A 144,179-nucleotide genomic window follows, 5' to 3' on the forward strand; every position below is an offset into this window, starting at 1 on the left:
CTGAAGCAGCTGGCGACTATGCCCGGGAGGACGCAACCTGCTCTGATACCAATTGTTGGAATCAGGGTTGCAGAGAAACGCACATAGCTTGGAGAAGACGAAGGAAGCTCAAGGCACACAATAGAGAGTGTGTTACTTAGTATGCAATGGAAAGATAGATAGCCCTAGAGTGATGTTCGTATATACAATGCTCGGGGGGAAAAACCTCCTAAAGTGTAAGGCCTAGGGAACTGAGACATAGGATCCTCCTCCCTACCGCCCTTTATATAGGCCTAGCTCCTAGCTCTTGCCCTAAGCGGATCCCCAATCCACACTGATCCAGTCCAGGCCCTTGGCCTAGGTCCTTGACCCCCTAGGTTGGGCCTTGCCCCGTAGGACCCTTGTCTTGACATTACTCCCCCCTTAATGAAGAGTTTTCGTCCTCGAAAACACAAGTAGTAATATCTTCTTAAGGGTACTGATGTTTTCTTTATTGACATCCCATATGTGAGCCAGTTGTCTGTATGACCGATAATTGGTGCAGTGAGGAGGTTCAATGAAACCAAGAGCAACATATTGATTTTCAACATTGTTGTCTAAATGGTAACTCCATTTGTAACTCACTTGAGTACTGTTAAGGAGAAACCACAACTAAGAGTTTTCAAAAGGCATAACCAATTTTCAGATCTTCTGAAGGTACTGGAATAATGCAAGGAAACCTTGGCGTAACTTTCCATGCAGTTGTGAGCCAGATTTCCTACTCGCGTGAGTATCTTGAAAAGTTCATAGATAGGGAGTGTCCTCTTGTTAGAATTCTAAATAGTTTGGAACACAAAGAACAACATGTTCATCCCTAATGAAGGTTACTTGCCAACATACTTTGTCAGCACACCTGGTAAGTCCTTGACGTATGAAACTATTGAAACAATCTCCAACCCCACCACAATAGGTGTTCAAAGTTGAAAACCGTACTTAAGAAAATTCTAGAATAGGGGAAAATCATCTATTCAGAAATGCGTTGTGCTAACATATGCTCTTAGAAGATCCTTTAGCAAAAGAAATATTTGTAAGTTGCCTATCCAACACGAGATGAATAGCGGCAGTAAGAGTGAGGTGTTGTTCCCCAACCACTTACAGACAATCTTCCTTGATTGTCGATAAACTAGGACTCAATCATTGAGTATCCAGCCATATATTTTATATGGAGTAAAGACAACCAACTAGGTTGAAAACGGGTGGACTGGAGTAATCTCCTAGAGGTTAGACCATCCAACCATAGACACCCATCCTGAGCCAGTGCCTTGTATGGCAGGGTGTAAACTCATGATAAATCTGCAGGAGAAATTGCACATGCAGTGCAAAAAGTTGCAGAGAGAATAAAAGTCCATGAATTGGCATGCCGCTCCAAATAAATTAGTATTAAACACTAGGGCCCATAACACCTAGTGTGCATGCATTTAACACAAATTTATCCAAACTGCAATTCCATGACGAGACTTTCCACGGTACGTAAGTGAAAGCCTTTCAACAAGAGTTGGACCATAACAGAATGTCGAAGATCAGTCACACCTAGATACCAACCATGAGACATTCTCAGTAACTTAGCATACTTGGCTATATGTAGAAACAACCCTCCGTTAAGGTGGTTTCACAGCACTTGTCATCACAACAAATCTGTACTGAGTACCCCACAATTTCTGGCCACTGAAATTGTTCCTGATATGGTGTGCTCCAAATGGTCTAATAAACGGATGCGACCAGCACGTAGGGACTTTGTCGCGACACATCATTAAGAATTAGGCACCAGTGTCAGTCCAAGAGACTCATATTCACCACATGTGGAATATGTCTCAAATAAGGATGGCCAAAAATGCGACATCCATCAAGTACAAGATGTACTTGTGTGTGGAGATAACTCTAAACACTCTACGACAAGAGTGAGAGGGACCCTCATTCATTGCTCCACACTGGCTAAACCGAACTCCTTGAGTTCCTAGACCATGGTGTATCCCATGTGCCAAATTGAACCCTATAAGTAGGTTCGTAATAGCATAAGGCAGAAATACTTTGTGCCGACATGCCCTTGGCATGACTCTGTAACATTCAAGCATACTTATACGTCTTGAAAAACCAAGCAAAGCATACTAAGAATGGAATAACACCAACTCAATAGATGCGTACCTGAAGATTTGAACGTAATGTTCACTTACCCGTATTCAAATGGAGAGGAGCACGTCCCCTACCTGAAAAAACAAACAGCATTGCACTGGGAATCCTGGGTGTTGCCTTTGCAATCCAATCCCTTGGATTAGAATCTACATAGTCAAACCCCTTGGTAAGACTCTTTGTAGAAACTGCTCAACTGGCAGATAACGATAACCAACATAGTCAACTGTATACAGAATGATTGGAATCAACGTGACAAGTGTGTTCGTCCGCTATCGCGTGGTAGATTGCGAAATTATTTCCTTGAAAGTATAACTAGAAGAGATCAACTGTGATCCTCAATGCAGATCAAATTGTGATCCTTAATGCCTATGGGGTGATGTAGCAATTACCCGCCGGGTTTTACCCCAAAACAGTATGTTCATAGACACTCCGTAGTGCTATAGAGAGAGCAGGGGACCCACACAAGGGAACTGTCGAGCTCTTATGGACAGTCATGTTCTCGCAACTAATTGCTGCATCTATACTTTCTTGTAGAGATCAGCTACTGTGAGCTGAAGATTATCAAAAACTCAACTTGAGTGTTGCACTGAAAACATGTAGTGCAGAAATGACACCCTAAACATCCGTAATGACTAGAATCTTGCTTGTCCATTAACGTTGATGTGTACTTCTTTGGGAAGATTTTGAAAACAATCACCCAAAGAATGCCAATAGTTGGGTCTTACCCTTGGCCTGACAACGGCTCTTAGCCTGTTTGACTCATAGGCCTTATGCAAAATAGTGTTCAATCGACGAACCGATGAAGACTAATTTGAGTAGCATCTTAGCCACGTGCTAGTTGTGAGTTAGAGCACCTTGGCTCAAGCTGACTCACGAGCAAAACATGTATCAAAAGCTTCTTAGAAGAGTTTCATTTTTTTCTTAGAGAGAGAGATAGAGAACGAAAAGAAGAGCATGCTGGGTTGAGGAACTTTCCTTAAATGTCTAGTGTGTGTGTGCCCAGAATGTGTGCTCTTAGACATCTTATGCCTGACTGGCAGCTTATCCTATAAGCATGCAACAATCTGCATGTATAATGCTATCATCGAGAGAGGAAAGAGAAAAAACAAGCCACAGCTTGCCCCACTTACCATGTATGGGGTCGTGACTTTACAAAAATGACTTAATATGGCACTTCGCCTGTGAAATAAGTCGAAGTTTTGTTTAGTGTTTTTGTAAACAATCCCTTTTCTAGTCTGTCCGAGACAGAGTTGCAAGCGTGATAGCGGAAGCGTAATTCACGAGGCGATAGAATTGAATCCACCTAAGTAGCATGCCTTGCATCTCGTCAGGTAAGCCCTTGAGGAAGGTGATGTCCTCAACCGTGAGAACCAAAACCATAAGTGCCTTACACAGTTTAAACTGGTAAACTTGGTTTCCACCGCTCTTCACGCCAATTCTATGGTAGCACGCCTGAGAAGCCGTGTTTCACGTGAAATTGGTCAAGCATTTGGCGGTGCACAAGAAACCATAATGTGACACGTATACCCTAATGCACTGATCTTGTATGCATCTTATGAATGTTGTCGGCGGCTGATCGTATACGCCGAGATTATGAAACTGGTTGTACCAAAAATGATTATTTCAGAAAAGAAATTGGTGCATAACACTACCCAATGCCAAAAAATGGACAATACTCTGAAAAGCCACATGCACATATGAAGACATATAACTATTGTGCCCTGCACCAAAACTGGAGTTTATGTCTAATCGCCAACTAATGCATCATGCTTGCATTGTCGGACATGTGGACACTGCTTTTTTTTATGCGTTCCTAAGCAATAAAAGCATAATTTTTGACGCTTTGCCCGTTGGAAGTCTGATTGTGAGAGTCGCTTCCTGACCACGTTGGTCACGACCAAATTTGTATCGACAACCGATTTCTCTTGTACTTGCTGGACCTCTTTGGTCATAACTGTTGGGCACACAACCCCTTGGGTTGCTGGCGAGTGAGAAGCTGATTCTGGTAGCATATTGTAAAGTAATCGTGTGAGGTTGTCCACTTGTGTAGCCAATATTTGGACCCGTACAGCGAGCTTGCGAAACCGTGTCTCAAAAGTTTGCCAGTCCTGTCGAGTGACGAACTCCCTGGCATCCGGCAAGTTACTATCATCCTCCAGAATATCAAACACGCTCTGAGGAGGAGGTGTAGATACTCGCGGAGAGAAAGATAGACTGCCTGGGTATGTATCATCCATCCCGGTTGCCACATGGGTACCCTCTGTGAGAGTATCCAGCCACACGGCATCCACAGGTGAAGCAGACGCCAAGTATTCGAAGTCAAACCTGTGTTGATCATCAATTTCCGCACTCATGGCGAATCCATGTTGTGCGAACAAAAGAGAAAACAGTACCTTGGAGTGCAAAAAAAAACTCGTAACCGTATCGAACACAGAGGTCGGTGATGAGCCGTGCTAACTTCGCCTGCGGTCGTAAAGAAGGTGAATTTCAAGCCACGGTAGAATTCGTGAAGAGTTGAAATCGCCCAGGAACTTCAAATTGCCGATGACATTGCAGGTGTCGAGAAAGTCGAGCTTCCCAATAAACTCCATGGCATCGGATGCATACCCGCAAGTTGCAAGTCACCGTATGCGGACTTGATGAAGGATCTTGCAAATGTTGGTTTCCAAATTTTGGTCCACAATTTCCAATCTTCAGGACCCGTGGAGCGTCGAAAAACAGGAGTCCAAATGCACTGTAGATGACTGTAAATTCTGCAATTTCAGAAACTCTACCAAAAATAGAGGCCTTGCCGACAAAATTTTCGGACCCTTGTCGGTATGCCGAGCCTTGCCCGAGCTTCACAAGAGGGAGGGAGGGGGGTACCCTGCTGTGGGTACCGTCCCTTGGATGGTGAAAAGCCTTTGGCCTCTAACTCCAAATGGGTTGGGCGTCCACGGGGTGTGAAAAAACAACTCAACACAGGTGATGGCGTGCTGCAGAGCCACCGAGAGAGAGAAATTGAAGCGCCACCTCCGGCTCTGCTCGAAATTGCCTGACCCAGTGACGAGAACTGTGCAGCTCGGTCTTGCTCTCAGTTCAAGCCCGCCATCTGCCAGTTTCGGGCAGGTGATGATGCCGCCTCCCTCCTCGCAAGCGGGGTTGCCCACGTTGTGGTCGTAGCCAATCCTCCTGTGTAGAGCGGCTTCACGCCTCGTCCTCTTGCGTCATGCACATGCAAAAAAGACCACGCCCTTTTTTTCTAAACTTAGCTCTGGTACCAATGTAAGGCCTTGGGAACTGAGACATAGGATCCTCCTCCCTACTGCCCTTTATATAGGCTTAGCTCCTAGCTCTTGCCCTAAGCGGATCCCCAGTCCACGCCCTTGGCATAGGTCCCTGACCCCCTAGGTTGGGCCTTGCCCCGTAGGACCCTTGTCCTGACATAAAGAGGGAAAAAATGCCCCGACGGTCCTAGTGTGTTCACACACATCACTACCACATGTATATGGTAACAGTTGTTCTCAACTCCATTTCCTTCTAGGTGTTTTGGATTCTTGTATTCTTTCTGGCATTCACACTTTTCCCCATTGGGAGTACTACAGGTGCCCTTGTTGGGGCTGTTCTCACAATTGTGTTTAAAGTGGAGACAACGACATAAGCATATGGGGCCACTAAAGACCTCGCCATATTGGGCCTCCTCTTTGGCATCGTGATAGTGAGTGTATATTCAGAAAAAGAAGACATATTAATATTTTTGGCTCATGCTGTATCATAAGGTGGAAAGCACCTTCTATGTAGAGTGTGCATATTTAGCTCCATCTCGAGTGCCTTATTTGCTAACAAAGCATGCTATTAATTAGTGTTAGAGTTTGTGTTAAAGCTTTGCATGCATAAAAACTCAGAGTCAAAGCCTCTTCTATTGGCAACTAGTGCAATATAGGTTCTACAGTTGAAGCCCTTTCTGCTTGCATTGGCAACTAGTGCAAGAAGGTTATGTTCCCGAAGCCTTTTCTGCTCGCATTGGCAACCACTGCAATAAGGTTATTTTGCCAAAGCCTTTTTTTCTCGTTATCCTCTCACATTGTCTTTTCCCTTGTGATACCTGTCAAAACCAGTCCGCACCGGCGTGGAACGGTTCCACCAGGTTCACAATATGCAATGCATCGTTTTGTTTTTTTATAAAACTATCTCTAGGAGTTGAATAGGCCATTGCAGAGCTGCAGCATTGTAGGTTCCAGTTCATTGGCCAACCAAATACGCCATGGCTGGAGTTCATTGGGCGGACATGGCTGCGTACGACGGGGTGCGTGTGATTGTCAAGGCAAAGGGCAGCAAGGGCAACGTGCCTGAGGGAGGGGAAGGGGGTCGACTCTCAAGGGAGGTGTCTGTATGAGCTGATCCACGACGGTGGCATCTGATGTCAAGCACAGGGAGTGTCAATCTCGACGCACAGAGAAGCCATGCCGGGTGCAAGCTACTCATTAGGAAAGAAATTGTCCTCATAAAAAGTGGTTATAGAAGCAAAATGATCAAATCAAGCAGCCTTTTGGAGGTCCCCACAAGGTACCTTTTCAAGCTATATTTTATCCTTAAATTTAAAATTAAAAAGTCTCAAAGAATTAAGAGGTAGCTTAGAAGCCAATGTTGCACAAGTTGCCAAGGAACTTAAGCGAGATGAGAACTTTTGGTAACTAGTAACTTGGAGCTTGCCACAACCCTTTAACTACATCTTCTCAAAATACCTTGCCGCTTTGCTTTTATGTTAGACTTCTCACTTAAAATATTGTCTAAGACCTCATGCATGTCAGCACCTATGTTCACAAATCCAAAAGATAACAATCAGATCCATGACAGCTAGACATATTAACCTCTCGATCAATTTAACTTACTTGTACAAGCACATGCTAAAAATGGTTCTCCGTTTTACTCAGATTTTCCACTATAACCATGACTCTATCAATTTCTCTCTCAAGCACAAAAATCCATTTTTCTTCACAAGTATTACCTTCCAAAGGAACTCTCTCAATGTGATGCAACCATTTTGAAAAGAGCTGACAGCCTTCTATGCTTCCTGGGTTGATCTTTCCCCTTTCATGGTCTTCTCTATCCAAACAAGCCCCAATTTGCACTTGCAAGCTTCCATTAAAGAATGTCGTTGTCTATAAATTTGTTTGAGTCAAGGAGACTTTAGAAATAAGCTTTTGTCACAACTAAGCAAAGCAACAACTAAAAATCTATGTGCTTCACATGAGCCTCATAGAATGGGCCCTTCTCTTGTGTTCTTAGCAGACCTTAACATGGATTAATTGTTAGTCAAGTCTGGTAAAAAGCAGTAGAAAAATCACACCTCAAGAATCTTGTTGAGATGTTCATGAGGCAGTTGGGTATGCTTGAGCTCATCATGCATGCATTGGGCACATCACTTCATTATTGCCACTACATATGTCATCAATGTAGTTGCACCGGGTGCATCCACAAATTACTTCTCTCATTTCCTCCACCATTTTAGTGTCAAGCTGGCAAGAGGAAAGGGAGGGCCGCTCAAGGGTGTTGCACTGCTAAGCTGAGAGAGAGAGAGAGAGAGAGAGAGAGAGAGAGAGAGAGAGAGAGTATACACTTGTTCTCGCTTGCTTTAGGCCCTTGTTTTGTCTCGCTTACAAAAGTGGAGTTGTTTCATGCTTTAGGAGGTTCTTGAATAGCATTGTAGTCTTATGAGGTTGTGTTTTGCAACATCTATGTACCAAATATTTGTTGGGCTATTTTTTGAAGGAGGCTAGGTATGCCACATGGAATTAAATTATATATTTTTTCAGTATGAAGAGATTGCTTGCTTGTGTCTCGAGTATTCAAGTTTCATATGGTTCTAAAATCTCATTTTTTGTCAATTAAGTGTTAGATTTGTGGAGTGAAAGTAATGTGCATGGCATAATTTTTTTATTTCACCATTGTTGTTCTTGTATCAATTTGCTCAGATTTATCTTCACTCGGTTTTTTTTGCTTGATGATTAGAAACCCCCATTTGGAATTGCCTCAATGTGCCAATTTTTGCTCTTACGATATGGCTTATATGATTTTTTCTCAACAAAGGTTTGTAGATGGTTTTTATGTGCCTCAATTGATTTTGATTACTTCTATATCAATCGAGGGTGAAGCTATGTCATTAGATTGCTTTATATAAGTCAAGAGTAGTTGGCCTACCGGCAAAGGTGAGGGGCTTTAAACGCACCCGCTATGGTTCAACCCCTGCGACATGCGGGTGTGGGTATGCAATCCCATAAAACTAGCTATTGCTAAGTATTAGATTGCCCCAAAAAAAGGATACTTCATCTAAAAGCCTCGTATGACTTTCTTTCCTTTTTTTCTTTTGGAATGCCAACGAGAGCCTTCACCTTGTTAAGTCTAAGCAATTCATATGTCATTCTTTTGATAAGTGGTAAGACCATCTTTCCCAAGGAATTCACTAGTAGTACTAGTGAGATGTCACCTACGCGTACCAAAATTTCCTTTGTGGGCCCTATATATTGGATCCTCCTTTGTGATATCTTTCTTTTCACCTTTAATAAAACCCCCGTATTGTACACTCATGTGATACCATATGATAATCCTTAGGGCCATCTTCTTATATATATATATATATATATAGTGTAGCTCATGCATATCACAACCCTTGTACTTCTTACAATGTTGAATGATACATGCATGTAGATACGTCTTGCATGTGTCTACATGCATATAACAAAGGCATCCAAGAAAAGTCAATTTTAAAAATTCGAGGTTCATGGTAGTCAAGACTGTAAAGAATGAGGATGCAAGAGAGCTACACAAAACAAGCACAAAGCACACAGAGATGGAAAGCTTCTTCTTCTTCTTCACAGAAAAGAGAGTACAAAATGACTAAGTGCTAAAGCTGAAAAGTAGCACATATGTACATGCAGTCACTAAGTGTGAACTCGCTAGAAGCGTACTAGGCTGGCACTATAAGTGTAGTCCAGCTGTAGAATCACTGGCAGAGATCCTCCGTGTCTGTCACCTAACGCGCCAGTGAGTAAATGCCGTAAGCGGCCAAGACCCGTAGTGGATGCCAGCTCAAGGTGTAGAGCTCGACATCTCAACACTCCCCCTCGAGCTCTGCATGTCGTATAGTCCAAGCATAGTCCGAAAACGTCGAAGCTTCTCATCTCCGAGGGCCTTGGTAAAGATATCCGCTATCTGCTCCTCTGTGCTGACGTAGACCGAGTCGATGTCGCCCACCAACACTTGCTCTCGAATGTAGTGGTAATGGACCTCTATGTGTTTGGTCCTAGCATGGAACACTAGGTTCCTAGCCAACTGCATGCTGCTGAGGTTGTCAGAATGAATGACAATCTGCTAGTCCACCTGCACTCCCAAGTCCTCAAGTAATGTGCGTAGCCAAGCTACCTCGCACGTCGCAACTGCTGCACCTCTGTACTCGGCCTCTGTGCTCGATAAAGCAACCGTAGGCTGCTTTTTGCTACTCCAAGTAACAGCAGCACTCCCAAAAGAGAACATGAAGCCACTCGTAGATCTCCTATCAACAATGCTACCTGCCCAATCTGCATCTGTATACCCATACAATGCTAATGGTGCATCTGCTGCATAGAAAAATGCGTAGTCAAGAGTCCCTTGCACATATCTAAGTGTGCGTCGTACTCCATCCAAATGTGGCTTCCTCGAAAGCTGCATGAACTGACTCTCCAAGCCTACTGTGTAGCTCAAGTCTGGCCTCGTGATAGTCAAGTAGATTAGACTACCCACAATCTTCCTGTACATGTTGACATCCTCAACAACATCAACCTTCTCTGCACTCAGCTTTGCATTCACATCCAAGGGAATAGAAATTGGCTTACAATCAGCCATACCATACTTTGACAACATGTCCAAAGCATACTGTCTCTGTGATAGCCATACACCCTCTGGAGTCCTGATCACCTCAATGCCAAGAAAGTAGCGCAACTTGCCTAAATCTTTCATTTCAAACTCCTGTTTGGGAAGACCCTTCACATGGTCAATCTCTATAGCATTGTCACCAACAATAATAAGGTCATCTACATATATGGTAATGACCACAATCCCCACATCACTCTCACGTACATAGAGTGAATGATCAGCATGAGCTCTCCTAAAACCAATACTGACAAGATACTTGGCAATCCTGTCATACCATGCTCTAGAGCCCTGCTTCAAACCATACAAAGCTCTGAGAAGTCTGCATACATAATCTGGGTAACCTGGATTGACATAACCAGGTGGCTGATCCATATACACTTCCTCTTGCAACTCACCATTCAAGAAGGCATTCTTTACATCCATTTGATGCATAATCCATCCTCTAGATGCAGCCACTGCTATGACAACTCTCACAATCGTCATCTTTGCCACTGGAGCAAAGGTCTCCTCATAGTCTATGCCATACGTCTGTGCATAACCCTTTGCGACCAGCCTTGCCTTGTGACGCTCAATGTTACCATCAGCCTTATGCTTGGTTTTATACACCCATTTACAGCCAATAGCTTTCTTGCCACTTGACAATGGCACCAACTCCCATGTGTCGTTTGCTTCCAATGCAGCCATCTCTTCATTCATTGCATCATCCCAATGCACATTTTCAACATCCTCAAAACATGTGAGCTCCACATCCTGTATCACCTTAGCCATGTAGGCTTGGTGATGCGCTAGATACCCATCATAAGTCAATTTTTGAACTGGATTTCTGACTCTATTAGATCTGCGCGGTTTTGGGTCACTCCTTTGTCCTCTAGCATCTTCTTGTACTTTCCTTACACTAGGTGTCCTGACAGCCGGAATTCCAAATTCCTCATCAAGACTTTGTTCAGAACCATCTGAATCCATGTCTACATGTGAAAAACGTGATGATGCATCAGCCATAAAGGGAGGTTCATCAACCTTTTCCTTTCCTTTTCGTTATACATTCCCTGTACATGTTGGTGGAGTAACCTGCGTACGTAGTCTACCATTCCATGGTTTCTCAACAGAGCCACGAGAAGAGGACTCTTGTGGTCCACTCAAAACCTGTGACTGTGGCCTCACATTTTGTACAACCACATCATCTTTTACATCAGCCACAATAGTGCCATGTGCATTACTGTACCAGTTGCTCATCTCATCAAAGACTACATCTCTGCTCACTCGTAATTCTCGTGTAGTAGGATTGTAGCACCTGTACCCCTTATGTTCAAGGGAATATCCCACAAGAATACATTTCTCTACTTTAGGATCCAATTTCCTAGGCAACTCATCTGGTACATGCACGTAAGCTATGCAGCCAAACACTTTCAAGTGTGCCAAATCAGGCTTTGTACCTGTAAACTTTTCCTCATGTGTTACATCATGCACCACAGCTGTAGGTGTCCTGTTCATAATGTACACAGCTGTATTTACGGCTTCAACCCAGAAATGATGAGGCATGTTCTTCTCATTCATCAATGCACGTGCAACCTCTGCAATGTGCCTGTTTTTCCTTTCTGCGACCCCATTCTGTTGTGGAGTATATCTGCATGTAAACTGCCTGCGTATACCATGCATTTGCAGAAAATCTGAAAAATCATTGGAGAAGTACTCTCCCCCTCCATCTGACCTCAATGTCTTGATTTGCATATCTGTCTCCTTCTCAATCATGACTTTGAAGTTTTGAAAGTGACCAAACACTTCACTTTTGTTACGCATGAAGTAGACCCATACTTTCCTTGTATGGTCATCGATGAAAGAAACATAATACCTGCAACCATGTATACTTGCAGTATCGGTTGGACCCCAAACATCTGTGTGCACCACCTCAAGTGGCTTTTTACATACATTGCGCTCATATGGAAATGAGCCTTTTGACTGTTTTCCAAATTGGCATGCTGCACACACTTTATGCATACCATCCACCTTGAATTTGGGCAAACCTTTTACAATCTGTTTTGATTGCATGCTGCGCAATCTCTGCTCATTGATATGGCCAATGCGTTTGTGCCAAATGTCAACATCAGCCACAACACCTGTGCCCTGTGCAAATAATGCAGCTTTTACCTCAGGCATGTCTACATTCAGCGTAAACATTCTGCCCACACATTTGCCCTCTGTGATCAGCTTACAGCCATTCTGGAAATCTTCTACATAACAGCCATTTGGATTGAAGCGAACCTGCAAACCCTGCTCAACCATTTGTCCAACAGAAACAAGATTCTTTGTAATGTTTGGGACATGAAGTACATCTGCTAAGTACTTTGATTTCCCACTCTTCGTATTTAGAGGTATGTCCCTTACATGAGCAATGGGGTGAGCAATGTCATCTCCTGTCTGCACATAATCTGACACATCTGGTTTGCGCATATCTCTAAACCACTGTCCACGAGACGTCATGTGATTAGAGGCACCTGAATCCACATACCAAACATCATCTTGGGTGGAATTCTCTGTAGTCATTGTATTCATTACATGCTGCATAACAAACATGCGCTCGTTTTTGTTGTCATCTGCATCTCTGCTAGTAGATGCATAGGTGCCCTATTCTCTCTTTCTACTTGCTTTTCCCTTTGGACAGTCACGTGACATGTAACCTCTTTCACCACAAGTCCAACATTCTCTGCTATCTGGAGTATGTTGCTGCCTGCTTGATCCTACACCACAGCCTCTTTGACTCCCCCTGCCTTGAGACTGGTTTCCCCTGCCACCTGTATTGTTTTGATTTGATTGACCTTCCAAAAATTAGCCCCTGCAACCCCTTGGGCCTCGACCACGACCTCTACCTCTACCTCTACCTCTGTTGGAGTTAGAATAGAAGGCCTGTTCAGAATTATTTCTGCCATGAGAAGAAGATGTGTCAAGGTTCTTCTCCTCAAGAATAAGCATAGAAATCAAATCTTGGAACACGGAGATGTCGTCTTTTGTATTCATGGAAGACCTAAAATGTACATACTCATCTCCTAGACCATCCAAGCATGCACGGACAATGTCATCGTCTTCCACTGAGACTTTAATAGATCCAAGAGCCTCAATGATACTCTTGATCTTCAACGCATAATCATTGATTGAGAGGTTGTTCCTCTTAACCTGATTTAGCTCCGACTTTAGTTGAAGCTTCCTGGCCTTGGTGTTGTTAAGTATGGAGCCTGATTTACCCTTGTAATTTTTTGTGGTAAAAGCGCACATTTGTAAGGCCCCCATTATGAGGAGAAGCCATCGTGCGTGAAGGAAAATCACTCACCGGAAACCAAAATTTTCACGGACAAGAATCAGGGGCAACTTTGAAGGCCTCGGGGACGGAGGCCCTCGGAATATTCTTTTTGCCGGAATATTATGGCCGGACAGCGGCCGGAAAGTGGTCGGAAAACAACCGGTCAGTTGGCCGGTGGCCGGTAGTCAATGGCCGATGGCCGGTGGTCGGAAGTCAATGGCCGGTGGCTGGTGGCCGAATTCAAAAGCGGACTTGTCTTCTCAAGGGCGGCCACACATGGGCGGATTGGAGGGTCCGATTTGGACTTATTCGCACAAGGGCGGCTACACATGGCTGTCTCTCATAAGAGAGGGCAGCCCTTTTGGCCTATAAAAGGAGGCCATTTCTACACACATTTCATAGTGTGAAGTTGATGCAACAAGGTGAGTGTGAGGTGGTGAGAGTGAAGCAAGGCAGGAGCTCCATTAAAGGTATAATCCCTTTATAAACTACTTCTTGTTTTGAAGTACTAAAGCCATTGAGTGGCTACTTTCCCGTGGACGTAGCCCACATTGAGTGAACCACGTATATCGTGTGTACTCTCTCTCTCTCTCTCTCTCTCTCTCTCTCTCTCTCTCTCTCCTCTATAATCTCGTGCATATAAATCTGTCTCTCTCCATTAAGTAATCTACTCAATTATCTATTTAACTACGTTTTATTTCCTAACAACTGGTATCAGAGCAAGGTTTGCTCGTAGCTAAATTATCTCAAGGAAAGGATTCCTTGAATTGAGTGGGAGTTATGGCGGAGGAAGGGAAGCTCAAGATTGAGAAGTTCAACGGCAAAAACTACCAGCATTGGAAGATGCAGATTGAAGACTATCTCTACCAGAAGGACCTCTATTTGCCACTAGGCGGTCTTGCGAAGAAGCCCGCAACAATGGCATATGAAGCATGGATTGTCCTTGATCGAAAGGCACTGGGAACAATCCGGTTAAGCTTGGCGTCAATGGTGGCATTCAATGTTTCGGAGATGAAGACCACGGAGGACTTGATGAAGTCACTTGACGACTTCTACGAGAAACCATCGGCATCCAATAAGGTATTTCTTATGAAGCGTTTGTTCAATCTAAAGATGGCAGAGAATGGTTTAGTTGCAGAACACCTAAATGACTTTAACACAAACATAAGTCAACTTCGATCAGTGAAAATCAATTTCGATGATGAAGTGCGAGCTCTCCTTATACTATCATCTCTACCGGATAGTTGGGATAGCCTTGTGATGGCTGTAAGTAATTCTATCTCTGGCACAACTACTCTTAAGTTTGATGATGTTGTGGGTGTTCTCCTAAGCGAGGAAATGCGAAGGAGAAGCACAGGAGAATCATCAAGTGCTGCACTATCAGTGGAAACAATAGGAAGGCTTAAGGAGAGGTTCAAAAACCAAAAGGGTCGTGATCGTTCAAGGCGGAGCAAGTCACGCACAAAGTCAGTTCTTGAATGTTGGAACTGCGGCAAGAAGGGCCACGTCAAGAAGGATTGCTGGTCCAAGAAGAAGAAGGAGACAGAGTCTCAAGACAACAAGCCAACATCGGAGGCCAATGTGGCAGGTAAAGTAGAGCAAGATGCTCTAATTGTCTCATTAGACAATGTGTCTAATTCCTAGATAGTAGATTCCGGAGCTTCATTCCATGCGACACCACACAAGCAACATTTCCAAGACTACACCAAAGGTAATTTTGGGTATGTATACTTGGGAGATGATGAAGCTTGTGAGATTGTCGGCAAAGGTACAGTTTCTGTCAAAACTGCTAATGGAAATGAATGGAAGCTTAAAGATGTTAAGCATGTTCCTTCTCTTCGCAAAAATTTGATCTCTACAAGACAATTGGACGATAAAGGTTACAACATTGCATTCGGAAACAAACAGTGGAAGATCTCAAAGGGATCTTTGGTGGTTGCCAAGGGTGAAAAAGTCGGTACACTTTACTTGTGTACTGTTAGCACGCAACCTTCAGCTTGTGCAGCAACTAGAGAAGTTGACAGTGCAGTGTGACACTACCGACTTGGGCATATGAGTGCCAAAGGAATGCAAATCCTTCAAACAAAGAAGCTTCTACCAGGTTTGAAAGAAGTGGACTTAGAGTTCTGTGAAGATTGTGTTTATGGTAAACAAAAGAGGGTAAATTTTCAAAATTCAAAAAATGAAAGAAAAAATAAAAAACTTGAGTTGGTTCATTCTGATGTTTGGGGTCCTGCAAGTACACCATCACTTGGTGGCTCATTGTACTATGTAACATTCATAGACGATGCAACTAGAAAAACATGGGTTTATGTCATGAAGAATAAATCCGATGTATTTTCCATATGTCAAAGGTGGAAAGCTTTTGTGGAGAATGAAACAGGTACCAAGGTTAAATGCCTCAGATCCGACAATGGAGGCGAATATTGCAGCCAAGCTTTTGAAAGCTTTTGTGCTAGCAATGGCATTCGGAGGCAAAGGACAACCCCAAGGACACCTCAACAAAATGGGATTTCGGAAAGGATGAACAGGACAATCATGGAACGAACACAAAGCATGCGGCTACATGCAGGCCTACCGCTTGAGCTTTGGGCGGAAGCTGTAAGTACGTCTGTGTACTTAATCAATCGGTCACCCTCAACGGCATTGGATGGGGGAGTTCCAGAAGAGGCATGGACAGGTAAACCGGTGAATTATGCATTTCTCAAAGTGTTTGGGTGTAAGGCTTTCATACACATAGATAGAAGCCTAAGATCAAAGTTAGATGCAAAGTCCAAAAGGTGTTTCTTCATTGGCTATGGAGAAGGAGACTTTGGGTATCGCCTATGGAATCCTGAAGATGGTAAAATCTTAAGGAGTAGGGATGTAATTTTTAACGAACAAAATATGTACAAAGATTATTTGGAAAGAAAACAAACAAAAGAAACAGGTGATGAGTACGTGGAGCTTGAGGACGGTGAAGACTCAAGGACTGCAAACGGTGACAATGTGCAACAACGTCAACCAAATGAGGAGCCTCAACCTATTCCCCGAAGATCTACAAGAGCAAGTAGACCTCCAGAAAGGTTTGTTCCTTCCTTCAACCATCTCTTGATCTCAGATTCTGGAGAGCCGGAATCATATGAAGAAGCTATGCAACATGAATCCAAAGAAGAATGGACGAAGAGCATGCAAGTGGAGATGGACTCACTACATCGCAACCAAACATGGGAGTTGGTTGAGTTGCCTAAAGATAAGCGGGCACTTCAAAACAAATGGGTGTACAAGCTAAAGGAAGAAGAAGGTGGGAAGAAAAGGTACAAGTCTAAGTTTGTGGTAAAAGGTTTTTCTCAAAAGAAAGGTATTGACTTCAATGAAATATTTTCTCCTGTTGTAAAAATGAACTCAATTAGGCTTGTCTTAAGCCTTGTGGCTGCTCATGATCTAAATCTCGAGCAAATGGATGTAAATACGGCATTCCCTCACAGTGACTTAGAGGAGAAAATCTACATGCTTCAACCATAGGGGTATGAAGTAAAAGGTAAGGAGAAAATGGTTTGCAGATTAAAGAAGAGCTTGTATGGTTTAAAGCAAGCATAAAGACAATGGTACTTGAAGTTTGATCGATGGATGTTGGATCATGGATTCACAAGATGCAACTCGGATCACTGCGTCTACACGGAGAATTTGGGAGATGGGAAATTCATCATCCTAATGTTGTATGTTGATGACAAGTTGATTGCAAGTGCTAACATGCAGGACATCAAAGACCTAAAAGAGCAGCTATCCAAATCTTTTTCAATGAAAGATTTAGGTGCTGCAAAGAGGATACTTGGTATGAAAATATCAAGGGACAGGACGAAGAAGACAATAAAGCTATCTCAAGAAGATTACATCAAGAAGGTACTAGAAAGGTTTGCAATGCAAAATGCAAAACCAGTTTCTACACCTTTGGCTGGTCATTTTAAACTAACGAAGGATATGTGTCCAAAGACACAAGAGGAGATAGCCTATATGTCTAAAGTTCCATATGCTGCAGCGGTAGGTTCTCTAATGTATGCTATGGTCTGGACAAGGCCAGACATTGCACATGCAGTGGGAGTTGTGAGTAGGTTCATGGATAACCCAGGTAAAGAGCATTGGCAAGCTGTGAAGTGGATACTTAGGTATCTAAAAGGGACAACAACAAATGCTTTGTATTTTGGAGGAACTGATATTTTTCTAGAAGGGTATGCTGATGCAGATATAGCAGGTGACAAAGATACTCGAAGGAGCACTATTGGCTATGTGTTCACGATTGGAGGCACAGCAGTAAGCTGAGCTTCAAAGCTGCAGAAAGTGGTTTCACTTTCTACCACGGAAGCAGAGTATGTAGCAATGACGGAGGCAAGCAAAGAAATTATGTGGCTTCACAGATTCTTAGAAGAACTTGGATTTAAACAAGACAATTGTGTCTTGCACAGTGATAGCCAAAGCGCTATCCATCTTGCGAAGAACTCAGCCTTTCATTCAAGGACAAAGCACATTGAGGTGAGATATCACTTCATACGCACTCTTTTGAAAGAGGAACAGCTAAAGCTAGGAAAGGTGCATACAAGTGAAAATCCTGCAGACATGTTTACAAAGGTGGTCAACAAGGAGAAGTTGAGCTTTTGCTCATCTTCAATCGGCATTGAAGGATAAGAAGCCAGAATGGAAAGCAGTCACAGGTTTGGTTTAGAGATCAGTCTCCAAGTGGGAGATTGTTAAGTATGGAGCCTGATTTACCCTTGTAATTTTTTGTGGTAAAAGCGCACATTTGTAAGGCCCCCATTATGAGGAGAAGCCATCGTGCGTGAAAGAAAATCACTCACCGGAAACCAAAATTTTCACGGACAAGAATCAGGGGCAACTTTAAAGGCCTCGGGGGCGGAGGCCCCCGGAATATTCTTTTCGCCGGAATATTATGGCCGGACGGCGGTCGGAAAGTGGTCGGAAAACAACCGGTCGGTTGGCCGGTGGTCGGAAGTCAATGGCCGGTGGTCGGTGGTCGGAAGTCAATGGACGGTGGTCGGTGGTCGGAAGTCAATGGCCGGTGGCCGGTGGCCGAATTCAAAAGCGGACTTGTCTTCTCAAGGGCGGCCACACATGGACGGATTAAAGTGTTAAGTATGGAGCCTGATTTACCCTTGTAATTTTTTGTGGTAAAAGCGCACATTTGTAAGGCCCCCATTATGAGGAGAAGCCATCGTGCGTGAAGGAAAATCACTCACCGGAAACCAAAATTTTCACGGACAAGAATCAGGGGCAACTTTAAAGGCCTCGGGGATGGAGGCCCCCGAGACTATTTTTTTCGCCGGAATATTATGGCCGGACGGTGGCCGGAAAGTGGTCGGAAAACAACCGGTCGGTTGGCCGGTGGCCGGTAGTCAATGGCCGGTGGCCGGTGGCCGGTGGTCGAAAGTCAATGGCCGGTGGCCGGTGGCCGAATTCAATGGCCGGTGGCCAAATTCAAAAGCGGACTTGTCTTCTCAAGGACGGCCACACATGGACGGATTGGAGGGTCCGATTTGGACTTATTCGCACAAGGACGGCTACACATGGCTGTCTCTCATAAGAGAGGACAGCCCTTTTGGCCTATAAAAGGAGGCCATTTCTACACACATTTCATAGTGTGAAGTTGATGCAACAAGGTGAGTGTGAGGTGGTGAGAGTGAAGCAAGACGGGAGCTACATTAAGGGTATAATCCCTTTGTAAACTACTTTTTGTTTTGAAGTACTAAAGCCATTGAGTGGCTGCTTTCCCGTGGACGTAGCCCACATTGGGTGAACCACATATATCGTGTGTACTCTCTCTCTCTCTCTCTCTCTCTCTCTCTCTCTCTCTCTCTACTCTATAATCTCGTGTATGTAAATCTATTTCTCTCCATTAAGTAATCTACTCAATTATCTATTTAGCTACGTCTTATTTCCTAACATGGAGGGTCCGATTTGGACTTATTCGTACAAGGGCGGCTACACATGGTTGTCTCTCATAAGAGAGGGCAGCCCTTTTGGCCTATAAAAAGAGGCCATTTCTACACACATTTCATAGTGTGAAGTTGATGCAACAAGGTGAGTGTGAGGTGGTGAGAGTGAAGCAAGGCGGGAGCTCCATTAAGGGTATAATCCTTTTGTAAACTACTTCTTGTTTTGAAGTACTAAAGCCATTGAGTGACTGCTTTCCCGTGGACGTAGCTCACATTGGGTGAACCATATATATCGTGTGTACTCTCTCTCTCTCTCTCTCTCTCTCTCTCTCTAATCTCGTGTATATAAATCTGTCTCTCTCCATTAAGTAATCTACTCAATTATCTATTTAGCTACGTTTTATTTCCTAACAGGTGTTCACCTCGAACACTCTGCTTAAGTTTCTCCATGCAATGGCGGAGATTTCAGCATCCTGTAGATAGCTCATCATGCCATCTGTGATGCTCATAGAAAGCCAATACATCACTTTGCTTTTGCTTTGTTGCCAGTCCCTCAAAGCTTTCCTTTGTTCTACTGTAGCATTTGCCTCGGGAATCTCTGGTTCCTTTTCATTGTCTCCTTCTACATAGTCCCAATAACCTTTTCCTTTTAGGAAATTTGTTATTTTGAACTTCCATGCAGAGTAGTTATTTTTCTCAAGCTTCTAAGTAACAATCTGACTGAAACCGTCAGACATCGTGAAGCACTAAGACAAAATAGCTGCAATCTGCAAAAACCTGCAAAAACCTGCAACGCTTTCTACACTCAACGAGTGTCCACAATCAAGCATACATACAACCACTGTACTTGTACAATAAATCTCTGTATACTGCACTTTGGAAACCTGTTCAGAAACTTGTGCGAAAAACCCCTTAAAATTTTTCGTGGATTGCGAACGAAGGGATTGTGATGCTCTTGCTCTCTTAGCCTCTCTTGCCTGCACCAGGCTCTGATACTATGTAAAGAATGAGGATACAAAAGAGCTACACAAGACAAGCACAAAGCATACAGAGATAGAAAGCTTCTTCTTCTTCTTCACAGAAAAGAGAGTACAAAATGACTAAGTGCTAAAGTTGAAAAGTAGCACATATGTACATGTGGTCACTAAGTGTGAACTCGCTAGAAGCGTACTAAGCTGGCACTATAAGTGTAGTCCAGCTGTAGAATCACTGACAGAGATCCTCCGTGTCGGTCACCTAACGCGCCAGTGAGTAAATGCCGTAAGCGACCAAAACCCGTAGTGGATGCTAGCTCAAGGTGTAGAGCTCGACATCTCAACAAAGACTATAATATCTCCATCATGCATGGTATTGAGAAACTTTGATGGCCTCTCAATTCGTGTCACCAATACCGAATAATAATGTGCTTGACATTAGGTTCCAATATATGTCCCCACTACATAGAAAAGGTTATTGTGGCATGTCAATACAAAGCATGGAGGAGCATGTGGTAATATGGTCGTATGGATGATCGAGTTCAAGGTGATATTTTCTTAGATTCATATGTGCATGCATATCGGTGCTTGAAAAAACATAGATTTAGTGTAATTCACCTGCAAATTTTGGAATTTACCTCAAAAATTTAAATTTAAAGGTGAGAACGTACAAAAATCAAAATTTTAGTTTAATTTAGAGCAATAACCTTCAATTTTAGTCATTTTACCTCTACTATTTCTCAAATGTAGGTTTGCCAAAGTTTTGGGGAAAAAGGTTTTTTTTCCAAGCACTCATGCATGTGTGGGCGTGCACGCGCACAAGCATTGTGTACATGCACGCATGTCCACTAGGTATAAGAATCTATGTATGATATAGTGATGCCCAATAAGTGGAGTGTAGACTTCATATCGACATGTTCTCCCACACATAGACTCATACAAGCCCACACTAGGGGGAAAAAAAATGTACATATCAATATTTTCTCCTCTACTCTATTGTGCTTGTGTGTGCGTGTGTATTCGTGTAATTCATGTGGGTGCATACATGCGTACCTACAAAAATAAAGAGAAAGGAAGGGAGAGGAGATGGAGGAAGAGCTTCTTAAAATTAACAATTTGCAAACATTAGTGATGGGCTTCTATAGTCGAACATCGTCCAATGTTAGGCCATTCATCTCTTCATCCTCCATTCTTTGAAGTGCTCTTCTTTCATCTTCTTTGTCATGCTCAATATCTTCGATCTCTTTCGACCGATGAACGCCCTGGAATTCGATAAAGAGCACAAAACAATGTAGGAAAACTTTAGAGTTATGCAAGTATCTTCATTTCGGTCTTTTTTCCTTTTATTTAAGTGGACAATTTCCAACGAGGAGAATGCTTGGCTTAAGTTCAGGTGTTAGGCCAATAAGCAAATGTCATGAATAATCTTAAGCAATTTTTCCTAAGGGAGTTGACCTTATTGACAATTAATTTTATGATTAGATTAAGTTGAGCACCATGAATTCTCTTTTAACTGCAGAGAGTATTTTAAAATGTGATTAACACAGGCTGGTGGTGATTCTAACCATGGCCTTTTTGTGGTGTTCTGCAAATGCTTTGTTTTTGAGGAATCTCTCCCTCTCAGCAGCTTCAAACTCCATCTTGCATTGCCAGGCACATTCCCACAATTTTTCAGCCTCATACTTCTCGTCTGCTGCATCTTGCATCTCTCTTTCATGCTTGCACTTCATCTGGAGAGCATCACACAAAGATTGATCTATCAAAAACTGGTTCAGATAACAAGCATTGCCACCTTATTTGTCTCCTTGCTGGAAAGAAAGTTTCACCCATGATGGTAAGCTCACCCGTCTACACTTGCGACAACTAAAAAAGCATACAAGATTTGGTGACATTTGGTACCCATCCTAGTCTTGCAGCTTTTCTGTCCATCAAATTCAGAATAAGTGATCTCCATATCGTGAGCGCAAAATTGGTGAGGTTGGCACCTTAACTAATAATTTCCACAATCTGTTTATCACAGATGCTGCAATGGTGAAACTTTCAATGCAATCATCGTTTACCTCAGTTGCTTATTGAAATATGGCCTTCTCTGGTTCAATGTTCAGATAACTACCCTTAAAATGCATCATAAGGCAGGCTCTCTCATGGATGAGCTCCCTTTAAGCAATTTTGCATGCATATACTATGAAGGTCTAGGGTTTTTCCGCATTGTAAATCAGACCCATTGCATCTATTATACCTTCTCAAGGAAGAACCCCCCCCCCCCCACCCCGGGGTGAAATAAAAAACAAAAGAAAAACAAACACCTGCATGCACACACATGCATACGTATACACACAATGCTTGCACACAATCTTACCTGCATTCTTCGAGACCTGTCACATTCTTCCCAGCTTTTCTTGTTTTTTTCAATCCTCAAGCGCTCTCTTTCATCATCCAAATCTCTTTTATGGTTTTGTTCAAGCTCCAGCTTCCGTTCAGTGTCCACTATTGTTGCAAGTAATTGCTATCATGAGAGTGCTTAGAGCGTTAGTTTGATCATCGGTCATAAAAGCATACATCCCAATGAGAAATTATTTCTTTAAAAACCAAGGAAGGTGTATGAGGGGTAGGGAGATGGAGGTGTTGTTCAGTAAATTACCTTGTACAGCTTTTCACTAATTACTTCTCGCTGCTGAGTTTTCAATGCTACTTTCATTGCCTCTGCCTTTTTTCTGTCATCCATCATCTTCTCCTTCTTGCGAGCAAATTCTTCGATTTCTTTATCGAGCTTTAAAAGCCTTTGCCTCTCTTCTTCTTTCTTTGCCTAAAGGATAAACAATGCAATAGGATTTTGCTTTTTGTGTCTCAGTCCAGCAATGAATAATTCAAAAGAGGACTTGCTAGTAAAAAGAAGTTCACCTTCTGTGCTTCATTCCCCTTAATCATATCTCGGTTTCTTTCCTTAATTTCCTCCTGCCTTGCCTTGTCTTTCTCCTCCTGTAGAAGAAGGTCTTCTCCTTCCAGCCTCTTCAAATATGCTTTTTCTTCTTCCTTCTTCCTTCTCTTTTCCATCAGTCTTTCTTGACACTCTTGTAACTATGGTGAGCAATTGTTTTTTAGCAACAAACAAAACGAACTGAGAATCACAAGACAAACATTGCACTGGCTGCATCTTCTTTGCAAGGACTGACGCACACAAGCACTGGCATGCACACACCGAGGAAAAGTCATCGTTGGTCCATGGCTGGAATCTAGATATCAATGAGCCATCCACAATTTAGCCTCTTGATCAACAATCTCAATACAGATTTTAGGCAGCAGAATGCACAAGGCTTCAAAATGGGCCCTTCCAAGACAAAGATTGTCAAAAATTAGGATAGAATACAGAGAGGGCCTGCGACAGATACGAGAACACAAGAAGGCTCATAAAAGAAAGTATGAAATCGAAAGTAGGGGAATCTTTTTTGGCTCCCTGACACTGCGACAGATACGAGAACACAAGAAGGCTCATAATAGAAAGTATGAAATCGAAAGTAGGGGAATCTTTTTTGGCTCCCTGACGGTGCAATCATCCCATCCACAGAACACTCCTCGGACAAAATGCTCTGAACAGCAACCACATTTTGGGTCACCGAAGGTGTCTGATCTGTAACAATATGAAAGCATAGCGCCATGACATGCGTCAAGAACAGGATTGGCTCCGACTTTGGGGTTATTTTCCAGGGATTCCCAAAGCTGTCTCTCACCTCCAGAAGGCCAAGGAGTCTTGCTCCCAGTTGTGCACGATGGCTGTTTCATAAGTTGCATGAAAGTTTTTTCAATTTGGTGGGCCTGTTGGCACTCCTGTAATTAATGGCAGGCTGAGAAAGTAAGACCACTTGGTGCAAGCTTTTACACAGCCTCCAAGAACAATTGGACAGAATCTTAGGCGGAGTTTGAACAAGACACAGCAGATGCTTAGGCTGAGGCCAGAATCAGGTGATTGATTGCATAGAAAATCCCTTGTATTTGTGGCATAGCTTTTTCCTCCCAACCACCAGGAAAGGTAGACTAGAGTGTTTTTGGGGACATCGAGTGCGATTATGCGATTCTTTCACCCTATATTGCCGGGAGGGTTGTAGGCCTACGGGAATACTGTCCTTCACTAATTGAAGAATTTTCTTTGCATATAGACAAATAAAACTAAATACAAAGTATCAAGGAACTCGTGTCATCCAAGTAAAATTTACCTGGCCAAGCCGAGCATTTGCCAAGGCTTTGACCTGCTCCTTCTGCTTTTGCAACTTTTGCTCCTCTTGCTTATCCCACTTCTCTAATTGGTCTTTCTGCAATTGAAACCACTTCTCTTCTTGACGTTTCCAGCCTTCTTGAATGTGTTTCTTATACTGGATATGAGCTTCCCTCTCCTTCAAACATGAAATGGAAATAAACAAAGCCTCAGTATTTTGCCACAATCTGCAAAATCTATGCAAATTAACAAGACTAACAGAAAAAACCTACATTACCCAAAAATAAAAGCCAGTATTTATATCTTACACCAGTTTTATCTCCGTGTTTGTGTGTGTGTGTGTGTGTGTGTGTGTGTGTTGGGGGTGGGGGTGGGGTGTGTGGGGGCGAGGGGGGAGGGGGAGTTGTTGTTTAAGGGGGTTAAGCTGCGAGATATGCAACTTTGCCTTTGCATTAGTCTGTCCTATGTCCTCATATCCTCGAAACCCTTTTCATTTCTGATTGAAGTGTCATGTGCACATAGGTTCCTGTCAGGTGACACATCCAACTCTATGTGTCCCTGGACAAGCTACAGCATGATCAGGGTTCAGTCAGTCCATTCAGTCTAGATTAGAAGTGATCTGGCACTTTTGTGAGTCCATTCGTAGACCGTGCATGTCCAGTCACTTAGTGTAGATGCATATCCTCTAGTTGCACACAGCATGATCATAAGCATTCCCATCAGAATCCATCAAAATCAGTCGAGGGAATTTTCCAATGCATTTAGCCTATTTTATCTATTTTTGGCATTTTTCACTTATTAATTTAAGTGACTTCCCAACAAAAGTAGGTAGGGCAATTTGGGTAAGAAAATATATAAGCAAACCAAAGTTAGCACTAAATGGCAGAACAGGCAACAGGAGCCAAGCTCAGCAAGCAACTTCTCAGCAGAACCTTGGCGGTTTCCCCCTCCAAGCAAGATCCCAAGCCTTGGCGTTCTCTCCAAGCACCAGCCCTAGCGTTTTCTGACATCAGCAGGTCCTCGCCGCATTCCAACCATCAGCTAGCGTTTTTGCACAACATCCTCAGCCCCGCATTTTTGCATCTGATATGCATCGCAAACAGAACCCAGTACTTAAGTGTTTTTGGTAAGCACCAGTTAGCATTTTGGATCCAGAGCAAAGCAGCGATTTCAGCCATGAAATAGTTACAGACTCAAGCCCCGAACATTAGCAGATTCAGCCCCAGTACAGACCTCAGTTTTCAGCCATGATGAACCTCAGTTTTCAGCCCTAACCCTGCAGATTTTCAACGTCAAAGACCCACAGAAAAGAGCCCCCGAATCAGCGTTTTTGACTCAGTCGCAGATTTCAGCCCATAGCGTTTTTGGACAACAGATAAAAGATTGCAGATTCCATCCCTAGTGTCGGCCTCGTCATCCCCATCGTCATTGTCGACATAGCCTAGACTTGCATCAGTCCCATGCATACAGTTTGTACCAGTTTGTGCAATCATAAGTAGACCACTCTCGCCGACTAGAGTGGGGCCTTCGGAGGAGGGTTTTACAACATCTCTGGTGTCGTATCTCTCTTCTCTCTATCTCTCAATCTCATACACTTTACGCACAGTGTCCATTCACTTTGTTTGTGATCATAGCACTCTCATTAAGAACGGAAGGCTCTAACTTCCATAAGAACTAAAAGGAACCTTGAGCAAATATGGATCAGTCATCTTGAGCAAAGCGCAAACATTCATTCCGCTGCACCTAACATTGGTATCAGAGCTTTGGCAGTTTTCTATATCACTCAAGGAAAGAATCACAAGAATTTTGTTTTGCTTGTTGCGGTCGCACGAACCCAAGTTCGCTTGGGCGTGTCGATTTCTACTCGTGTTTTTGAAGAGTGACAAGAATCCCAAGAAAGAAGGGCTTGTCCAGCCTCCCCTTGTGTCTCTTTTCACTCATTGAGAGCGGACCGTGCACTTAGCGGCCGGCCAATCGACGTGAGGTGGGAAAAAGAAACCTTGGTGTGAGCGCAAGGCCGCCAAGGGGTGCGCCCGCGGAAAGGAGTAGAACTCGGGTGAAGAGAAGATGTAACAGACTTGGACACTCCAAGTCAAGAATCAATCACAACAGCACCAAATAACCACTTCAAACAATTCACAGATCACAATAGATTTGCACTGGCCCGGCCGAGTTCCGTGCCTAGAGATATTGGCCCCAAACACTGGCGCCCCTTTTGGTATTTCTTTTTGTATTAATCAATCATCAAAGTACAAGAGAGCGGTTAGGGTTTCACTCTCAGACTCTCTGCGTCCAGATGCTCTGAGAAGTGAGGCCCTCACCACTAATTTCAAGATTACAAGGGATGCCCAAAAGCAGAGCCCCACAAGCTTGAAAGCAAAAGCAGATTCTCTCTCTCTCTCTCTCTCTCAATGAGAGTCAGTAAAAAGCAAGTTCTCTCTTTCTCCCAAATCATAGCAAAAAGTTGAGATTTGCGTCGCTCAAAATTTCAAAAAAAAAAAAGTTCTTTTTTTTTCCACCTCCGCAATTTCCGGAAATTAGAGTTTCTGGTGGAAATTAGGGTTTGCAGGAATTTTAGGGTTTCTGGCAGACATTAGGGTTTCTGCTGTCCGTAGCCACGTCATCACTTTGTGACATACCCCCCTCTTGAAAGCATTGTAATCGACCGCGATTACGCCTGCAAAACCAACAAAAGCCATAAACCGTCTTAGCAGACACTGACTGTTAGTACCTACGTACTAGGAACACATCAAGCACATGTATAAAATCGAGAGTCACATCACACGACATCACAGGACATCACCAGACATCACATGACATTCAACATTCATTCGGATCTTAGAGCATGATTTATCGGCAATGTAGCTAGCAATCACATCTAGGTCCAATCGGGACCTCATCGATGTCCAATTGACTAACCCCTATTGCAACCATGTCTATTCGAGATCAAGTAGACCAAAATGCTGCAGTCATTTCGTCTATCAATTCCTGCACTCAAAAGAAGTGAAGAAACAAATTAGTATCATTATCAGGAATTCCATTTCATAAAGTCATCCAGCTAAATACTGTCAGCTATCGGTATCCCTGAAGCTCAAAGAGACATCAGTGACTTTAGTATCAAAATTGAGGCATCTGTTGACAAGGGAGCGGAGTGACTCCCCTCTTGTGCATCCCACTGCACCAGATCTCCGGCCAAGCTGAATTCTGGGTTCCGTTTGGAGTAGACTATGCTAAACCAAAACATCGAGATAAAGTTTCACAATCCGAGGAGTATCTGCTAGGTCCTCCTCCATCCACTTCGCATCAAATGCAGGAAAGTTCTTGAACTAAACAAAGAACCGCCTTCGGACTTTACCTTTCTTCGTATCGTTATGTGCCAAAATTTGTTAAGGAACAAGGATCTCCTCGTTTTCTTCCACTTCGGGTTGCTCATAAGGCTCCCCATCATCAGACACATCACCCTTAACAGGTTTCAAGAGACTCACATGCAATGCATTGTGAATCCTCCAAGTATCTGGCAGTTTCAATCGGAAGGAGACATCATTTATCTTGTCAGTGATCTGGAAAGGTCCGTAGTATCGCATACTAAGCTTTGGAAAAAGCCTCTCCTTTCCCTTTTTCTTTCGTAGGCATGTCTTCTCAAAACGTAAGAGCACCCAATCATCCTCCTTCAATTTCAAGTCGCGACGATGGCGATCCGCTGCCTTTTTCTGTCGTTCTTGAGACTCCTGCAAAGTCTCGCGAACCTTGGCAAAAGCTGTATCCAAATCTCGCGAATATTCATCCGCTTCAAATATCTAACCTTTCGTGCTCAGGAAGGATGGAACCTTCGCAGCACTTTCAACAATCTCACATGGCGTCTTCCCCGTCGAAGAGTGTATCGTGTTATTGTAGGCAAATTCCACCAAAGGTAAGTTCTTTTCCCATTGAGTCTTCTGATCCGAGATACAAGACTTCAATAAATCTAAAACCATTGAATTGGCAATCTCAGATTGCCCGTTCAGTCTGCAAGTGGAACGATGACGAGAACTGCAACCACGTGCCAATGTTCTCGCAAATTGCCTTCCAAAACAAACTCTAAATCTGGGGTCTCTATCGGAGACAATCGTCTCAGACGTGCCATGTAATCGGAAAATCATCGTGATCATTCTGTGTTCTCGGAAGATCAAAAATGAAATCCATTTCAATACTTTTCCAGGGGCGGGTGGGTATGGGTAAAGGCTTTAACAATCCTTGTGCCTTATGCCTGTCAAAATTGACCTTCTGGCATACTAAGCAAGTGCGCACAAACTCTTCCACATCCTTTTTTGAGTCTCGGCCCAAAGAAGTATCTCTCTACCCCCTTCATTGTGGTAGCAATGCCGCGGTGACTCGTAAAAGGTGGACAGTGGCATTCAGTCATAACTTTTTCCCTCAACGGTTGTGTAACGCACAACATAGTCTTTTTCATCAAGTAGCCTTCCCGAGGGAGTATCCAGCTACTGTCTCCCCATCCCGTAGCCGTGTGAAAATATGTGCAAAATCTGTATCTGTGACATACTGATCGACCATATCCTCGAAGCTCTGATGATGTATCGCGGAAATAGCGAGATCCAACGGCTTCCGAGACAAAGCATCTGCCACCACATTCTTTTGTCCCTGCTCATGGACAATTTGGAAGTGAAACTGGGACAGGATGTTCGCCCACCGCATCTGCTTTTTTGAAAGTTGCTTCTGTGACAAGAAGTAGCGCAAACTCTGATGGTCTGTAAAGACAGTAAAATCTGCTCCGAGTAGGTAGTGCCGCCACTGAGTAAGAGCATGGATCACTGCCAAAAGATCTTTCTCATATATCTGTGCTGTCATCTCCGGCCTAGAGAACAATCGGCTCTCGTAAGCAATGACATGGCCTTCTTGCATCAAGACCGCACCCAGACTACGACCACAAGCATCACAATATACTTCAAATGACTTTTGCAAGTCCGGCAAGGTCAAAACTGGTCCCGTAGTCAATTTCTCTTTCAATGTCTGAAAGGCAGTCACTGCTATAGATCCCCACGAGAAAGGGACTCCTTTCTGTGTCAAGATATGCAAAGAGGAAGCAACCTCTGTAAACTTTCGCATGAACCGCCTGTAGTACGAACACAATCCCAAGAAGCTTCCAACTTCATGGACATTCTTCCAATCGGGCCAATCACGTATAGTCTCTATCTTGGCCGAATCCACTTGCACTCCTGCTGCTGAGACAAAGTGTCCCAAAAAGTGTATCTTTGAAGCAGATGATCTCTGTGTTCTGCCTCATACTTGGAGAAAACAATGATATCATCAAAGAAAGTGCCAACAAGTATCATGTGCTCTCGAAAAATCCTATCCATCATCCGGTTAAATGTTGCAAGAGCACTGGTTAAACCAAAAGGCATCACCAAATAACTCAAATAACCCAAAAGTCGTCCGAAAAGCTGTCTTGTAGACGTCTTCCGGCGCGATTCGAATCTGATGATATCCACTCTTCAAGTCAATCCTGCTAAAGCACGAGGATCCCTGTAACCTGTTGAGTATATCATCGATCCTAGGAATCGGAAATCTGTTCTTGATGGTGATTTTGTTGAGAGCTCTATAATCAATGCACATTCTCCAACATCCGTCTTTCTTCAAATCCAAAAACAGTGGAGAGCAGACGGTGAAGTACCAGGCTGAACAAGACCCTTTTACAAGAGGTCTTTCACTTGGTTCATAATCTTTTCAATCTGTGCTCGGCTCACACGGTAAGGTGGCCGGTTCGGTGACATGCTTCCAGGTATCAGGCCAATGGTCTAATCTTCAGGCCCTCTAAAAAGCAATCAGCATGAGTGTGGAGAAAAATCTTGGCGTTCTTTTGTTTAGGTCAAAACATATTCAACCTTTATCCATCGTTCAGTTCTCTCCCAAAAGAATGAGTAAAGAAGCTGAAGTTCAGCAAGTACAATCTCTGAGCCCTTCATTTCTAAAAGTCGCTTTCTCGGCCCAGTAGTCAATCACGGCGTAGTTCTGGTGGTACCAAGGCATTCCGAGTAGAACGTAACTAGCGCGCCCTGAACACCCCTGTCATTGCAAATGAAGTTTGCCAATGCTCGGTGTAATGGCAACATCCCATCCAGGTGCCAATCAAACTACCTCCGCCTGTGGCGTCCGTCTATCGGGCGTAATTCCAAATCGAGCCGCCAATTCCAAGTGAAAAGAAGTTGGCCTTGGCTCCTTCAAAAGAGCTTCCTGATCCTTCACTTTGCCCCAAAAAGCGGCAAAGTTTGTACTTTCATTCATTTGATTCGGTGCAAGTCCCACGCCATGTGGTACGAGTTTTGCTTTTCTATCTGCCTTTTCTGCCACGTTCCTCAGCTGCTCTCGAACTCTCAGGCCTGTCGTCGTTCTTATCATTATGTTCTTTCTGTGCCTTTTTAGGGCACTTCGCGGAGATATGTCCATGTTCCCAGCATCCAAAGCACTTCCCCTCTCTAATGAAGCGAGCTTTCTCCTGAGGAGTAAAGCTTGGGTCGTGCATCCTTCTTCTCTGGGTTGCTCTTTTTCCTTCTACTTTCATTCCCAGAAGTCTGTTCGGCTCGTTGTGTCATGGCCTCATCTGTGGGGTAGGTCAGACTGCCAGAGTGAATGGCAAAGCCCCGCTTCGCATGACTCATCAACTCCTGAATAGAACCTGACTTCTGTTCTAAGCAATGATCTCGGATCTCTGTAGGTAGACCCAAGGTAAACCGCTCAATCTGTTCTCTGAACGAGATCTTCTTGAATGAAGAGGCGGGTAGAAAAGAGCTCCAGAATCTTTCACAATAAGCATTGATTGTATCTTTCTTGGTCATCCGAAGATGGTTCCAAGCAGCTCATACATCTCGTTCATATTCTTGCGTCAACCAAGAAGAAATAAAAAGCTTCTTAAATTTCAGCCATTTAACCGGCGCAATCTTGTTTAAAAGAAGAGTGGACCACCAAGTACGAGCATTCCCCTTTAAGTAAGAGGTAGCTCTCCGAATCTTGGAGTGCTCTGAATAGCGTCCTCCCGCGAAAGCGATGTCAAACTGCTGTATAAAAGACAAAGCCTTCGAAGCATCTGAGTATCCTGAGAAAGTATCAAACTTGATCGAGTAGCCACCTTCCTTAAACTCTCAGACTTTCTTGCTTTTATCTTCGAGAAAGTCATACCGGTTGGCTTTGTAAAAATTCTTCTTGTTCGCATAAAAGTTTCCGTCATCGGAATCTGAGTTGTCTGTAGACGAGTCCTCAGTAGAACTGTCAGTCTCTGGCCAAGATTTAGCCTTCTTTGCCTTTCTCTTGCCCGTTCCGAAGCGTTGCTTCTTGCTTCGCTTTTTACCTTTTCTGTCTTCGCTTGAATCCGAGGAGCTAGAAGAACTGTCAGAAGAAGAAGAAGAAGAAGAAGAACTGGGTACTCCTTCCAATCGAACACGCTTCTTCTGTTCCTTTGCCTTGTCAAAAGTCGACTGACGACCCAAATAACATGGAAAGTCAATGCTTTTCTTTTGCTTTTTGCCATCCTTTTTGGCTTTCTTTTGTGTGTCAAAAAGCTGAGCAATCCGTGCATCAACCACCTCTTCTAGTTCCTTCTCTGAATATTGTTTGGGATCAGAAGGTTTCTTGAAAGCAGATTTCGGGGGTGGTGTAGTGGTTTTCTGCCACCACTGTGCATGCACTTCCTGAAAAGAAGTCTCGCTCGCATATTTTTCCAATTTCGAATCCTTCGCAAAACTGAGCATCATCTTTGTTGCATCGCCGCTCAATTGACAACGATTCATCTCTCTTTGCTCCGCCTGAGTAGGCCGAGGCGGGCCATACTCTCTGTCTGAATCTTTGTTGTGATCCCAACTCGCATCTCCAGATGCAGAGGGGGTCGAATGATCCTTGCGTGAAGCCATAGGTGCCGCGGAAAAAAAATTTGCGGATCGGATTTCCCGTAGAAGAGAAATCGGCCGTGCTCTGATACCACTGTAACAAACTTGGACACTCCAAGTGAAGAATCAATCACGACAGCACCTAATAACCACTTCAAACAATTCACATATCACAATAGATTTGCAGTGGCCCGGTGGACTTCCGTGCCTAGAGATATTGGCCCCAAAGACTGGCGCCCCTTTCGGTATTTCTTTTTGTATTAATCAATCATCAAAGTACAAGAGAGCGGTTAGGGTTTCACTCTCAGACTCTCTGCGTCTAGATGCTCTGAGAAGTGAGGCCCTCACCACTAATTTAAAGATTACAAGGGATGCCCAAAAGCAGAGCCCCAAAAGCTTGAAAGCAAAAGCAGATTCTCTCTCTCTCTCAATGAGAGTCAGTAAAAGGTAAGTTCTCTTTTTCCTCTCTTTCTCCCAAATCATAGCAAAAAGCTGAGATTTGCGTCGCTCAAAATTTCCATAAAAAAAATAAAAAAAAATTTCACCTCCGCGATTTTCGGAAATTAGGGTTTCTGGTAGAAATTAGGGTTTGCAGGAATTTTAGGGTTTATGGCAGAAATTAGGGTTTCTGCCGTCCGTAGCCACGTCATCACTTTGTGACAGAAGATCCTTCTCAAACGCGGTTTGCAAGCAAAAGAAAACCTCAAGAACCTGAAGAACTCAAGACCCGCAAGAACCCAAGTTCCTCGTGAACTTAAGAACCCAAGACCCCAAGAACCACAAGAATCCACGACTTCAGTGGATGGTCATCACTCGAAGCGGAATGGATACTTCGCTTAGAGGTGATGAGCATGAGAGAGGCGAAGAAGAATTTTCCACCAGGAGGTTTTTCCGACCCTCCCCCTTGCCCATCTACGTCAAAGATTGCACTAACTCCTATGGAGGAGTTGGAGCAGATGTTTATGAAAAGGAAATTAGAACGCGAAGCAAGAAATGCAGAAAGAAAAGCAGAAATGGAGCGCAGACACCAAGAAAGAATTGCAGCCGTCGTCAAAGGAAAGAGCGACCAATACAGGGAAGAGTTCTTGCAACTCGTTTCTCAAGCTCAGGCACAGATGCAAGAGATTCGGGAAAAAGAGACTCTCTCAGTCTCTTCTTCTCCAAAGCATGACACACATGATTTGCATGATGATTTGAATGACAATGATAAGCATGATGATTTGGATGACACTGACAAGCATGATGATTTGCATGAAGATGACGTGATTGTTCACAAGGATGATGTGTTAGTTGATAATTTTTCTAGTGAAGCTAACCTCATTGCAGATTCGATCAATCACGAAGGATCGATCTTGGCTCTCGAGCCTAGGTCCAAAGAACCCCCTCAGGAAGAACCGATTTTGGCTCTCGAGCCTAGGTCTCAAGAACATTCACAGGAAGTATTATGTGTTCGCACGATTGATACGCACACATTGTTCGAGTGTTCCATTCGTGATCGTTTCCTGTATTTTAGTCAGCATCTTTATGTGATCCCTTTTCCTAGGCATGATATATTGTATGTTGAGTACGTTTCTCTCATAGATGAGCACAAATGTATGCGGATTTCTCATGAAAAGCTGAAAAGTATGTATGTAAGGAAGTCACATTCCATGTCTCTTCCTTGGCATGGCACATTCGTAGAACGAGCACATGAAAGTATGAGCACCAAGCATGGGCATTTCCATTGTGAATTGCCAAAGTTGATTACTCTAGATCAAAAGAGAAAGATTCGATCTCATTGTTTGCATGTGTTTGATGAACGGTTTGGCACTCCGTCTCTTTGTTCATCTACATGGCATGCACAGTCTTTAGAGAAGACAAGATTTTTTCCACTCACTTTACATGGAATAAGTATGTTCATGGTTTTGCGTTGGAAATGGTTTCATGAATTTTCAGCCATGGAGATTCTTGAAGAAGAAAGAAGCACGACTCTCGACGAAGTTGAAACATCGAAGGAGCCACAGAAGACTCTCGCTTTCGGCGCGGCTCAAAGAAGCAAGCGTTGCAGACCTTTATGAAGTTCAAGTACCGCACGACCCACACAACAGAGTGGGCCGGCGAAGAGTCCCTTCCAGGATTCCGGATGCTATTGGCGATCTCCCTCGACGCCATACAGTTCGGTACCAGTACCTCACTTTGAAAAGGAGGGGATGTCACGTGACACATCCAACCTTATGTGTCCGTGGACAAGCTACAACATGATCACGGTTCAGTCAGTCCAGTCAATCTAGATTAGAAGAGATTTGGCACTTTTGTGAGTCTATTCGTAGATCGTGTATGTCCAGTCAGTTAGTGTAGATGCATATCCTCTGGTTGCACACAGCATGATCATAAGCATTCCCATCAGAATCAGTCAAGGGAACTTTCCAGTGTACTTGGCCTATTTTACCTATTTTTGGCATTTTTCACTTATTAATTTAAGTGACTTCCCAACAAAAGTAGGTAGGGCAATTTGCGTAAGAAAATATATAAGCAAACCAAAGTTAGCACTAAATGGCAGAGGAGGCAACAGGAGCCAAGCTCAGCAGGCAACTTCTCAGCAGAACCTTGGCAGTTTCCCCCTCCAAGCAAGATCCCAAACCTTGGCGTTTTCTCCAAGCACCAGCCCTAGCGTTTTCTGACATCAGCAAGTCCTCGTCGCATTCCACCCATCAGCTAGCGTTTTTGCAGAACATCCTCAGCCTGGCGTTTTTGCATCTGATCTGCATCGCCAACAGAACCCAATACTTAGCGTTTTTGGCAAGCATCAGTTAGCGTTTTGGATCCACAGCAAAGCAGCGATTTCAGCCATGAAATAGTTGTAGACTCAAGCCCCGAAGATTAGCAGATTCAGCCCCGGTAAAGACCTCAGTTTTCAGCCATGATGAACCTCAGTTTTCAGCCATGAAGAACCTCAGTTTTCAGCCCTAACCCTGCAGATTTTCAGCGTCAAAGATCCACAAAAAAGAGCCCCCAAATCAGCGTTTTTGACTCAATCGCAGATTTCAGCCCATAGCGTTTTTGGACAGCAGATAAAAGATTGTAGACTCCAGCCCTAGTGTCGGCCTCGTCATCCCCGTTGTCGTCGTCGACATAGCCTATACTTGCATCAGTCCCATGTATACAGTTTGTATTAGTTTGTGCAATCATAAGTAGACCACTCTTGCCGACGAGAGTGGGGCCTTCGGAGGAGGGTTTTACAACGTCTCTGGTGTCCTGTCTCTCTTCTCTCTATCTCTCAGTCTCATACACTTGCACGCATAGTGTCCATTCACTTTGTTTGTGATCATAGCACTCTCTCATTAAGAACGGAAGGCTCTACCTTCCATAAGAAATAAAAGGAACCTTGAGCAACTATGGATCACTCATCTTGAGCAAAGCGCAAACATTCATTCTGCTGCACCTAACAGTTCTCTTCGATGTCCCAAAAGGACATGCTACTATCACCAAGAGAACAACCAATAGACTAGGTAAGCCTAATCAAAGTTATCTACAAAATCTGGATCTATAGCATACTGATCAATCATATCCTCAAAATTCTAATAGATGGCCAATACCTGTGGCTTTCGAGACAACGCGTCTGCCGTGGAATTCTTCTTTCCCATAACATGGACAATTTGAAAGTGGAATTGCGACAAAATGTTCGCCCATCTCATTTACTTATCTGAAAGTTGTTTCTGGGACAAGAAGTATCTGAGACTGATGATCTGTAAACACTATAAAATCTGCTTCAAGCAGGAAATGTCGCCACTGAGTAAGAGCATGTATGACCGCTAGTAGCTTCTCCTCGTAGATTTGCGCTACCCACTCTAGTCGAGAGAACATTCTACTCTCGTAGGCTACAACATGGCCCTCTTGCATTGAGACTGCACCTAGATTGCGTCCACACGCATCACAGTAAACCTCAAATGGTTTCTCCAAATCTGGTAAACTCTACATAGGACCAGTTGTCATTTTTTCCTTGAGAGTCTTGAATGCTGCAATTTCTGATGGTCCCCAAGCAAAGGGAACTCCTTTCTCAATCAAAATGTTTAGAGGAGAAGCAATCTCTGCAAACTTTCAAGTGAAGCGCCTGTAGTAAGAACATAAACCCAAAAAGCTTCAAACTTCATGCACATTCTTCAAGTCTGGCCAATCCTGTATGGTTTCTATCTTGGCCAAATACTCCTGAATGCGGTCTTGTATACGTCTCCAAGAGCTATGCTAATCTGATGATAACCACAGTTTAGGTAGATTTGACTGGAACACGTAAAACCCTGTAACCTATCAATGTCATCAATCCTGGGTATTGGGAACTGGTTCTTGACGGTGATTTTGTTGAGAGCTATGTCTAAAGTCAATGCACATTCTCCAAGATCTATCTTTCTTTAATACTAGAAACATTGGTGAACAATAAGGTGATGTACTAGGTTGTATGAGAACCTTTTCCAAAAGTTCCTTGACTTGGTTCATAATTTTCTCATTTCGGGCTTTGCTTACTCGGTAAGGTGGTCGGTTCGGTGGTATATTGTCGAGAATCAAATCAATCGTATGATCTTCAAGTCGTTGGGGAGGTGGTTGTTGCTACATAGACTATTTTCTTATTTTTCTGAGTAATTTCTATTTAATCATATTAGGATGTTTAAATGTGTACACATGAACTGTTAAAGTTAGGAACTGTATATCTATTGGAACTGATAAAAGCCATCAAGAACGGACAATTCTGGTAGGCTAACTGTACGAACGCCCGTAAAACATGTTGACAGGCTGCTGACATGGCAAATTGTAGGGAATTCCGCTTTTTGCGTTGATGATTTTTCTGGCAGCTTTTGGAGCCAGTTACTTTTTGGACCAACTGCTTTTGAGTTAGATGCTTTTGGGGCTCTGCTTTTGGCATCCCTTGTAAGAATAGAAGGACCCTTAGGGGCCTCACTCTTCAGAGCATCTGGACGCAGAGTTTGAGAGCAAAGGACCCCTTCAGGAGTTGTACTTTGCTAAAGCATTAATATAATAAAGACATACTGAAAGGGGTGCCAGGTTTTGGGGCCAACACCTCTGGGCACGGAACTACACCGGGCCATGTCGACTAAGTTTAAAAGTTGTGAATTATTTTAAGTGATTTCTCTCGTGTGTCGTGTTCGATTCCCGACTTGGGGTGCCCAAGCTTGTGACAGTGGTATCAGAGCACGACCGATTTCTCTTCTACCGAGAAATCCGATCCTTTTTCTCGCGACTGAATTCCGACAAGAATTAGACGACTCCTGCCACATTGGGAACGAAAGGCAGTACAGACAATTCAACTGGACTAGCAGATAATGAGTACAGGCCACCTCGGCTTACACAATATCAGCTCATGGAGATGCAGCGTCAACACCAAGTTGATGATTGTGCAAAGCAAATGCTCCAGACGGGCACCATGTGCCAACGGAAAAGAACAGACTGAACAACTTTAAGCACTTCAAATAACAACTGAACTGAAAAAGATAGAGAGTAAATACAATTGTAAGCAAGGCAGAAAACAGAGTTCGATGGTGCTGCTCTCACGCGCTCGCCATTGCTGCACTCCTCCTTGCTCCCTCTCGCGCTGCCCTGAACCTGTCTGCCCTGCCCCATCTCTCCTCCCCCTCTCGCTGAACAGACTTGGACACTCCAAGTCAAGAATCAATCGCGACAGCACCAAATAACCACTTCAAAACAATTCACAGATCACAATAGATATGCACTGGTCTGATGGAGTTCCATGCCTAGATATATTGGCCCCAAAGACTGGCGTCCCTTTCGGTATTTCTTTTTGTATTAAAATCAATGTCAGAGTACAAAGAGCGGTTAGGGTTTCACTCAGACTCTGCGTCCAGATGCTCTGAGAAGTGAGGCCCTCACCACGTATATAAAGATTACAAGGGATGCCCAAAAGCTTAAAAATCAAAAGCAGAGATTCTCTCTCTCAAACTCTCTCTTTGTGGCTTTTGTAAAATAAAGCAAATCAGCTCTCTCTCTCTCTCTTATTCAATTTTGCATAGCCAAAAATCAAGAGAATAGCGTCGCTGGCTGCTTTTTTTCCACCTCCGTGATTTCCGAAAACTGCTGCCACGTGGCATTAGCGCCTGCTTTTAGGGTTTCTAGCCACTTTTTGGTTTCAGCCAACAGTTAGGGTTAGGGTTTTCAGAAGTTAGGGTTTGCAAGAAATTAGGGTTTCTGTTGTCGATAGCCACGTCATCAATTTGTGACACTTGCTGCCCTGAGCTGCCCGCCACACCCTCGCACTCCCTAAGTTGCCCGCCTGACGCACACTCCCTCCTTGCGCTGCCCGCAACCTACCCACCATTCCCCCACCCCCTCCTCGTTCTATCCTTCGGTGTTGTTTCCTAGCGGCATCGACTTGCCTTGCCGCTTCACCTCGCTCTCATCGACGCCCTCGACCCCCTTCGCTCGCCTCTGCAACAACAGACACAGATGGAGGATTCTGCTCTGCCACAGAGGCACTCCACTGAAGCCCCCACACCCGACCCCGCAGAAGCCACCATCCGACTTGCTCTTTTGCCAAAAGCAAGCGAGCTTAGAAGCAGAGGTGGCGCGCCTTCAGGCCACCTCAATTATCTGCAAGATTCTGCACCAGACCCAGTAGAGGGGAGGTGCATGATCTCCTCCAGGCCCACCTTCTCGTAGAGGTGGGCAAGATCCTCGATGTTTAGCTTCTCGGACGTGGCTACTACCAGATAGAGTTTGAGACTCCCGAGATGGCGTCCAATGCCATTGCGATGCCATCCGAGCAGTTCGATGTAACAAGCTGCTGACGTGTCAAAGCCTAAAGAATGGAGTCAACTTACAGATGTGGCCGAGGGGCCTAAACCCTAATTTCTGCCAAAAACCCTAACTGCTGAAACCCTAATTCTGAAAACCCTAACCCTAAAACCTGCAAACCCTAATTTTGGAAACCCTAACCCTAAAACTTCACAAACCCTAACCCTAACCCTAAGGGCAACAGACAGATTCCGAAAATTGCGCCGACATGATGACGTGGCAGGCTGTATGGATTTCCGCGTTTTGCGCTGGCTGATGACGTGGCAAGCTGTACGGATTTCCGTAAATTGCACTGGCAACTTTTTGGCTTTGCTTTTGAACCAGAAGCTTTTGAGTTTTAAAGGCTTTTTACTGTAACTGCTTTTCAGGCAAAGGGCCTTTAAATATGAGGCTAGGGCTCATTCTTTGGCATGCTTCCTGAAGAAGGTGCAGAGTCTGGAGTACCGGCTTGTACTGTGTTGATGCAATATAAAGAAATACCGAAAGGGGCGCCAAGGTTTGGGGCCAATACTCTCTGGGGTGGAATTCCGCCACTCCGTGTAGCGTGTTCTCTCTCTCTCTCTCTCTCTCTCTCTCTCTCTCTCTCTCTCTCTCTCTCTCTCTCTCTCTCTCTCTCTCTCTCTCTCTCTCTCTCTCTCTCTCTCAGTTCAGTTGTTATTTGAAGTGCTTAAAGTTGTTCAGTCTGTTCTTTTCTATTGGCACGTGGTGCGCGCCTTGCGACAGTGGTATCAGAGCATCAGGCGTGTGCTTTTCTGAAAGCATACCGGTCCCACGAAAGAGCAGACAGAGCTTTTGGAATTATAAGCCAACCCCACCCTTACTCCATCGCGCATCGGGCGCGCTCCCGTCTTCATCGCAATGCCTTACAGGGCATAAGCCAATTAAGAACCCAATACTTGGAATTCATGGATTTAGCAGAATATTTGCAGTTTTTGCTCAATGAGCTTCATGACACTCTTTCGCGGCATCCTCAGCAGAATCTTCCAATGCTGCAAGGTTTTCAACAATTTTTGAACTACATGTTATCCCCTCTGATGCCTCGGGTGGTACCTCCTCCTCCGGCACCAGAAAGTACGAGAGCTTCCAACCGGCAACCTTCTCAGCCGTCTGTCCCGATTGGGGGAGTCTTCAGGAATATGGTGCAGCCATCTGACCCTGATCCAGTGCAACCGCCTTTGCCACAGCCATTGCCCCCACCTCCACCACCACCGCCACCAGGCTACAATGGTTAGAGCCCATATGGATACCCTTATTATCCATACCCGGGATATGCGCCAAACTAACCCAAAGATTTCAAAGATGGTGGCACGACAGTCAAATTTTTCACTTTTTCCGGGGTGAAAGATCGCAAGAAAGCATTGCAGTTCCTACAGCAACTCGACAACATCTATGCTTTCGAGAACTATACAAAAGAATCCAAGATTTCTCGAGCAGCAGGATTTCTTAAAGATAATGCTATGCAATGGTGGAGTTCAATCGCGACACAACCGCATGCTCCAAGGACTTGGCAAGCTTTCAAGACAGTTTTTGCACGTAGTTACATGACTTCTATGTTTGAAGTGCGGATTGGCAGAATGGGGCAACTTGAAAATGCTTGCCACTGAAACCATAGACGAATATAACCAAAGGTTTCTCGATGTGTACCTTCTCGTGTCCTTTAGATCTGTTCCCTTGGAGGCCCAACACGAGCGATACACCATTGGACTACCATCACCATTGCAGGAATATTGTCTATCCAAGCAAGTCTCTACCATGCAAGAACTTATGGACCATGCCACGGTCGGCTACAAACTGATGAAGGGAAAGCTAGAGTTTACCACAGAAGAATCTCCGGCCACTAACCACAACTCTCGGCAACAACGAACAAATTCTCGAGTCTCGTGAAAATCAACCGCAAAGGCCTCGTTTGATGCCTCAACAACGAGACACCTTACTACAAGAAGGCCGATGCTTTGGATGCTTTCAAACAGGGCATAATCATTCTAATTGTCCCAAACACACTGATAGACCAGAGGAGCCGACGCCCGCACCAACGGTCGACAGAACCCAAGCGCCACCTCCTGCTAAGAGAGCTAGACCCGCTATTGGACTAGTTCCTGATATTTATGGCATATGCCTTGAGAGTACAAATGAATTGTGTCGAGCATATGGCAAAGTCAATGGTTTCAAAGCCCTTATTTTCTTTGACCCCGGAGCTACAGAGAACTTCATCCATCCAGAATTCTTAGAGCAGATGCCCTTTGATTATGATGCAGAGGGTGGAGAAATTGAAGCTGAGCTAGCCACAGGGCAAACTCAGAAAGTAGTACCGGTCATTGGTGCTCTTCCAATGACTATTCAAGATTATCATGGAAAAGCTGATTTCCACATCATGAAGTTGGGCAATTGTGACGTTCTATTAGGCATGCCTTGGCATGACAAGAATGATGCGACTCTCCAAGTCCGGAACCGAACCATCACCGTGATGCACAAGGGCAAGCCAGTCGTCCTCAAAGTTCGGTTGTCCAAACAAAATCCTGAATGAACTCTCTAGTTGTTTTATAGTTAGATACTTTTGAACTTAGTTTAAGAAAGTATTGTTTGAAACTTCGTTTGAAATGGATGGTATCTGTTTTGAACCTGTTTTGGTGCCAATTTGAATTGTTTGACTCTGGTTTGATACTGGTTTGATACTGGTTTCAATGATTGGTGATTTTACTCCCGGGTGGAGAAGTGAGAAAAATTGTTTTGGTATTGTTTGAACCTCAGAACGACGCAGGCCGATGCCTGGGGAGCGTTTCGTTGTATGTTTGAAAACCTCCGAACGATGCAGGCCAATGCCTGAGGAGCGTTTGGTTGTATGCTTGTAAAATAATTGTTCTTGTGACTCCCGGCCCGGACCTGGATGGTTATGCGGGAGGAGTATTAAGAAGTCTGAGCAGTGGTTACTCTCAGCGCCTCCAAACGACGCAGGCTGCAGTCTCAGGCTGCGGTCTGGGGGGGCGTTTGGTTGTAAAAGGCCTCTATATCTCCCGGCCCGGACCTTTTTAGGTTATGCGAGAGGAGTGATGAGGGAATCGTTGAATATCTCCCAGCCCGGATCTTGTTAGGTTATGCAGGAGGAGTGTTCATCGGCAGCTTTATGTTTCTATGTTTTGTAACATGCATATGTGAGCATTTGTGTTGCATTGTGATGTGCCAACCACTGAATATTCCTAATTGGATAAGATTGCCTGGGTATGTAATTTTAGTGCATCAAGACACCCGTGGAAGATCAGTATGGTCTAGGTGTGATGGCTAATTTTACTACGCCGGAATATCAAGAGTTCCGATCTGGAGAAAGGAGAAGCTAACTCCTTGATCAAAACAGCCGAAAGGAGAAGTTAACTCCTTAATAAAAAGAGCAAACTGATTGTCCCTCAGAATGACCCTCAGAAATTTTTGAACTAACTTGAGTTGTTTTGCAGATATGCTGTAATCGCGGACGATTACTCTCTTTCAAGAAGGGGGGATGTAACAAGCTGTTGACGTGTCAAAGCCTAAAGAATGGAGTCAACTTACAGATGTGGCCGAGAGGCCTAAACCTTAATTTCTGCCAGAAACCCTAACTGCTGAAACCCTAATTCTGAAAACCCTAACCCTAAAACTTGCAAACCCTAACCCTAAAACTTCAAAAACCCTAACCCTAACCCTAAGGGCAACAGCCAGATTCCGAAAATTGCACCGACATGATGATGTGGCAGGCTGTATGGATTTCCACGTTTTGCGTTGGCTGATGGCGTGGCAGGCTGTACGGATTTCCGTAGATTGCGCTGGCAGCTTTTTGGCTTTGCTTTTGAACCAGAAGCTTTTGAGTTTTAAAGGCTTTTTATTGTAACTGCTTTTCACGCCAAGGGCCTTTAAATATGAGGCTAGGGCTCATTCTCTGACATGCTTCCTGAAGAAGGTGCAGAGTCTGGAGTACAGGCTTGTACTGTGTTGATGCAATATAAAAAAATATTGAAAGGGGCGCCAAGGTTGGGGCCAATACTCTCTAGGGTGGAATTCCGTCACTCCGTGTCGCGTGTTGTCTCTCTCTCTCTCTCAGTCAGTTGTTATTTGAAGTGCTTAAAGGTCTGTTCTTTTCTATTGGCACGTGGTGCCCGCCTTGTGACATCTAGCTCATTTTTTACAGTGACGCCACGGTTTCGACCCAGCTACCGATGTTCTTATTGAGGAGGCAGACCTTCCCATCTCGGTTTGCTTCCCCGGCTTGAGGAGAGAATACCTTCCGCTCCTGCCCAAGATTGGCTCAGAGATTGGGACCGTCCTAGAGACACCTCGCACGGCAGCCTCTGTAGCTGCCAAGGCAGTTGGCATTCTCACAGTACGTGTTCTAGTTTGGGACACCCACACCCTCCCGAAGGTCATTCTACTACCTTGGGTGAGTGATGGTTGGCCCCGCCAGAGCGTGGAGTATTCGGGCCTTCCGAATCAGTGTTTCATTTGTCGACAGATGGGCCATCTTGCGAACGCCTGTCCACGGAGGAGGCCTTGACCTTCACCTCAGGCTCAGCCCGAGCCTCCTAGGGCTGGCCAGCAGCAGTAGACAGAGTCACAGGGTATTCAGACACACACCCTCCGAGCCTGGGGCTTAGGCAAAGGAGAGCTAGCAACAGGTTCGTGGTTGGCGTCGACAGGGGCCACCACGTCAGCCTGGCCCTCCAAGTGGTTGCCAAGCTCCAAGCCAGCAACAATGGATACCCACAGGGAACCATTTCGACCCTCTTTAGTAGGACGAACCCTCCACCTCAGCCTCACCTTCGACAACCCCTCCTCCCTCCGAGTTCTCCTCCGCTCCTCTCCCCTCGCCTCCTTCCTCCTCCCCGCCTCCCCCCTTTCCTTGCACCGCTCCCCGCCTCCCCACTCCTCCATCCCCCACTAGCCCCCCTGCTTCCACATCTCCTCCCGTTCCTACCCCGAAGCCAACCCATGGGGTAGGCCCTTCCTCGGCTACAAGGAGATCTCTTGGAAGCGCTTTTGCCACGAGTTGCTTGGCGAGAGAGGGACATCCTTTCTTGCAACCCCCCATCTGGTGCAAACGTCTCCCTTTGCAGCAGTTCCTTGTGGATTGACGAGCTTCGACATTCATTGTAGGTGGGACTTCTTTGTCTATGACTTCACACGATTTCTCGGCGACCCTTCACCAGACTTTGAAGCAGATTTCTTCAAAGTTCATGTATTGTTTCTTGCAGCTAGAGGGATAGAGGCCTTGGACACAACGGTTGGCTTCTCTTTTCCCTTATGTGGCAGGGACCAGTCTGAGTGCACTCTGGACTCGGTGATGGAGTGGCTGCAGGCACAGGGCCTTGAGTTCTCTCACTAAGACCGGCCTGTGGGGCGGTAGGCTTTGGTTTTCACCCGAAATTCTTTACTTTAGACACACAGTCTTTATATTACTTGAACTGGGTACAATGCCAGGACTCGCGCTTTGCACCGTCACCTGGAATAGTGCCAAAGAATGAGCCCTCTGCACTTATTAAAAGGCCCTTGCCTCAAAAGCAGTTACATGAAAAGCAGTAAACTCAAAAGCACCAGACCTCTAGCCCTCAAAAGCAAGCAGCGCATATTGCAGAAATTTATACAATTGCCAAATCAGTAGCCAGTGCAAATTACGGCGTCTATACATTGCCACGTCAACATGACAATGAACTTTGCGGGAGGTCCGTGCAGCAGCTGCCACATCATGAGTTTGCTACGCAAAAGCCTCTATGTGTGTGTGGGTCCAGCTTTATTTTAATGCAGGGCCCATCAGACGGGAACCTATAAATTGGTAACTCTTTAATTGTCCCACTCGACGAGGATCTTTAAGTTGGTGAGAACTTCAACTTCTGCTTCCTCTAGGGTTTAGGCTTCTTGGTCGGGATCTGCATCTTGGCTCCGTTCTTCAGTGGCTTGACACGTCAGCAATTTGTGACAGCGTTTCATTGTATCAGTCCTCTGAGCTCATGGCCCAGACCTTTTTAGGTTATTTGCAAGGGAAGTGATGAGGTAGTCGTTGAGTAGCATCAACCGCAGACCACTTGTCTCGGGGGAGTGCTCAGCAACGATATTTGTTGTGTCTTGTAACATGCATATGTGAGCATTTGTGTTGCATTGTGATGTGCCAACCACTGAGTATTCCTAACTGGATGAGATTGCCTCGGTATGTAATTTTAATGTATCAAGACACCTGTTGGAGATCAGCGCGGTCTGGGTGTGATGGCTAATTTTACTACGCTAGAATATCAAGAGCTCCGATCTGGGATAAGAATATACTCCTTATTAGATGAGATTTTTTTGGTAATCGAACGACCCAGCTCCAATTTGGAGTGAGAAAACTGATTGTCCCTTGGAATGACCCTTAAAATTTTTTGAGCTAACTTGAGTTGTTCTGCAAATATGTTGTAATCGCGGACAATTACTTTCTTTCAAGAAGGGGGGATGTCACAAACTACTTATGTGTCAAGCCACTGAAGAACGGAGCCAACTTGTAGATCCGAGACAAGGGGCCTAAACCCTAGAAGCAATAGCAGAAGTAGAAGCAGCAAAAGCAATTTTACCAACTTATAAAGTCTTGCCAGTGGCCTATTTTTAAAGAAGAGTTCCCACCAACTTACGGGACCCCGTGGATGGGGCCCAAGTGACCTAAAGAGATTAAATAAAGCAAGACCTGCACACACACACACACACAAACCGTGGAGCATGATGACGTGGCAGTTGTACGGATGCCCACGTTTTGAGCTAGCAGTGCCTCATGGCACACAGTACAGATTTTTCGCGTTTTACGCTGATGACATGGAAATTGTACGGATTTCCGTGGAATGCGCTGACAGCTTTTAGCGTCAGCTTTTGGGACAAGATGCTCTTAGAGTTTCTTTTCGTGTAACTGCTTTTGAGAGGCCAACGGCCTTTAAATATGAGCCAAGGGCTCATTCTCTGACATGCTTCTGCATGAAGGTGCAGAGGATGGAGTACCAACATTGTACCTTGTTGATGCAATATAAAGAAATACCAAAAAGGGCGCCAACGTTTGGGGCCAGTGCTCTCTTGGGGTGGAACTCCGCCACTCCCCGTCTCGTGTGTCGTATAACTCTTTCAGTTTAGTGTTATTTGAAATGCTTAAAGTTATTCAGTCTTTTCTTTTCCGTTGGCACGTGGTGCCCGTCTCGTGACAGGGGCCCTTGGAGGGGGGTTTGGGACCCATCTGGTGTTAGTCTCGTTTCTCTCTCTCTTTCACTCACAGTATCATTCTCTCTTCTCTCTCTAGTCTTTACACATCTATCTCATGAAGTAAAAGGAACTCTCTCACTCAGTAAAAGGAACCTTCAGTACGCATTGAGCACTCATCCTTACCATTCACCATCAATCACTTCCGCTGCACTCAGTTTTTACCATTCTGCTGATTCTGTTGGTTCTGAGGGATACTTGACTTGTTCTCCTTTGGCTTACCTTTGTTGTGCTTCATTTCCTACGCAAGAGCGATTCTGACAGTGTCATGGTAGTCCTTTGGGTCGAAGACTTGCACATCGTATTTGATGTACTCGTCGAAACCAATGAGGAAAGCCCTCTTTGCGATCCTCATCTGACTTACGCAATTGAACACCAATCTACAAAATACGCTTAGAAAAAGACATAATGGGAGTTCCATTTTGCTTGAGGCCTCACCAATCCTCTTTCAACCGATCGAGGTATTGTGGTGGCATAAAATGAGCCTTACACTTGTCTTGGAAGTAGGCCCAACTATAAGACAACGGTTCGCCATCAGTGGCATGCTCAAGATGCTCAACCAACTCTGACTCTTGCCATGCCTGATACCAATTAATGGCATCACCCGACAGATACACGACAGCAGTCAAAGCAGGACCAAGTCTTGTCTGTATAGGTCTCGTTGTGCCTCACGCTCTAGCTCCATAGCTGCCCCCTTTTCTTCAGCCACTATGCGTTGAGCTTCGCGTGCCTGCTCCACGGCAGCCCGCTAAGCCTCTTGTTGTAGCATCATCTCTATCATAGACTTAAACAAAGTCTGTATAGAATTGGGTACAATCAGTGGCGTAGATGGGGCGAGGATCCGGAAATGGTCCTCCTGGTGTAGGGACTTCTTCTCCAACTCCACTTCCATCATCTTCATACAAAGTATCCATCCCGCTTCTAGTGATGACCATGCACTGAGTATTGGGGTACTTGGGTTCTTGCGTACATGGGGTTCTTGGGTACTTGGGTGCTTGGGGTTCTTGGGTACTTGGGCTTCTTGGTAATTAGGGTTCTTGGTACTTGGTACTACTTGCAATCTGCACGGAAGAATGTCACAAACTGGTGACGTGGCAACAGGACCCCGGACAACCAAAATGCTGACGTGGTAGCACGCTCCGTAAAACGTGCAAACAGGCTGATCTGGCAGAATGTACGGACCCTCGGAAATTGCTTCGCAAATGCGTTGCTGACGTAGCAGTCCGTACGGAAATCCAAAAATGGCGCTGGCTGATTTAAGGCAGCTTTTGGGATGCTTTAATTTTTGAAATCTTTTGAGAATCAGTTGCTTTTGGAACTTTTGCGTTTGAGTTTGACTGATTTTGGGGCTGTGCTTTTGAATAAAAGAGCCCTAAGGGCCTCACTCTTCAAGGCATCTAGACGCAGAGCCTGAGAGCGGAGAACCCTGTGGGAGTTGTACTTTGCTCAAAGATTAATATAAAAAGAAATACCGAAAGGGGCGCCAATCTTTGGGGCCAATATCTCTTGGCACGGAACTACGCCAGGCCGTGTCAACTCTCTTTTGAACTGTGATTTGAAGTGGTGAAGTATTTTTGAAGGGAATCTCTGCTGTGTCGCGGTAGAATCTTGACTTGGGGTGTCCAAGTTTGTTACAGTGGTATAAGAGCGCAGAAAGATTCTTCTTCTACGGAGGACTCAATCCTTTTCACAGCGCACACAGCTCTTAAGAGCGAAACGCATTTGGTGGTACTATTCCTATTATTACCCGCTATTTTTGGCACCTATCGTTTGCTTATCTTATGGAGTCGTTTCGCACGCTTGAGTATTCGTTATTTTTTGAAAAGTTTGATTTTTGAACATCATAAGCGTTGCACGACCCCACCTCCCTCCTCCACCGCTTTTAGCAAACTCCCCTTTCCTTCCCAATGGCTTATTGCCGCCACCACACCCCCCACCCCCCCCCGTCTTGGTTACTCGTACCCTTTATGGCTTTATGCCTCTACACCCTTAACGCCCACACCCTTAATGGTTGACTTGCTTTTCTTTTGAACCTCTCTCTTTTGTGGTCCACTGCTCAGTTACCATCTTGGTCACATTTTCCACCCATCTCCCAAGACACCGGGTTTCCCGTCTTTAGCACAATAACTATCTTGCCTAACGCAGACTACCCACTTTTACTTCCCCTGCTACCCCAACACCCTTCACTGTCTTTTTGCGGCTCAAAGCTTGAGTTTGGCTATGGCTTCCATAGCGACAGCGCTGCGTTGATTTCCACCCATGGAGTATGCCTGCGACAACCACCTGACGGCCTTGCTGCACTTCAATTCTTGCATCTGCGACAACCCCATTTTGTTCACTTGACGGCCTTGGTGCACTTCAACTCCTGCAGCACACTAACTACGACTTTTGCCTGCGACAACCCCAATTTGTCTGCCTGATGGTCTTACCGCGCTTCAGTGCCTGCATGGCACAAGCCATGGTGCATCACCTCCATTTAACCTTCACCCTCATCTTACAGTTTCATCGCTTGCGACCTCCCCCCTTACCCCCACCCCGAGATTTCCCTACTGCGCATGCTGCACTTGCATCAACCGCCTAGCGCATGCTCTCTCTCCCTTACAGGCCTAATACACTTCACCGTTTTCTTTAACACAAGTTTTTGAGTTAACTGCTCTCGGCCACATTAACCCTCAACTCCCCTTCCAACCTCTATCAATCCCCCGCCTACTGCTCCACCTCCTTTATTGCGCCCAAGCATACACCTACACATACACTCTAAGCCCTACTCATGCTCCCCAGCTTTACCTTTGATCTTAACCAACTTTGATTTTAACTTTGCCATTGTTCTTAACCAACTTTGATTTTGATACTCAGCCTCTGCACAGTGACGCAAATCACTACTCAGAGCACATTTGTTTCACTCTTACCCGCCGAGACCTCCACATTTGGACGCCCTGTCATTATCTACACCCTAAAAGCCTTTGGTCACCTTCTCTATTGCAATAGATACCAACATTCCAGCTCCACCACTGTCACAAAGTGATGACGTGGCAGCAGGGTGGTCTCGTACGGTCACGTACATTTTGTCCACGTACGAAGACGTACGGTACTCATCGAACTAGAAAATTTTATGTCGTACGACATGGTTACGTACGTTCAAAAATAAAAACACGCAATTCTTAACCCTAGATTTTACACTTGGGACAATTAGAGAATTGATTATCACATTGGACAAGAAGGCAACTTGCAAGTCCGCTCTTCGTCGAGCTTCTTGGTGTGCATGTCCGCATAGGGTGGACCCGTCCACCCCTCATGGACCGACAGCCGCAATAGCTTTCACGATCCTCTTCCACCCTGTTTACGAGACCACCCTGAAAAGTCCGTCCGAGATCAACGTTTTTTAAGCCGGTCAAACGGACTTACAAAAAAAAAAAAGGCCGGACGGAACGGACGGGACGTCCGGACGGGACCACACCGGACGAGCCGTGCGACGGACGAGAACAACCCTGCGTGGCGGACAGCAAAAACCCTAATTTCTGCCAAAAACCCTAAAATTCGTGCAAACCCTAATTTCTGCCAGAAACCCTAATTTCTGAAAATCGCAGAGGCTGAAAAAAAATAAAAATTTGGGATATTTTTGAGTGACGCATGTTAACCCTCACGGCTCACGGACACCCATCACCTACGATGGACGCGTATTATGTATTTGGTAGAGTCAGGTACCGGGCTTGTCGGTCCAATAGGGAAAGGTAGAGTGATCGTCGATGAGAGGCGCACTTTAACTTGGACATTCAAGGATTAGTTGGTTAAGCATGGGCGCCCAAGTGTGAATGGGGTGAGCTCCTATAAAAGCCAACTAAACCTAATTTTTACTCATTCTCTCATTTGTGCAATTGAAGAGTGCTCTTGCTCCATCTCCATCTTCTTCTTCTTCACCTCCTTGTGTGTGTGTGTGTGAGAGAGAGAGAGAGAGAGGGAGAGTGTGTGTGCGATCGAGCATTACGAAGGCACGACGGCGGCGAAGCGGTTGAGCGCGGCACGACTGCAGCTTCTTCTTCATCGCGGCGAAGAATCCACCACGAAGGCGAGCGTAGAGCGGTGAGTGACACACCCTTTGTTTTCTTGAGCTTGCTAGTTTAGGCTTGTTGTGTGCTTGGAGCCGTTTGTGGCTCGCATACGGTGTATTGGCAAGTCCCTTGCTTCGACAGTGCGGCAAGGAGCGCACATTTTTGGCGCCGCTGCCGGGGATATGCCCTACACTAAGCTCGGTTAGCACTTTACGCTTCCTTGTGGTGCAATTTCTATCATAGGAAAGGCAGGGAAGGAGTGTGTGGAAGGTTTCTGTTTTTTGCGTTTTCTGCAATTGCTGTCAAGTTTCAATTTCTGCTATTGTCTGCGTTTTTTCAATTTCTGCATTTCTGTCAATTTGCTGCAATTTCTGCGTTTTTTCTGCATTTTCTGCAATTTCTGTATTTTTTCTGCAATTTCTGCGTTTTTTCTGCATTTTCTGCATTTTCTGCGTTTTTCTGCATTTTTTCTGCATTTTCTGTGTTTTTCTGCATTTTTATCAATTTCTGCATTTTCTGCATCAACAAAAAAAAAAAAAATTAAAAATTAAAAAAAAAAGTTTTTTGAGAAAAAAAAAAAAACAAAAATATTTTGAAAAAAAAAATTTAAAAGGAAAAAAAATTCGGAAATTAAAAATGCGAGTGAGCGGGCGGCGAAATTTTTTCGAAAATAAAAAACGTGACTCTTAAAACGGACGGGTTGGTTTGTATAAAAGATAGATCGGGATCGGGATCATTTTCCCAAGCCCAAGCCCAAGCCCAAGCCCAAGCCCAAGCCCAGGCCCAGGCCTCAGTCCTCAGTCTTATGATATATACTAGACTCACTCTTATATATATACCCTACTCCCTCAAGAGAGAATGAGAGCATGTGGGACAAGTCCTCCACTCTCCTCCTTTCTCTTCCCACTTGCACCCTTAGACTTTCTAGTTTGGGCCTAGTTCCGTACTGGAAATTGACAGTTTTAGGGATTTCGAGGGTATAGAGTGACCAAACGGAGGGCTGTAAAGCACGGCACGACCCTCTGACCGATACGCTCGTTTCGAGCTATCACACGGCCCATTCCACGACACGCTCTAAAAAATCTAGCAAAAAAACAAACAAAAAACACGCTAAAAACTAGTCACAAGGCCTCCTAGAGCAGCTTTTTGACACCTAAGGGTATCAAAAGCACATGCACTTACGCTCTGGGCGGATGCTAGAACACGAGCATATTGAGGGTGCCTCTGTTCATACGGACACCCATTACCCATCCACGATAAGCTCTAGACCCTCAGCGGGGACACAAGGTAGCACCACCCAAGACCCTAAAATAGCCGCTAGTGATTCCTCCTCCGACTCAGAAATCATGGAAGCATACCCTACCCAAAACACTGAGAGAGAAGGCCATGCACCTCCCGAAGCTCCACAGCCTAGTACTAGTATGTTTAGCCGTTTCATGGAAACATTAGGTAGAGCTACTCACTCGGAACCTGATGCAGATGAAGCACGCGAAGGGGGTGGGGAAGTGGAATCTCCTTTCACATCACACGTGGACCCCACACCCCCAAAGAGTGTCCATGTGGATATCCTGCCAACTTCTTACCAAGAAGGCCCTGTTGAGCTGCCTCCTTCAGAAGTTCCCTCTAGGTACTGTTGGTGGCAAGTAAAACCACGGGGAGCAACATTGCTTCTACCTCACAAGAAACCGTTAACACGTCGACTCTAGAAGGATTGTTCATTAATGATCATTGGACATACGACCTCCACACTGAGGTGTTGACGGATCTACACTGTGGCCACGCCTACCATGTAGGATGGATAGAGATTGTACAATCCACCTCTAGTGCCACGAGCATCGAAGATCAACAAAAAATGATCTGTAATGTTATCCATGGCATTATTCAATCAGAAAGGCAAAACCGAGGGGTAAATATACTCTCAACTGGCCCCATGAGATTTCTGGATACGAGCAAGGCTCAACAGCCTACTCTATCTCAAATGGAGACTCCTCTAATGAGCCCCATGGACCCATCTTACGTCATTTCACCTGGGGTCTCTATGCAATCTGAGCCTCCGAGCGAAAACTTTAGCTTCCCTAACTTGGCTCAACCCTCTATCAAGGAAAACACAGTGCTCACTCCAGGGATAAGCCTGACAGAGAATGTACCGATGACATCTACGGTTAGCGCAGTGCCACTACCTAGTGTCATAGTACCTAATATGGGGCCTCGACCATATGTGCCTCTAGCCCCTTATGCACACATGGCCCCCACACCTCCAATTGTACCACTTGTTTATGCTCCTCGAGTGCCGCTCCCTAGCTCTTATCCGAGTGGACCTATGCCCGGTTATGTTCCATATCCTGCATCATCCACACATATGCCAAGACCGGCACCCGTCCCTCTCCCACATATGATTCCAAGAGTACCTCCACCGGCCCTGCCTCCTCACATAGGTGACTTGGCAGCGTTTGCTCAAACCATAGGTCGATCTATCGCGGAAAATATGCGTCATGCATCTGATAGAGAGCCTAGAAGTAAGGCAGTACAAATTGCCAAACTCACGCAAAAATTCAATGGGGACGAAGATGCTAGGAAACACATTGAAGTGTTTGAACAAGTATGTGATTCCTTAGGGGAACGCAACGAACTACATAAGTGCAATGCCTTAAGCTTGACATTAAGTGGGAAGGCTGGAGATTGGTATAGGACCCTAAGGGTGGACGAGAAAACAATCTACCCTACCCTTCGAAGGTTGTTTCTAAAGGAGTACATACGAGAAGGTGTGCTTTGGGATGTAGCATCTCAGCTACAGAAGGCCGAACGTAAGGAAGGAGAGTCAGTAAGGGACTTCATTAGTCGTCTAAAGCACTTAAACTCTCGCTGCCCTGTAAATGAGCGCTTCAACAATAACCAACTGCTTGATCGATTCATTCGAGGGTTGAGGAATGAAGGAATCTATAATGGACTAGTGATTAGAGGTATCACAACCTGGGAAGATGTCACTGCCAATGCAATCCAACTAGAGGACAACTTGATGATAGCAGGCATGAGGGTGTCTACTGACACGAGATCCACTAGCTCACAAGCCATTGAGTATGAACCCATGACTGCAAAGCCCATTGCCAATGAGCCAAAGGTATTTGAGACATTCTTGACAGACCTCACCAAGGCAATCCAAGAGTCTCTTAAGGATAATCGACCCCCTCAAAATAGTCACATGTATCCAAGAAGGGAGCAACAATGGTGTTCCATTTGCTTAGGTCCACATAGCACTAGTGAGTGCCCTACGTTTAGAGTAAAATTTAATGGAACTTGCAACGCATGTGGTAGGTATGGTCACCAAGCTAAGGATTGTTTAATGATCAAACGTATGATGGCAAATAGACCACCTGTAGCCTGGACGGATGCACCTCGAGCTCCTGTATTGATGCCTACTCCACCTGTTGAGCAACTACCGCAACACATGGTCCCTAGATCTCAAAATGTTGTACAAGCTACACCGTTACCACCTCCTGTGCTAGGACCGCAGCCCCCGCATCCAAGAGTCGCCCCTATGAACCAAGTGGGTTGCGAGCCATCAAACACTTATGCAGATGGTTGTGAGGAGGAAATAGACACTAGTATTGCCTACGGACTTGATACATTGGAAGAATGTCCTATATACTACATGGAAGATTGTTGGGGACAAGTCAAGCCGGTTTATCAAGCTGCTGCTCTCGCATCCAGAGGTCAAAATATCAACACCCAGGCTAGGAGGCCACCTCTTCAATGCTACGAGTGTGGTGGACCACATCGAGTAGCGGAATGCCCTATTAGGCTGCAAAAGAATGCTGCACAGATGCAAGTGAATCAAGGGAGCACGTCTGCAATGCCAATACTCACATGTAATCGTTGTGGCATAGATCACTTGATTGCCCAATGCCCCTATAACCCAAATGCGCCTAAAATCACACCCCTGAATTTGGTCGAAATTGCTAGTGTGACATCGCCAATACCACCCGTTGCACCCGCTTATGCGATTACACGGTCCATGCTTCAAGGGCCAGGACATATCCTCGAAGAGAGAGATACCGCGTCAATTATCCAAGCAAAGAAAAAGAAGACACGAAGGAAGAAGTCGCAGAATACGGAAAATTCAAAGCCAAGTTCCAAAACAAACATAGGAACAGGAGATGACCCCGTGTATATGAATGACCTCGAGGATGATTCAGATTCAGTCGAGACAATGGAGACTAGAACCAATACCACAAAGGGAAAGACCGACAAAGAAAACCGTAACATGGAACCAAATGAAAACCGAATGAGAGAAAACCATAAAGAGCCTCTGAAAACACCACAAGTGTTTCCAAATCCAATCCAAGACCCCCAAGATAAACCGCAGGGGCAAAAAGGGAAGAATCGTAAAAAGAAGATTGGGACGTACCCAAACCCAATAGACGAGATTGAGCAGGTGAAACATCTAAGAGGTTTAGTGGAGGAGACTCAAAGGAAACTAGAACCAGAACCCATGCAGGTCAAAATTCATGACACAGTGTTTCCCACGCAAGTTCATCCACCCCACATGAACCATAGACCGTTAGCCATATCTAGTATCATCCAAGAAGGGAGTGAGGACGGGACATCAGAAAGTGAGCATACACCCTTCTTGTTGGAAAGGATGTTTAACGAAGGAATACCTGATCCCATTGAGGAATATGAGATTCCATCCTCACCAGTTCCTAGTCAAGGACCTACACCCTGCAAAACGCCAATGAATGTTGCCAAACTAGTGGACTTCATGTCTTCTGAGGTCCGAACCACGATCATAGCAAAGCTGTATGGAGATCCTGAGTTATTCCTTGCACTTCGAGCATTCCTTAACGGAGAGCTACGAACGGGATTACCGCAGTTTGCGCAACCAAATAGGCCTGACTCGATTATGATTGATGAGGAAAATCATGTGCAATCACTTGACTTAGATGGACACGAGTCTGTGATCGAGGTACCCATTAACGAATTAGGGCAGTATTTTGAAGGCGACGAGTCTAATGCGACCCTACCCATCACTACCAAGGGATTAACTATAAAGGGAATTCTTGATGGTGGTGCGGGAGTTAGCATCGTTACAAAAGATTGTTGGGAATCCATGGGAAAACCCCGCCTCAGTGTTACTAACATTGTGGTAAAGATGGCAAATGGTACCATAGCCAAACCTATGGGGATGCTCAAGGATCTTAAGATCAAAGTTCTAGGACACAAGGTTCGACATACGTTCATTGTAATGGATTTCTCTAAACACCTTATGTCATATGAAATGATTTTAGGACGACCATTCATGAGGGAAGCACAAATGGTTCACGATTGGTCTAAAAATCATGTCTATTTGCAATTCCAAGACTCTGTCCTTAGAGTGGATTTGGTGACTGGTAAGGTACACCCCTTAGGGAGTAAAACCATTATTGATCATCGCTCTGACACCACAGTTCACTCGGCCCCACTACAATATTGTTACACTTGTAAGAAGGATACAGACATTGGCCAAGATTCTCCTTATATGGATATCCTACCTGGGATGACTGAGTCGGACAATGTGGATTGGGTCCACCTAGCATCAACCATAGACACTTGGGGAAATAGGGGGACGACCTGGGTAACACCTAAGGGGGATGAAATGCGTATACCCTTAAATATGCTACAAGCAATGCATATCGCTTCCGACAAGACTCATCCTAAGGTAACGAAGAAAACATACAAGTGGGTCCCTAAAGCTTCTTTAGTGACCATAGCTAGTGCTAAAAAACAGAAGCCTTGTAAGAAACGTACCACTCGCTCCAAGAAAAGTAAGAAAATGTTGCGATGGATCCCTAAACGACTATTGGAAGCCCAAGGATACTATCAAGGAAATGATCAAATCTGGGTGCCAAAACGTAGATTGTGCTCTTACCTAACACCTGACCCAAGTGAGCCCAATCCCGTAGCTCCAAAACGAATCAATGATCGTGGAAAGAAAAAAATCACAGAATGCTACACACCCGCTCTCGAGCTAGTTTGGGTACCAAAGAAAGAACGATTTGTTCCACCTAGCTCAGGAAGGGGGGAGTCCCATGAAGATTCTAGCTCATCATGTAATACATCCATAGAGGTAAAAGCTTCTACACAGCCTCCATCTATAGTAGTGGACCTCAATGAAGCTACAAAAGAATCCACACCTCCCAGTGTTCAAGAATCACCTAATGAACCACTTCAAGTTCAATCCTGGGAGAGTACCTTACCACCGTTGCAGCTTGACAAGGCACCTAGGGTAATAGAAAACTACTGGCAAAAATCCTCACCTATTACCAACTGGAACAATTGGTTTCAAAGGGTGACAAGCTCATTTCAAACGGTATGATCTACCCAAGGAAGGGGGGAGTGTTTGCTGACAGTCATCATTCACTTGTTTCCCTCTCAACCTTTTTCCCTGACCTCTCAATCACCGATCTTAGGGAATGTATATATAAAGCTTTATACTCACAAAAAAAAAAAAAAAAAAAAAGAGCAAGAGCAATTAGCAAACGAGTATGCACATTAAAGTCAAAACATTGACTCAGACCTACACATGTCACATTTGGTACAGTGAAACAGAAACCTATGCCATAAAACACCTTCGATCCTCATCACTTGAGTGATGGAGGGTAGGTAAGATTAGTACGATAGGAGTGTTTCTGTTTTAGAGTTGAGTGATTAGCAAAGATCTCTTTTCCCACTGATGTGCCTCCTGGAGGTATTCCTTTTGTTCCTAGTGTGTACAGGAGCGTGTTGCTATTGATAGGATTTGGACCTTCATGGAACCTTCAAATCAAGCGCGACCATCAACACAAACAGGTGTTTCTTGTCCATTAGCATTGCCCTTATCTTTTTGCATCTATGATTGTCTGCTTTGATTGTGATTGGTAGCATAATATTCAGCGCATTTGCTTAGTATCAAACATTTAATTCAATGCAATCTTTTGTCATAATCACTTGTTTAGGTGTAAAAATCAAGCAGTCCGATTAAGCTAGTTTGACCAAGCTAGGTATTAGAAATCTTCTCTTAATACCATGGGGAATGCCTTCCTAATAAGCAATGGTTACTTAGGTTCTTAATCCGATTTAGGCAGCATTGTATGAGATGTACTAGGGCTTTCTAGTGGGCTTGACCCTATTGACCTTTAGCTTAAGTATTATAAAGGGAGTTTACTAATGTGATGAGCCTGGGGAGGGTAACAGTGTTATATGACCCCCCAAAGTTACAAAATTAAAATGATGAAAATGAACAAACAAAAAATCAAAGTGCCACAATGTAAAATTTTAAGCTGGAAGAGAAATCTCAGCTTGATTTGGTACTTCACTCACATGTATTGCCTATGGTACTAGAGCCCTAGAGGTTCCCAGCGTGGGCGCTTTTCCTTGAAAAGCAAAAAACCCAAGGCATACAAAATAAGCACACACATCATAATTGAATCAGTGTGAAAAGATTTGGGGGGTCAAAGAAAAAGTAATCAGTCAGGCGATGATTTCATGAGAAATTCCTTTTATGGTAGCTTAACTACAAGGTTTTCTAGATATAGCCTCTAGTCAGCCCTTGAACATGAATACTTGGCTCTCGCGATTAAACAACTTAATTGACCACAGAAAATTAAGAAGCTTACCCATGGTATTAATATTCGATCTCTAGTGCTTTTCGATCGTCAAATTAGCGACCCCAGACTTGTTTAATTTTTTGCCTTTACATCTGTTTATGCATTTGATTACATTGCAATTTAATGTTCATTGCTAACAAATTGTTTGAAATTCTTTGACCAATCAATTTGTCTGTCTAAAATTGCATGTGATTTTTAATTGTATATGAAAATGCAATTACTGTGCCAATGTTGTTTGATTTTGCAGTGACTGAAGAAGGCTAAGGACATTCATCTCAAATGCTCTTCCACCTCGACGAACCAGCTTCAACTCAATAGCTTCCGAGGACGGAATCTACATCAGGAAGGGGGGCATGTTAACCCTCACGGCTCACGGACACCCATCACCTACGATGGACGCGTATTATGTATTTGGTAGAGTCAGGTACCGGGCTTGTCGGTCCAATAGGGAAAGGTAGAGTGATCGTCGATGAGAGGCGCACTTTAACTTGGACATTCAAGGATTAGTTGGTTAAGCATGGGCGCCCAAGTGTGAATGGGGTGAGCTCCTATAAAAGCCAACTAAACCTAATTTTTACTCATTCTCTCATTTGTGCAATTGAAGAGTGCTCTTGCTCCATCTCCATCTTCTTCTTCTTCACCTCCTTGTGTGTGTGTGTGTGTGTGAGAGAGAGAGAGAGAGGGAGAGTGTGTGTGCGATCGAGCATTACGAAGGCACGACGGCGGCGAAGCGGTTGAGCGCAGCACGACTGCAGCTTCTTCTTCATCGCGGCGAGGAATCCACCACGAAGGCGAGCGTAGAGCGGTGAGTGTCACACCCTTTGTTTTCTTGAGCTTGCTAGTTTAGGCTTGTTGTGTGCTTGGAGCCGTTTGTGGCTCGCATACGGTGTATTGGCAAGTCCCTTGCTTCGACAGTGCGGCAAGGAGCGCACAACGCAAATCTCAGCTTTTGGCTAGAAAAACATAATTGCTTTTTATTGCTCTCATTGAGCGAGAGAGAGAGAGAGAGAGAGAGAGAGAGAGAGAGAGAGAGAGAGAGAGAGAGAGAGAGAATTTGCTTTTGCTTTCAGAAACTCTCTGTGAGAGAGGAAAAAGAGCTTTTGCTTTCAGTGCTTTTGATTTTGAAGCTTTTGGGGCTCTTCTTTTGGGCATCCCTTGTAACCTTTAAATAAGTGGTGAGGGCTTCACTTCTCAAAGCATCTGGACGCAGAGTCTGAGAGTGAAACCCTAGCCACTCTCTTGTACTTTGATCTAATTAATATAAAAAGAAATACCGAAAGGGGCACCAATCTTTGGGGCCAATATCTCTAGGCACGGAACTCCATCGGGCCAGTGTACATCTATTGTGATCTGTGACTTGTTTTGAAGTGGTTATTTGGTGCTGTCGCGGTTGATTCTTGACTTGGAGTGTCCAAGTCTATTACAGTGGTATCAGAGCACGGCCGATTTCTCTTCTACGGGAAATCCGATCCCCAATTTTTTTTCCGCGGCACCTATGGCTTTAGGCAATGATCAGTCGACTCCCTCTGCATCTGGAGATGCGGGCAAGGATCACAACGAAGATTCCGGCACGGAATATGGCCCGCCTAGGCCTACTCAGGCGGAGCAGCAAGAGACGGAGCGTCGTCAATTGATTGGCGATGCAACAAAGATGATGCTCAATTTCGCCAAGGACCCAAAGATGGAAAAATATATGAACCAGACCTCTTTGGAAGAGGTACAGACGGAGTGGCAGAGAACCACAACACCACTCCCGAAACCCGCTCTCAAGAAACCTTCTGCCTCCAAGAAATATACGGAGAAGGAACTAGAGAACGTGATTGATGCACGAATTGCTCAGCTTTTCGACGTGCAAAAGAAAGACAAAAAGCACGGCAAAAAGCAAAAGAAAGGCACTGACTTCCCGGGATATTTGGGTCGTCGGTCAACCTTCGAGGAGGCAAAGAAACAGAAGAAGCATGTCAAGTTTGAAGGCTTACCCAGTTCTTCTTCTTCTTCTCACAGTTCTTCTAGCTCTTCAGACTCGAGCGAAGCAGACAGAAAAAGCAAAACGCAAAGCAAGAAACAAAGCTTCGGAAAGGGCAAGAAAACGGCAAAGAAGGCCCAGAGACTGACAGTTCTACCGAGGACTCGTCTACAGACAGCTCAGATTCCCATGACGGAAACTTTTATGCGAACAAGAAGAATTTTTTTACAAAGCTAACCAGTATGACTTTCTCGAAGATGAAAGCAAGAAAGTCCGAGAGTTTAAGGAAGGTGGCCACTCGATCAAGTTTGATACTTTTTCAGGATACTCAGATGCTTCGAAGGCTTTGTCTTTTAAACAGCAATTTGACATCGCTTTCGCGGGAGGACGCTATTCAGAGCACTCCAAGATTCGGAGAGCTGCCTCTTACTTTAAGAGGAATGCTCGTACTTGGTGGTCCACGCTTCTTTTAAACAAGACTGCGCGAGTTAAATGGCTGAAATTTAAGAAGCTTTTTATTTCTTCTTGGTTGATGCAAGAATATGAACGAGATATACGAGCTGCTTGGAACCATCTTCGGATGACCAAGAAAGATACAATCAATGCTTATTGTGAAAGATTCTGGAGCTCTTTTCTACCCGCCTCTTCATTCAAGAAGATCTCATTCAGAGAACAAATTGAGCGGTTTACCTTGGGTCTACCTACAAAGATCCGAGATCACTACTTGGAACAGAAGTCAGCTTCTATTAAGGAGTTGATGAGTCAAGCGAAGAAGGGCTTTGCCATTCACTCTGGCAGTCTGACCTACCCCACAGATGAGGCCATGACACAACGAGCCGAACAGACTTCTGGGAATGAAAGTAGAAAGAAAAAAAGCAACCCAGAGAAAAAAGGATGCACGACCCAAGCTTACTTCTAAGGAGAGAGCTCGCTTCATCAGAGAGGGAAGGTGCTTTGGATGGGGGGAACATGGACGTATCTCCGCGAAGTGCCCTAAAAAGGCACAGAAAGAATAGAATGATAAAGACGACGACAGGCCTGAGAGTTCGAGAGCAGCTGAGGAACGTGGCAGAAAAGGCAGATAGAAAAATAGAACTGGTACCACATGGCGTGGAACCTGCACCGAATCTAATGAATGAAAGTACAAACTTTGCCACTTTTGGGGCAAAGTGAAGGATCAGGAAGCTCTTTTGAAGGAGCCAAGGCCAACTTCTTTTCACTTGGAATTGGCGGCTCGATTTGGAATTACGCCCGACAGACTGATGCCACAGGCGGAGGTAGTTCGACTGGCACCCGGATGGGATGTTGCCATTACACCGAGCAGTGGCAAACTTCGTTTGCAATGACAAGGGTGTTCAGGGCACGCGAGTGACGTTCTACTCAGGATCCCTTGGTACCACAAGAACTACACCGTGGTTGACTACCGGGCCGAGAAAGCGACTTTGATAAATGAAGGGCTTAGAGATTGTACTTGATGAACTTCAGTTTCTTACTCATTCTTTTGGGAGAGAACTGAACGATGGATAAAGGTTGAATATGTTTTGACCCGATCAAAAGAACGGCAAGATTTTTCTCCACACTCATGCCGATTGCTTTTCAGAGGGCCTGAAGATCAAACCATTGATTTGATACCTGAAAGCACGCCACCGAATCGGCCACCTTACCGTGTGAGCCGAGTACAGAATGAAAAGATTATGAACCCCGTGAAAGACCTCTTGAGAAAAGGGTCTTGTCCAGCCTAGTACTTCACCGTATTGCTCTCCAGTGTTCTTGGTTTTGAAGAAAGACGGATCTTGGAGAATGTGCATCGATTATAGCGCTCGCAACGAAATCACCATCAAGAACAGATTTTCGATTCCTAGGATCGATGATATACTCGACAGGTTACAAGGATCCTAGTGCTTTAGCAGGATTGACTTGAAGAGTGGATATCATCAGATCAGGATAGCACCAGGAGATGTCTCCAAGACAGCTTTTTGGACGACTTTTGGGTTATTTGAGTTTTTGGAGATGCCTTTTGGCTTAACCATGCTCCTGCGGCATTTAACCGGATGATGGACAGGATTTTTCGAGAGTACACGCTATTTGTTGGCACTTTCTTTGATGACATCATTGTTTTCTCCAAGAATGAGGCAAAACACAAAGATCATCTGCTTCAGGTCTTTCAGGCATTACGAGATCACAAGTTAGTGATTAATGCAAAGAAAAGTGAATTTTCCCTACTAGAGATACACTTTTTGGGACACATTGTGTCAGTAGCAGCAGGAGTGCAAATGGACCCGGCCACGATAGAGACTATCCGTGATTGGCCCGATTTGAGGAATGTCCATGAAGTTAGAAGCTTCTTGGGACTGTGTTCGTACTAAAGGCGGTTCATACGAAATTTTGCAGAGGTTGCTTCCCCTTTGCATATCTTGACACAGAAAGGAGTACCTTTCTCGTGGGGATCCACAGAGGTGACTACCTTTCAGACCTTGAAAGAGAAATTGACTACAGGACCTGTTTTGACTTTGCAGAACTTGCAGAAGTCATTTGAAGTATATTGTGATGCTTGTGGTCGTAGTCTGGGTGCAGTCTTGATGCAAGAAGGCCATGTCATAGCTTATGAGAGCCGATTGTTCTCTAGGCCAGAGATGACAGCACAGATATATGAGAAAGAGATTTTGGCGGTTATCCATGCTCTTACTCAGTGGCGGCATTACCCGATTTTACTGTCTTTACAGACCATCAGAGTTTGCACTACTTCTTGCCACAGAAGCAGCTTTTGGAAAAGCAGATGCGGTGGGCGAACATCTTGTCATAGTTTCACTTCCAGATTGTCCATGTGCAGGGACAGAAGAATGTGGTGACAGATGCTTTGTCTCGGAAGCCGTTGGTTCTGGCTATTTCCGCGATACATCATAGGAGCTTCGAGGATATGGTCGATCAGTATGCCACAGATACAGATTTTGCAGAGTAGCTGGATACTCCCTTCGGGAAGGCTACTTGATGAAAAAAGACTATGTTGTGCGTTACACAACCGTTGAGGGCAAAGGTTATGACTGAATGCCACTGTCCACCTTTTACGGGTCACCGCGGCATTGCTACCACCATGAACGGGGTCGAGAGATACTTCTTTTGGCCAAGACTCAAAAAGGATGTGGAAGAGTTTGTGCACAGTATGCCAGAAGGTCAGGTTTGACAGGCATAAGGCACAGGGATTGTTACAACCTTTACCCATACCCACCCACCCCTCGGAAAGTATTGCAATGGATTTCATTTTTGATCTCCCAGGAACACAGAATGATCACGATGATTTTCCGATTACATGGCACGTCTGAGACGATTGTCTCCGACAGAGACCCTAGATTTATAAGTTTGTTTTGAAAGGCAATTTGGGAGAACATTGGCACGCGGTTGCAGTTCTCGTCATCGTTCCACTTGCAGACTGAACGGGCAATCTGAGATTGCCAATTCAATGGTTTTAGATTTATTGAAGTCTTGTATCTCGGATCAGAAGACTCAATGGGAAAAGAACTTACCTTTGGTGGAATTTGCCTACAATAACACGATACACTCTTCGACGGGGAAGACGCCATGTGAGATTGTTGAAAGTGCTGCGAAGGTTCCATCCTTCCTGAGCACGAAAGATTAGATATTTGAAGCGGATGAATATTCGCTAGATTTGGATACGGCTTTTGCCAAGGTTCGTGAGACTTTGCAGGAGTCTCAAGAACGACAGAAAAAGGCAGCGGATCGCCATCGTCGCGACTTGAAATTGAAGGAGGATGATTGGGTGCTCTTACGTTTTGAGAAGGCACGCCTACGGAAGAAAATGGGGAAGGAGAGGCTTTTTCCAAAGCTTAGTATGCGATACTACGGACCTTTCCAGATTACTGAAAAGATAAACGATGTCTCCTTCCGATTGAAACTGCCAGATACTTGGAGGATTCACAATGCATTGCATGTGAGTCTCTTGAAACCTGTTAAGGGTGATGTGCCTGATGATGGGGAGCCTGATGAGCAACCCGAAGTGGAAGAAAACTAGGAGATCCTTGTTCCTGAACAGATTTTGGCACATAAGGATACGAAGAAAGGTAAAGTCCGAAGGCGGTTCTTGGTTAAGTTCAAATACTTTCTTGCATTTGATGCAAAGTGGATGGAGGAGGAGGACCTAGCAGATACTCCTCGGATTGTGAAACTTTACCTCGATGTTTTGGTTTAGCATAGTCTACTTCAAACGGAACCCAAAAATTCAGCTTGGCCGAAGATCTCGTGCAGTGGGATGCACAAGAGTGGAGTTACTCCGCTCCTTTGTCAACAGATGCCTTGATTTTGATACTAAAGTCACTTATGTCTATTTGAGCTTCAGGGATACTGAGAGCAGACAGTATTCTGCTGGATGACTTTATGAAATGGAATTCCTGATTATGATACTGATTTGTTCTTGACTTCTTGTGAGTGCAGGAGCTGATAGAAGAAATGACTGCAGCATTTTGGTCTACTTGATCTCGAATAGACATGGTTGCAATAGGCGTTAGTCAATTGGACATCGATGAGGTCCCGATTGGACCTAGATGTGATTGCTAGCTACATTGCCGATAAATCATGGTCTAAGATCCGAATGAATGTTGAATGTCATATGATGTCCTGTGATGTCTGGTGATGTCCTGTGATGTCGTGTGATGTGACTGTCGATTTTGTACATGTGCTAGATGTGTGTTCCTAGTACGTAGGTACTAACAGTCAGTGTCTGCTAAGACGGTTTATGGCTTTTGTCGGTTTTGCAGGCGTAATCGCGGTCGACTACAATGCTTTCAAGAAGGGGGTATGTCACAAAGTGATGACGTGGCGGACAGCAAAAACCCTAATTTTCGAAAATCGCGGAGGCTTAAAAGTAAAAATTAAAAAAATTGGGATATTTTTGAGCGACGCAAATCTCAGCTTTTGGCCAGAAAAGCATAATTGCTTTTTATTGCTCTCAGAGAGAGAAAGAAAGAAAGAAAGAAAAGAAAGCTTTATTAACGTCTTCGAAAGACCGAACTCGACCTATGAGACAATATCATATACATGTGTTGATGCTCTAGGCATCGGAAAATATAAAAAAAGGGTACAAACTGAAGTGAGCCTATACTATGCAAAAGGGTGTGGTAGGGTGGTACATGTGGTGTACAATGTATAGTGTGGGTCCTCGTGTCGAGGTGTGCTCACGCATCATCAGGCTCAACTAGGGGCTGAAAGGTGATACCACCATGAGATGATAGGGAGGGTATCTAAAAACAAGCAACATATGTAGGGTAGAGAATGTGGTACATCGGTGGTGGCCTGCTCAGGTATCTCTGGAATGTTGGATCTCCTGGTGCTGGTACATGACTCTGCTCTAGATACTGATGGTGTAAGGTTAGTATCCTCGAGATCTCCCTCTGGTGACACCCATGTGTCCTGTATCCTGGGAGCCGCGGTCTCCGACGTGCCCTCTGAGACTCTGCCTGCAGAAGGGTAAGCCCTCTACTCTGTGTAGGTAGTGTGGGGGGGTCTGGCCCTGCTCGTCGGAAAAACTGTGTGATGGTAGTCTATGTCCTGCTATCCTGACTCTGGCGTGGCTGTAACAACTGCTCTCGAACCTCTAAAGCCGCAACCAGGAACTGGCCAAACCTCCTCTGCTCTCGGCCTATCATATGCTGCTGTAATGAGTCTCCAATGCCATATCTCTCTCTCAGCTCTATATATTCTGGGCATCTCATGACAAAATGCTCCTCACTCTCCACCTCCGTCTGGCAAATCCGGCATGTACGCTCCTCTCGTGGTATGCCTCTGGCTCTGCCACTCTCAATCTCTAGCTGATGTGATGACACTCGTAGCTGGCCAATGTTGACCCGAAGTCGGTTTGGCATGTACTCTTGCATGTATAATGGAATCTCAATGAATCCTTGCTCTGAGAACCTCAGAAAATGCTCATAGTAATATAGCATTTTAGGAGGTAGGGTGTCTGTGGGCCTACGCCATGTCCTCTGAATATATGTATGCCATATCTCCTGTCTGATGACCCTATTCCGCTCAGAGCGTGAGAGGGTATAGGTCGGGGCCTCGGTGTCATACTGGAGTGGTGGTAGTCTATCGATATCAAAACCGTGCTGAGCTAGCCAATCTCTTGTCTGGGCATACCATGAGCTAGTGTCCCCTACCTGTGCCATCTCTCTAGATGCAATGAAGGCTCTATGAGAGATCCTATCTGGATCCATATCTTTGAATCTGCGAAGAAGGCAAACAGTCTGAAAGAGTGCCTCTACCAACATCGGTGGTGCAGCCAGCTCAGCTCTAATAATGTCGTGTGGAACTGATGGCTTGCTGCGAATCATCCTGGAGATCATAATAATCTGTGGCCTCTCTATCTGTGTCCATACTGAGTCTGCCAGTCCCGGTCCCCAAATGGCCAAGACATACATGAGTGCAGGTGTGACCAGTGTGTCAAAGAGCCACCCCTTCGTCCGGGGCTCCTGGAAGTGGGCCTGGTGGCACTGTCTCTCCATCAGAGCTAGTGATGCGTATCCTCTGGTAAGTCTATCTCTGGCTGCCTGTGTCATGGAGAAGGTCCCTGATGCTGCGGTGAATGTAACCCCCAGATATACATATGAGCCTGTCACCTCTATATCCCCTCCAGCTACAGTAAATCTACTCTGTCGGCGAATCTGAGCCGATGTATGAAATATGAGAACCTTGGTCTTGCCAAGGTTCACCGTGAGTCCTCTCTGTGAGCAGAAATCATCCAGGGCCTGCAAATGTAGTTGTAGTCCCTCTGCCGTCTCTGACATCAGGACAATATCATCTGCATATAAGAGTATGTGTACAGTAGTCCCTGCAATATCCACACCCTCTCCACCCCTGTGCAAGATGAAGTCTACAATCTCGTCAATGTATAGACCAAAGAGTGTAGGTGATAGGGGGCAACCTTGTTTCACACCAATGGTGCTCACAAGAGTGTCAGATAATCCACCCGGGCATCTCACTCTGCCAGATACATGCTCATACAATGCATAGATCCCCCATGCCATCTCCTCTCCAATCCCAAGCGCAGCCAGACATCGGAAAAGTCTCTCTCTAGGTACTGTGTCAAATGCTTTGCGGAAGTCAACGAAGCAGCAATATAATCTCCTCTTCCTCACCCGTGTCTGGTCGATCAGACAACGAAGGGTGAAGATATGATCAATAGTAGAGAAAGCTCGGCGGAAGCCTGCCTGTCCTGGTGTCCTCATGCCCTCTCCCTCTGCTAGAGAACTGAGCGCCTCCTCTAAAACCGCGCCATATAGTTTGGCCAGTATAGGACCAATCATGATAGTGCGATATGTGCTAGGATCCATGGCATCCCCAGATTTGTGGATAGGCACGATGGTGTGCGCTGTCCACGACTCTGGGAATCCCTCTGAAAGCGCGTGGTTGAAGAGGTGGGCAATGAGTGGTGCCAATGCATCACAGCCATATATAAGATGCTCTGCCTGTAGGCCTGCCTGATCTCTAGCCCTCCCATGCTGTAGGTGGGATATAGCTTTCTTCACCATGTGGGTTGTGAAGAAAGTAGATGATGTGGGTCGGGTAGCCGATGGCGTAGGTATGGGTGGCTGTCCTGGGATCTCGTATAAGCTCTCGGCATATCTGTGCCATGTCGCTGGGTCCTGAATAGGAGTGGATGGCCTGGGAGGTCTGATCCGACGCCATGCCTCAGCACTATTCTTGCTCATGAGTAAATGATAGATGTCCCAATACTGGTGCTCCTCCCACTCCCGTCTTTTACGACGGGTAAGTGTCTGCATCTTGCGTTGAGCCGGGCGATGTGTAATCTCCCCTCTGATCTCCAGTATATGTAGGTGTCTGTGTAGATCTCGACATTCGTCGTCGTACCACCTGTTTTGTGGCATAGTGCCAGTGCGTGGAGGGTGTGTGTGTATGCGATGTGGGAAACTTTGAGTGGCTGACTCGTGTAAGATGGATGTAATATGTGTGGTGAGTGTGTCTAGAGGTGCTGTGGGGTCTAAGTGTATAAGGTGCTCATGCAGGTGATGTATATAAACAGGAGTGAGCTCATGAGTGAAAGAAATGGTAGTGTAAGTGTGAGGGGGGGAGGCGGGGGGGTCAGCAAGCTGTGTAGCAAAAAGGGAGAATGTGAGATAAGTATGATCCGCCCCTATCGGTGTGCGTGCAACGCTGAAGGAGTGTATAAGCTCTGCTGTCTGGGTAGAGCCCAACAAATAGTCTACTGTGCTCTCTCCGCCACTGTGTGGGAAGCAAGTGAATCCCCCAGAATCTGGCCACCTCGCCATCCCGTTATAAATAACGAGATGATGCCTGCTGCCAAGCTCAAGAAGGTGTCTGCCATATCCAGTGTTGTCCTGTCCCCCATCTGCAGACACTCTACTCACACCCATGTCCTCTGCATCAAGTGCCCTCATGATCTCCGGCTGCTCCATATCATAGATCTCACACTGTCGGCTCTGTGTCCTCCCGCTGAAGTCCCCCATGAGGAGGACTTCCCCGAGTGATGTGTAGTGAGAAATGTCCTCCGACAGTCGAGAGTAGGGGTCCTGGATAGCATATCGTGATCCATGTGGTGAAAAGTAGCATATGGCAATGTATAGCCCTCTCTCGTGGGTGAGCTCTAGCCGTACCCACATATAGCATGCCTCCTTGTCTCTACTCATCACCTGTATCCGGTTGTGTAAGCTCTGTTTGAATAGTATGGCCACCCCTCCTGACCCCCGAGCTGTACTCTGTCTGGTGATGGTCCTGTAAGTCGACTCCCATTGGAATCCTGTGACTACAGGTAGTCCTCTCTCTGGGCTCTCATGTGTCTCCGTAAAACATACAAAGTCATGCTCACTGATGATCTCCTCTATGCGCTCCGGATGTGTCCATATAGAACCATTGAGAGAGAGAGAGAGAGAGAGAGAGAGAGAATTTTCTTTTGCTTTCAGAAACTCTCTATCAGAGAGGGAAAAGAGCTTTTGCTTTCAGGGCTTTTGATTTTGAAGCTTTTGGGGCTCTGCTTTTGGGCATTCCTTGTAACCTTTAAATAAGTGGTGAGGGCTTCACTTCTCAGAGCATCTGGACGCAGAGTCTGAGAGTGAAACTGTAACCGGCCTGTACAATCCAAAAAGGGCAGTAGACTTTACTTCAAACCTCGATTTAGCTTTCACCCATTATTAGTCGTCTATTTTACCTGCGCTATAGTGACACAAGAGAGGGGAATGGGATACAGATGCTAGAATGCACCTGTATGAGAAGACGGACACCACATGGGCCCCTAACTTAGGCGCCCCTTTCGGTATTTCTTTATTGTTCAAAAGAGGGAATAAACGTTGTGGATCCCTACAAGCTGCCCCGCACAAAATTGGCTGAATTTCAACTGTTCCGGCCTGATTTCGGCAGCATAACTGTACTAGGACCCTTCACAGTCAGTATTCCCACGCATTGACCGACTTTCCCGACGCATACGGACACTTTGCAAAACCTGGCGAGAATCTGCAGCACGCTGAATTCTCTGTTTTCAGCCCTGATAATGCGCCAGATCACCTGTACAGCGGTCCCCTTGCGTCCCCGAACCTCTTGGGGGTATTAGGGTCCGTTTAGGGCCAAAACCCTAAACCTGCAAAAATACACAGCAGGCTGTAATTTACTGTTTCGGGCTCCGTTTCACGTGCCGGTCGCATCCTTACCAAGTCCTCGAGCTCCCGCACCTGTAGGGCTACTTGCCCTTTGAATCGGACGAGATTTCTAGAGTGAAACCTCTCCGAATTCACTTGTACCTGCGGGGGGATTAGCCGCTAGCTAATCCAGTACCTGTGCAAGAGGCTCTTGCCTCGGCAATCGCGCATGAACCCACACAACTGTACATTGGTCAAATGAAGAGCCCACTAGAGGGGCATAACATACTGCCAAAGGGGAGAGAGAGGGCAGTGCGTAGCGTGCAGGGCATCACTCCTGGCACCGCACTGTGCATAAGAGGGAAAGCAAGCACTCCATAGCTCTTAACCTGTGACAAATCTGAAAATGAGGCTCTCCCCCTCCTAAATTCAGCGCCACTTCTTGATGCATGAGGCAAGTGCACCAGAAGGTGCCACTTGGCACATTTATAAGCATTTTCCCGTTTCGGGGTTGTCGTCTAAAAATATCCCAACCGGTTGCCCAGTTGACTTCACGGCAGAGTAAGAAAATGTTCCCCTTGTCATTCCGGAGGTAATGACGTCAACACATTTTCAGGTCCCAAAATAGCAGTTCCCTAAATTTTAGGAGATGCTGCCATTGTATCTTTCTAGGTCATCCGACCCTCTTTGTACACTACGGCCACATCCAGAACTGAAATGTAGCCTCTGTAGCAAAGGATTCCACTTTGGCTAGTCAATGACCCCACTTGGCTAACCATAGTCCTTGTCCAACCTTAGTGCTCTCTTGCCCTCAGGCCTGGACTCCCTCTGGACAGTTCCACACTAGCTATGCAATGCAGGGCAGTTAGATTTCCCGAGGGGTGTTTCCAAAAAGTGAAAGTAAATAGATAATAAGAAAGAAATCAACAAAAAGGATAGATAGTAGTCACACGCTCGTGACATACCCCCCTCTTGAAATCTCAAACGTCCTCGTTTGCATCTATGTCGTACATGCTTACTGTCAACACTGATGTATTCAACACCTGTCGACACATACACGACACATACATGCTCATTGTCAACCCTGGTGTATTCAACACTTCGTCGACTCATGTATTGCCTGCGTGTGAACCGTGTCCCAATGACATAGTGGTAGCTTCGCACTCTGCCATTGCTTTGAGTCACTAACTTTCCAATGACAAAATGGTAGCTGCACATTTTGCCACTATCTTATAGTACACGTTGGATCCCGTAACACTTTCGAGCATACTCAAACCGACAGTTTAAGAATGCAGTTACACATGTACTCTTCAATAGAAGCAATCACTGTATGCTTGACAAACTGACAAGAAATACTCACTTCTATAGCACTAACCAACTTTTGGACATTGCATAAGAGCAATTGCCAAACTGACAATCTGTACAGCTCTAACATTCATGTAACAGGTATTTCATTTGAGCTCACTTTAAATACCATGTACATCATTTGTTTCAGAAGCCATTGTCACACTGACAATCCATGTAGCTTTGAAACTCAAGGGGTCAAGTAGGTTGCAAATCGAAGGCTTCAAGGTAAAGTGATAACACAGTTGGTGACTCTGCAAGTTCACCTTCTTCCATCCACTTAGCATCCATTGGTGGATAGTTTCTGAACTTTACTAAGTAACGCCTAGCAACCTTGCCTTTCACTTTCCTTTCTTTGTGTGCCAAAATCTGTTCAGGGACCAAGATCTCGTCAAGTTCCTTGACTTCCGGCTGATCTTCAGCTGGCATATCTTCTGGCACATCACCCACATAGGGTCTGAGAAGACTCACATGAAACGCATTGTGAATCTTCCAACTGTCAGGCAATTTCAGCCTATATGCAACATCACTGATTATGTCGCACACTTGAAAAGGCCCATAGTAACGCATGCTGAGCTTTGGAAACAGTCTTTCCTTGCCCTTCATCTTCTTTAACCTTGCCTTTTCAAAGCGTAAAAGCACCCAATCACCAAGTGAATATACCACTTCACGACGGTGACGATCAGCTGCTTTCTTTTGCTTTGCCTGAGTCCTTTCTAAGGCCACTTTGACCTTCTTGTACATTTCATCCATGTCCTGAACATACTTATCTGCTTCAAATATCTTGTCCTTTGTATGCAGTATGGGAGGAACTTTCTTGCCACCTTCAACTATCTCAAAGGGTGCCTTGCCAGTTGATGAATGCACTGTATTATTGTATGCATACTCCACCAATGGCAAATACTGCTCCCACTTTCCTTTATGCTCTGACACATAGCACTTCAGCAGATCTAGGACAGTAGAATTTGCTTCTTCTGACTGCCCATCTGTTTGAGGATGAAATGAAGAAGAGAATTTGAGCGTGGTGCCCATATTCTCAAACAAGCCTCTCCAGAACAAACTTGTCATGTGTGGATCACGGTCGCTAACAATCGACTGTGGCATGCCATGATACTTGAAAATATTGCTCATAAACAAGCGTGCCATCTGATCTGGCTTTATCTTCTTCCTGACAGGAATAAAATGAGCCTGTTTGCGGAATCTGCAAATAATGGTCCAAATACCATCGTTTCCTGTCTGCGTTCTCGGAAGATCAAAGATAAAATCCATAGCAATACTTTCCCATGGTTTATCTGGAATAGGTAGTGGTTGCAATAACCCAGGTGCCTTTTGCCTGTCAAACTTGACCTTTTGGCATATTAGGCATTCTCGCACAAAGGCATCCACATCTCTTCTCAATGTAGGCCAATAGAAGAATGTCTCAACCGCTTTAACTGTAGCATCGATACCACAATGCCCTGCATACGGTGGGACATGACTCTCTTCCATAACTTTGCGTCGCAATGGCTTTGTGACACACAATCTGCCATGCATCATCATGAACCCGTCTTTAAGAAGATAGTGTTCATGACGTTGTCCATCCATTAGTTGCTCGAAGACCCTTGCAAAATCTTCATCATTTGCATGCTGTTCTCTCATATCATCAAGTTCATGATGATAAGGAATCGACACAGCTGAAATTTGTGGCTTCCTTGACAAGGCATCAGCCACAACGTTCTTCTTGCCTTCCACATGCACAATCTGAAAATGGAACATGGACAAGATATTTGCCCATCGCATATGCTTCTCAGATAACTTTGTTTGTGTCAAGAAGTATCGCAAGGTCTGATGATCCGTTTGGACAACGAAATCTGCACCTAGCAGGTAGTGTTTCCAACTTAAGAGCGCATGAATCAAAGCCAGTAACTCTTTCTCATAGACCTGCATGGTCATCTCTGGCCCTTGCAAAATTCTGCTCTCATAGGCTACTACCCTGCCAGCTTGCATTAGCACTGCACCAATGCTACTACCACAGGCATCACACTGGACCACAAATGACTTCCTAAGATCTGGCAACACAATGACTGGATCTGAAGTCATCTTTTCCTTTAAGAGATTAAAAGCTGAAATCTCTTTTTGTGTCCATCTAAAGGTGACTGCCTTCTTTTGAAGAGCATGTAAAGGTGAAGCAATCTCAGCGAAATTTCGGATAAACCTTCTGTAATAGGAGCATAGTCCCAAAAAGCTTCGGACATCATGCACCGTCTTCAAATTTGGCCATGACTTGATCGCTTCAACTTTTGCAGGATCCATTATGACACCATCCTTTGAGACAATGTGTCCCAGAAAGTGAATCTCTTCCAGAAAAAACTCACTTTTCTTTGCATTGATGAGCAATCTATGACTGCGTAGCTCTTTGAACACAATGGCCGGGTGATGCCTATGCTCCTCTTCATTCCTTGAGTAGACTATCATGTCATCAAAGAATGTACCAACAAACTGCTGGTGTGGACGGAAAATTCTGTCCATCATCCTATTGAACGTACCAGGAGCATTTGTGAGACCAAAGGGCATCACTAAAAATTCGTAAAGGCCAAACGTTGTTCTAAAAGCAGTCTTGTGCACATCCTCTGATCTAATGCGGATCTGATGGTACCCACTCTTTAGATCTATCCTGCTAAACATAGCTGCTCCTTCTAATTTGTCCATAATATCATCAATTCTAGGTATAGGGAACCTATTGTTGATGGTATTCTTCTTCAGTGCACGGTAGTCGATGCACATACGCCATGAGCCATCCTTTTTCTGCACCAACAACACTGGAGAACAGAATGGAGATGAACTGGGCTGAATCAGCCCCTTTTCTAACAGCTCCTGTACTTGGCCCATTATCTCTTTCTGCTGAGCCGCACTAACCCTGTACGGAGGCTTATTTGGTGGGCTACTGCCTGGCACCAAATCTATCGCATGGTCCTCGGGTCTCTCTGGCGGTAATTGAGACGGTAATGAATCGGAAAAACAGTCACTATACTGTTGTAAAAACATTGACCTTTCTTTATCTAGCACAGATAAATTTGATTCATCACAATCTGACACTTCACGTGCAAAAACCAAGTACGCAAAAAGATGCTTTTTCATTACAGAAGTAATAGCAGAAGCTGATACAGTAGGAATAGACTCCCCTTTAAGCTTTACATCCAGAATGTGAGTCTTTCCCCTGCTCTGTACAGTGATCTTTTTGTTGTAGGCATCCATGATTCCCTGTACACGAAATAACCAAGGAATACCTAACAACACATCACATCCATCCAGTGGCATGATGTAAAATTCTTCAGCATCTACATAGGACTGGATATGTAGACGCAACTTTCCAATGATGGGTGTCACAGCCTCTGTATGGCCAGGACATGCCAAACCTGCCTCTGCTGTATACCCCATCTCTTCAGGTCTGATTCCCAACTTTGAAGCCAATTCTGGGGAAATAAAGTTGGCTTTGGCACCTGGATCAAAGAAGATAAGCACTGTTTGATCCCTGACCTTTCCCCATGCTCTGCAAAGCTCACTTGCATCTGAATTTGGCTTGTCGCCCACCATATCTGGCACTAGACCAGCCATGGGCTTCTTTCCTTTCTTGTCTTCCTTGTCATCAGAATCAGCTGGCCTTTTCTTTGTAGGACAGTTGTAAGCAATGTGGCGAGGCTGCTCACATATAAAGCATTTGTTCTCTGTCCTCAGGACCTTCTTTTGCTCTTCTGACTTGCGAGGAAAACGTCTTTTCCATTTCTTTGTTGGTCCTTTTTCTGATTCAGCCATAGCTTTGTCTTTCCCTGCGTTGGCTGACTCCTGAGTCCCTTTAGGGGCCTCATTGGGAACGTGCTTGGCTGAATTTTTCTTGCCTGATCCTGCCTTGACGCCAGTGTTAAATTCACAATCTTCTCCCTTGAGCAAACCATTGCCAGTGTTTGCTACCTCAATGAGCTGCGTCAAAGTAGTGACTTTTGTCTTCGTGCAGTATTTTCTCAATCCTTTGGGTAGGCCACAACAGTATTTTTCAATCTGTTCTGTCAATGGCACAAACCTATAGGAAGTTACTGGAAGTAGAGCTTTCCAAAACTTCCGATTGTAATCATCCAGATTTCTGCAAGTGGCAGCATTAAGCTGGTGCCATTCTGTCATGACATCTGCTTCAAAGTCATCAGATAACCATGCTGCTGCAAAAATCTGCTTGAGGTAAATCCATGTGGACGGAGCTTGCCCTTGAAGCAATAAAGTTGTCCACCATTGTCCCGCATTCCCTGTCAAGAAAGTGGCTGCCTTGCGGACCTTTGAAGCCTCTGTAAAGTTTCCCCCTGCATAGGCCTTGTCAAACTGCTGGAGGAATGAGAGGGCCTTCTTCCTGTCATCAAACCCTGTAAAGGTCGTGAATGACACACCTTTGCCACCTTCTTTGTACGGAGTTGGCCTCTCCAGCGGCGTCAAATTGTCATATGGAAGTGACTGAAACATGGGAACACTATTAGGGTTCATCTGTGTTCCTTGGCCGCTATTAACTTGACTTGGAAATGCCATATTTGGCTGCTGATTTGTAATTCCAGCCATACCAAAATTTGCCTGTGGCATCCCAAATTGGCCCTAAGTGCTTTGAAACCCTGGTTGCATACCCATGACACTATACATGGGGTTAGGCATCATCGTTTGAGCACCCCCGAACACTGTTCCTGGCGTGTAAAACTGATTTCCAGGTGCATGACCAGCCATGCTCTGGAATACCGATCCACCTCCAAAATAGCCAGGGTGTACTGAAGGTGGTGGGAAGACCTGTTGCATAGCCTATAGGTTGCTTCCCTGCCCATTAGAACCAGCTATAGGCTGCTGAAAGGTGGCGGGCTGAACTGGTACAGCTTGAAAGACTGGCATCTCAGCCACCTGTTCTTACACCTTAGGCATAGGTTGTGGAGACTGCATGTTCTCCGTCAAGTGTACAGGTGTTTCCATTGACTGTGCGGTATAAATCACCTGTGCTCGAGCCTTAACAGGCTTTTGAATATGATCCAGTGACCCAACTTGCTGAGACGGATCAGGAGGTTGCAGAAAGGCTAAAAACCTTGGGTTCTGCATTACTTGTGTAAACATAGCCACAACAGTAGCCAACTGGGTCCTGAATATATCGTCATCTGTCTGTGGTGGTCTTGAGGACTCACCCACTTCATGTGTCTGTTGACCCTGTGAAGAGGAAACCTCTTGAGTCACATCATCTGGTCTGTCAGCCATAATTTCAATTCCCTGTGTCTTCAAGCCCAAAACTGACCAAGGCTCACTTCTATGGGAAAAAGTGATTTAATCCCGTCGATGGAACCATGTAACCGGCCTGTACAATCCAAAAAGGGTGGTAGACTTTACTTCAAACCTTGATTTAGCTTTCACCCATTATTAGTCGTCTATTTTACCTGCGCTATAGTGACACAAGAGAGGGGAATGGGATACAGATGCTAGAATGCACCTGTATGAGAAGACGGACACCACATGGGCCCCTAACTTAGGCGCCCCTTTCGGTATTTCTTTATTGTTCAAAAGAGGGAATAAACGCTGTGGATCCCTACAAGCTGCCATTCTGTCATGACATCTGCTTCAAAGTCATCAGATAACCATGCTGCTGCAAAAATCTGCTTGAGGTAAATCCATGTGGACGGAGCTTGCCCTTGAAGCAATAAAGTTGTCCACCATTGTCCCGCATTCCCTGTCAAGAAAGTGGCTGCCTTGCGGACCTTTGAAGCCTCTGTAAAGTTTCCCCCTGCATAGGCCTTGTCAAACTGCTGGAGGAATGAGAGGGCCTTCTTCCTGTCATCAAACCCTGTAAAGGTCGTGAATGACACACCTTTGCCACCTTCTTTGTACGGAGTTGGCCTCTCCAGCGGCGTCAAATTGTCATATGGAAGTGACTGAAACATGGGAACACTATTAGGGTTCATCTGTGTTCCTTGGCCGCTATTAACTTGACTTGGAAATGCCATATTTGGCTGCTGATTTGTAATTCCAGCCATACCAAAATTTGCCTGTGGCATCCCAAATTGGCCCTAAGTGCTTTGAAACCCTGGTTGCATACCCATGACACTATACATGGGGTTAGGCATCATCGTTTGAGCACCCCCGAACACTGTTCCTGGCGTGTAAAACTGATTTCCAGGTGCATGACCAGCCATGCTCTGGAATACCGATCCACCTTAAAAGAGGATGTAGCTAAACTTGCCCGCAAGAAGGCCATCAACAACATTGAAGAAGAATTGCTCACTCCCCAAGGAGCAGACCATCAAAGAACTTGTAGAACAAGTTGTCACAGAAAAATTCCATTCAATATCTCCCAAGTTTCAAGTCTCCCCTTTCGCGTCCCCACCTAAGCCGGTCTTCTCTCCCTCTAAAAAATCCACCCACCTCCATTCTAAAAAACCTTTTCCACCTCCAATAATATTTTCCCCTCCCTTTAAACACCCCCACCCCCATCCCCAACCCTCCTTTGTAACCTCCAATAAATGACCCCTTCAACCTCCCTCCAAACCCTCCCCTGAAAAGCCCTTCCCTTTATCTAAAAAACCTAAATTTGCTCCTTCCCCCAACACCCCCGCCTATCCTCTTTACCCTCTTAAAACCCTCAATCCTACACCCGTCTCCATTGGTTCCTCCTCTTCAATTCCACCTCAAAAATCCTCAACCACTCTTACCCGCCCCCGCACAATAAGGATCACTCTCGTAATATTACCACCTACCACAAGGTAAACCACTCGGGAAAAAACAAAGGGAGGAGGCATAGTTACCCGGAACGGGAACGGGGAACGGGAACGGGAGGGTCTGGAGCGGGACGGGAATGGGGAGCAGGAGGGGGGGTCGGAACGGGAACGGGAACAGGAACGGGGCCGGAACGGTCGACTAAAGTAAGGCTTGAATTACCTCCATTCAGCTTAGTCCCAAATAAACTCCGAAACAACCCCAAAACTGCCCCTGAACCTGCCCTCAAACTGCACCAAATATGTCCCCCGAACAGCCCCAAATTTGCCCCCAAATGCCTACTTTTGCCCGTTCCGCCTCGCTCCCCGTTCCGGAACACCGTTCCGGTTACACCCCATTTCGGAACAGCGTTCCGTTGCCGACTTCGTTTTGGGAATGGGACTCATCCAGAACGCCGTTTCGAAACGTTCGGGCTGTGTTCCGCTCGTTCCCTGTTACACTGGGAGGAGGGATTAAGGTTTAGCCACCCATACACTTGGGTACACCTTTACTTCTCCAAAGCCCCCCTCCTCCCATATATTTGGAATTCTAAAGCCACTCCCGAACCCCCACTCCAAAAGGAAGAACAAGAAGAAGTTGTGGCTTCCACTCACTAATCCACAAGGCTACAAACTTTTTCTCTTTGGCAAAATTCAAGTTTCAACCTTGGAGCATGATATCTCTAACTTCAAAATCCACAACTTGGCACCTCGAGCTCTCTCTCTCTCCGAAAGGCGATGTTTGGCCTTAGGCTTAAAATACATCCCTCCCCCTCTAAACCCTTCCCCTCTCTTACTCCTCAACTCACACTACAATTTATCAAAAAATCTCAACCTTAAGTTCTTCTTCAAAAACCTTAAACCTTCCTCGCCCTCTCCTTTTAAGGAAACCAACCCTCTTTGGAAACAACCTCTAATAAACCCCTATCTTAACCAAATTTTGTCCACTAACCAACATAACTTTAACCTCATTCTGAATGCTTGTAATTTTCCTATTTCAAAGTGACCCCATTTTGTCATTGAAGCTAGTTCTAGCCTCTCCTTGAACCCATCAATAATCATAAAACCCGCCGACAAAAATCTTGGCATAGTTATCTTACCATTAGATTGGTATGAGAAAGATGCCCTCTTACATCTCAATGACCGCTCAACCTATGATCCGTGCCTTAACATTCCTTTTGCCTTCTTAGCTTCCCTTCTTTCCTCTATCACCCTCCGCTACTCCGCTCTCCCCTCTATTGAACGCAACTTTATCCTCTCCCCCCTTAAAAAACCCCTTAAACCTTGTCCTATCTACTTCATCCCTAAACTTCATAACCATCCATAGTCTCTCGACCTATTTGTTCCTGTAAAGGTTACCTCTTTGAGAAAGCTTCTATTTGGCTCCATTTGGAACTCTATCGAATCCTCCTTTGCCAGAAACAACACCTACAAAGCTCCCTCACCCTAATCCAAGACTTCGACAAACTTCTCTCCCACCTAACACCCTCCTCTTTACTTTTAACGTAGAAGCCCTATACCCTAGCATCCCAATTTTTCAAGGCCTCACCGCTCTCAAATCTACCATCTCTAACTTTTTTGACCCTCACAAATCCCATTTTGTCCTCTCTCTTGCCTCCCTTATCTTATCTCATCACTACATCACCTTCAAAGGAAAATTTTGGAAACAAACCAAAGGCACCGTGTCACTTGGAAGCCTCTTGCCCCCTCTTACTCAACCGTAACCTCCTCTACTTCAAGCGTTATGTGGATGATACTTTTGGACTATGGAAAGGATCCCTCAATACCGTTACCCATCTCTTAAAATCTTATGGTGAACCTCTTCAAGAGCACATTAAAATTTCTAGTACCATCTCCCATACCCGTGCCATTGCCTTGATATCAAATTCTTTAAAGGGGCCCGTTTCACTTCATCTAGCCTCTTGGACTCCCATTGCTATCAAAAACCCTTGAATGCCTACAACTACATCCCTTGGATCTCATGGCACCCTACACATCAAAAGGTTGCCTTCATCATCTCAGAGCTCAACAGGTATATTATTCGGAAATCTACCTTGAAGGGATACCTCTACCTCCGCAACCTCTTCTATTTTCGCCTTCGGCGGGCTAAGGGCTACCCGGCTAGCTTCCTCCTAAAAGTTTTTAACAAAGTCTCTTACCTCAAACGCACTTCACTCCTCCTACCCTCGCACAAAATAACAAGAAATCTACCCACTGTGCTCAAAATTCCCTTCATACCCACCACTAGAAAAATGCTACCCTCCCAATGTATTAGCAATCCCATTTCTAAAGCTTGCCAACTCAATACCAACCTTTCCTACCTCCCTAGAACTACCATATGTTGGACCTCTGGACCAAATATCCACAGCCTTCTGGTACATAGCTTGCGCCCCCCTCAATACTAACTTTTCACACCATTAGTCTTCTTTTTGCGCCTTCCACATCACCCCAACCCCTCTCGCCTACTGAATTGTTTTCTTTTAAACTTTTAGTTTATCGGTTTTTTATTCCACCTTGCCCTATACAACCCAAAAAAAATTGGAGACGCTTGAATCCCATACCTCCCTCCCCTAAAGTTTTACCTTTGGAGTCTTTTTATGCCACCCTCATGTTGTTTACTTTTTACCACTTTAATTTTTACTTACTATTTCTTCCCACCTGAAGTAGCCCCTTATTCACACTTTTACCCCACCCTCTTATCCCCAAATTCCACTTTTAAAGTTGTACTATTATACCTTGGTATTTGACCTACACCTTACTCACCTTAACTCCTCTTAACTCTTCTCCATGTACCCTGGTACTTAGCCTTAAATTCCACTCTTTCCAAAAATTGTAAGCCCTCAAAAAGAATCCTACCAAACACCCGCGAAACAAAAAGCAAAGCTTCGAAAAGGGCAAGAAAAAGGCAAAGAAGCCTAGATTTCACCTAGTTTCTGACAATTCTACAGAGGACATACTCAGACAGTTCAGACTCCGACGATCACAGATTTTACGCAAAGAAGAAGCATTTCTATAAAGCCAACCAGTATGACTTCCTCAAAGATAAAAGCACGAAAGTTCAAGAATATAAAGAAGAGCACTCCAAGATTCGGAGGGCTACCTCTTTCTTCAAGGGAAATGCTCGATGTCACAAGACGAGCACCATGTGCCAATAGAAAAGAACAGACTGAACAGACTTTAGCACTTCAATAACAACTGAACTGAAAGAGAGAGAGAGAGAGAGAGAGAGAGAGAGACGACACGCGACACAGAGTGGCGGAATTCCACCCCAGAGAGTATTGGCCCCAAACCTTGGCGCCCCTTTCGGTATTTCTTTATATTGCATCAACACAATACCAGCCGGTACTCTAAACTCTGCACCTCCTCCAGGAAGCATGCCAGAGAATGAGCCCTAACCTCATATTTAAAGGCCCTTGGCCTAAAAAGCAATTACAATGAAAAGCCTTCAAACTCAAAAGCATCTGGTCCAAAAGCAATGCCAAAAAGTTGCCAGCGTAAATCACGGAAATCCGTACAACTGTTACGTCATCGGCCAACGCAAAACGCGGAAATCCGTACAGCCTGCCACGTCATCATGCCAGTGCAATTTTCGGAAATTTGCCACGTCATCAATTTTTACGTGTGTGCGGGTCCTGCTTTATTTTAATCCTTTGTCACTTGGGGCCCCATCGGACGGGGTCCCCATAAGTTGGTAGGACTTCTTCTTTTACTTGTTCTTCTTAGGGTTTAGGCCCCTCGGCCGGCATCTGTAAGTTGGCTCCATTCTTTAGGCTTTGACACGTCAGTAGTTTGTGGCATCTCCCCTTCTTGAAAGAGAGTAATCGTCCGCGATTATATCATATCTGCAAAACAACTCAAGTTAGCTCAAAAATTTCCGAGGGACATTTCGAGGGACAATCAGTTTGCTCTTTTTATTAAGGAGTTAGCTTCTCCTTTCTGCTCTTTTGATCAAGGAGTTGGCTTATTCTTTCGGCTGTTTTGATCAAGGAGTTAGCTTCTCCTTTCTGCTCTTTTGATCAAGGAGTTAGCTTCTCCTTTCGTCCAGATCGGAACTCTTGATATTCCGGCGTAGTAAAATTAGCCATCACACCCAGACCGTATTGATCTTCCACGGGTGTCTTGATGCACTAAAATTACATACCCAGGCAATCTCATCCAATTAGGAATCTTCATTAGTTGGCACATCACAATGCAACACAAATGCTCACATATGCAAGTTACAAGACATAGAAACATAAAGCCGCCGATGAACACTCCCCCCGCAAATAACCATCCAGGTCCGAGCCATGAGCTGTTCAACGATTCCCTCATCACTCCTCCCACAAATAACCTAAAAAGGTCCGGGCCATGAGATATAGAGGCCTTTTACAACCAAACGCCCCCCAGACAGCAGCCTGCGTCGTTTGGAGGTGTTGAGAGTAACCACTGCTCAGACTTCTTAATACTCCCCCCGTAAATAACCATGCAAGTCCGGGCCATGAGTAACAACAACAATACTCCCCTCGTAAATAACCACAAGGGTCTGGGCATGAGTAAAAACAACACTTTTTAATCATTCAATACTTCCCCCGCAAATAACCACAAGGGTCCGGGCCATGAGTATGAACAAGAATTCTGAAACATCTTTTCTCACCCTCCACCCGGGAGTAAAATCACCAATCATTGAAACCAGTATTAAAACCACAGTCAAACAATTCAAATCGGCACCAAAACAGGTTCAAAACAGATACCATCCATTTCAAACAAATTCCAAACAAGATCGCCAAACAAGTTCTCAAACAGATTCCAAACTTAGAAACCAATCTTGACATCAGTCAAGCCGAAAAGTCAACTGACTTTCCATCCTGAAACCTGCACCAAAAAAAATTAGGGTTAGGTTCATTCCATAGGGTCGTAGCCGAGCACAGCATGGTCCATCAGGTCTTGGACAAAGAGTGTTTTCGTTGGCCGCGATGAGGGTCTCAAGATAGCAATTGCACTGGATCTCCAAGGTCATCTGCTCGTGAAGAGACATCTACTGAGAGATGTTGAGAAATTTCAAGTTATAATCTGCTAGGGTTTTCCATGGCATTTTAGGATACCCCACTCTGCCAGAAGTTGCACTCCGAAGGAAGATGTCAGAAACCATATAACTTCGGGCAAAAATTTTTTTTCTTGAAAGCTTGCCAAGTCCTTGGAAGTGTGCGGCTTGGTAGCTATAGACATCTGCATGGTACTTTCTCTGAGAAAAACAGCAGCTCGAAAAAAATATTGGATCCTTCTCTTGCAAGTGATCTTAATGGCTTATGCCTTGTAAGACATGAGCAGTGAAGACGGGAGCGTGTCCGATGCGCGATGAAGTAAGGGAGGGAGTGGCTAATAAGTTCGGGTGAGAAAAGCACACGCCTAATGATCTAATACCATTGTCACAAGACGGGCACCACGTGCCAATAGAAAAGAACAGACTGAACAAACTTTTAGCACTTCAATAACAACAGAACTGAAAGAGAGAGAGACGACACGCGACACATAGTGACAGAATTCCACCCCAGAGAGTATTGGCCCCAAACCTTGGCGCCCCTTCGGTATTTCTTTATATTGCATCAACACAGTACGAGCCGGTACTCTAGACTCTGCACCTCCTCCACGAAGCATGCCAAAGAATGAGCCCTAACCTCATATTTAAAGGCCCTTGGCCTAAAAAGCAATTACAGTGAAAAGCCTTCAAACTCAAAAGCATCTGGTCCAAAAGCAATGCCCAAAAGCAATGCTTGGAATCATCTTTGAATGAAGGGAGATTCTTTGGATTTTGGAACTCTTTTCTACCAGCCTCTTCATTTACAAAGGTCTTGCTTAAGGAACAGATTGAGCAGTTTTGCTACGAACTTCCTACAAAGATCAGAGACTACTGCTTGGAACAGAAGTTGAATCCTTTTGAAGAATTGATGGGTCATGTGAAACGGGGTTTTGCGATACATTTACGAATTTTGACTTACCCCACTTATGAGATCTTGACTCAGAGAACCCAACACTGAACAGACCTCTCACGATGAAAGTAGAAAGAGAAGGAGTTCCCAAAACAAAGAAAAGAAAAAATACACGTCCCCGATAGGCTCTTAGAGAAAGGATTATCTATCTCAAAGAGGGGAAGTGTTTTGGATGCGGGGAACATGAGCACATCTCCGCAAAGTGCCCCAAAAAGGCACAGCAAGAACAGACTGAAGACAGGCCAGAGAGTTCTAGAGCAGCAGAGGAATGTGGCAGAAAAAGCAGATGAAAACAGAAATGGTACCACATTGCGTGGGGCCCGAACTGAATCAGATGAACGAAAGTACAAACTTTGTCGCACTTAGGGCAAAGTGAAAGATCAGAAAGCGGCTCGATTTGAAATATTGCCCGACAGGCTGAGGCCACAAGCGGAAGCAGTTCTAGCGACATCCGGACGGGATATTGCCATTACACCAATCATTGGCAAACTTCGTTTGCAATGTCAGGGGTGTTTAGGGCACGAGGACTTCTATGTAATGCCCTTGGGAGGTTGTGAAGTCTTCCTAGGAATCCCTTGGTACCACAAGAAACAACGCCGTGGTTGACTATCGGGGTATGAAAGCGACTTTTGACAAATGCAGGGCAAGAGATTGTACTTGATGAAATTCAATTTCTTTACTCGATTTTTCTTGAGAGTACTAAATGATGATTGAAGGTCGAATATGTTTGACCTCGAAAAGAAACGACAAAATTATGCCAAAGAGGCTGACTGTTTCTTGGAAGGCGTACAAAGCGAGTTACCTCCTTTACGTTGTGAAGATCACATGATTGATTCGTGGTAGTACACCACCGAACCGGCCACCTTACAGCGTTAGCCAACACCAAGATAAAGAAACAATGAACCAGAAGAGATTTCCACATTACGAGGATCGATGATATACTCGACAGACTTCAGAATTCTACTAGCCGAATTAATATGAAGAAGTGATTATCATCAGATCTATATTGTCTTGGAGACGTCTATAAGACAGCTTTCAGGACGACTTTTTGGATTTTCAAAGATACACTTTCTGAGACACATCGTCTCAGCAACAGGAGTATAGATGGACCCGGCCAAGATTGAAACTATACGTGATTGGCCCGATTTGAAGAATGTTCATGAAGCTAGAAGCTTCTTGGACTTAATGCGGTTCGTTAGAAGATTTGCAGAGGTTGCTTACCCTTTGCACATTCTGACATAGAAAGGAGTCCCTTTCTCGTGGGGACCCACAGAGGTGACTACCTTTCAGACACTGAAAGAGAAACTGACTATTGGACCAGTGTTGGCTTTGCCGGACTTGCAAAAGCCATTCAAAGTATATTGTGACGCTTGTGGTCATAGTCTGGGAACGGTCTTATATGCAAGAAGGCCATGTCATTGCCTATGAGAGCCGATTGTTTTCAAGGCCGGAATTGACAGCACAGATTTATGAGAAAGAGATTTTGGCGGTTATCCATGCTCTTACTCCGTGGCGACATTATCTACTCGGAGCCGTTTTATGGTCTTCACTGATCACTAGAGTTTACGCTACTTCTTGTCACAAAAGCAGCTTTTGGAAAAGCAGATGCGATGGGCTAACATCTTGTCACAGTTTCACTTCCAGATTGTCCATGCGCAGGGACAAAAGAACTTGGTGGCAGATGCTTTGTCCCGGAAGCCGTAGGTTCTAGCTTTTTACGCAATACACCATAGAAGCTTCGAGGACATGCTCGATCGGTATGCCACAGATACAGATTTTGCAAATGTATTCAGTTGAATACAGAATGGGGAGGTAGTAGCGGGATATTCCATTCGGGATGGCTACTTGATGGAAGAAAACGATGTTGTGCGTTACAAAGCCGTTGGGGGAAAAGGTTCTAACCGAATGCCATTGTCCACCATTTACAGGTCACCGCGGCATTGATACCACCTTGAAAGGTGTGGAGCGATACTTCTTTTGGCCGAGACTCAAGAAGGACGTGGACGATTTTGTACGCAGTTGCTTGGTATGCCAGAAGGTCAAGTTTGACAGGCATAAAGCACAGGGATTGTTACAACCTTTACCCATTACCACCCACCCCTGGGAAAGTATTGCTATGGATTTCATTTTTCATCTCCCTAAGACACAGAGTGGGCACGATGGTATCTCGATTGTTATTGACAGATTTAGCAAGCAAGCTCATTTCATTCCAATGAAGAAAACAATCAAGCCAGATCACTTAGCGAGACTATTCATTGCCCAGATATTTAGATTACATGGCATGCCTGAGATAATTCTCTCTGACAGAGATCCCCGATTCACGAGTTTGTTTTGGAAGGCTATTTGGGAGAACATTGGCACACGGTTGCAGTTCTCGTCATCTTTCCACTCGTAGACAGATGGGCAATTTGAGATTGCAAATTCAGCCGTACTGGATTTGTTTTAGTCTTCTTCTTTGGATCAGAAGACTACATGGCAAAAGTATTTTTGCCCTTGGTGGAATTTGCCTACAAAAACACGATCACTCTTTAATGGGAAAGGCACCATTTGAGATTATTGAATTTGCTACGAAGGTTCCACCCTTCCTTAGCACGAAAGTAAGATTTTTGAAGCCAACCAGTTCACGAGGGACTTGGACTTGGTCCGGGAGGCTTTAGAGAAATTTCAAGAAAGACATAAGAAGGCAGCAGATCGACATGGTCACGACTTGAAATTAAAGGAGACGATTCCGTGCTCACGTTTTGAGAAGGCATGCCTGAGAAACGAAAAGGAAAGGAGCAGCTTTTTCCAAAGCTTCGCATGAGATACTATGGACCTTTCAGGATAAAAGAAAAGAAAAATGATGTCTCCTTTAGACTGAAGCTGCCCGATACTTGGAGAATTGACAATGCTTCTCATGTGTGTCTCTTGAAGCCTTTTAAAGGCGATGTGCCCGATGAAGGGGCCAGATGAGCAACCCGAACTGGAGGAAAGCGAGGAGATACTCGTTCCAGAACAGATATTGGCACATAAAGATAGAAAGATTAAAGGTAAAGCGATTAGGCGGTTCTCGGTTAGATTCAAGAACTATCCTGCATTTGATGCGAAGTAAATGGAGGAGGAGGACCTAGAAAATACTCCTCAGATTTTGGAACTTTACCTTGAAGCATTCGGTTTAGCATAGTCTACTCCGATAGAACCCCGATTTTAGTATGGGTGAATCTAGTACAGCGCGCTTGCACAAGAGGGGAGTCGCTCCGCTTCTTTGTCGACGGATTACCCCGATTTTTTATATAGTCACTGATGTCCTATTGGGTTTCAGGGATACTGCACGGCTGATAGTATTCTACTGAATGACTTTATAAACTGGAATTCCCGAAAATGATACTAATTGATTTGTACTTGACTTGTTTGAGTGTAGGAACTGATAGACGAAATGATTCCAGCATTTCGGTCTCATAAATCTTTATAGACATGATTGCAATATGGATTAGTTAATCAAGCATTTGTGAGGTCCCGACTCGATCTAAATGCGATTGCTAAATACGTTGCCATTAATCATGGTCTGAGATTTGGAATGAATTTGAATGTGATTTGTCAAGTGATGTCCTATGATGTCCGGTGATGCGACTGTCGATTGGTACACGTGCTAGATGTGTTGTGCCTAGCGTGTCGGTATTAACAGTCAGTGTCTACTGAGACAGTTTATGGCCTCTGTCTCTTTTTGCAGGCATAATCGAGAACGATTACAATTCTTTCAACAGGGGGGTATGTCACAAACTGATGATGTGGCAGCTAGCCCCCAGACAACCACAATGCTGACGTGACAGCTCCGTAAAACACGTCGACAAGCTGACGTGGCAGTCCATACGGAAATCCAGAAATTGCACTTGCCACAAACGGAAGCGCATAGCTTTCGGATAAATAGGATTTATCACTTATTACTGAAGCCACATGATATAGAGAGAAATAGATAGAGAGAGAGATGATGATGATGATGATGTATTTACGTCCTCGGGGGGCCAAAATGACCCATGGGACCCAAAATCTCATACATGAGACTCCCCCCTTCCCATGTGAAGGAGGGACGTGTCATGATTCTGTGGTGATTTTGTTTGAGTGTGGTGTGATGTTCTAGCACTTTGGCAAGATAGATGCCTAGTGCTACTGGAGAGGAATGTGTTCTTGAGAGAAGCTCCCCAAATGTGGTACATCCTTGAATAAGTTGGGGAAAGTCGACCCAAATGTGTGCATATGCTGGACATTCAAGGGTTACATGTGGCTCATTTTCCAATGAGTTCAAGTTGCATTGAGTGCATCTCCTCATGTTTGCATCAATATTCAGCCATCCTCCAGTTTCACTTTTGAGCATGTGTGATCTTGTCCGCATCAAGATGATGGCCCATCTCGCACGGTAGGACATGGGTATCCTGATATGTGTCACCAGCGTGTGACTACTATCTATCCTTTTTGTTGATTTCTTTCTTATTCTCTATTTACTTTCACTTTTTGGAAACACCCCTCGGGAAATCTAACTGCCCTGCATTGCATAGCTAGTGTGGAACTGTCCAGAGGGAGTCCAGGCCTGAGGGCAAGAGAGCACTAAGGTTGGACAAAGACTATGGTTAGCCAAAGTGGAATCCTTTCCTACAGAGGCTACATTTCAGTTTTGGGTGTGGCTGCAATGTACAAAGGAGGTCAGATGACCTAGAAAGATACAATAGCAGCATCTCCTAAAATTTAGGGAACTGCTATTTTGGGACCTGAAAATGTGTTTGCGTCATTACCTCCGGAATGACAAGGGGAACATTTTCTTACTCTGCCGTGAAGTCAACTGGGCAACCAGTTGGGAGATTTTTAGGCGGCAACCCCGAAACGGGAAAATGCTTGTAAATGTGCCAAGTGGCACCTTCTGGTGCACTTGCCTCATGCATCAAGAAGTGGCGCTGAATTTTAAGCTGAGAGAGGCTCATTTTCAGATTTTGTCACAGGTTAAGAGCTATGGAGTGCTTGCTTTCCCTCCTATGTACAATGTGGTGCCAGGAGTGATGCCCTGCACGCTACGCACTGCCCTCTCTCTCCTCTATGCCAATATGTTATGCCCCTCTAGTGGGCTTTTCATTTGACCAATGTACAGTTGTGTGGGTTCATGCGCGATTGCCGAGGCAAGAGCCTCTTGCACAGGTACTGGATTAGCTAGCGGCTAATCCCCCGCAGGTACAGGTGAATTCGGAGAGGTTTCACGCCAAAAATCTCGTCCGATTCAAAGGGCAAGTAGCCCTACAGGTGCGGAAGCTCGAGGACTTGCTACGGATGTGACCGGCACACGAAACGGAGCCCAAAACAGTAAATTACAGCCTGCTGTGTATTTTTGCAGGTTTAGGGTTTTGGCCCTTAAAGGTCCCTAATACCCCCAGGAGGTTCGGGGACGCGAGGGGACCGCTGTACAGGTGATCTGGCGCAATTTCAGGGCTGAAAACAGAGAATTCAGCGTGCTGCAGATTCTTGCCAGGTCTTGCAAAGTGCCCGTATGCGTCGGGAAAGTCATTCAATGCGTGGGAATACTGACTGTGAAGGATCCTAGTACAGTTATGCTGCCGAAATCGGGCTGGAACAGTTGAAATTCCGCCGACCTTGTGTGGGGCAGCTTGTAGGGAACCACAACGTTTATTCTCTCTTTTAAGCAATAAAGAAATACCGAAAGGGGCGCCTAAGTTAGGGGCCAATCTGGTGTCGATCTTCTCATACAGGTGCATTCTAGCAGCCTGTATCCCTTTCCCCCGTGTTGTGTCTTGAAAGTACAGGTAGAATAGACGACTAATAATGGGTGAAAGCTAAATCAAGGTTTGAAGTAAAGTCTACCGCCCTTTTTGAAAGTACAGGCCGGTGTCATGGTTCCATCGACGGGATTAAATCACTTTTTCCCACAGAAGTGAGGCTTGGTCAGGTTGGTCTTGAAGACATAGGGGATCATAGACCAGACACAAGGAATTGCAATTATGGCTGACAGACCAGATGATGTGACTGAAGAGGTTTCCTCTTCACAAGGTCAACAGACACATGAAGTGGGTGGGTCTTCAAGACCACCACAGACGGATGATGATATATTCAGGACCCAGTTGGCTACTGCTGTGGCTATGTTCACACAAGTAATGTAGAACCCGAGGTTTTTAGCCTTTCTGCAACCTCCTCTTCCGTCTCAGCAAGTTGGGTCACTGGGTCATATTCAAAAGCCTGTTAAGGCTCGAGCATAGGTGATTCATACTGCACAGTCAATGGAGAACATGCAGTCTCCACAACATGTGCCGAAGATGCAAGAACAGGTGGCTGAGATGCCAGTCTTTCTACATGTACTAGTTCAGCCAGCCACTTTTCAGCAGCCTATAGCTGGTTCTAATGGGCAGGGAAGCAACCTACAGGCTATGCAACAAGTCTTCCCACCACGTTCAGTAAACCCTGGCTATTTGGAGGTGGATCGGTATTCCAGAGCATGGCTGGTCATGCACCTGGAAATCAGTTTTACACGCCAGGAGCAGTGTTTGGGGGTGCTCAAACGATGATGCCTAACCCCATGTATGGTGTCACGGGCATGCTACCAGGGTTTCAAAGCATTCACGGCCAATTTGGGATGCCACGGGCAGATTTTGGTATGACTAGAATTACAAATCAGTAGCCAAATATGGCATTTCCAGGTCAACTTAATTGCGGTCAGCGAACACAAATGAACCCTAACAGTGTTTCCATGTTTCAATCACTTCCATATGACAATTTGACGCCGTTGGAGAGCCCAACTCCGTACAAAGAAGGTGGCAAAGGTGTGACTTTCACGACCTTTACAGTGTTTGATGACAGGAAGAAGGCCCTCTCATTCCTCCAGCAGTTTGACAAGGCCTATGCAGGGGGGAACTTTACAGAGGCTTCAAAGGTCCGCAAGGCAGCCACTTTCTTGACAGGGAATGCGGGACAATGGTGGACAACTTTATTGCTTCAAGGGCAAGCTCCGTCCACATGGATTTACTTCAAGCAGATTTTTGCAGCAGCATGGTTATCTGATGACTTTGAAGCAGATGTCATGACAGAATGGCACCAGCTTAATGCTGCCACTTGCAGAAATCTGGATGACTATAATCGGAAGTTTTGGAAAGCTCTACTTCCACTAACTTCCTATAGGTTTGTGCCATTGACAGAACAGATTGAAAAATACTGTTGTGGCCTACCCAAAGGATTGAGAAAATACTGCACGAAGACCAAAGTCACTACTTTGACGCAGCTCATCGAAGTAGCAAACACTGGCAATGGTTTGCTCAAGGGAGAAGATTGTGAATTCAATACTGGCGTCAAGGAAGGATCAGCCAAGAAAAATTCAGCGAAGAAGTATGTTCCCAAGGAGACTCCGAAGGTGACTCGGGAGCCAGCCAACACAGGGAAAGACAAAGCTACGGCTGAATCAGAAAAGGGACTAGCGAAGAAATGGAAAAGACGTTTTCCTCGCAAGTCGGAAGAGCAAAAGAAGGTCCTGAGGTCAGAGAACAAATGCTTTATCTGTGAGCAGCCTGGCCACATTGCTTACAATTATCCTACAAAGGACTATAATCGGAAGTTTTGGAAAGCTCTACTTCCACTAACTTCCTATAGGTTTGTGCCATTGACAGAACAGATTGAAAAATACTGTTGTGGCCTACCCAAAGGATTGAGAAAATACTGCACGAAGACCAAAGTCACTACTTTGACGCAGCTCATCGAAGTAGCAAACACTGGCAATGGTTTGCTCAAGGGAGAAGATTGTGAATTCAATACTGGCGTCAAGGAAGGATCAGCCAAGAAAAATTCAGCGAAGAAGTATGTTCCCAAGGAGACTCCGAAGGTGACTCGGGAGCCAGCCAACACAGGGAAAGACAAAGCTACGGCTGAATCAGAAAAGGGACTAGCGAAGAAATGGAAAAGACGTTTTCCTCGCAAGTCGGAAGAGCAAAAGAAGGTCCTGAGGTCAGAGAACAAATGCTTTATCTGTGAGCAGCCTGGCCACATTGCTTACAATTATCCTACAAAGAAAAGGCCAGCTGATTCTGAAGACAAGGAGGATAGGAAAGGAAAGAAGCCCATGGCTGGTCTAATGCCAGATATGGTGGGCGATAAGCCAAATTCAGATGCAAGTGAGCTTTGTAGAGCATGGGGAAAGGTCAGCGATCAAACAGTGCTTATCTTCTTTGATCTAGGTGCCAAAGCCAACTTCATTTCCCCAGAATTGGCTTCAAAGTTGGGAATCAGACCTGAAGAGATGGGATATACGGCAAAGGCAGGTTTGGCATGTCCCGGCCATACAGAGACTGTGACACCCATCATTGGAAAGTTGCGCCTACATATCAAGTCCTATGTAGATGCTGAAGAATTTTACATCATGCCACTGGACGGATGTGATGTGTTGTTAGGTATTCCTTGGTTATTTCGTGTACAGGGAATCATGGATGCCTACAACAAAAAGCTCACTGTACAGAGCAAGGAAAGACTCACATTCTGGATGTAAACCTTAAAGGGGAGTCTATTCCCACTGTATCAGCTTCTGCTATTACTTCTGTATTGAAAAAGCATCTTTCTGCATACTTGGTTTTTGCACGTGAAGTGTCAGATTGTGATGACTCAAATTTATCTGTGCTAGATAAAGAAAGGTCAATGTTTTTACAACAGTATAGTGACTGTTTTTCCGATTCATTACCGTCTCAATTACCGCCAGAGAGACCCGAGGACCATGCAATAGATTTGGTGCCAGGCAGTAGCCCACCAAATAAGCCTCCGTACAGGGTTAGTGCGGCTCAGCAGAAAGAGATAATGGGCCAAGTACAGGAGCTGTTAGAAAAGGGACTGATTCAGCCCAGTTCATCTCCATTCTGTTCTCCAGTGTTGTTGGTGCAGAAAAAGGATGGCTCATGGCGTATGTGCATCGACTACCGTGCACTGAACAAGCATACCATCAAGAATAGGTTCCCTATACCTAGAATTGATGACATTCTGGACAAATTAGAAGGAGCAGCTATGTTTAGCAGGATAGATCTAAAGAGTGGGTACCATCAGATCCGCATTAGATCAGAGGATGTGCACAAGACTGCTTTTAGAACAACGTTTGGCCTTTACGAATTTCTAGTGATGCCCTTTGGTCTCACAAATGCTCCTGCTATGTTCAATAGGATGATGGACAGAATTTTCCGTCCACACCAGCAGTTTGTTGGTACATTCTTTGATGACATGATAGTCTACTCAAAGAATGAAGAGGAGCGTAGGCATCACTTGGCCATTGTGTTCAAAGAGCTACGCAGTCATAGGTTGCTCATCAATGCATAGAAAAGTGAATTTTTTTTGGAAGAGATTCACTTTCTGGGACACATTGTCTCAAAGGATGGTGTTAGAAGGGATCCTGCAAAAGTTGAAGCGATCAAGTCATGGCCAGATTCAAAGACGGTGCACGATGTTCGAAGTTTCTTGGGACTATGGTCCTATTACAGAAGGTTTATCCAAAATTTCGTTGAGATTGCTTCACCTCTACATGCTCTTCAAAAGAAGGCAGTCACCTTTAGATAGACACACAAAGAGATTTCAGCTTTTAATCTCTTAAAGGAAAAGATGACTTCAGATCCAGTCATTGTGTTGCCAGATCTTAGGAAGTCATTTGTGGTCCAGTGTGACGCTTGTGGTAGTAGCATTGGTGCAGTGCTAATGCAAGATGGCAGGGTAGTAGCCTATGAGAGCAGAATTTTGCAAGCGCAAGAGATGACCATGCAGGTCTATGAGAAAGAGTTACTGGCTGTGATTCATGCGCTCTTAAGTTGGAAACACTACCTGCTAGGTGCAGATTTCGTTGTCCAAACGGACCATCAGACCTTGTGATACTTCTTGACACAGACAAAGTTATCTGAGAAGCATATGCGATGGGCAAATATCTTGTCCATGTTCCATTTTCAGATTGTGCATGTGGAAGGCAAGAAGAACGTTGTGGCTGATGCCTTGTCAAGGAAGCCACAAATTTCAGCTGTGTCGATTCCTTATCATCATGAACTTGATGATATGAGAGAACAGCATGCAAATGATGAAGATTTTGCAAGGGTCTTCGAGCAACTAATGAATGGACAACGTCATGAACACTATCTTCTCAAAGACGGGTTCATGATGATGCATGGCAGATTGTGTGTCACAAAGCCATTGCAAGGCAAAGTTATAGAAGAGAGTCATGTCCCACCGTATGCAGGGCATTGTGGTATCGATGCTACAGTTAAAGCGGTTGAGACATTCTTCTATTGGCCTACATTGAGAAGAGATGTGGATGCCTTTGTGCGAGAATGCCTAATATGCCAAAAGGTCAAGTTTGACAGGCAAAAGGCACCTCGGTTATTGCAACCACTACCTATTCCAGATAAACCATGGGAAAGTATTGCTATGGATTTTATCTTTGATCTTCCGAGAATGCAGACAGGAAACGATGGTATTTGGATCATCATTTGGAGATTTAGCAAGCAGGCTCATTTTATTCCTGTCAAGAAGAAGATAAAGCCAGATCTGATGTCACAAAAGTACGGAATCGTAAACTGACTTTTAATTGTACTTCAAATACTCAAGAGAATTGGAGAGAGAGAGGAAAAGCTTGACACTTCATTGGGGACCAGAAGATGGACTGGTCCCTCCCCATAAAGAGTATCTTTATTACTAAGGGAGAATCTTTACAAGCAAAAGAACGGGGCAATAGCCTGTCCTCTATTCTTTCTTTCTGCTTCTGACTGAGAGAGTGCGAACGCTACTCTCTGAATACTGAGAGGATCTTCCCTCTGCTATGAGATTTTGAGAATCTCTCAAAAACAAGAGTCTATCTTCCACAAAACTCAACGGAAGCTCTCGAAAATGAGAGTCTACCTTCCGCTAACTGAGTCCCTTTATGCATAATTATTCCTGCAACAACAACAAGGGAGAAACACGCAAAATGCACGCAGACATGCTTGCTGTAATTTTCTGCACATAACCTGAAAATGTTACCTGAGCACCTTCCAGAGCCGAAAAAGAGACCTTTTCCGCGATGGAATTGCACGAAACTTGGTGTACGCGTAGTATAGGTAGAGAAGAACTAGATTCTATATGTATTTTGCTGAAATTCAACCTAAAGGAGGTGATTAAGGGCTGAAAACAGAGAATTTACAGCCACCACACTCTACGAAGAGAGTGCCTGCTGCAACTTCTCGCGATGAAACCTCACCAAATGCTGGCTATGGCTATGAGAGCCCTTGTTCTAGACAATGGGAGCACGAGGCCACCACATATGTCACAAGGGGCTGCTCTCAAGCTTCCATGGAGGGCTCCAATGCGTAGGGCATACTCACAATAGGGGGGGTAGGAGCACTGCCAACACTGAAAATGGGGGAGTAGGGCCTCCTAAATAGCCATCAGGGAGAGGGGGCGCTAGGAAGAGAGAGAAGGTGAGAGAGTGAGAGAGAGTTAGTTTGCATTGGTAAGTGTGCCACTTGGCACACTTACTTAACTTTAAAAACCCTTCAACTTTCACTTTTAAAAATCCCTAGGCTATTAATGAAATGTGCAAATTAACTCACAACTGCACACACAGATGCTACTAATGAAATTGTTAGCTGCTCCCCAGCGCAATGCCGTACCGACACTGCTCTGGCATTACTTGTTCGCACTTGTCCGGTCATTTGGTCCTGCATAGACAATTTAAAAATACCTTAACTGACTTATCCATGATTCAGGCCTTAGGGTTATTATTCTTAGGACCCCCATCTCATTCCTGTGCTTGCACTAGCGCACGTAATTTTCTGAGCCTGAAATCTGAGGCTACTATCTACCCCTTCATTGAAGACCCGATTTCCGAATCGCTAGGGCTTCAGGGTATTTTCTGTTAGGGTCTCCCTGAGGTGCACTAGCCCAAACTTGGGCGCACCTGAGGCCCCAGAACTGCTAAATCTATTCTGATGTGCACACAACTAATTAGCTAATTCTTTTCTCGTAAATAAATTAATTATTTACAAAGTCTGACTTAGTTACATCCCTCTTGGTTCTAAACAGTTGACCTCAACTGTAGAGCGTCAACATAACTGTGCAAGATGTCTAGGTAGTCCTTAAGATCGGACTCAGTCATCCACTTTGCATCTAAAGGAGTGTAATTCTTGAACTTGACTAAATACTTTCGATGTAGACTCCCCGACTTGAGTTGTCTCTCCGAGTGGTGTATTATCTGTTCAGGTTGAAGGAGTTTCTCAGTCTCTTCAACTTCTGGAGGATCTTCTTGTACTGGCGCCACTGGAGGAGGTCCAACATACGGTCGGAGGAGACTGACATAAAAAGCATTATGGATGCGCCACTTAGAAGGCAAATCCAATCTAAAGGTCACGTCATTGACTTTATCTGTAATTTTGAAAGGGCCGTAAAATCTATGGGAAAGTTTGACAACTTTCCCTTTTCCGACCCACTTTTTCAATCTAGCTTTCTCAAACCGAAGCAAGACATATTGTCCTTTTTCGAAATTGAGATTCCTTCTGTGCTTGTCTGCTTTTCTCTTCTATTGCTCTTGAGTACGAAGAATCGCTTGCTTTACTTGTTGATGGGCAATATCAATATTACACACAAATTCATCTGCAGCGAAGATGTTTTCTTTGGTCACCATAATAGGAAGTAAGAGTGGCTTCCCATAAATAATTTCGAAGGGAGCTTTACCAGTTGAGGAATGTATGGTATTATTATACGCAAACTCAACTATTGGTAAGTACTGTTCCCATTCAGATTGTCGTTCCGAAACATAGCACTTGAGGAGATCTAAAACAGTGGCATTAGCAATTTCGCTTTGACCATGTGTTTGAGGAAGATAAGCTGATGAAAAATCAAGCTTAGTTCCCAAGTTTTCGAACAATGCCTGCCAAAATAAACTAGTCATGCGGGGATCTCTATCACTGACAATAGTCTTTGGCAATCCATGGTGTTTAAAAATCTGAGCTAGAAATATTCTAGCCATGTGATCAGCTTTGATCGTCTTCTTTACTGGAAGAAAATGTACTTGCTTACTGAATCTGTCTACTATAGTCCATATTGCATCATTTCCATTCTTGGATCTAGGAAGATCCGTAATAAAATCCATGGCAATACTTTCCCATGGCGTGTTAGGCAAAGGGAGCGGCTGAAGCTTGCCATAAACTTTGTCTGTCATATTTTACTTTTTGGCAGACTAAACACTCACGTACATGTTTTTCAATGTCCGCACGGAGTGTTGGCCAAAAGAAATACCTTTCAAGGGCACTAGTGGTGGAAGCAATTCCCCAATGCCCAGCATAAGGAGAATTATGGGCTTCATCCATCACCTTCTGTCGTAAGTGCCGAGCTATGCATATTACTTGTTGACAATAGAGCGTATTATCCCTAATGGAATAAGGTGGCCTTGAGTGACCAGCTTGAAGATCTGCCCAAATTCTGGCGAAGTCTGGATCTTGAGGATACATCTCGCTGAGAGATTCTAGTTCCTCATGATAAATTGTTGTTAGTGCATTGATCTTTGGACGCATGGAGAGAGCATCTGCAACTGCATTCTTCGTTCTAGAAGTATGTAAAATCTGAAAATGGAACATTGAAAGAAAGTTGGCCCATCTCATTTTTTTTTCTGATAACTTTCTCTGTGTGAGAAAGTAGCGAAGACTTTGATGATCTGTCTTGATAATAAAATCAACTCCTAATAGATAGTGTTTCCAAATGGAAAGAGCATGAATTACTGCCATTAGCTCTTTCTCGTATATGGAGACATGCAACTCTGCCTCTTTAAGGCGCCGACTTTCATAGGCTATCGCGTGACCCTCTTGGTTCAAAACTGCTCCTACACAATCTCCAGATGCATCACAGTATACCTCGAAAGGTTTGCGATGATCAGGGACGGTGAGAACAGGTCCGTGATTGAGTAGATACTTAAGCTTTTCAAAAGCTTGTTTTTGTCCAGACCCACAATGGAATGGAATCCGCTTCTTTGTCAGGTCATGGAGGGGACCTGCTATCGCGGCAAAAGCTTGAAACGTCGATAATAAGAACAGAGGCCAAGGAAACTTCGTACATCATGTACTGTAGTTGGCGTAGGCCATTCTACAACTGCTTGAATCTTATCAGGGTCCATTCTCACCTGATTGTGAGATACTATATGGCCCAAATAGTGGATTTCTTTTAGAAAGAACTCACTCTTCTTAGCATTCACAAATAATTTGTGTTTGCGTAATTCTTCAAACACTAAGGCGAGATGCTTATAGTGTTCGTCTTCCGTCTCTGAGAAGATTAAGACGTCATCAAAGAAAACGCCTGTGAAGCTTCTATATGAGTGGAAGATTCTATCCATCATTCTGTTGAATGTGGCTGGTGCATTAGTGAGTCCAAAAGGCATCACTAAGAATTCATACAACCCGAAGGTTGTTCTAAATGAAATCTTATGCACATCCTGAGGAGCTATGCGGATTTGATGATAACCGCTCTTTAAGTCTATACGACTAAAAGCACTTGCTCCTTGTAACTTGTCAAGAATGTCGTCAATCCGAGGGATTGGAAATCGATTCTTGATTGTGATCTTGTTTAGAGATCTATAATCTATGCACATGCGGAATGTGCCATCCTTTTTCTGTACTAGCAAGACAGGTGAACAATATGGAGAAGTACTAGGCCTTATTAAGCCCTTCTCCAAAAGTTCGTTAACCTGCTTGAGAATTTCCTCTTGCTGCATTAGACTAACTCGATAAGGGGGCTGATTTGGAGGAGAACTTCCTGGGATCAAATCAATTGTATGATCCTCAGGTCGCGAAGGTGGGAGCTCATTTGGAAGTTCATCTGCAAAACAATCTTTATAACTTTCTAATAACTTAAGTCTTTTTTGCTCTAAAGAGGAAGAAAGTTGTGAAACAGACACATCTCTCTCTCTCTTGCAAAAATCAAGTACGCTGAAACACACTTTTTCATTTCTTTCTTGATGGCAATGTGATTGGCGATAGGGATACGCCAATCACCTGCATCTGCAAGTACAAGATACTCCTTTCCTTTATGAGCAAAGGATAAGGTTTTCTGAACATAGTCCGGAATGGGATGCATCTTGTAGTGCCAAGGCATTCCCAAGATAACATCGCATCCTTCAAGTGAAGCTAGTAAGAAAGACTCTTGATCCTTGTACTCGTCGACCTTTAGATTCAACTTCCCTATGATTGGAGTAGAGTTTGAGTTCTGCCCTTTGAAAGCAGATTGTGCTTGAATAGAAACTCCAAAACGATTGGGCTGTAAGTTCAGGTCATCAGCTAACTTGGTAGAGATGAAGTTGTCTGTAGTGCCAGGGTCAAACAAAATAAGAGCCCATTGGTTGTTGATGCTACCCCATGCTTTAAGAAGAGCTCTTTCTTTTCCATCCTTGGTTGTATTTCCCTGTACATCTGGGACTCCATTGGAAGAGGGTGGTTGTGGAGGTTTGGTAGGACAGTCACCCTTCATATAACCAACCTGTCCACACTTGAAGCATCTTCCTTCACTAATGTAGGTTCGCAACTCAGCAGGAGAGAGATATCTCCCTTTCTTGGGCTGATTTGGCTTTGCTTCTGCTTCGGAGGCGGTTCTTTTCTTCTTTTGAGAAGAAGTAGAGGTAGGCTGCTCATGGAGAGCCTTCTGCTTGGCATGGTAAGTGCTTTGCTCCATCTTCCTGGGAGTACCCTTGTCATGTATTCCATCAGCCATGCGGGCTGATTCCATAAGTATATGCAAGTTACCTCGAGGGTAAAGCTTCATAGCCTTTTGCAAGGCTTCATGCAATTCTGCTTCAAACTTGCGTATCTTTTCCGAATCGTCAATCTTCTTGAATGGAGTGACTTTCAAGAGAACGTCCCAAAACCTATCCACATAGCGTGGAACAGTTTCGTTCTCCGACTGTGAAAGTTGATCCCATTCTTTCTTTACCTCTTCCTCATAGTCTGGAGGAAGGAACTGTGCGTAGAACTCCTTCTTGAAAGCAGTCCAATCTTGGGGTTTACGATCTTCCAGGATAAGGGTTAACCACCAACTGTTGGCGGTGCCTTTCAGGTACATACTAACATGGCGAAGCTTGGATATTTCTTTAAAATTCCCTTCAGCAAATGCAACATCGAATTGGCGGATGAAAGCCAACGCTTTGTCATTATCACGCCGCCCATTATAGGTGTCGAATTTCACATCTTTGTCTCCCGACTTGAATGTTTTCTGCCTGTGGTGCTTCTTCTTATGATGCTCCTTCTTTCTATGCTTAGACTCCTTATGGACAAGAGTCTTTTCCCTTGAATGCACTTCTTGCTACGACGGATCGTCAAGAAACATGTCTTCCGGAGCAACGATGTCATCCAAATCCTTCATGAAAGAGAACTGAGGGAAATCAGGGGGATCCTGCTCTTGAACCTTTGGGTTAAACCGCACATGACGTTCTGGAGGTTTCCTCTGTCTCTCGTGCATGCGGGGGGTTCCAATCGAAGGATCTTTCCTTGGTTCTGGCGCCTTTGGGTTCTGCGGGACTTCTCCCGACCCCATTGGCATTTTCTCCTTCCCTTTCTTAAGAGTATGGAGAATCTTTTGGACTTCTGGATGGGAGAGAGCTTTTTGCAACTCTTCCACCTGCTGTTGAAGGAGAGAGAACTCTATCTCGCGTCCTCCCATTTCTGCAGTCTGCCAAGAGTCGTCAATCCCTTAAGGAAGAGAGAGATGACCTTGCTCTGATACCACTGTCACAAAAATACGAAAGCGTAAACTGAATTTTAATTGTACTTCAAATACTCAAGAGAATTGGAGAGAGAGAGGAAAAGCTTGACACTTCATTGGGGACCAGAAAATGGGTTGGTCCCCCCCCATAAAGAGAATATCTTTATTACTAAGGGAGAATCTTTACAAGCACAAGAACGGGGCAATAGCCCGTCCTCTATTCTTTCTTTCTGCTTCTGACTGAGAGAGTGCGAACGCTACTCTCTGAATACTGAGAGGATCTTCCCTCTGCGATGAGATTTTGGGAAGCTCTCAAAAATAAGAGTCTATCTTCCACAAAACTCAACGGAAGCTCTCGAAAATGAGAGTCTACCTTCCGCTAACTGAGTCCCTTTATGTATAATTATTCCTGCAACAAAAACAAGGGAGAAACACGCAAAATGCACGCACACATGCTTGCTGTAATTTTCTGCACATAACCTGAAAATGTTACCTGAGCACCTTCCAGAGCCGAAAAAGAGACATTTTCTGCGATGGAATTGCACGAAACTTGGTGTACGCGTAGTGTAGGTAGAGAAGAACTAGATTCTATATGTATTTTGCTGAAATTCAACCTAAAGGAGGTGATTAAGGGCTGAAAACAGAGAATTTACAGCCACCACACTCTACGAAGAGAGTGCCTGCTGCAACTTCTCGCGATGAAACCTCACCAAACGCTGGCTATGGCTATGAGAGCCCTTGTTCTAGACAATGGGAGCACGAGGCCACCACATATGTCACAAGGGGCTGCTCTCAAGCTTCCATGGAGGGCTCCAATGCGTAGGGCATACTCACAATAGGGGGGGTAGGAGCACTGCCAACACTGAAAATGGGGGAGTAGGGCCTCCTAAATAGCCATCAGGGAGAGGGGACGCTAGGAAGAGAGAGAAGGTGAGAGAGAGTGAGAGAGTTAGTTTGCATTGGTAAGTGTGCCACTTGGAACACTTACTTAATAACTTTAAAAACCCTTCAACTTTCACTTTTAAAAATCCCTAGGCTATTAATGAAATGTGCAAATTAACTCACAACTGCACACACAGATGCTACTAATGAAATTGTTAGCTGCTCCCCAGCGCAATGCCGTACCGACACTACTCTGGCATTACCTGTTCGCACTTGTCCGGTCATTTGGTCAGGAATTGACAATTTAAAAATAACTTAACTGACTTATCCTAAGGCCGTATAATGATTCAGGCCTTAGGGTTATTATTCTTAGGACCCCATCTCATTCCTGTGCTTGCACTAACGCGCGTAATTTTCTGAGCCTGAAATCTGAGGCTACTATCTACCCCTTCATTGAAGACCCGATTTCCCAATCGCTAGGGCTTCAGGGTATTTTCTGCTAGGGTCTCCCTGAGGTGCACTGGCCCAAACTTGGGCGCACCTGAGGCCCCAGAACTGCTAAATCTATTCTGATGTGCACACAACTAATTAGATAATTCTTTTCTCGTAAATTCAAGTATCATGGCATGCCACAGTCGATTGTTAGCGACCGTGATCCACGCATGACAAGTTTGTTCTGGAGAGGCTTGTTTGAGAATATGGGCACAACGCTCAAATTCTCTTCGTCATTTCATCCTCAAACAGATGGGCAATCAGAAGAGGCAAATTCTACTGTCCTAGATCTGCTGAAGTGCTATGTGTCAGAGCATAAAGAAAAGTGGGAGCAGTATTTGCCATTGGTGGAGTATGCATACAATAATACAGTGCATTCATCAACTGGCAAGGCACCTTTTGAGATAGTTGAAGGTGGCAAGAAAGTTCCTCCCATACTGCATACAAAGGACAAGATATTCGAAGCAGATAATTATGTTCAGGACATGGATGAAATGTACAAGAAGGTCAAAGTGGCCTTAGAAAAGACTCGGGCAAAGCAAAAGAAAGCAGCTGATCGTCACCGTCGTGAAGTGGTATATTCACTTGGTGATTGGGTGCTTTTACGCTTTGAAAAGGCAAGGTTAAAGAAGATGAAGGGCAAGGAAAGACTGTTTCCAAAGCTCAGCATGCGTTACTATGGGCCTTTTCAAGTGTGCGACATAATCAGTGATGTTGCATATAGGCTGAAATTGCCTGACAGTTGGAAGATTCACAATGCGTTTCATGTGAGTCTTCTCAGACCCTATGTGGGTGATGTGCCAGAAGATATGCCAGCTGAAGATCAGCCGGAAGTCAAGGAACTTGACGAGATCTTGGTCCCCGAACAGATTTTGGCACACAAAGAAAGGAAAGTGAAAGGCAAGGTTGCTAGGCGTTACTTAGTAAAGTTCAGAAACTATCCACCAATGGATGCTAAGTGGATGGAAGAAGGTGAACTTGCAGAGTCACCAACTGTGTTATCACTTTACCTTGAAGCCTTCGATTTGCAACCTACCTTGACCCCTTGAGTTTCAAAGCTACATGGATTGTCAGTGTGACAATGGCTTCTGAAACAAATGATGTACATGGTATTTAAAGTGAGCTCAAATGAAATACCTGTTACATGAATGTTCGAGCTGTACAGATTGTCAGTTTGGCAATTGCTCTTATGCAATGTCCAAAAGTTGGTTAGTGCTATAGAAGTGAGTATTTCTTGTCAGTTTGTCAAGCATACAGTGATTGCTTCTATTAAAGGGTACATGTGTAACTGCATTCTTAAACTGTTGGTTTGGGTATGCTCGAAAGTGTTACTGGGCCCAACGTGTACTATAAGACAGTGGCAAAATGTGTAGCTACGATTTTGTCATTGGAAAGTTAGTGACTCAAAGCAATGGCAGAGTGCGAAGCTACCACTATGTCATTGGAACAGGGTTCACATGCAGGCAATACATGTGTTGACGAGGTGTTGAATACACGAGGGTTGACAATGAGCATGTTGTGTCGTACATGTGTCGACAGGTGTTGAATACATCAATGTTGACTGTAAGCATGTACGACATAGATGCAAACGAGGATGTTTGAGATTTCAAGAGGGGGGTATGTCACGAGCGTGTGACTACTATCTATCTTTTTTGTTGATTTCTTTCTTATTATCTATTTACTTTCACTTTTTGGAAACACCCCTCGGGAAATCTAACTGCCATGCATTGCATAGCTAGTATGGAACTGTCCAGAGGGAGTCCAGGCATGAGGGCAAGAGAACACTAAGATTGGACAAAGACTATGGTTAGCCAAAGTGGGGTCATTGACTAGCCAAAGTGGAATCCTCTGCTACAGAGGCTACATTTCAGTTTTCGGTGTGGCTGCAGTGTACAAAGGGGGTCAGATGACCTAGAAATATACAATAGCAGCATCTCCTAAAATTTAGGGAACTGCTATTTTGGGACCTGAAAATGTGTTTGCGTAATTACCTCCGGAATGACAAGGGGAACATTTTCTTACTCTGCGACTGGGCAACTGGTTGGGAGATTTTTAGGCGGCAACCCTGAAACGGGAAAATGCTTGTAAATGTGCCAAGTGGCACCTTCTGGTGCACTTTCTTCATGCAACAAGAAGTGGTGCTGAATTTTAAGCTGAGAGAGACTCATTTTCAGATTTTGTCACAGGTTAAGAGCTATGGAGTGCTTGCTTTCCCTCCTATGTACAGTGCGGTGCCAGGAGTGATGCCCTACACGCTACGCACTACGCTCTCTCTCCTCTATGGCAATATGTTATGCCCCTCTAGTGGGCTTTTCATTTGACCAATGTACGGTTGTGTGGGTTCATGCGCAATTGCCGAGGCAAGAGCCTCTTGCACAGGTACTGGATTAGCTAGCGGCTAATCCCCTGCAGGTATAGGTGAATTCGGAGAGGTTTCACGCCAAAAATCTCGTCCGATTCAAAGGGCAAGTAGCCCTACAGGTGTGGGAGCTCGAGGACTTGCTACGGATGCGACCGGCACGCGAAACGGAGCCCGAAACAGTAAATTACAGCCTGCTGTGTATTTTTGCAGGTTTAGGGTTTTGGCCCTAAACGGTCCCTAATACCCCCAAGAGGTTCGGGGACGCGAGGGGACCGCTGTACAGGTGATCTGGCGCAATTTCAGGGCTGAAAACAGAGAATTCAGCGTGCTGCAGATTCTCGCCAGGTCTTGCAAAGTGCCCGTATGCGTCGGGAAAGTCATTCAATGCGTGGGAATACTAACTGTGAAGGATCCTAGTACAGTTATGCTGCCGAAATCGGGCTGGAACAGTTGAAATTCAGCCGAGATTGTGTGGGGGAGCTTGTAGGGAACCACAACGTTTATTCTCTTTTAAGCAATAAAGAAATACCGAAAGGGGCGCCTAAGTTAGGGGCCAATCTGGTGTCGGTCTTCTCATACAGGTGCATTCTAGCAGCATGTATCCCTTTCCCCCGTGTTGTGTCTTGAAAGTACAAGTAGAATAGACGACTAATAATGGGTGAAAGCTAAATCAAGGTTTGAAGTAAAGTCTACCGCCCTTTTTGAAAGTACAGGCCGGTTTCAATATGTATTTGGGTTTCCCCGGTTTTGTACTCTTCCCAATATCTCGTGTTTATGTGCTTGCAATAGTATTCAAACTTGGACCTGTGCATTGCATTCTTCCATTTGCTGTGTAGAGCCTCAAGTAATTGTAGTTCAAAATTCAGCTCGTGCTCATGCTCGGATCCTGCCTCTACATGCATGTCCACATGTGCTCCCACATTCCATTTAGAGAACCATTTCCTGATGTCCTCAACAAGGCTAGAGGTGAGAAACTTGCTTTTGTGGTTCTTTTGCGGCTTACATCCTACCTCCCATGCTATGTGAGGCAAACGGTTATTCGGCATCAACTTCATCTTCAAGAGACAACACAGTTCGGAATTTCCTTCTGACTATGGATATTCCCTTCCCGATGCACCCGTCACCCACCTTGTTGCGCATCAGGAATACCCATCACCTAGTCCTTTCCTACCGAACTTATGGTACAATCTCCTTCGCGATGCTCTATGTCACCCATCTTATGACGCATCAAAGATGTCCATTCCCGAATGGTCAAATACTTCTTCCCGATGCTCCCTGTCACCCATCCGATGTGACGCATCAGAAGTACCCGTTCCTGGTGGCCTTACAGATATTCCCTTTCACGGTGCTCCCGTCATTACTCTAAATGACGCACTAGGAATACTCTGTACTCGTATGTCTCGAGTGAGAAAAACCCTCTCACTGAAAATTCCAATAATTCATTTAGAATTATTTTTCTTGGTGTTCCAAGCGAGAAAAACCCTCTTACTTATAAATCCAATAATTCATTTAGAATTATTTTTATGTCAGATAAAGCCAATTTAGCAACATCCCTCTCACTTATAAACAGTTGTCCTTAACTGTAGAGATCCAACTGAACTGCCGGGGAGAAACCGGAAAGATTCCAAATCTTGCTCAATGGTGAGTTGAGCTAGTCCTTTCTCAAATGAGAACTTAGAAATTAAATTAAACAAAATTCAATAATTCAATACTTACCTTATCGGTTCATGTCGTTTCTCTAGTATCTCGAGGATATCCTTCACCAATCATCAAACTTACGAGCCATGTAAGAACTCGTCATTCGCGTCTTTCCAATAGATCGGAAGTTTCCTCATCCGAGAATCTGTTAACTCAATTCCACCTTCTCAATCCGGAAAAGAATAATCCTCCTAGAAATCAATCTAGGTATCTGTCCTTGCGCATAATCCTGCGCTGTTAGTCCAAAGGGTATTAAACCTCTTGTGTCCTCCCACATAGGGAATGCCCAAATCATAGAGTATTAATCTCGATTTCTTTCTTTCACAAACAGAGTCTACGATCACCTCATAGACGGTTCTTATTCTGGGCCGTCGCTCAATGAAGGCGGATGGTTCAAATCCGAAGATTCCTTGTTTACGGCGACACTTCCTTAATTCTTACCATTTTAAAACGTTTGGCGTATTATACTCTTACGAACATAATAGTTCGAATTTATTCCAGCAGCATATAAATGCTACTAGACCTGCTCATGGAGAAACATATACTGCAACCAAAAGTTGCAACTGCAATGGTAAAAGCACATAGCGTACTCAATGATCAACGACCATCAGAAAACCTCCTCTGTAGTAGAGAAACTCAAACTCCTTCTACCGAACATATCTCAAATAGAGATTCTCGTGTCGGAATCCTTGCGTGCAAAAAGGTGCTCAAGAGAGTATAACTAACTCCCATCCAGTTCCTTGGCATAGGTCTACATCTTCGTGTGTTATCCATATACCCAAAGGTATACATAATTCTTAAGCTACGTTACAGTTTTGGTGAACTTGGGAAATTACCTTCCCTTCGTAAGATCCTTAGAGCGAAGATGCTCAACTGTATGATTCCTCGACTTGGTTCTAGAGCAAACTTGCTCATCAAAGAAACTGGAATTTCAAATCTTGAATTCCACGCGCACATGTCGCAGCCGGCCCTTGCTCCTTCCCTCATAAAGAGAGTGTTCATTCACTTGTGCGAAAAGCACTACCATATCTTCCCTTACCGGGTAGGGGGTGTGGGCTTAAAGAGTACTCAAGCTTAATGAAAGCTTTTCTTTGCTTAAAAGCTCAGAATGGTTCCTTCATAATTTCCTACCCAAGCAGGTAATCTGTTCGAGAATTACCGGATACCAGATCAATAGGTGACCTTCCGGCTAGTTGAGCAAACCAATTCATCTCAGAAAACAATGTTTCAATTTGATCCTACTCTCATAAACACTCGAGAGTGAGTAGTCCCGGTTAGACATAACCATACCTCGTGCAAAAGAGCAAACAAGCACAATGCAAATGCACTTTATGATTTCCTCAAAGATGTAACTTTGATCAAAAACGTGCCCTCTCACTTAAAGTTCGAGGGTCTTCTATTCAAGACCTCAGGAGTTAGATTGAATTTCCTTACTCCAAACTTTCTCCGGATAGCAACGTATCCTTCGAGGAGAAATAACAAAAATTCGTTGTTTCTGTGTTCAATGGTTCCCGTCCCACTACGGGATTAGATTCTATGTACACTAAGGTGTACACTTTCAGCTTTTATTGCTGACTCCACCATCTGCTGCAAAGTATTTTGCAGATGCGTCTACAAAATTCGGGCAAAAGTCCATTAAATTTCTTCATCTTTCTTTCCTCAGAGAGGATCAAGAGTGGAGCGAACCACTACTTGCTTTGACTCGCTCGTGTTCCTATTGGGCAAACCGATCCCAAACTTCTTGGATGCCTTCCTCAAAGCGTAGAGGAAAAAATTGAATCCAAGTCTTGTTCTAAGTTCCTTGCACAGCTTTGGTATAGCACCAAGTACTTACAATCCCCTTGAGGTGTTTGGTCACATGCCTCATCTTCCACGCTTCTCAAAAATTGCCGTTTGCAAAGGCAACTTCAAACTGTCGAATGAAAGCGGTAGCTTTCGGGACATCTTCCCTTCCGTCAAAAGTATCAAACTTGATCGGAGTATTCAGAGGTCTGAAGACCTTCATATCCTTCCCAGAATAACATGATTTCATGGCTATGATACTAGATTGATGTTCATGGATATTTTCCGGATTCTGAAGGATCTTGAGCATTCCGCTCCTTGGATGTTCTAGGTTCTTGGGATCATGCTCTTGTCGCATTCTCAGAGAATCCCAAGTCTTGTGTCGACTTCTTGCAGAGAGAAAAATTTTCTGAACTCTATGAGCTTTTCCTGCAGAGCTTAGGATTCCGCCTGCTTACTTCTCTCTTGGCTTGTCATGGCTTCTTCCCGTATCTTCCCAGGGTCGTCCTTCTTTACAGAGAAAGAGAGGAGACCAGGCTCTGATACCAGTGTCACAAACGGGAGTGCATAGCAATATAAAATACATTCAGATAAATAGGATTTATCACTTATTACTGAAGCCAGAGGATATAGAGAGAAATAGATAGAGAGAGCGATAGAGAGTGAGAAGATCGACACAATACTGGGGACCAGAAGATGGGCTGGTCCCCCGCCCGTAATAGTATCTTTATTACTATGGAGAAGTCTATACAAGCACTTGAACCAAACGTATTACCACGTTTTCTAGAATAAAACTTGATGGTTCCCGGAAGCCTCGGCTTCCTATTCCTAGGTCGAAACCCTATTCCAAGGCACTTCCGTTCCTTATTCCAAATCCTCGAGAATCAAGGTTCTCGCCTCTGGATTTCACCTTCCAGACTCAAGGCATGGCATCCTTGCAACTCTTTTTCCGACTCGGTTTCCAGAGTCCTCTTCCTACAGAACAACTGTGCTTTCCCGGACACAGAGTCCTTACTTGGGAATCCCCACTTCCGGATCACAACTTGAGAGACTACCTCTCTCCGATCCGCGGATCTACTTCCCAAACTCGGGTACGAAACCCTTGGGCTGATCTAGCTCTAGTTCCTCAGAGCGCTTTCTCGTGCAGAGGCTCATGCCTTCCTTTGCTCCTACTCCCTCACTAAGAGGAAGTACACCTGCAAACAAATACTTAGAGATTATAACATGAAAATCGTTACCTTCAAAGTCTCGACGCTCGAAATGCAACTCGGTTCTCGAAAATCAATTTCCCGAAAGAGATCTCTACAAAAAAAATCCTCTCTACCAATTCTACACACAAAAGAGGTGTGTTCTCGGGTTCCTTCTCATAAATCAGCCCCGTCTACGACGTTTATGGGCTGAAAACGGAGAAAAACAGTAGCTTGTCGCGATGGAAACACGCTCCGTAGGCACTTCTTCGCGAGGGAACTCGCTCACTGGGTCCTGGCAACATCTGGCACACTTGGGGCAGTCACGGGCATCACCGGCAAACGTCTTCTTTGCAGGTGAACTCTTCAGCAGCATCTGCTTCTTGCAAAAACTGATCCTCTCTCTAAGAGAGGAAGTGTGATGCTTTTATAGCTCCCTAGCCACTGCAAAGATAGCAGAGCATTGGCTGCTCGCGTAGAGATCGCGACCGTTTTTTCTTTTTTTTTTTGTGCACTGCTCTGCCAGAAAGAGAGAGAGAAAAATCGCTGGCTGGTTTTTACTGCTTTATTTATCCATAGGCTGCCACTTATTAAGTGGGCGGCCGGTCACCTTTAAAAATGGTCTGAATCTGCCCAAAAACTCAATAAAACCTTATAAGTTAAAAACAATGCTTTCACAGCACTTCCGAGGCATCCCTGGATGCAATCACATGCACAGTTGTAATGCAGACATAGACTTCCTCGCGGGAAAGCATCTACTTTCCCGAAAAGCAATCCCGCTTTCTCAGAAAACATCCGTTTTTCCTCCAAGTTTCCTCTGAACCCATCTTCATTCAAGTGCTTACTTTTCCTTGTGCACAATTCCAACACAGTTCGGAATTTCCTCCTAACTATGGATAATCCCTTTCCGATGCACCCGTCACCCACCTTGTGACGCATCAGAAATACCCATCACCTAGTCCTTTCCTACCGAACTTACGGTACAATCTCCTTCGTGATGCTCTATGTCACCCATCCTATGACGCATCAGAGATGTCCGTTCCCGAATGGTCAAATACTTCTTCCCGATGCTCCCTGTCACCCATCCGATGTGACGCATCAAAAGCACCCCTTCCTCGTGGCCTTACAAATATTCCCTTTCACGGTGCTCCCGTCATTACTTTGAATAACGCACTAGGAATACTCTGTACTCGGATGTCTCCAGTGAGAATAACCCTCTCACTTAAAATTCCAATAATTCATTTAGAATTATTTTTCTTGGTGTTCCAAGCAAGAAAAACCCTCTCACTTATAAATCAAATAATTCATTTAGAATTATTTTTATGTCAGATAAAGCCAATTTAGCAACAACGCTGGCGGCAGCTTTTGGGATGGATGCTTTAATTTTTGAAAGCTTTTGAGGATCAGTTGCTTTTAAAACTTTTGCTTTTGAGTTTGACTGATTTTGGGGCTCTGCTTTTGGCATCCCTTGCAAGAATAAAACAGCCCTAAGGGCCTCACTCTTCAAGGCCAGTGACTTGGGATCTGATGATGAGGCTAGGTGTAACAAGCTGATGACGTGGCATGACCCCGCTGACAGAAGTGATAATGTGGTAGAAGCTAAACGATAGATGACGTGACAAGCTGTACAACAGAGCGCCACGTGGCAACAATTCAGATTTTCATATAACGCGCTGACATGCTGATGTGGCAGCCTGTACGGATTTTCGTAATTTGCGATGCCTGCCTTTTGGGGCAGATTTTAGACCAGATGCTTTTGGGGACTATGTGCTGTTGAGTTTGAAGCTTTTGGGGCTGTGCTTTTGGCATCCCTTGTAAACTTTATAAGAGCCCCCGGGGCCTTACTCGGAGGGCATCTGGACACAGAGTCTAAGAGCACAGGTCCCTCGAGATTTGAACTTTGCAATGATTAATGAAAAATAAATACCGAAATGGGCGCCAAACTTTGGGGCCAATACCTCTGGGCACGAAAGTACGCCGGGCCGTGTCGACTCTCTCTCTCTCTCTCTCTCTCTCTCTCTCTCTCTCTCTCTCTCTCTCTCTCTCTCTCTCTCAATTGAAGTTCAGTAATTTTGAAGTATTTGTTTGTGTGTTTGCTATTGATTTTCACGTTTGGAGTGTCCAAGCCGGTTACAATGGTATCAGAGCACAGAAAGATTCTTCTTCTACAAAAAATCTGATCCTTTTTGCAGCACACGCAGGTTTTTGTGAAAGAATCTTCGTGCCCAGACCCTGGACTTTTTAGACACTCCCACCCTTCGTACATCACACATCAGGCACGCTCCCGTCTTCATCGCTCTGTCTTACAAGGCATAAGCCATAAGAATTCCAGATTACTCATGGGTCTCTCAAAGAATCTGATAGAGAGAACACCTTTAGGTGGGCACGCAAAAGGAAAGTTGAAAATCCGGCACGGAAACTGAAGAAAAAAATGAAAATTGGACAAATTCTTGGTGGAAAATTTTGCCAGCGGCGTACAAACATCAATTGCAGGTTGACACGTGTGAAAAGATTGATCAAGTACTCTAGAGACCCGAGACTTGCAAAACACCTGAAGAATTACCCGATTGATGAGATTTACTCGAGATGGCGTGAGGCTATTGCTTCTCCTCTCAAGTCAGGAGGAAAGTTGAAAGGACAGACGAGTACACAAAAGCGGAACATGTGCTCGACCGGACAAAACTCTTGAACAGAAGACGAACCAGAGGACCACCAGAAGATAAGCTAGAGAGTTACAGAGCAGCAACTAAGCGTAAAAAAGGAAAGAAGAAAGCAGGACCGGTACCACATTGCATGGGGACCAACCCGAATCAGATGAACGAAAGCACAAAACTTTGCCGCGCATGGGGCAAAGTGAAAGATCAGGAAGCCCTCATTTTCTTTGATGGAGGAGCCAAGGCCAACTTCATTGGCGGCTCGACTTGGAATTACGCTCGATAGGCTAAGGCCACAAGCAAAGGCGGTTCTAGTGGCACCCGGACGAGATGTTGCCATTACATTTGCCATTAAGCAAACTTCGTTTGCATTGTCAGGGGTAATTAGGGCACGAGGACTTTTATATCATGCCTTTGGAAGGGTGTGATGTCCTCCTAGGAATTCCTTGGTACCACAAGAACAACCGTGGTTGACTATCGGGCTAAGAAAGCGACTTTGACCAATGAGAAGAGCAAAGAAATTGTACTTGATGGGAAAAAAATTTTGAAAGGTCAAATATGTTTGACCTCGAAAAGACACGACAAGATTTTTTGCAAGTTGAGGCTGACTGTTTCTCTGAGGGCGTACCAGGCGAGTTTCCTCCTTCACGTTGTGAAGATCACATGATTGATTCCTGGTAGTACACCACCAAACCGGCCACTTTACAGAGTTAGCCAAGGCCAAAATAAAGAAACAATGAACCTGAACAGATTTCCACATTACAAGGATCAATAATATACTCGACAAACTTCAGGGATCTACTTGCCAAACTGATATTAAGAGTGGTTATCATCATATCTGAATTGCTACTGGAGACATCTACAAGACAGCTTTCGGGACAATTTTTGGGATTTTCAAAGAGTTTTACAAGCACTGCAGAAGCATAAATTGGTTAAAAATGCGAAAAAGAGTGAACTTTTCTTCCCTCAGATACACTTCCTGGGACATATCATCTCAGCAGTAGGGGTAAAGATAGACCCGGCCAAAATTGAGACTATTCGTTATTGGCCTGATTTGAAGAATGTTCATGAGGTTCGAAGCTTATCTGGGCTTGTGCTCATATTATCGACTGTTCATTCGGAAATTTGCAGAGATAGTTTCTCCTTTGCATATGCTGACTCAGAAAGGAGTTCCTTTTATTTGGAACCGACAGAGATTGCAACCTTTGAGACTCTCAAAGAAAAGTTGACTATTGGACTCGTGTTGGCCTTACTAGACTTGCAAAAGCCATTCGAAATTTACTGTGATGCTTATGGTCGCAATTTGGGAGCAATCTTGATGCTAGAAGGCTATGTATTTTCTTAAGAGCCCAGATGTTTTTACGTCCTAAAATGGTTGCACAGATTTATGAAATAGAGCTATTGGCAGTGATCCACACTCTTACTTAGTGGTGACACTATTTACTTGGAGTTGATTATACAAACTTTACGGATCATCAGAGTTTACGCTACTTGTCGCAGAAGTAGCTTTCGAAAAAGCGGATGCGATGGGCTACCCTCCTGTCAAGTTTCACTTCCAAATTGTCCATGTTCAAGGACAAAAGAATTTAGTGGCAAATGCATTGTCTCGGAAGCCCTTGGTTCTGGTTGGCTATTTCCGCGATTCATCACAGAAGCTTCGAGAATATGGTTGATCAGTACGCCACGGATCCTAACTTGGTTGATATCTTTACTAGGATACAGGATGGGGAGACAGTTTCAAGCTATTCCATACAGGATGGCTATTTTATGCGGAAAACGATGTTTGTTACACAACCCTTGAGGGAAAAGGTTTTGATAGTGTCATTGTCCACCTTTTACAGGCCATCCGGGCATCGATACCACCTTCAAGGGTGTGGAGGGGGTGGAAAGGTGGCATCTTACTTGAAAGGAACAATTCAAGACAATTTTCACGTCAACTTGGATATCAGACGAATATGCACAAGATCTCATCACGACTTGGCATCACTTGCAAATGACTGAGAAAGATCAATTGGATGACTACTGCTAGAGGTTTTGGGATACTTATTTGCTAGTGTCTTCCTTTCAAAAGGTTTTGTTGTGGCTTGCTAAAAGAGATTCGCAACTGTTGTCTAAATCAAAAGTCTAACTCTATTCAGAGATTATGCAACATGCTAAGGAACGATTTGGAACGCATGCCGGCTCATTCACTTATCTTACGGACAAGATAGTATCCACCTCAACAAGGCAAGAGTCCGCCAGATTGAAAAGAATGAATCGGGGGAACCGGATGACAACTCATCACAGGATTCTGAAGAATCAAAGGGTTCCAACGAACTAAGGGAACCAAATGCAAGTTCATCAAAGGATTCCAGAGAAAGGATCAGATGATAGTGCGTCTTAGGGTTCCAATGATTGAGACTGACGTGCCAATGGACAAGGGAAGCTAAAGAAGCTACACATAGGTCCCAGGGCACAAAGAAAGAAAGAAAAAAGGGAATCAGCTGGTAGATCAAAGATTTCCCCAGACCAAGGATAAGATTTTTGAAGCAGATCAGTATGATCTAGATCTGGATACTGCTTTTTCCAAGGTGCACGAGGCTCTTGAGAAGTCTCAAGCATGGCATAAGAAGGCAGCCGACAAGATTTGACACGACTTACAGCTACTACAGGAAGATGATTGGGTGCTTTTACGGTTTGAGAAGGCACGCCTAAGGAAAAGAGCGGCTTTTTCCAAAGCTAAGATGCTATGGCCCTTTCCAGATTAAAGAGAAGATCAATGATGTATCCTTCAGACTGAAGTTGCCAGATACTTGGAAGATTCATAACGCTTTTCATGTGACTCTTGAAAGATTTCAAGGGTGAGGTGCCAGTCAACAGGGAGCCTAAGGCGCAACCTAAAATGAAAGAGAGCGAGGAGATTCTTGTTTTGGAACAGATAGTGTCTCACCAGAAAAGAAAAGAGAAAGGTAAAGTGAACGGCAATTCTTAGTTAAGAACCATCCGGCATTGAATGCGAAGTGGATGGAGGAGGAGGACCTAGCAGATACCCCTCAGATTTGGAACTTTACCTTGACGCTTTTGGTCTAGCTTTGGCTATTCCAAGAGTTCTCGGAGATCAGCAGGTCGAATCTTATGCACACGGGACTGCACAAGAGAGGAGTTACTCCACTACTTTGTCACAAATTACCTAAAAAGAATAAAGTCACTGATTTCCCTTTGGATTTTAGGGGCACTGATGGGCTGACAGTATTCTGCTGGATGACTTTATGAAAGAGGTACTTCGACATACGAATTCCCAGAACTGATTATGATCGATGAACACTCTAACATGTGACTATGTTTGAGTGTAGGACTGAAAGGCGAAATGATTGCAACATTTCGGCCTTGTTCGCAATAAGAATTAGTTAATCCGACATCAGTGAGGTCCGCGATTGATCTAGATGCGATTGTTAAATACATTGCTAGCAGTCATGGTCTGAGATTTGGAATGAATTTTTCTGTGATGTGATTTGAATGTGATCTGACTGTGATCTCAATGTGATGTGATGTGATTGTCGTCTTTGTACAAGTGCTGGATTTGTGTCGTCTAGTGCGTCGGTAATTAGAGCCAGCGTTTACTAAACTAGTTTATAGCTTATGTCTGACTTTGCAGGTGTAATCGAGGGCGATTACAATTCTTTCAAGAGGGGGGTATGTCACAAGCTGATGACGTGGTATGACCCCGCGGACAGAAGTGATGACGTGGCAAAAACTGTACGACAGATAACGTGGCCACGTGGCAACAGTACGGATTTCCTGCACAGTATGCAGCTACTTTAAAGTGCCTTGACATGCATGTCCTGCACACAGGCTCACAAGGGTGCCAAAACAAATCCTAGGCTGTCCTACATCCAGAAATAAGAGTCACATGCATATAGGGCTAGATGCGCACGTGACACAAATCATGATCATTGTAACATATTTAGCAATCACACCAAATCGTGCAAATCTTTTCTCGAATACCTTCATCCACTAAATCTTATTACTATCAGATCCGTATTCTTTTTCACATTTCAAGCAAACCATGTCCATGACCATCCCCACAAGACAATACATTCGCAAAGCATGCAGTTCAAAAATCAAACACTTCGTTCACACTGATACCATGTTTCAACATTTAATCTAGCCGTCTCATCTAGTCCAAAACTCTTGATGCACCTAGAACCCTGAGTAGCCATCTCATCCTTCCAGAACTCTTGATGCACTCACAACAGTATCTAGTCATCTCATCCAAAAAGAAATCTTGATGCACTAGAATCACATCAACTTAGCCATCACATCTCAATCTTGCTGATCTCTAGCAATGTCTAGATGTACTAAGTTCATCAGATCATTCATCAGACAAAATGTTGCAAACATTTCATCTTTCTTTACATTAACAATACACACATGAAACTTGAAAGAGCACATGTGATCAATCCAATCTACGAAATACATATTTTTATATGAAGTCATTCCACAAAAACTGACAGGCCATCAGTATCCCTAAAATCTCAACGAGAAAATTAGCGACTTCATTCAATCTACGCAACCTATGACAAAAGAGTGGAGTGGCTCCCCTCTTGTGCAGCACATACTACACTAGGTTCAACCCGTCGATTCAACGTGAACTTAAGGAATAGACACTGCTCAAAAGCCAAAAGCCTTAAAGGTACAGCTCAAAATTGAAGAGACTCTGCAAAGTTCTCCTTCCCCATCCACTTCGCATCGAGAGCCAGAAAATCATCAGTGGACCTAGCTTATCCTTCTGTTCTTTTTCTTGTGGCCCGGGACTTGTTGAGTGCTGCTCTGTCCCCCTATCCACCGGCACATCATTCGGATTCGTCGGAACTCTTTGATGAACTATCAACTCGTTCCCTTGGTTCTTTCTTTGGACACTTTACAAAGACGTGCCCCTATTCATCATAGCCATAACAATTGCCCTCTTTGAAGTACTTGGCACATTTCTCTTTTGTCAATTTGAGCCCTGTGAATGCATACCAAAACCTTCCTTAGCATGTCCCATGAGCCTCTAAATGGATTCTGAATTTTGCTTCAAGCAATACCGTCGAATCTCTTCTGGTAGTCTGCAACAAAACCGCTCAATCTGGTCCTTTAAGGTGATCCTACGAAACGCGGACACTAGCAAAAAAGTATCCCAAACCTCTGATAATAGTGTCTTCCATTTTCCTTCTCGGATGATGCCAAACCATGATGACATCTTCTTCATATTCTTCCGAAGCCATGCTCAAGTGAAAAGTCTTTTCAATTTCTACCACTTCATAGGTGCTTCCTTGCGCAACAATAGGGTAGGCCACCATGTCTGGGCGTTACATTTCAGATAAGACACCGCCCTTCATACCTTGGAGGCTTCCGAGTAACGTCCTCTCAAAATAGAGCTGTTGTATGAATGCAAGGGCTCGACGGGTGTCCTTGAAGCCTGAAAACCCCATCCTTGAACTCCTTGTGCTTCTTACTCTTTTTCCCACTGTCTGAGAGGACTAGGTCTCCTCTAAGCTACTAGATTGCTTTCTGTGCTTTCTAGACTTTTTCTTGGATCTGCTTTTCTTGCTTCCGCTTTTTCTCATCCTCACTAAAACTAGAGGCAGAGGAATTGTCGGAGCTATCTAAAGATAAAGAACAATCGAGGTCATCCTTAAATTGAACACACTTCTTGAATCTGCAAGCCACCTCGAAAGTCGATTTCCGGCCCAAATAACCGTGGTAATCCGCTAATTTTCGAGTGCTGTCCTTTTCATCAACTAACTGATCTTCTTATCAAGAGCTTTGTTAAACTCTTCTTGCGAGTATGTACCTAGGATTTTGAAAAATTCCCATTTTAGCCAGTCGTAAATTCTCTCCAGAGCTTTGCGAATGAAAGGCACCGATTCCGTTCTGATTAAGACCGAAAAGAAAGAGCTGATGTTGTCAGGACGATGAGTAGCAGGGTGGCGTGAGGATGATGAGCAGCAAGGCGCCTGCGCTAGAGGCCGGGATAGGTTGCGGGGCCTTTGTTTTATTTAATTTAAGGGATGGAGTGTTGACAACCAAATCAACTTGTCAGGGTGATTGGTGCAGAGACTTTGAAGTGGCTGGAGTTGAGTTCAAATCTGGACGCTAAATGATGGTTTTGTTGCTCTGTGCAGGCAGCGTGCGAATCTAGAAATTAGGGTTTACGGTAGGGGTTAGGTTATTAAAACCGTAATCTCTAGGCCATTCTTCAATCCTCTCGATCAATCTTTTTAAGTTGGGAATGCCACATCACAAACTTGTGATAGAGAGAATTCTATAAACATCCCCTAGAGGCCAAAGCCGACCTATAGAACAAAACAAATACCTCTGTTTATTACATTCCACTCCTGGCATCATGCCATGACAGCATAAAACAAAAGGTAGTTTTTCTCATTGTTAACACATGGCCACTGCAACATCTCAAGCATCCACACACGCAAATCCAAGCACCTTTGTTCATCCCGATCAAAGTCACGCAACATTTCATGTTCGGTAGATTTATGCTTGTTTATTATGTTAATAATGCTTCACATTCAGTAACCTTGATTGTCAATATGAGAGAAAGTTTTGTGTACCTTGTCAGTGTTCTCCCTTTGTCTTTTGAGCAGAAGACCCGTCATATGTGGTAGCAAAAGTATCTTATTTGCCCTCTCTATCTACATAGGGGACTACCCATCAGATGATCACTTCAACCATCTTAAATGTTGATGACATTAAAAAACTGAGATCATTGTGGCGGTTGCCGAGATGATTACATGTATGTGTACCAAAAATATAAATGAACGAGTATGTACCATCTCTCGTCTCTTCTCTGCCTTGAGCTTTGCCTCACGTGCATCCAGTTCCAATCTTTCATGCTGATACATGGAAAAGGACAACTCTTTGAGCTACACTAGGGAGTGACCTGGCTAACAGCAAGGGAGAAAGGAAGGCAATGCCAACGCAAAGGTTGTGGATGAAACACTTATGAGATGCATGAGCTACATAGAGAACAAACCTCAAGCTTCTCCAACTCTTCCTTTTTGGCCTGCACTCTTTTCTCATGTAGCGCTTTGATGGTATTGGGCCATCTTTGTGCTCTTTCATCAGACAAAGCCTTGAGGCTTGCTTTCTGCACCAAGAAAGTTTGAATATAAGAGCAAGCCAAATGAAAATTTAATGGAATTCTTAAGTTTGCAATCTTTCTTAATGAAAAGGAGGATTTTATGTGAATAATCATCTAGCAACCTATAGTCTTTCACTTGGGAAATATGGTAATACACACTGCTAGCTTTGCCATGCCTCTTTGGAGCAAAACCTCACCTCTCCTACAGATTACTAAATCACAAACTTACTCTCACCTCTTTTAAAATTCTTGCCCGCCGATCATTGGGAGGACTACCACGCATACGTTGCAGATCAGCTTTTGTTATTTCAATGAAATTCCGCTCCATCACATCCACCATCTTTTTTCTGACAACCTCTTATCACACATCAAAACTATTACGAAATCCTGTCTTTGAAAAACATCAATATGCAAACAAGTATTGGACGCAATGTGTCAATGTTGGTTGATTTTGGATCAAGGTTTTAGTTATTGTATCTTCAACCCATGCAGGTCTCTCTCTTTCTTTCTCTCTCTCGCACACACACGTACGCACGTACAAACGAACACACGCACGCACGAGAGAAAGAGAGAGACCTCTCTCTCTCTCTCTCTCTCTCTCTCTCTCTCTCTCTCTCGCACGCACGCACGAACGAACACACACACGCACGAGAGAAAGAGAGAGACCTCTAGTGCGCTCTGCGCGATCGTTTTATTGATGTCTTTTCATTTAGTTAGTGGTCCTATAAGGAACGAAAGTTAGTGTCGGAACGGAAGTCACTAGTCTAGTTGTTTGAAATCCAAGCAAACACACAGACATGAAGATATGGATGCAGATGAAGATCTTTTCTGAAGAGTTGGTACAGAGTTTTGTATGTTGATTTGTAGACACTCCCATTGTCGATTTGTCCCCATTTTTATGGATTGCTCTTACCAGCTCATTTTTCACCTTGTAAATGGGAAGTCTTTTTTCTTCTCTTGTATTGATAGCTTTGGCCAAATGTAGTTGTCTTACCAAATGCATCTTTCTTACACTTCAAAATGTCATATGTAGAGATTGGTAAACTATGAAGTTTTTGGGTGGCATACTATAATGGAAATGGATAAATTTGTATTTGTTGTAGCTAACATGTGGCAAAATCTGCAGATATTTAGTTGTTAAAGTGCCCTTAATGAGCTATGGTCACTTTGTGCACGGCAGACAGTTTGTAATCACTTTGAGCATTCAAGAAATCTATACACAAATACATGCAAGAGGAAAATGCTCCCTCTTGCACGGGGGGAGATTGCCCCAGTGTCTTTGTCATTCTTCTCTCCTCTCCTCTCTTCTTTCTCACTACGCATGTGTAGCACTCCGCTCTAGGAGATGCACATGCATGTACTCTATTACTCTCTTGCGTTTTCTGTCGCTCTCAGCTCATGTATAGTGTTGATTACGTGCTTGTGGGGTTTGCTAGGTATGTAGATCTGTCATTTTATGGTTTGTATTATGTTACTTTCAATATTTTGCATTGTCCTCTTTGCACCCGCCCGGTCTCGTAGGAGTGGTATCAGAGTTGTGCCTACGCTCTTGGCTCTGCAATAGTTATGGATATGGTGACTTCATAAACGATTATCAAAGTTAAGTGTTTTATTTTACTTTTGCTTTTTATTTTTGAATCTACTATGTCTGCATGATTGCTTTCAAGAAGAGAATTAAGCCTAAAGGGCGAGTATAGGAAGCACTTGTTTCAAGAAAAAAAAACATACATAAATTTTATGAATCGATGTCACTATATGTACAATAATTAGCGGTTACTAGTATAATTAGGGATGATGGAGTAAGAAGCAAGAGATGAAGGAGGAGGAATAGGATAAAAATCCTCTCTATCGTCCTAAGGCAAGTAGAAGAAGCATTAGGGAAACATTAGATATATTGGGTTAAGTATGGGTGCGTAGAGACAGTAATTAATAAAAGACACGAAGAAGATGGATCTTTCAACTTCAGTGAAACAACCTCGATAACCATCAAAAAAATGTCTGAATGAGTGCTAAGCTCAAGAATTTTTGCTCGAGGACATTCGGTGCTCGTCCGTACAATTCTAAAAGATCTTCAAAACCTGCTCTAGGGACTTTGTCATCGTGGGAATCAACCCCATACACCATAAGGAGGTGCACAAGTAATGTGATAGAACAAGAATGGTTAAGGAAGTCAAAGGTTGAATTGGATAGGCGTAGATAATTTGCAGAGGTTGAGGCTTCCTCCAACGGTGTTACCGGACCAAACACAACCCCCATTTTCCCATGCCCCAGGGCTCTAGCCTCACGTCCTCTTGATCAATCTCTACGGACCAACTTCTAATCACATGCAACAGTGGGAGAATTGGCACTCTTAGTTGAGTTTGCATGTCATGGGAAGCAACGTAAGCAGCACAAATTGTAACATTTAATGCACTAGTAACTTGTGTGTAGCGGAAATTGATAACATAGTGAGCATTTCACTAAGAACAAGTTCCTAATGAGCATAGAGAGAGTACTTAATTTACACCTAGCTAATTTGGCATCGACAATACTTGAAAAGAGAAACAAATAGAACAACTGACAACAGTTGAGGACCGGATTTACATGTAGTCGATCATAAAGGCTTTGTATTATAGCTTGTCCCATCAAAGGAGACTTTGTACAATACAATCTTTGTGTTCCTTGAGAAAACTAGTTGGTACAATGAAGATGGAAGCTTCATGCACCAAATTATGCTTGAAAAACACACCTAGAGTCTCTAGCCTCAGTCCCAAGACCTCACACACCTTCAAAAATGGTGAGAGCTAGCAGGGAATGAGGATAGATTGAGAGGAAGAAGATGTATCTTACAAGAAAGAAGTATTCTCCTCACATAATCACTCTAATAGCATAGCTTAGCTTAGTAATTAGCATGGTAAAGGAGATGAGCATGCCATTGAAGCTTGGCTCTTGGTTGGATTTACATTCCATAGCCAAGAGTTGTTGGTATAGGCCTCTACTTCTCAATGCTTGGAGAAGGAGATGGAGTTCTTCTTGCACACATGAGTTGTGTGTGTTTGTGTAGCATTGTGTTAGACTAAAATGCAGCCCTTTCTCTCATCTTGGTCGACCTCTCTTGCTATATGCTCATGCTGGCCTCCCATTGGCTCCTGTAAAGCTTAGCCAATCACAAATTAGAAGCATGATTGATAGCCTTGTGACATGTGTCCCCCTTTCCCCTTTTGTGAGAGCTTTAGGTAATTAAATAATTCAATTAAACTCTCATTGGACCTCTTAGTCTTCTGGCCAATCGGAATTATGCAAGCCATTGGGCTGTTGGATGCTCATTGGACCCCTTGATAGATTGTCCAATAGTCTTATAGGGAGCTTAATTTCTATTGGTTCTTTTATCAAGCATTTTTAAATTGATTAGAATAATTTTACTCTAGACTAATTCTGATTGGTTCACCTCTACGGCCATCCAATAGGATTTTAGGGGAGCTTGGGAGCAACTAGCCTAGGAGCTTGATATGTGTCCAGTATTCCCTTTGTGTAAAGGGGGAGCTTGGGGGGGGGGGGGGGGGGGGGGGGTGTTTTCTCTCATCCCTTACTAAAAGGGCTCTCCCCCTCCTTCTAGGGATGTGGGAAGACTTTTTAGTCTTCCCTGACCATCCAATTTCCTCTACTTTGGCCTTTGGATAATTGAATTTAAATTAGGAACCTTAGCCTATGGAAGTCTTAATGGAGCTGAACATTAGGTCTTTTAAGCCCCATTGAAGCACATTGCTCTTTTGCAAATTGTCCCCCTTTGAATCCCTATTTTTACTCCTTTGGATCCTTGTAGAGACCGGTCTGGCAGCCTTACCAATATTCTAGCTTTTACTCCCTTGGTACTTCCCCAAATTAAATGATCAGTTTAATATGAGAAAATCATTTGGGAGAATTAGATATGAGTTTTTATGACATTACCTCTCTCTTAAAATTATAGTTGTCCTCGACTATGAGGTAGAGAAGATAAATCCTAGTCATTAGTCCATTTGCTAGCGGGTAGAGGATCCCTATTTTACCCTACGATGCCATTCCAAAATGGATGACTAGTCCATTTGGTGCTTGAGAGCCTTAGTTTCCGCAAGCATGTGTGCAATTTAGTCCATATCAATCTTCCATAGTAGAGTGACAAACTCTACTTGGTGTTCCGGAGACGTCGTCCCCACCATCATGATCCTAAGCATGCATTCTTATTAACATGTGCGCACAATAAAGAAAAGAGAGAGTCTTATAAGACAAAAACTTTGCTCATTTATACATATTTACATTTGCTTACTCTAGGCAATCATTGTAAGCATTGAAAAGGTTTAGGTTATCCTTTAATTGTATTCCTTGCATCCATCTAGCATCTTCAAAAAGATAATTTTTAAACTTGATAAGATATTGTTGGATAGCCTTACCACCTCATAATACCTTGTCTTCGTGTTGGAGAATGGACTCGGGCTGCACTACCTCTTCTTGGTCCTCGATCTCCTGTGGGTCTTCAATGATTGCTTCTTGAAGTGGCTCTCCTTTATAAGGTTTTAGTAGGCTCAGGTGGAAAGCAATGTGTATGAGCCAATGGTTGGGCAACTTAAGTTGATAGGCCATCTCATTGATTGGCTTAAGAATCTAAAAGAGACCATAGTACCTTTTTGCTAACTTAGCATAGTACTTTTGGCGCCCTGTAGGATTCTTGCCCGTTGTGTGCCTTAATCGAGCCTTGGGAAAATTAAGCAAGACCCAATCATTTTGTTTAAAGGCTAGGGCTCTTCTGAGCTTATCAAGAGTGGCCTTTTGCCTTTGTTGAGAGATGGATATAGCATCTTTAATCTTTTGGAAAGATTCTTGCAGGTCTCGGCTATATCCATCTGCACCGAAGATCTTCCCATGTACCTTGAGCAGCAGGGGATTGTTTGATCTTCCCTCTATCACCTCAAAAGGTTCTTTTCTTGTGGAGGTATGTACAGTGTTATTGTAAGCATACTCCACTAAGGGTAAGTACTTCTATCATTGGGATTTTTGATCTACTTTTGTAACATAAGATTTTAGTAGATCACGAATTGTTAGGTTAGCTATTTCACTTTGGCCATCCGTTTGGGGATGATAGGCCGAAGAGAAGTTTAGCCTTGTACCTAAATTCTCAAAGAGATCCTTCCAGAAATTATTGGTCATTCTATGATCTCTATCCGACACTATGGACATTGGCAAGCCGTGGTACTTGAAGATTTGTGATATAAAGAGGGTTGCCATTCGATGGGCTTTGGTAGTCTTTTTGACAAGTATGAAATGTGCTTTTTTGCTAAACCTGTCTACTATCGTCCATATTCATGTATTCCCATGGATAGACTTGGGAAATCCAAAAATAAAATCCATGGATATGCTCTCCCATGGTGAATTAGGGATTGGCAAAGGTTGAAGCAATCCAGGTTGCTTTCCTCTATCAAACTTCGTCATTTGGCATACGACGCATTTTGAAACATACTCTTGTATGTTTGATTTCATGGCAGGACAATAGAAATATGTTTCTTTCCCTTTTAGGGTAGACTGAATCCCTCTATGCCCCGCATAAGGAGGAGCATGAGATTCATACATTACTTTCTCGCGTAGTGAGTTAGTAACACATAGTCTATTGCCATAGAGAAGATAACCATCCTGTAAGGTAAATGGTTCTTCCTTCTTCCCTAGTGCAAGGGCTGAAATCACATCTCTAAAATCGGGATCAATAGCGTACTCATCTATCATAGAAGATAGATCATTGTGAGTTGCTATGTTCACCGCATTCACTCTCAGTTGTCTTGAGAGTGCATCGGCTACTTGATTATTCTTGCCAGCAATGTGAGCAATATGAAAATGAAATTGCAAAAGAAAATTTTCCCATTTCATTTGTTTGTTGGAGAGCTTCGTCTGCGTCATAAAGTACTTAAGGCTTTGGTGATCCGTTTGCAGAATGAAAGGAGTCCCAATAAATAGTGCTTCCACGAGTCTAGAGCATGTAGAACTGCTAAGAGTTACTTCTCATTTATGCCTAGAGCTTTCTCAACAGGGTCAAACCTTCGACTTTCATAGGCTATGGCATGCCCTTATTGGAGCAAAACAACACAAAGGCAATTACCACAAGCGACGCATTCGACCTCAAATGGCTTTGAGAGATCCGACAGTGTAAGCACAGGTTGAGAGATAAGCTTTTTGAAAGAAATGTTCTCCTTGGTGGACCATATATATCTAACATTTTTCTTTGTTATGTCATGTAGTGGTCTTGCGATTTGTGAGAACTTTTCTATGAAGCGTCTATACTATGCACACATACCTATAAAGCTTCTTAGCTCATGCAGATTCCTTGGATACTTTACTCCAATTTGACATCTTCCAAGTACCTTGATAATACACAATATCAACATGCACAAATGTCCATAAACATCTCACCCAAAAATGCAGCAAATTGGCCCTTCTAACATAAGTGTGCCACAATCAATCCAAAAAACCTAAACATGTTTATGCAAGAGCTTTACATATAGGTCCCATGCTATTATAAAACAAAAATTATGGGCTTTCCCCCAAAACGTTTTTATGACAACAGAGTTAATCTCACACATTCTTTGGTTTCCAATTTGATAGTGGTAAAAAGTCTAGCAAAGAGGGCAATATGATTCTTTTAATGGTCCTCACCTCACATGGATTGGCCACTCATCAGGGTGCCACTAGGCCATTTCAGACTTGACCCTATCCATTACTCAATTAACCAATATCTTAATGACAACTCCTCTCCAACCATCACCCTAGATGTCTTGATAGGTGCCCTTTTTGCAATCTCTCTCTCTCTCTCTCTCTCTCTCTCTCTCTCTCTCTCTCTCTCTCTCTCTCTCTCTCTCTCTCTCACAAAGGGCTTGGACCAAGGGCCGACTGTTAGTGTGCAAGGAATCCTACAAGGCCAAGAGACTATAAATATGGAGGTAGGGAGGAGGATTCTTTCCTGCAGTTCTCAGTGGCTTTACACTGGTATCAGAGCTTGATCTTTTTTGGGCAAAGAAGACGTGGTCATCTTTACTTGGTGAGCCCAAGGTCGTTTTTTCAAATAAGGCCACCGTATTGAGCCACTTGGATTAATCTTGAGCATAGACTCCAGATCTTAATCCAATGGACTACGACCTCACTCGAAGAGAAAAAAAAAAGCACTGCGAACTTGCTCGAAAAGTAGCAGTGCTACTTCAAAAGCTTTACCAAAAGTAGTAGCGCAAGGAGATCAACGGTACAAGGAGATTCTAGTGCAAGGAGATCAGCAAACAGAAGGAGATTCGAGCACAGAGGAGAGCAAGCAGGAGCTTCGACAAGGTATGTTGTCTAAAGATTGTGCCAACACCTACCTTTCAAAATACTCGAGCGAGTTGGTGATCAAGCCTACGAACTCTCACTATTGCCACACTCTCGTATTCATCCGATATTGCATGTAATTCGTTTACGTAAACGCTTGCATGGGGATGACAATGTCATTGACCAACAGATTCTGGTTGATTTCATTGAACCTCCTACCCAACCACATGAACCTTAGACTACCGTGATTTACGTACACATTGTTCGCGGGTATTAGCGACGGACGTCTGCAACATAGATCTTTTGCACTAACATATAGTCAATATGCAAGGAAGCGACTCGGGGTGGGGCACGGAGACTTAACGAGGGTGTCAATCTCACCAAAGTGAACTCGAAGACTAATCGTTCTTACAACAAAAGCAAATCAACCACTTCTTAGTCAGACAATTAGTATGCGCCCATTCTCAACACTCAACACAATCACGCCGTTTCAGTATCCAAATGAATCCGGAATGTCACGAAACTTAAGGAGAGGTATTATAACACTTATGGGCTCAATCCTACCAAGTTCTTTCACCATCTAGGAAGGTACATAAATCACGATCCATCACAAAAAATGTGCAGAAAACTAAAGCAGAAGTACTTGGAAAGATCCACCTTAAGCATAGAAACACTTATCCAAGGTCAAAACATAAAAAAACAACCATTTTAACTCCCAATCAATGCATTTAGCTCACAAACGACTCGTCGTGAACCATAGCAGAATTGGAAATGATTACACTTAGATTGAAGAGCAAGAGACAAGGAACACAATGTACTATTCGGGATAGAATTCTGATTACCCGTTCAGGAGAAATGATGATTACAAATTATAGTCACAAGAAGCTTTAACAGTGCACATTTTCTTCTCCAAGCTAATGATAATAATCCCTTCAAAACTAAGGGTTTTGAATTTAAAAGTTAGGGGCTTTCCCATGGCCAACCGGCCTCTTACAAGGGGTAGACTCAGAGAGCATAAAAAAGAATATGGTCTAATCTTCTTCTGATTACAACTCATTTTAGGCAGAATTACAGGGTTTTTGCCAAAAAAATAGAGTATCCATCGGGTTTGGTGTGCCTGCTCGCTCGTATCCACCAAACATTCCCCCCTTCCTATTCATTTGCACGCCCTCGTGCAAGCTACATCTGAGGGAAGTCACTTTAGTGCCTTCTTTCTAGTGTTGCAGTGAGATTTCTGAACTTTTGCGCTCTAGCTTCGATCTCGACTTTGGTTGCCAGTTCTCTGAAAGGATTGCAATGGTGCTCTGATAAGCAATGTGACGAGCTGTCAGATCTTTCGTCAGATCTTTCTTCATTGGATTGAATATGGAAGAGTCCACTTCGAAGAAACCTGTCATGAAAGCTTCTTCAAAGGTCTGCATGTATTGAGATGGCAGAAACATGACTCTTGCATATAATCCCATGATAATATTTCTGATGGGGATTTCTGTCTCCATGTTCCAATAGATGCCCCGTGTGCCCTTGACAAATACCTGCCATGGATGCTCTGCCGCTTCAATGTCTCTGAAGACTGTAATGCATGTGATGAGCATTTTAGCAATCTTTACCAGCATCTGGCAAGCAAGATCTGGGATCTCCTTCATCATGTTGATGACTCCTTTCAGAGTTTGAACCATGGAATTCTCCGATGGGGGGTTGTTATTGATCGGATTGGCTATGATAGGGTAGTTCAGCACTGGCGGTCTTTTGCTTTGCCAACTGTAAAAACTATCCTAGGATCGCCGCCTGTTGATTGGACAGTAAGTGGGGTCGATCCTGAGATGTTGGGGCACATTCCTGTAATACGTTTCGTGAGTCGGTCCGCTGATCCAAACATTTCTTTCTCCAGAGGGGTTGATTGTCAAGGACTGTTTCAATCTGAAGAGTTGTAATTGGGACCTCTCTGTAATCCCCTCTGCTGTTTGGTTCAATTTCTGGGAGCATCTTTTGCTGCCATAATCGAACCTCTTGCCGCATCAACGGTAGAGCGATCATTTCGTGCTCAAAATTTTTTACAACCTCATTTGGAGGGTAGCTGATTCCAGCACTTTCAATTCATATTGCAGATATGCCTTGTGTGACGGGTCTTTGACTTCTGAGATCCAACGTTGAATTTCATCTTTGGCTGACTCCGAGGTGGATGTCGTGGTTGGATCTACAAACTCTTGCGTGCCTTTTCCAATGCTTGTAGTTGCTATCTCCGTTTGTTGAGTTTCAAACTCAAAGTGATCTGATCTTTCTCCCTGCTCAAATTCTCCTGTGTTCGGCCGATCCTTTGTTTGACTGGCTTTCAGATCCTCTACTTCCTTTCTTGCCTCAGCCAGCTGCTTTTTCAAGTCTTCAATTTCCTCATCCTTTGCCTACTGTAGGGCCCTATGACCTGCTGTCATGATCTGTCTTTCATATTTTTCTTGTGTTAGGGCTTCTTTTAACTCCTTGATCTCTTGGCTCAAGGAAGTAGAGCCTGTAGGCATAGTCGAAGAGGAGGGTGTCTCTTGTATTGCCAATAGTTGAGTGAGACACCTGCTAACCACGGCATACGAGCCTTGTAGCTTCTCATTCTCTTCCTTTTCCCTAGTTGGCTCCTCCTCGAGGCGTTGTTGTTCGATCTGTAAAGCTGAATTCGCCTCATTGAATTGCTGCACTTCTTTATAATAGTAGCTTGCATTCTCTCTTTCTCTCTGCAGCTCCGATTGCGCCTTGACTTGTGCGTTCTTTAGTGCCTCTATTTGTTGCTTCAATTGCGTGGATTCTGCTGTTGTTCGTGATACCTCCTTTTTGTTATCTTCCAATTCCAACTCCCTGAGGTTATAAAGAGCCTTGATCTGCTCTAGGTGACTGTCAATATCAAAGGAGATAACTATCTCCGCTCCTTCTCTTATGGCCCCTTGAGTGCGTTGTGTTCTTGGCCCCTGTTGATCTGAATGCTCGACCACTTCAGCTTGCTTTTCCTTTTGTTTTAAACCTTCTATTGTGTCAGAGGTTGTGGCACGCTTTGTCTGTGATTCCGTTTGTTGATTGCCTTACTGCTCCGTCTGCTTTTCGTCTGCTCTTTGCTCCAACTATCCTGCTCTTTCCCCTTTGTCTTGTTGTGACCTCTCTGAAACTGTCTCAGCATCCTTGGGGGAACTAAGGTCTTGGTCTTGTCCTTCCTGTGTCTCGTTTTGTCCCTCTCCTTGCGAGAGAATTTTCTCCTCTTTACTTTTTTCGGATTCGTCAGATGATTATAAATCATTGACGCGTTGCTTCTTTGATTCTTCTTGCTGCCGCTACTCCATTTTTTGTTTGAGCTCATTGCGAATTCTTTGCCGCATGGCACTAGCAATTTCTTGTTTCTCTTCAACTTCCTTCCTCTTTTGTTGCTTGATCCTCTCTAAGGCCTCTGTCTGCCTGTGTATCAGCGGAACATCCTTGACTGCATCATATTCTTTCTTGTCATCCGCTTCTGTCTCTTGGGTTTGCTGGTGATCTTTATTTTGTTGGCGGAGCTTTTCGCTCAATGCTTATGCCTCTTCCATTGTCCTCCGGGCATGAGTGATGGGGATAGCTTCTGCCAAATGTGTAGCCTTTTTCTTTAATCGAGTGTATCCCAGGGTGTAAGGGGTATCCTTTTCTTCCTCCAAAGACTGGTACTCAGAAGGAGTATCCCGTGGGTTGGATCCCTCCTCCTAGCTGCTCCGAGCATCCGACTCTATTTTCTCACTGTCTGAATCCTTTGGAGGTGCACTTTGCCTGGTTTGTTTGACTCCAGGATTCGGTCTCGTAGAAGGCCCTGCCACCACTAGTCTCACGGCTCTTTTGGATCTGTGGATTAGGTCAATTTGCGCTTGGGTAGGTGGTAGATCATCAATCATGCCCAATGCTTGATAGGCTATTCGTGTGAGCATGGGTCCTCCGTTCATGTAGCTTTACTTCTTTGACCGCCCTTTAGATTTGCTTCCACAATTGTGTCAAGAAGGTAGTTGCCAAAGTCGCAACTGACCACCCTGCCTTCAGCCAAACCCATCGCCATCACCACTGCCATATGCAACAAAGGTTCAGTATATCATGGTGGCTTTTGTACCTTGAAATGCTGGGATATGAGACGCAATGGCAGCTCCATTTCTGAGTAGATCAGGTCCTGATATGTAAGCTTGTGACCACGTTGCTTCAAAAAGGCCTTATCATTGTCGATGGCCTTCGTTTTATGCAAGAGGTTGTGCATCCCTTGCGGCAGATGGAGGGCTTCATTTATGATTTTAGCTGTAATTTTTACCTTAACGGCTGCCCCGTCCTTGTCTGTCAGAGTTGCTTCCCCATTGTACTTGGATTCTAGTGCAAGGTCCACATTTCCTGGGGAAAGATGGTGGCCTTTACAATTTCTCTGTGTGCGGCTTGGAACCTTCCAATGAAAATGTTTGCCAGAATTGCTTCAAGTACTTGTTCTGTGAGGTGAGATTTCTCATTTGATGAGATGTCGGTTATCTCATAGGGTGCCACATGCCACTCCTTCTGTGCTTTCCTTCGAGGCATCCTATTGCCAATTTGCAAGTGAAATCAGATTTTAGCCATTGATCAAAGTTGTCGAAAAGTGTAAACTTGACCATAAAATAAATTAGTGAGCTTAACTCTATCAAAACTACTCCAAATTTGACCAAATTTCACCAGTGCACCTAGGATTACTATAGGCACAAAACTGCAATGAAATAGATAGATTTTGGCAAAAAGGAACATGGATCGCGATCCATGTTGGAAAGCTTTTTAAAATTCTAACTTTTGGAAGTTGTTGTTGGGCATAAGGGGATGCTACTTAGAAATTTTCTCTGGATTTAGAGCTAAAGGTACATGGATCGCGATCCATGTTGCGCAACATTTTGGAAAACTGTTGATACCATCTGGTAGGGTCCATCTTGATTATGACTTGGTCCAAAAAGTTTGGGATTTGGATCAATGGTTTGACACTTAAGCTAAATTTTGAAAATCAGGTACAAATTCAGAGATTTTGGCTTTTGGAAGTGGATTTTTGGAATTCAAATGGCTTGACACTTCATGGCTTGGCTTTCTTGATCATCCTGAATCAAATGGCATGGATTTTACTTATTTGGGCTAAAAAGGTACATGGATCGCGATCCATGTTGGAAAGCATGTGAACACAGTTTTTGTGCACATAGGCTCCTATAGGTTTTCCTAGTACACTGGTGAAATTTTTTCAATTTTGGACATGTTTTTTCATAGTTTGCCCCATTTCTTAGTTTATGGCCATATTTTTCTCGTTTTGACCAAATTTGTTTCTGGCCACCACTTTTGGAGTCATGCTTTGCCTGAAATCTCCCCTTGCATTGATTTCTGATGGTTGAGGTCTGTAGTTCATAGCTTTGCTTGGTTCCCTGGCAAGTTTCCCCAGACTTTGAAGTCTTTTGGGAAGGCAGACTGAATCTTGCAAGTTTCACCATTTTGCGAGTATGCTTTTGCTTGGTTTTGATCCCATCACCCTTCTTCTTAGGTTACCATTGCTTGTTGATAGACTTCGAGGAAAGTTTGAAGTTTTTCAAATTACTTTAGCAGTCCTTTTGACCAAAAGACCATTTACAAATTGACTGTAGCAATCCAGGTGGATCTGATGAGCTTTAGAGCATTGTTTGTGATCATTTTCCAACCCTCGGACTATTGGCACATTGTTCGGCTAGTGAACCTCTTTGATTCTGATTTTGACAAAAAGGTACATGGATCGCGATCCATGTTGGGAAGCATTTTGCAAAAACAGCCATGGGGTTTTGTTCCTGGGCCTCTATAGTTGCTCCTTTAGGAGTTTCCTTGATTTTAGGGTTTCAGGAACATGGATCGCAATCCATGTTCCAACACCTTTTCCTACTGTTCTTAGCTTGACTGATTTTGCCAGGTAGTTGGGGTCTACTAGTGAATTTTTTCTTGTTTTTGATGTGTTTTGGACTCCCACATTGGCCCTGTGAGTTTGCCGCTTTTGTGACCTTGTACTGCTTTGATTTGTTGTTTTGGTACTGTTGATGCAGTATGGGTCACACACACATGCTCTTGCAAGGTTAATGATCATACCTGTCAAATCTGGTGTAGTGAGATCCACCGAGGTGGTCGCACAGCAGGCAGAAGCAAATCCGAAAACCCTATGCTCATGTGGCTCTCTCTCTCTCTCTCTCTCTCTCTCTCTCTCTCTCTCTCTCTCTCTCTCTCTCTCTGAATGCAAATGAGCTTCTGTTGCCCTTTTTTGACTATATGATCCCAGTCTACCCGGAATGCCCCATTTATAATTACCTTCATTGCTCATATCTTGTTGGGCACATCACCTGCGGTTCGAACCGTTCGTCATTTTGACACTTGGTTTACAAATGGCATCCGATCTGCGGTTTTGATCCTTCAGAAGTTGGTCCAAAATTCATTTTGTGTTGAATTTTTCCATATTTGCTATGTTTGTAGTCCTTGCTTTGAAGTTTCGGCGTTTGCTTTCAAAGGTCAATGCTGACTTTCCTGGCTCGACTTATCAATTTTTTGTTCATTACCTGTCATTTTTTGTGTTTTTATAAAAGAAAATTATTTACAATGATTATTAGTCGGCCAAAATTATCCAAAATTAGTGTCACCTCCCTTATATACATACTCTTATTCTGGTATTAGATCGTGACGGTATGGCTCATGATTATGCTGACTAAGAGTCTGTCATGCTCCAAAAACTTGTGTTTTTAAGGAAACGGGAAGGAAAGGAAAAGAAAAGAAAAGAGAAAAAATAGGATGATAGTTGTAACTTTTTATGGCCTAAAAACTTGTGTGTAGCACAAATTAGCATGAACATAGTGGGCATTTCATTAGAATAGATTCCTAATGAGAATTACAAGAGTGCTTGGGTGGAGAGAGCAACAAAAAGCATAACACCTAGTTAGATAGCATCAACAATACTTTCAAAAGAGAGAGAAATTAAGCTATTAACAACAGTTGAGGACCGGATTTGCATGGATCCGGTCCCCCCTCCAAAAGGCTTTGTATTATGGTTTCTCCCATCAAGAGAGACATTGTACAATACAATTCTTTGTGTTCCTTCAAGACTAGCTAGTGCAATGAAGATGAAAGCTTCATGCACTAAGCAAAACACTTAGCAAACACAACATCAATTATCCCCGGTCTCAAACCCAAGACCTCACACACCTTCGAAGATGGTGAGAGCTAGCAGGGTATGAGAGTAGATTGAGCGGAAGAAGGAGTATGTTACGAGAAAGACGTACATCTCCTCACATAATCACTCATATTAGCATAGCTTAGCTTATTAATTAGCTTGGTAGAGGAGATGAGCATGCATTGAAGCTTGGCTCTTGGTTGGATTTGCATCCACATGCCAAGAGTATGTTGATGTAGGCTTCTATATCACAAGCTTGGAGTAGGTGATGAGCTCTCCATTAAAGCTTGGGAAGAGATAGTCTTCTTTACTTCACACATGAGATTGTGTGAGTGTGTGTGTGTGTGATAACGCCTTGCAAAAATCAGCCCCCTCTCTCTCTTGGGCGAGCCCTCTTGCTATTTGCTCTTGCTATCTCCCCATTAGACCTCCCCAGGGCTAGCCAATGACTATTAAGCAGCATAAGTGATAGCCTTCTGACATGTGTCCCCCTTTCCCCTTTTGTGAGAGCTTTATGTATTTTAATAAACTCTCATTGGACCCCTTTGCCTCCTGGCCAATAGGAATCAGGCAAGCCATTGGGCTCCTGAATGCTCATTGGACCCCTTGGGAGACTGTCCAATAGTCTTCTAGAGGACTTAATTCTCATTGGTTCTTTTATTAAGTGTTTTTAAATTAATTAAACTAGATTTACTCTAGCCTAATTCTCATTGGTCCACCTCCAAGACCATCCAATAGGAATTGGGTACACCTTGTGGGCATTTGGCCTAGGGAGCTGACATGTGTCCCTCATTCCCTTTGTGTAAAGGGAGCTTGTGTGTGTGTGTGTGTGTGGATTTCTCTCTCATCCCCTACATGCAAGGCTCGCCCCCTCCCAAGTAGGGATTGCAAAGACTTTTTTGTACACACACAAAGCATCCAATTCCCCTAGGGTTGACCTTTGAACATAACCTTTGAATTTTGGAACCTTAGCATTTTGGAAGTCTTAATGGGCTGAACCTTAGGGTCTTTTTAGCCCATTGTTGCACATGGCTCTTTTGCAGATGGCCCCCCCTTTGGATCCCTATTTTCCCTCCTTTGGATCCCTACTGTGGCCGGTCTGCTAGCTTAACCAATATTCTAGCTTTTTCTCCCCTGGCACTTCCCCATTTAAATGATTAGTGTAACATGAGAAAATCATTTAGGAGAATTAAATATTGATTATTATGACATTACCTCTCTTTTGAAATCATAGTCGTCCTCGACTATGGTGTAGAGAAGATAAAGCATATTCATGAGTCCTTTTCTTAGCGGGTAGAGGATCCCTATGTTACCCTATGACATCATTCCACAATGGATGACTAGTCCATTTGGCGCTTGAGAGCCTGAGGCTGCCGCAAGCATGCCTGCACATTAGTCCTATCAATCTTCCATAGTAGAGTGACAAGCTCTACTTTGTGTTTGGGAGACGTCGTCTCCGCAAACTTGATCTAAGCATGCATACTACTTCATTTTTGTGCACAATAAAGAAAAAGAGAGTCTTATAAGACAAAAACTTTGTTCATTTTTAACATTTTATACATTTGCTTACTCTTGGGAAGCATTGTAAGCATTGACAAGGTTTAGGTTATCCTTTAACTGTATGCCTTGCATCCATCTAGCATCTTTAAAAGATAATTCTTAAACTTAATAAGATATCATCGGATAGTCTTACCGCCTCTTAATACCTTGTCTTCATGTCGGATAATGGACTCGGGCTACAACACCTCCTCTTGGTCCTCGATCTCCGATGGGTCTTCAATAGTTGGTTCTTGAGGTGGCTCTCCTTTGTAAGGCTTTAATAGGCTCACATGGAAATCATTGTGTATGAGCCAATGATTGGGCAACTTGAGTTGATAGGCCATCTCATTGATTGGACTAAGAATCTGGAAGGGACCATAGTACCTTTTTGCTAGTTTAGCATAGTACTTTTGGTGTCTCGTAGGATTCTTGCCCGTCGTGTGCCTTAATCGAGCCTTCGGAAACTTTAATAAGACCCAATCGTTTTCTTTAAAGGCTTGAGCTCTTCTGTGCTTGTCAGCAGCAACCTTTTGGCTTTGCTGTGAGATAGAGATAGCATCCCTAATCTTTTGAAAAGATTCTTGTCGGTCTCGGCTATACTCATCTGCAGCGAAGATCTTCCCATGCACCTATACTCATCTGCAACGAAGATCTTCCCATGTACCTTAAGTAGCCGTATAGTGTGGCTCTATGATGCTTATGGAGGATATGCATGGAAAACCAAATTGTTGTGTAAGAGATAGGTGTTGAACAATATGTTCAGTGGTGGCTGTTGGTGGCAACGTTCCTTGGAAGCTGCGTGGCCCGAACAATAGTAATTGTAGAAGGCGTGCTCTGTGTTTGATTGTGAACTGCAAAAGTATTGATGTTGCCGATGGTGGCGGTTGTTGGCATTTTTTCGGTTGCCATCGAAACTCCCCAGGTGTGTATCCACTAGAAGAGGCATTGTGAAGGCGATGTTGTTTTGGTTGCCATACCCATTTGAGTGTGGTTGGATGACGAAGAGAGTGGTCCATCGGTTGAGGCTGTTTGACAATAGCGGTGGGCAATTCGTGATGGTTTACATTTTTTGTAGGCAATGTAGGTTTACGAGTATTGATTTGGCGTTTAGGTATCCACAATTGCATGGGCTTGGTTTCCATGATTGATTTCTTGACCCATATTTTCGTAACCTTGGTGATCGATGATTGCTGAGCTGTCGCATGTGGCAAAGGTAGAGGTTCGCATTCATAGTCCGTTTGTACGAATGGCGTGGCTAAAGATTGGCCCTCATGTTCGATGCGTAATGTGTTGTCCTGCCAGTTTGGTGTTGCCTGATAAGTGTGCATCCACAGCACGCATAAAATAACTGCTTCATTGAGCTAATGATCTTCGACCACATAAAATTGATGTGGATACACTGTTCCATCAATGTTGATTGGCAAAATTTATGTGGCCTAGACTCCATAGTACCTTTGTTGGCGACCTTGAACCCCATAGTGTTTGGCATTAGAGGTTCCTGTGTGATTTTTCTGAAAGTGGAGTAGTTAACCACATTAGCTCTGGCCCCTGTATCCACTAACGCTCTTTCGGTGGTGCCGTCGGCAAGTTGTAACTGAATACGTAGATCCATTCCTCCTAACCATGTAGTCGCGGTTTGTATGGAAGCTATCGGAGCATGCTGATTAGTCATTGCCTATTGTTCTTTCCTCTGAAAGTTTGATTATTCCCTACGTTTCAATATTCTGAGTTTGGCCTCTTGCTGTGCTTGTTCCTGAATGTCCTGTGCTTGACATCTGCGTTGAGCGGCTGCATGGAGTGTTGCGAGTTCATTTGGTGTCAGTGGAAGAATATATTTCTTTAACCTACAACCACTCGTCCAATTAGGCATCTCCTCTCCTGCCAATGTTGCAAGTTTAACGACACCACTTTGCGATATATCATGGATCACAAAAGGTCCCATTCCTCGCTTTTTGAGTTTCTTGGAGTGTTGTTTCAAGGTGTACATGAGAACGTAATCCCCTTTCTGGAACTCCTTACCAATCACGTGTCGATCATGAAAATCTTTCATTTGCTTTTTTTGAGCATATATCCCAGCTATCGCTTTGAGTCTGGTTTCGTCTAACTGTTCTAGGGTGTCTAGCCTCTCCGATAGCTCATGGCCCATCCATCCTAATTGTGTTGCCACCCTGAGGGATTTAACTAGGAATTCCGGGTTGAAGGGAGTCTTGCCAATGGAAGTTTTAAAAGCTACACGGTAAGCCCATAAAGCGGTGTGTAATTTCTGATCCCAATCATTTCTTGAGTCACTGACTATTTTGGTGAGCACGGTGCATAGAATTTTGTTAGTGCTCTCTGCCTATCCGTTGGCTTGTGGATGATAGGGTGCTGACTTTTGGTGGACCACCATGAATTCGTCAAGGAGATTCTCAATGACGTCCTTTACAAAGTGTGTTCCTCTATCGCTTACTATTTTGATTGGTAGTCCATACCGCGTAAAGACGTTTTCAAAAAGGAACTGAGCTGTAGCCCTTACATCATTTTTTTGGGTTGCTTTCGCTTCCGCCCACTTCGTCGTGTAATTTGTTGCTACAATAATGTATTATGCGTGTGTCTTGTATCCTGGAGGGTTGATGGGACCAATGAAGTCAATGCCCCATTTGGCAAAAGCGTGAACTCCCATCATCAGCCTCACTGGCATGTCATCTCTCCGTAGGGGTGGTTTCGTGCGTTGACATTCGTCACATCGTTTCACCTATGTTGGTGCATCCATGAAGAGGGTCGGCCACCATATACCTGAGTTTAGCACTAGCTTTGTCGTTTTATCAGCGGAGAAGTGTCCTCTGGGTTGTCCCGCGTGTGCGTGATCTAGGATGACGTAATATTCGCTTTCTGTAGCACACAGTCGTAATTGTTCGTCTTTCCCCCGCCTATACAGTTGGTTGGCAATGAGTAGATAGTGTTTGGCCTCTTCCTCAACTGTTTTCCTTCTTGATTTGTCCCATTTCTCTGGAAAGGGTTTTGTTTTTCAAGTACTCAATGATGTGAGCACTCCTTTTCGGTGCTTGTACTACTCGAAACATTGTGGCATGTTCCACTGGTGGCTATATTATACATTTATCACAAGATTTTACATATTTATGGACACTGTATTCCATGTTTGGCCAGTAGACGCCCAGTCTTTGTAATCATTGGCCTGTCTATATTTCACCAGTGTGAAACCTCGTGTTTTGTATATGAGCTTGTTTGAGGTAGTAGGTGGTATCTTTAGGTTGTACACATAGTCTTAGTATTCCATCCTTATCGTGTTTGTATAGCTGTCCTGCTAAAAGGATGAGATTCCGTGTTTTGTGGATCATTAATGGTTGTCTTTCTATCTGCAAAGAGCCGATTGTGAGTAGTGGCATGACCTCTTCGCTCCATCGCGGTACCATTTCTACGTTGAATAGATATGAATCAGGAAGTTCATCATCGACACCCGCAAGTGCTTCCCCATGAAATAGTCGTGAAAGATGATCTGATCTCTGGTGTGTGGTCCCCTTTTTTACAACCACCGTGAAGTCAAACTCAAGCAACAATATAAACAAGCGAACAATTCTTCCAGTGTTGCAAGGTTTGTTCACTAGATACAGCAGTGCTTGGTGATCCACGAAGAAGATAAACTTGTTTGCTAGAAGGTAGTGTCTAAATTTCTTGACAGCATAGATCATTCCCAGGCCCTCTCTTTCCGTAGTGGTATAATTTCGCTCTGCGTTGTTTAGTTGTCGTCTGGAGTAGCAAATGGGAAAATCCATTTTCTTCTCTCTTGGCTGGGATAATATGCACCCAATGGCATAGGCTGAAGCATCCACATGAACATGGGAGATTTTGCTCCACTCAGGGGCTTGCAAAATTGGAAGTGAAATTAAATGTTGCTTCAATTATTGGAAAGACTGCTCACATTCCCCCGTCCATTCAAACTTAGTTATGAGGGCGTACAATGGCTTGGCTATTATATCATACATATATATGAATCGCCGGTAATATCCGCAATGCCCCATAAATGCTTGCACTTCTTTTATCTTCGTTGGTCTCGGTAGTGCAGCAATTGTCTTCACCTTTTCTTGATCAGTTGAAATGCCGTTTTTTGACACTATGTGGCCCAGAATTCTACCCTCTCTCACCATGAAGGCACATTTTTTCGGGTTTAAGCAAATACGATACGTTCTGCATTTTTCAAAGACTTTACCCAGATGAATGATGTGGTCACTTCGTCAGTGGGAATGAACACAAAGATCATCCATGTAGATTTCCAAAAATTGTCTGAGATATTCTTTGAATGCGTGGGTCATTAGTCTTTGAAATGTGGCAGGGGCATTGGTCAAGCCGAAAGGCATTACCCTATATGAAAATATACCCCACTCTGTCGCAAAAGCTGTCTTATGCTAATCTTCCGCCTTAATTGTCAACTGATTGTAGCCTGAGAATCCATCCAAAAAGCTAGAGGCCTCTTTCCCTGCTACCCTCTTAATAACATGATCAGTTATTGGCAGTGGATAGTTATCCCTAATGGTGGCTGCATTTACTTGCTTGAGATTTACACAAACCCGCAATTTGTCATTCTTTTTGGGTACCACCACAATCGGGGACACCCACTCTGTGTGCTCAATCTCGTAGAGAAACTCGGCGTCCTTTAATTTGTTTATTTCCTCCTTGATTTTTTGCGCAAAATTTTCATTGTACGTGTAAGGACGTTGTTTGCGTGGTCTGGCATCGGTCTTAAGGGGAATCGTGTGCTGACATATCTCAAGACCTATCCCCTTTAGATCTTTGTAAGACCATGCGAAGACATCTTTATATTGCCTGAGCGTATCGACTAGAAGTTGCTCTTCCTCTTCAGTAAGGTCCGTGGCAATATAGGCCGGTTGAGGCTCCTCTCCGGGTTCTGCTAAGTTGATGCGTTTCATGTTTTCAGGCCCAGCATATGAAGTTCCTTGTTCTTTGGGATCTCGTTTCGGTTTCTGCACCACTATCTTCCTATCCTGAATGGTATACTTCTTATAGTGGGAGGGTACATCGAATTTATCATCGTTTGATTCCTCGTTAGTTTCCATTTCGGTCATCCAAGCTTCTTTCGATGCCCATTTTAAATCATTGTATTTGACTTTGCGTTCCATTTTGGACAACTTAGACAGTTTTTCGATATGTTTCTCTTTTTTTGGTTTATGTTTTGATGATGTTTTGGTTGAGTCATGTTTCATGTATCTCTTTGATATCCTGTCCTTGAGGCAGTCAGTCGCTTCGACTAATCTCAAGTACTGTGTTTTGTCAGTTAACAAAGATATCGAGTCCTCGTGGTGCTTGTTGTGGTTGTTTCTGCGTTTATCTCGATACCTGTGTTGTCTTCGAGGGTTTTGGTTTGGGAAATCATAGTAGATCACTCGGCGATCCTTCCATTTAGATAGGTTATTCACTTCAATTGCCCTCTCATCTAACTTCCAAATCTTTTCTCGTATGAGTACCTCAATTTTTGGAGTCGTAGAAACTGATGGTTCCATAAGCGCTTGAGTGGCTTGAATGGGCTCTTTGCACATCTTTAGCCTCTCTTTCTCATACCCTGGATGAGGGTACGTTAACCATCGATCCTCTTGGGTTTGGTTAGGCTTTAGCCTTGCTTCGTAAGTTTTCAGAACTGCGTCCAAGGGTTCAACCACCTTGTCTACTAGGACTGACCCCCCGGATGGCAGTTTCGATGGTTTCTTTGTCTCGTTGTTACCAATAAGGCCTCTTTCCCTTTGAAGTTGTTCCTCTGTTTTCCGCAATTTGGTTTCCAATTCCGTTTTTTCCTTTTATCATTTGTCTTTCATCTTGTTTCGTTTCGCCTTCCAGGATTTTCTAGGGGTTCGGATAGACAAGTTGTCTATCTCTGTTTGGCTGGCCGGGACACTCTTTGCTACCTCATGTGCTTGAGCTCTAGTGACCGCTTTTATTGGAATATTCTGTTTTGTTTCCGATCCACTTGAGCTTGGCACAATCCCTATTTTGTTCATGGTTGCTTTTCCTTTATTTTCGGGGTTTTTTGGACAGTGTGGAATAAGATGGTCCGTTGTGCATCCGTTGCACAATCCAAAAAATTTCACCCGCTCTCCTTTGTTTGGACACACTCTAGCCTAGCGATCCCCACCGCATTCATAGCATGGTCCTACAGGTGTGGAGAAGCTTGAGGAGCTCCCATTGGTTGTCCTATTCTAGGAGGGTAGCCTCTAGGTTTGTAGCCCTGATTTGCCATAAACATTAGCATATTCTCATCAACCAGGTAATGGTTTTTGGTTAGTTGTGCTATGTATGAGGGCTCAGGCATTTCTTCTGGAATTATCCATGGATTATATCCCTCTGGAGCATATACATTCCTATCACTTTCCCTTTCATAAGTACTATCTGAATCTTTTAGGTGTGAGATTACCTGGATCATATTCTGATCACATGGTGGTTCTATGGGTTGAGAAATCCTTACCATAGCCCTATTTTCCTGGGGTAAAGGAGTTTGATGTCCCAACACCGGTTGAGCTTTTTCATGACCCAAGGTTGTGCTATTTGGCCCCACTTGGTACCTTGGAGGGGGTGGATTTTGTTGTCCTCCAGGTGGTCCGTATTGTCTCTCTCTAACATAGTTCCAATTGTAGAAACATTCGTGAGTTTCATGGTCTGTCCATTTTTGTTTTGTAGTACACTATTTCAATATCCACTGTGCGTTAGCTCCTGGCCTTTGTTGAAGGTTGCACCACCGGGTTGGATGGTCACCCACACAAGTATCGCATTTTCAGGTGGGCAGTTGTCGTGTGTTTGGGTTCGTCCTGTTTCCTTGGTTCATCCTCCTAATCACTTCCTCTATCACTCGATCAACGTCCGATACAGTTGGGTTTTGCCCTCCAGATTTTGTCGTGGACTCACTCGTAGTCGAAGAGGTGCTACTAGTCCCTTGATTTGTGTCTTCAGTCACCTCCCCATATGTTTTGCAGTTATCTACAAGATACAATGCCTCTTTCGTGACTTGCTCAAAGGTGACACAGGCTTTCAGGTGCAAGTCCTTCTTGAGCGTGTCATTTCGTAGTCCCTCTATGAAAAGGACTGATAGTCTTTCGTCCTGAGGTAGTTCTCGAGAAGAGCATCTTTCAATGTACTGCTTGAAACGAAGCGATGCTTCTTTCACTTTTTCCTTTTTCTTTTGCCTAAATGCATAAATCTGGGAGACAGTATTATGCTTGATCCCTCTTTTTGAGAATTCCTCAGTGAATTCTCGGCGAAGTTGCTCAATACTTGGGAATTCTTAGTTGTTTAATGGTTGAAACCAAGTCAGGGAATTACCTTCCAATGTCAACCCAAATCCTTCATACTGAGTGTGAAAATCAGTCACCTGTTTCGCTCTGAATACTTGTATGAAGGTTGAAACATGGGCATACGGATCGCCATATCCATTATACTTTTTGGGTAAGCATTTTGCCACTTTGGATGGTCGCATACGCCTGGCCTCTGCAACCATTCTAACAACTCCTGGTTCCCCTGGGATGGATTCTCTTGGTTCGTACTCTCCTCTTGGTACTAACAATGGTATCCTATCTGCCCTACGCTCATCAATTCGATCTCTTGGGATAGTCGGAGGGATTCTAGTTGTGTAAGTGAATTCAGGAACAGAGCTGCCCCTATGTGTGTTCATGGAAGCCCTAGTCGCCGTCGACCCTAAGGGTTCTGTTCTCGGCACTCGTTCATGTCCATAAGAATCCTCCACTCTTGTTCTCAAGAAACTCTCAAGTATAGTCTCAGGTTTGATGTGAGTGGTCATGGTTTTTTCTGCTTCCGGATTTACATAGTATTGGTGGAGTGGTCCTCCAAAATATGTATACCTCTCTAACTCCTTCTGGTCCATTGGGGAGTACTTTCGGTCATACTTGTCCATTATGACCACCTGAATACTTCTACCCTCCGTGTAAGTGTAAACATACAAGTTTTTTCGGTCGGTTAATTCCTTGATGCGGGGCTCATCACATCTGTAATAGAGTGTTTGGTCTCCATTATTGAACTTATAAAGCCCCACATATGTGTTGTCTATGTTAAATCGCTCAGTCTCATTGGTGCATCTCAGTACCGCGTTTTGTTTCTCCATTTTGGGTGGTGCATCGGCCGGTTCATTATCTACTTTGTCCTTGGTGCCGATCATTCCCCATTTATTCACAATATACGGGTTATGAACCACTAAGTACATCATTCCCTCTCGGTCGAAATACCTATCCCCGTCATAATCAACATCTACAAGGTCTCTGAACTCGCTCGGCCTATTTTCCAACTTAACACAATAGCGGTCCATTCCATCCTTATAGATTTTGGCTTTAAGCACATTTTCAAATTGAAACTTCAGATACAACAACTTTACATCAGATGTGGGCTGTGAAGGACCTGCACCCATCGAATCTGTTCCCTCAGGATTTGACTTGTTAGAATCTTCAGTCATGAGGCCGTATGATCTCTCAGACGAAGTGTCAGAGAAATTCTCCTCCAAATGGGTTTCAGAGGCGGCAGTGGTCTCTGATTCACACTTTCTTCTGTTGAGTGATTACTCCCTTGACCAAAGATGTTGTGGTTCCTATTCTGGTACAATCTTCCTGATCGCAGATTCATGAAGAATTGGTAGCAAGAAAAATCCAAACCGAGTTACTTCATGAAATAGTTTGAATCTCCCGTTTGTTCTTGCTAGCTGGATAGTATCTTCCAGTACCTGTAACCTGCCAAAAATGTGCTTGATAGCTGTAAGCTTATAGTTTCCTTGTCAGTTCTTACTTTTGTTCGACAAAACTTGGCACACAATTCCCTACACAACCTCAACAATTTTGATCCAATTTCAATTTTGAAAGAAGCACCTGGTTGCTATGGCCTAGCTCCTTGTGTGGTAAGTTTCTGTTTTTGTTTTGCCTCAGAGGTACATGGATCGCGATCCATGTTGGAAAGCCATTTGAACTTTTGTTGATACCCTAAGCTTCAGCATGGTTAGGGGATCTTATGGTATCAAAATTTTTAGAAATGAATCTCTGGATTGGAAGCTAATTTGATTTTGTCACTTTGCCTGAGCTCCTGTCAGTTCTGAGCTTTTGGAAGGGTTTCTTGCACCCAATTTCAACTCTGGAAGGACCACTAGACTCTCTGTGATACTCTCTAGCTATGGTACTAGTTTGGTGTCAATTTATGTCAGAGGAACATGGATCGCGATCCATGTACCTTTGTGTCAAAATACACTGAATTTTGTCCTACAGCTAGTCCTTGGCCTAGTGATGCTTCCTATATGGTTTTTGAATGTTTTAAAGATTTTTAGGACATACAAAAGTCAGTTTTAGGGTTTATGTTAGTGGTTTCCTCCCTTGATCTGATTTTTGCCATATTTTGCCCTCTTTTTGAGAGTTCCTGATAAGGGTTCTTTAGGAGAAAGTGCTCCAATTGTTATCAATTCCTTGCTTGTCTTTTATCAGCTCAAACTTCCAAAAAGATACATGGATCGTGATCCATGTTTGGCATGATTTTGGACTGACACTTTGTGAGCTGATCACACAAGCTATGATGATGCTATTCCCCAAGTATTTTTGGATTTGGTCAGTTTTTTCCAAGTGAAAAGCAAAGTTTTGTGTCTGTTTTGCGGTTTTTTGCAAACCACTCCTTTTCTGGTATTTTGACCAGCTT

The 144,179-nt window shown here is 44.2% G+C and overlaps 2 protein-coding genes across 3 annotated transcripts; both read right to left on the reverse strand.

Annotated features, from left to right (window-relative positions):
• Positions 1-21,111: 21,111 nt before the first annotated feature.
• On the reverse strand, positions 21,112-119,193 carry LOC147453660 (uncharacterized). 2 transcript variants are annotated; one of them, XM_086515782.1, is made up of 11 exons: positions 119,171-119,193; positions 118,740-118,851; positions 118,397-118,510; positions 118,194-118,256; positions 117,975-118,055; positions 24,443-24,619; positions 23,133-23,309; positions 22,873-23,037; positions 22,591-22,737; positions 21,797-21,961; positions 21,112-21,493 (listed from the first exon to the last, which is right to left on the reverse strand). In XM_086515782.1, exons 2-11 carry the CDS (start codon positions 118,842-118,844, stop codon positions 21,371-21,373), a joined length of 1,317 nt encoding a protein of 438 aa, XP_086371908.1. In that variant the 5' UTR covers positions 118,845-118,851; positions 119,171-119,193; the 3' UTR covers positions 21,112-21,370. The 2 variants fall into 2 exon arrangements, with proteins under 2 accessions (XP_086371908.1, XP_086371909.1); XM_086515783.1 differs by lacking the exons at positions 21,112-21,493; positions 21,797-21,961; positions 119,171-119,193 and adding an exon at positions 22,057-22,152 and having other exon boundaries at positions 118,740-119,118.
• Positions 65,530-67,230, reverse strand: LOC147453661 (uncharacterized). The gene has a single exon (XM_086516902.1). It carries the CDS (start codon positions 67,207-67,209, stop codon positions 65,530-65,532), a length of 1,680 nt encoding a protein of 559 aa, XP_086373028.1. The 5' UTR covers positions 67,210-67,230.
• Positions 119,194-144,179: the final 24,986 nt, after the last annotated feature.

The sequence above is a fragment of the Adiantum capillus-veneris genome, chromosome 7, assembly GCF_014529385.1.
Source record: "Adiantum capillus-veneris isolate H3 chromosome 7, ASM1452938v2, whole genome shotgun sequence".
In the NCBI taxonomy this organism is placed as follows: domain Eukaryota; kingdom Viridiplantae; phylum Streptophyta; class Polypodiopsida; order Polypodiales; family Pteridaceae; genus Adiantum; species Adiantum capillus-veneris.

What these genes read in the sequence shown, in the direction of transcription:
- LOC147453660 (XM_086515782.1), bottom strand. Translation starts at nt 118,844, where the DNA reads ATGGTGGATGTGATGGAGCGGAATTTCATTGAAATAACAAAAGCTGAT. An exon ending in AAGAGTTGGAGAAGCTTGAG is followed by an intron (nt 118,257 to 118,396) that starts GTTTGTTCTCTA and finishes TCCATGTATCAG; the next exon opens with CATGAAAGATTGGAACTGGA. An exon ending in AGGGGAATGAAGCACAGAAG is followed by an intron (nt 23,038 to 23,132) that starts GTGAACTTCTTT and finishes TTTATCCTTTAG; the next exon opens with GCAAAGAAAGAAGAAGAGAG.
- LOC147453661 (XM_086516902.1), bottom strand. Translation starts at nt 67,209, where the DNA reads ATGAGGACACCAGGACAGGCAGGCTTCCGCCGAGCTTTCTCTACTATT.